This window comes from Oreochromis niloticus, linkage group LG9 (genome assembly GCF_001858045.2).
Source record: "Oreochromis niloticus isolate F11D_XX linkage group LG9, O_niloticus_UMD_NMBU, whole genome shotgun sequence".
Taxonomy (NCBI): domain Eukaryota; kingdom Metazoa; phylum Chordata; class Actinopteri; order Cichliformes; family Cichlidae; genus Oreochromis; species Oreochromis niloticus.
The window spans coordinates 24,435,746-24,579,924 of NC_031974.2; the positions used below are offsets into that span (position 1 = coordinate 24,435,746).

General features: G+C 39.3%; 8 protein-coding genes, 1 long non-coding RNA gene and 1 pseudogene across 12 annotated transcripts in view; 8 read left to right on the forward strand and 2 right to left on the reverse strand.

Annotated features, from left to right (window-relative positions):
* Window positions 1–3,452, forward strand: part of LOC106096893 (myelin-associated glycoprotein) — a 6,275-nt gene extending 2,823 nt beyond the window's left edge. The window contains exons 4-7 of the mRNA XM_019363228.2: window positions 376–681; window positions 768–1,025; window positions 1,678–1,759; window positions 1,853–3,452. Of these exons, the coding sequence (XP_019218773.1) occupies window positions 376–681; window positions 768–1,025; window positions 1,678–1,759; window positions 1,853–1,934 (728 nt within the window). The 3' untranslated portion in view covers window positions 1,935–3,452. The remainder of the gene's footprint in view (window positions 1–375; window positions 682–767; window positions 1,026–1,677; window positions 1,760–1,852) is intronic.
* Window positions 3,453–4,353: 901 nt separating this feature from the next.
* Window positions 4,354–8,081, forward strand: LOC109203489 (myelin-associated glycoprotein). The gene is made up of 6 exons (XM_025910247.1): window positions 4,354–4,432; window positions 4,706–4,775; window positions 4,902–5,285; window positions 6,629–6,934; window positions 7,020–7,277; window positions 7,981–8,081. The coding sequence occupies exons 2-6, from the start codon at window positions 4,733–4,735 to the stop codon at window positions 8,064–8,066; spliced, it is 1,077 nt and encodes a 358-aa protein (XP_025766032.1). The 5' UTR covers window positions 4,354–4,432; window positions 4,706–4,732; the 3' UTR covers window positions 8,067–8,081.
* A 24,882-nt stretch (window positions 8,082–32,963) lies between these two features.
* On the forward strand, window positions 32,964–50,083 carry LOC102081398 (sialic acid-binding Ig-like lectin 7). Its single transcript, XR_002063372.2, has 8 exons — window positions 32,964–33,106; window positions 33,416–33,485; window positions 33,612–33,995; window positions 37,670–37,972; window positions 46,520–46,774; window positions 48,614–48,698; window positions 49,316–49,355; window positions 49,508–50,083. It is a non-coding gene; the product is annotated as a sialic acid-binding Ig-like lectin 7 (long non-coding RNA).
* On the forward strand, window positions 43,609–46,150 carry LOC109203608 (sialic acid-binding Ig-like lectin 7). The gene is made up of 4 exons (XM_019363239.1): window positions 43,609–43,690; window positions 43,971–44,040; window positions 44,170–44,553; window positions 45,804–46,150. The coding sequence occupies exons 2-4, from the start codon at window positions 43,998–44,000 to the stop codon at window positions 46,133–46,135; spliced, it is 759 nt and encodes a 252-aa protein (XP_019218784.1). The 5' UTR covers window positions 43,609–43,690; window positions 43,971–43,997; the 3' UTR covers window positions 46,136–46,150.
* Window positions 50,084–63,312: 13,229 nt separating the features above from the next.
* LOC106096898 (sialoadhesin) lies at window positions 63,313–71,374 on the reverse strand. The gene is made up of 6 exons (XM_025910245.1): window positions 71,318–71,374; window positions 70,096–70,458; window positions 69,561–69,866; window positions 64,943–65,215; window positions 64,491–64,572; window positions 63,313–64,380 (listed from the first exon to the last, which is right to left on the reverse strand). Exons 1-6 carry the CDS (start codon window positions 71,358–71,360, stop codon window positions 64,344–64,346), a joined length of 1,104 nt encoding a protein of 367 aa, XP_025766030.1. The 5' UTR covers window positions 71,361–71,374; the 3' UTR covers window positions 63,313–64,343.
* A 13,012-nt stretch (window positions 71,375–84,386) lies between these two features.
* On the forward strand, window positions 84,387–89,246 carry LOC106096899 (sialic acid-binding Ig-like lectin 7). The gene is made up of 7 exons (XM_013265873.3): window positions 84,387–84,494; window positions 85,787–85,852; window positions 86,050–86,427; window positions 87,415–87,717; window positions 88,301–88,570; window positions 88,646–88,727; window positions 88,821–89,246. The coding sequence occupies exons 1-7, from the start codon at window positions 84,392–84,394 to the stop codon at window positions 88,900–88,902; spliced, it is 1,284 nt and encodes a 427-aa protein (XP_013121327.2). The 5' UTR covers window positions 84,387–84,391; the 3' UTR covers window positions 88,903–89,246.
* A 3,625-nt stretch (window positions 89,247–92,871) lies between these two features.
* On the reverse strand, window positions 92,872–97,955 carry LOC102083185 (B-cell receptor CD22). 2 transcript variants are annotated; one of them, XM_019363222.2, is made up of 9 exons: window positions 97,271–97,955; window positions 96,984–97,163; window positions 96,760–96,819; window positions 96,075–96,458; window positions 95,488–95,793; window positions 95,143–95,403; window positions 94,655–94,739; window positions 93,722–93,761; window positions 92,872–93,445 (listed from the first exon to the last, which is right to left on the reverse strand). In XM_019363222.2, exons 3-9 carry the CDS (start codon window positions 96,800–96,802, stop codon window positions 93,227–93,229), a joined length of 1,338 nt encoding a protein of 445 aa, XP_019218767.1. In that variant the 5' UTR covers window positions 96,803–96,819; window positions 96,984–97,163; window positions 97,271–97,955; the 3' UTR covers window positions 92,872–93,226. The 2 variants fall into 2 exon arrangements, with proteins under 2 accessions (XP_019218767.1, XP_019218766.1); XM_019363221.2 differs by having other exon boundaries at window positions 96,984–97,955.
* Window positions 97,956–117,542: 19,587 nt separating this feature from the next.
* On the forward strand, window positions 117,543–137,180 carry LOC109203490 (myelin-associated glycoprotein; the record flags this gene model as incomplete). The annotated part of the gene is made up of 6 exons (XM_025910210.1): window positions 117,543–117,567; window positions 134,122–134,505; window positions 135,262–135,567; window positions 135,643–135,864; window positions 136,048–136,129; window positions 136,242–137,180. Coding segments are annotated over 6 exons (1,101 nt in total), but the record flags the coding sequence as incomplete, so codon positions are not given.
* On the forward strand, window positions 118,213–127,137 carry LOC100693916 (myelin-associated glycoprotein-like; annotated as a pseudogene).
* Window positions 137,181–143,464: 6,284 nt separating the features above from the next.
* LOC100712503 (sialic acid-binding Ig-like lectin 7) overlaps window positions 143,465–144,179 on the forward strand; it is a 53,804-nt gene continuing 53,089 nt past the window's right edge. For all 3 annotated transcript variants that reach the window (XM_025910241.1, XM_019363227.1, XM_025910242.1), the window contains exons 1-2: window positions 143,465–143,513; window positions 143,702–144,085. In XM_025910241.1, coding sequence (XP_025766026.1) covers window positions 143,465–143,513; window positions 143,702–144,085 — 433 coding nt within the window. The remainder of the gene's footprint in view (window positions 143,514–143,701; window positions 144,086–144,179) is intronic.

The window sequence follows — 144,179 nt, forward strand, 5'->3', positions numbered from 1 at the left end:
GAACATTTAAGAAAAAGACAGAAATCAAAACCTGTATTCAAAGGCTCAAACATAAAACTCCAAACTGGAATAATGAAACATAAATGCAAACACAAACACAAATATAAAACAGAAAATACGTCACATAACTAAACACCAGAAATTGCGCAAATATATCCACAACTGTATCTGTATCATCTTTGTGATGATGTTGAGTTGGTAAAATATGTTCACAGATATCAAACCTGCCAAATCATGCAAAACTACCTCTGTGTGTTCAGCATTTAGGAGCTTTAATGATGTCATTTGATAATCAGCATTCAATTGTTATTATTAAAATCCAAATATTGACTTCATTTATTTGTATAAAAACTGTGTTTGATGTAAAAACCACAGATTCTCCTTGGAGGCCCAGTATTACAGTCCCAGGTGATCTGAAGGAGAAGGAGTCTGTCACTATAACCTGCTCAGCTCTCACTCCCTGTCCACACTCCCCTCCTCAACTCACCTGGAATCTCCAACAAGACTCTCACAACAAAATAGAGGAAAACACAGATGTAAGGTTTACAACTAAAATCCAGCAGACCATCACTCTGTCAGACACACATGATGGAAAGAAGATCAGCTGCTCTGCCAGATATCCTGTGAACCAAGGAAAAGACACCAAGACAGCAGAGACAGAAGAGACTCTCAGTGTTTCATGTAAGACAATCAGAGTTTGTTGTTGAACTGAATCCTATAGGACAACATGATTTGTGTGATATGTCTTTGTTTGTTTTTTTCTCCAGATGCTCCTAAAGACACCTCAGCATCCATCAGTCCATCAGGTTTGGTGTCAGCAGGCAGCTGGGTGAACCTGACCTGCTCCAGCAGAGCCAAACCTCCAGTCAGCAGCTTCACCTGGTTCAAGAAGAGCAGAGATGGAGCTGTGAAAGTATCTGAAGGAGAGATTTACAGCTTCAATGTAAAAGATGGAGGAGTTTATTACTGTGTGGCCACTAATGATCTGGGTAATCAGACATCAGGAGTGATTCATGTGACTGAAGGTAACGTTACTCAGCAGATTTCTTTTCTTTTTGTTTCAATTCTCCGCTTATCCTTATCAGGGTAGCGGGCAGCTGGAGTCTATTTCAGCTGTCTTAGAGTGGGAAGCAGGTTACACCCTGGAAAGGTCACCAGTCTGTTGCAGGGCTAACATAGAGACTGAGAATAATTCTCACACTTACATTCACAGCCATGTGCCATTTATAGTTATCAATTAACCTAACCCCACTAACTACATGTGTTTGGACTGTGGGAGGAAGCCGGAGTATCCGGGGAGAGAACCCATACAAACACAGGGAGAGCATGCAAACTCCACACAGAAAGGGCCTCACCTGATAGTGGAATTGAACTCAGGACCTTCTTGTAACTGATGTGCCACCATGTTGGAGCATTTTGTTTTATTTTTTTATTTATTTTTTTGATTATTCCATTTTTTGTGATATATCTCAGAAGAAAGTAGAAACAGAGGTGTGTTTTATCTCAGACTGAATTTGTTTTATTAAGCTCAAAGATTTTATTTTATCCTACAATGTGTGGTTGTTCATGTGTTAGAAAGGAAAAACAATTATTACACCTTAAATGGTCTTACTGACTGTCAAATGTTCATTCTGTCACATACTGTCTTAATCACTCTAAAATCTTGTTGCATTAAAGGTGGAAACCTGGTTGGTGTCTACACTATAGTGAAGACTGTGGGAATCATAATGCTCGTGAGCACACTGATGGTTTTTGTGTGGTGAGACAAATGTTTCTATGACACACTGGTGTGAAACCACAAACGAACTCATCTGTAGTAAAACAAAATAAAAATGTTTTTTTTTTCCTTCAGCTGGTTCAGATCAAGACGCTCCAACAATCCAGAGACTGAAAGCTGTCAGATGAGCAGAGTCACATCACAACACATCAACTAAAGTTTCTGCAGGAGGACAAACTCCACCTCAAAATATCTCTAAATTCACTGCAGTGATGTTCAACAGTTTTGCTTGGAGAGTAGAGATGATGTTGCAGGAATGGAGACATTTCCTTTGTGGACAAGTTCATGCGCTCCTCAACTGGACTGAACTTTTTAAATAGGACCTGCTTCACTCTAAGGTCAAGCATTTTATCCATGAACACTGATCTAACCCTACACTTATGTAAGACTGCTGCAGCATGATGCTTGGACAATCCTGGCAGTTTCCATTTTCTTACAGTTTCAGCTGTTTTCCTAACATTAGTATTAGATTCAGAATCAGACTCATCGTTATTTGGCCAAGTTTGTGCACACAAACAAGGAACAAGTTACACAAAGTCTTAAGAAACTATACAAAGTATTGGTGCCAAACTGAGTGGTGTAATATGCATATGTGTTATGAGCTGAATGATGTAAGAGTGGGTCATTTCACAGTGTTCATCAGAGTGACAGCCTGGGGGAGGAAACTGTCTCTGTGGTTTTTGTAAACAGTGGTCTGTAGCACCTGCCTGAAGGCTGCACTTTGAACAGTTATTTCTGGGATGTGAGGCGTCTGCAGTGATGTTTCCACCTGTTTCTTTATCCTGGACTTGTACAGGTCCTGGATGGAGGGAAGATCCTCTCTGCAGACCCGACTGTCCGTTGAAGTCTGGCCCCTAAACAGCTTTTCCACTGATAACTACTGCCCCCTTGTGGAACTTTGCCAAAACAATTACAAATATTTGAATGCCCCGAGGTGCTCAGGCTGTGGTGGGGGAATATCAGTGATTTACAAGTGCAACTTAAGTTGTCATCCATTTACTCTGAGCTCATATCATCCCTTCAAATTTAAGTATGAAAATCCATTTTGGTGTATTATTATCCACCAACCTCCTAAATCCTGTAATGACTTCCTGAATTAATTCTCTCATCTGTTTTCATGTATTGTCAAATTTGACCAATTCCCTTTTGTTGGTAATTGTGATTTAAACATTGATGATAGTGCAGGATGGTAATGGTCCCACACATAACAGCGAGCACCCCTGGATCCGTTTTTTACTCCCATCTTATCCATAATCTCCCTGCATATGTTGTCACGGTCCTGGGCCATTGACCCAGTGTTTAGTGTTCTCTGTGCCTCCCTTCTGTTTGGTCTCTGTGTTTCTTAGTTGCTCTGTCTCCCCTGTCAGCTGTATTCCCTAGTCAAGTCCGCATCTCAGTGTTACATTTCCTGTTTTACTTTGAAAGTCTGTGTTTTTGGTGAATGTATTGAGTTTTGCTTCCCTTTGGTCTTGTCATGTCTGATTTCTCCCAGCTGTGCTCTCCTTCTGTGTCTCATTCCCTTCGTTATTTCCCAGTGTATTTAAGCCCCGTGTTTCTTTGCCTCATGCTGTGTGTTTCCTTGTGTGCCTCTTGGTGAAGTTTAGTTTTTATTTCCAGTTTACGTTAGTCCTGTATGATTTCTGTGTGTCAGCAATAAAGCTGCATTTTGAGTTATTCCCGTTTGTTGTGATTTCTACATTTTGGGTCCTCTTCCTGCGTGCACACAGCCGAATCATGACATATGTCTGATAGAGCGCCTGGCCACACATTTCTATTATTGACACAGTTTTTCAGTTAGTGTTTTCTTCCCAGAAACAAACTGTTCAGTCTTGTGTCTTTAAGGAGAATTCAGGAGCTGTATCAACACATCATTTTTCAGATGTCAGTGATTCACTTCATGGGTCTGATAGTCTATGTTAAACATCTATATTAAGTTTTAATATAGATGATTAATTAAATTTTTAAGATTCTTCTTCTTCTCTGTCTAAAGCTGACTTTACAGAATGAAATTCTCTAAATTGTCTTATTGTGTCTCCATGTAATCTTTAAAGCAATTTTTGATGAGTTTTCTGTTCTATACAATGTTCTAAATGTACTCTGTGATCGTGGCAGGTAGATGCCTTCTCTCTGTAAATATTGTGGGCTTTCAATCCCTCTGTGTGTCAGAGGGCATGCAGACTGTGGTCATGCTGTCTGTACTGTTGTTGATTTCTTTGCAAAGGTAAATAAACTGATAAAGCGTTTCAGAGTTTATTACTAATCAGTTTTTTTTAGTATTAATTAGTACTTGAATATTATTTTTTACGATGACCCTAACAGCTTGTAATAGATAACTCCTGACAATAAGTGACGTTCATAGTGGGATTTTTAAAAAATATTTTAACTAAAGTTAAGTTTGCAGGCTCTGAAGGAGTGAAGTTGAAAAAAATCTTTAGGTTGTGAATGTGAGTTCAGACGTTAGAAATAGATTGACATGTCATATCCCCTGTTTCACCTTTTAAGCAGGAAGGACACAAATGAGTGTATCGTGTGGTTTAGTCAGTGAGTATCTCAGTGCTTGCTTCTTTCTCCTATGATGACCACTAGTTTACAGGGTTTATTGTAATTTTGCTTCATTTCACTCCAAAACTGTGAGAATAAACTGGGACTTGTTTGGTAAGGAAACATTTGATGCTTTTATTTAATGAAACTAAAGCTTTTATTTTGTGATTCTTCTTTTAGTCCACTGACATACATTTATGTCATTTTCTTTCCTGGTGATTTAGTTTCACTCATTTCATATGTCAGATGTTGTTAATAATGGTTCCTTATGATGACAGCTCGTATTGCACAGAGGAAGTCTGGATTATGAATTTGTTTTAAAGAATAATGAATAATTAAAATCCATAATTCAAGTGATTAAATATCTGATGTGTGTTTGTAATTCAGGGTTTCAACAAGTTCCTGTGTGTGAACATGGTGACAGTCGGCATGTTGCTGATTGTCCTCTTTGTTCCAGGTGAGCTGTTTGTTCAGTCATTCACAGACATGGAGTCATTTTACAATCTGAACTTTAACAAACAAAATCTGAAAGACCAGTGAGGATAGAGTCAACAGTTTATTAATCATGACACTGTATTTACAGCTGCTTTGGCTGATTGTCCTGATGATGCAGCACTCTTCATAACTGCACCAAAGAAGCTGGAAGCACTGAGTGGATCTTGTTTGCAAATCCCATGTAGCTTCAGACCCAAAGAAGAACAGAAATTTAACAGCACAAGAAAAACCTTTGGAGTGTGGATTAAAAATGATTCTAGATTTGGCAAAAATCCAAACAATGTGATCTTCAACAGTAGTGGAGCAGTTAGCATCTATCCAATGAGTATTACTGGGGACCTGAGTCAGAGAGACTGCACCACTCTGTTTTCTAATTTAACCACGAACTACACAGACACATACTTCTTCAGAGTAGAGAGTGAAACATTCAAGGTGACAGCTCGTTGTGATCATCTTCAAATAACAGTCAGAGGTGAGTTATTTTAACACTTTTATATTAAAATGACAATAATTCACATTCAGACAGTTGTTCTCTATTCTTTGTCTAAAATATCTCTTGAAGCTAAAAGTAACACTACAGTCACAGTGATTGTCCCGACTTACAGTTTATTTCTTTACTGTACAGAAGCCTTCCACACAAATCAGGATGTAAAATGTAAATAAAAACAAAATGAAGTGTTTTTCAAATCATTTACAATCTCAGTTCATTTCTGTTCAGGACAAAAATACCATAGAAAAGATCAAAACTAAAAACTTTGATTGTTTTTTGTGGGTCAGGCTCTTGTTTATGTTTTCACAAGACTAACAGATCACTGTTTCATGATGTAGTAATATTGATTTCATTGTGTGTCGGGTCTGTACTGCAGACAGGCCAGTTTAGCACCTGGACTCTTATACCAAACATAAAAAGTCAGATGGATGCAGTTTTTCGCTATTTTCAAAAAGATTTTTACTTTTGATAGTCAGATTAAAGCCAATTTTCATCTATGTCTCACTTCATGTTAAATAAGTTCACACAGAGCAAGCAGCAGTGTTTGTTTTTATATTTTTATTTTCATTGTAGAGTTTTAACTGGCATTCGTGCATCTAGTCGTACCAGTCTGGGTCCTTGTGACCTAGCATTTTGAGTTCTTGTATTTTTATATTATGGTTTATGTTCTGAATCCTTGGTTGTACTGTTTTGATTATTGTCATTTCCCTAGGTTTAAGTTATGGTTGTCAAGGGTTTAGTTCCTAGGTTTTGTGTGATGGCTTCCCTATGTTCGGTGTTGTATCCACTGTGCCTGTCTGTCCCAAGTTTCAGGTCCCTATGTTTTGTCTCCCCAGTCTGTTAAGTTTACATGTCTTGAGTTCAGTCAGTGTGTTTCCTGTTTTACTTTGAAGGTCTGTGTCCCATGTCAGTGTTTCTAGTTTTGCTTCCCTTGTCTCGTCCAGTCTAATTACTCCCAGCTGTGCTCTCCTTCTGTGTCTCGTGTCCCTCGTTATCCCTCAGTGTATTTAAGGCCTGTGTTTCTTTTTGATAGTGTCGTGTCCTCCCTCAAAGCTGTGTGTTATTTTCTCTGTGTCTCCTTGCGAATTTGTTTTCCCAGTTTCGTTTAGTTTTGTATTGTTATTTGTGTCACTACCAGGCCAGCAATAAAGCTGTTTTTTCCCTGTGTAGGGATCCTTTCCTGCCTACACACAGCCGTTTTGTGACAAATGGTTTTCAAAAGTGTTCCTGAGCTCATGAAATGAGTCTCTTCGTGAACATCAAATACAATCCAAATATTGACCTTATTTATTTGGATACAAACTGTGTTTAATGTGAAACCACAGATTCTCCTTGGAGGCCCAATATTACAATCCCAGGTGATCTGAAGGAGAAGGAGTCTGTCACTATAACCTGCTCAGCTCTCACTCCCTGTCCACACTCCCCTCCTCAACTCACCTGGAATCTCACACAAGACTCTCACAACAAAATAGAGGAAAACACAGATGGAAGCTTTACAACTAAAATCCAGCAGACCATCACTCTGTCAGACACACATGATGGAAAGAAGATCAGCTGCTCTGCCAGATATCCTGTGAACCAAGGAAAAGACACCAAGACAGCAGAGACAGAAGAGACTCTCAGTGTTTCATGTTAGACAATCAGAGTTTGTTGCTGAACTGAAACCTATAGGACAACATGATTTATGGGATATGTCTTTCTTTTTTTTTTTTTCAGATGCTCCTAAAGACACCTCAGCATCCATCAGTCCATCAGGTTTGGTGTCAGCAGGCAGCTGGGTGAAGCTGACCTGCTCCAGCAGAGCCAAACCTCCAGTCAGCAGCTTCACCTGGTTCAAGAAGAGCAGAGATGGAGCTGTGAAAGTATCTGAAGGAGAGATTTACAGCTTCAATGTAACAGATGGAGGAGTTTATTACTGTGTGGCCACTAATGATCTGGGTAATCAGACATCAGCAGAGATTCGTGTGACTGAAGGTAACGTTACTCAGCAGATTTTTTTTCATTTCAAAATGTTTTTGACTGGATCCAATAATTGAAGTGTTAAAAGATTTTTTTCCCCCCATCCATTCTCTTCCGGTTATCCTTCTCAGGGTAGCAGGGAGCTGAAGCATATTCCAGTTCTCTTAGGGCGAGAAGCAGGGTACACCCTGGACAGGTCACCAGTCTGTCGCAGGGCTAACACATAACCATTCACACACTCACACTCACATTCACACCTATGGGCAATTTATAGTTATCAATTAACCTAACCCCACTAACTGCATGTCTTTGGACTGTGGGAGGAAGCCGAAGTATCCTGGGAGAGAACCCAGGCAAACACAGGGAGAACATGCAAACTCCACACAGAAAGACCCTGCACTGATGGTGGATTTGAAATAAGGTCCTTCTTGTAACCGATGTGCCACCATGTTGCTGCATTTTCATAATGTTTTAATTAATTTTTTTGATTATTCATTTTTTTGTGATATATCTCGGAAGAAAGTAGAAACAGAGGTGTGTTTAACTGAGACTGAATTTTGTTTTATGAAGTTCAAAGATTTTTCTTCATCCTACAATGTGTGGTTGTTCATGTGTTAGACTTAAAAACAATTTTTCCCCTTAAATGGTCTTATTTACTCTTAAATGTTCATTCTGTCACATACTGTCTTAATCACTCTAAAATCTTGTTGCATTACAGGTGGAAACCTGGTTGGTGTCTACACTATAGTGAAGACTGTGGGAATCATAATGCTCATGAGCACACTGATGGTTTTTGTGTGGTGAGACAAATGTTTCAGTGAGACCACAGACAAACTTATTTGTAGTAAAACAAAATAATTCATTCCTTCTAGTTTATTTGTTTGATTTTTCTTCAGGTGGTTCAGATCCAGACGCTCCAACAATCCCGAGACTGAAATCTGTCAGATGAGCAGAGTCACATCACAACACATCAACTAAAGTTTCTGCAGGAGGACAAACTCCACCTCAAAATATCTCTAAATTCACTGCAGTGATGTTCAACACTTTTGCTTTGAGAGTAGAGATGATGTTGCAGGAATGGAGACATTTCCTTTGTGGACAAGTTCATGCCGCTCCTCAACAGCACTGAACTTTTTAAATAGGTCAAGCATTTTATCCATGAACACTGATCTGCATACTTACTGCATACTTCCCTTGTGGACAAGTGATTTATACGTGCAATTTAAGTTATCACCCATTTACTCTGAGCTCATATCAATCCTTCAAATTTAAATATGATCCACTGTGGTGTATTATTATCCACCGACCTCCTAAATCCTGTGATGACTTCCTGAATTAATTCTCTCATCTGTTTTCATATTTTGTCAAATTTGACCAATTCCCTTAGTGCAGCATGTTAATCGTCCCACACATAACAGTGAGCACCCCATGATCGTGTTTTTACTCCCATCTTATCGATAACCTCCCTGCATATGTCTGATTTACTGACTGGCCACACATTTGTATTTTTTGACACAGTTTTTCTGTTTGTGTTTTTTTCCCAGAAACAAACTGTTCAGTCTTGTATCTTTAATGAGAATTCAGGAGCTGTATCAACTGTTAAGGTTCAAAATATTGAGGAGGAATCCAAAATAACCACCACTGATCCGGCCGTGTGCAATTAGACGACATTTTAATGAACACATGTGTGAGTCCAACCGCCCAATCAGTGTTGAACTACTTTACAATAGTCAGACAAAGGTTTTATAGGGTTTCTGTTGTCAGGCAGATCCAGTACAGCATACGTCAGCCTAAACCACAAACGTTCTGTCAACAACTTTGAACACAGTTTAAAACAGAACATCATCTTCGCGTCGAAGCCAGGTGCTTCCCCCAGCTCGTCTTCGCTGTCGCTTATCTCTGGGACATCTGCTGTACTTCCTGGAACAGACTAACACTTTGTTTCACCCTTCACTTCATCGGCTAAACCTCGTAACCTTTCAACCAGACAGAAGGCCAGCACAACTAAAACTATGTGTGTGTATGTGCAATAATCTTGACTGATATATAAAATATATAAAACAAATGTTTCAATCTAATACAACTACTTAAAGCTTAATCAGCGATAAATGCATAATAAAACACCCTGCTCTTGGCTTACACTCAGACTCGGCTTTCAGTTTCACTTCTGCAAGCCTTGCAGAAGTGTTTCCTGTCTCATTTTGGCACAGAGTGTATTTCCTGTCCCTGCAGTCTACACAGAAACATTTAAGATTATTATATAGGAGCATTGAAAAACATTTAAAATTATAGATTCAACTCCACAGTTTAAAGTGGTTCTTCTTGGACCTGTAATAAAGACTAATATAATACCAATATATTTGAACATCTGAATGCATCCGCATGCAACATCACTATTAATAATGAAATGGTAATGATGATTATAAAAATAGCAGCAAATAATAGCAGCATAACATTCCAGCACTCCCGACACAACACATCATTTTTCAGATGTCAGTGATTCACTTCATGGGTCTAATAGTCTATGTTAATCATCATATTAAGTTTTAATGGAAATTTTTAAGATTCTTCTTCTTCTCTGTGTCAAGCTGACTTTACTGAACTAAAGTCTCTAAAGTATCTTATTGTGTCTCCATGTAATCTTTAAAGCAAATGTTGATGATTTTTCTGTTTTATACAGTGTTCTAAATGTACTCTGTGATCGTGGCAGGTAGATGCCTTCTCTCTGTAAATATATATATTTAAAAGCAAAACAAATGAAACTGTTTAATTACAGGTAGTTCATGTCTGCCCACCATAATGACAGTTTTCTTTTCTCTATATACATCATGTAATTTCCATCACTTCACTGATTTTTCTAGCAGACACATCTTATCTGATGGCACATCAGTGTAAGATAGGAGAAATATGATGTTCATACTGGGAGTTATTAAATATATAGTGTAAGGTTGAGCTTACAGTCTGTGAATGAGTGAAGCTAAAACTTTGAGGGTGAGCGCACCATTTTAGACTTTTAAGGACAGCACAAAGCAGCAGGATGTGATGTATTCACAGGTCAAAAGGGTTAAGGCTAAAAAAAGGCTTAACACAGATGGGTGACGGCCCAGTGCAGAAGAAATGAGTGAGAAAGTGACTTTGGCTGAACAAATGTTCAAGATGTTCATGTCTGATGTATATATAGTTTGGTATCGGCAGTGAGTCATGCTTCCACACAACTCTCGAAAAGGCATTAAAGTGATGTCACATTAACAGTTAATTTACAGTTAAACATTTTTGTTGTGTGCTTCTTGTTTGTGTGTATTCGACGTATTGCATGTTTTCAATGCTGATAAATGAAGATGAAGCACAATTATTATTTTTAATGAAATGCTTGGTTTGCCTCCTTAATGATGCCTCTGACATCTCTTTGAAACAATGTAAATGCAAAATGCTGTTTGCTGGATTCACATCTGCAAAGAAAACAATTACAAAGCACTGTTTCAACTGGATCAACAGCCAGGTACGACACATGCTGCATACTCGCTCTCTTGCATTCAGATCAGGCAATGAAACGGAATACAAAGCTGCAAAGTATGGACTGAGGAAAGCCATTACAGCAGCTAAGAGGCAGTACAGAGAGAATCTGGATGGCTTCTATTCTTCTGCTGACCCCCGGTGGATGTGGCAAGGCCTGCAGCACATCACAGAATATAGGGCCACCACCAACACCATCAGCTCTGCAGGCGGTCTGCTGGAGGATCTCAATGTGTTTTACACCCGCTTTGAGACCCCCCAGACCTTCAAGACCTTCCAGATCATCCGACCCTCTCCCCTGCCAGCCGTCTCAGTAGACAAAGTACACAAGGTCCTGAGGAAGATCAACCCCTGCAAGGAAGCAGGACCAGACAACATCCCTAGACGGGCCCTTAGAGCATGTGCTAACGAGCTGTCTGATGTTCTCACCTCCATCTTCAACCTTTCCCTCAGCCTGAGCATCATTCCCACATGCTTTAAGACTACAACCATCATCCCTCTCCCCAAGAAAAGCCCACCCACCTGCCTACACAGCTACAGACCAGTTGCACTCACTCCAATCATTGCAAAGTGTGTTAAGAGAGTGATGCTGGCCTACATTTAATATTCCACACACTCTGGACCCCCTGCAGTATGTCTACCGGCCCAAAAGGTCCACGTCAGACGCCATCACTGCTGCCCTTCACTATTCCCTCTTCCACCTGGAAAATAATTACTCCTACATCAGAGTACTCTTTGATGACTACAGCTCTGCCTTCAACACAGTCATCCCTCACAAACTCATCCACAAACTGTCTACAGGCGGCTTGCACCCTACCCTCTGTGACTGGCTTTTTCACTGGCAGGCCTCAGTCTGTCAGGATCGGCAACAGGACTTCAGTCAGCATTATCACAAACACTGGTGTACCACAGGGTTGCGTCCTCAGCCCCATCCTCTACACCGTGTTCACCCACAACTGTGTCGCCTCCAACAAAGAGAACATCATACTGAAGTTCGCGGATGACACTGAATTGATCGGTCGCATCACTGGTGGGGATGAGGCAGCTTACAGGAGAGAGGTGACCGCTCTGGTGTCATGGTGTGAGGACAACAACCTCACCCTCAACACTGATAAAACAAAGGAGATGATAGTGGACACGAGGAAGAAGAAGCGGCCTCACCAGCCGCTGTTTATCTGGGAGAGTAAAGTGCAGAGGGTGAGCAGCTTTAGGTACCTGGGCATCCACATTAGTGAGGACCTCACCTGGACACTGAACACCACACAGCTGGTCAAGAAGGCTCAGCAGCAGCTGTATTTCCTGAGGAGGCTGAGGAAATTTGGTATGTCGGCCAAGATCCTCAGCAGGTTCTACAGCTGCACTGTGGAGAGCACATTGACCAGCTGCATCACTGCATGGTACGGCATCACTACTGCTATGGACCGCAAATGCCTGCAGAGAGTGATAACAACTGCGGAGAAGATCATCAGGACTCCGCTCCCCTCTCTGCAGAGCATCTGCCATCGCAGAGTCCAGAGGAGAGCTGCCTCCATCCTCAAAGACCCCACACACCCTCAACACGGACTGTTCACACTTCTGCCCTCGAGACAGAGGTTCAGAAGTGTGAAATCTAGAATATCCCGACTCATCAACTCCTTCTTCCCCACTGCTATCAGACTCATGGCAATTTGCACATCAGGACACTTTGCACACTAAGTTCATTTTGCACATTAAGCTCCTTTGTACACCCATTTACACTGACATCTGCATACCTCACTTGTCTTCATTTACTTATTTTGTACTTATTTATTTATTTTTCATTATTTTTATCCTTATTTTTATCTTTATTTATCTTGTTCCTTCAACGCTACACTGTTAGAAAAAGCGTCTTGAAAAAACGGCGATATTCCGGCAGCTGGGGCGCCAAAATACGACCGTATAATTACAGAAAATAACTCCCGCATAAAAATACGGTTATTTCCAGTAATGAAAATGCAATTAGTTGCGCTAATTTGACATGGGATCTCGCCTGTGTCAAGTGCCGCTAAACATTAAATTAGGAACATGTTAATGTCATTAAACAGTGAAATCATCTATAAATAGGAAAAGAAAACATCCCCAAAAAACAGTAATATTCCGGCAGCTGGGGCGCCAAAATACGACCGTAAAATAACAGAAAATAACTGTCCCATAAAAATACGGTCATTTTCAGTAGTGAAAATAGAGTTTGTAATGTTACATGGGATTCTGCCTTTTCCAAGTGCTTTTAGACATCAAATTAGGAACATTGTAACGTGATCAAACAATGAAATTACCTATAAACAAGGTCAATGAATGTGGCAATATGAATCATAATATGTAAATGTCCAGAAATATACAGTTAACAGTTGGTTTAACTAATAATGGATTGCATGCTCTGGGACAGACTGACAGAGGAGAGGCAGCCGTATCGCACCATCGGCCCCTCTGGCCATCGCCAGTAGGCGGTAGGTGAAGTGTCTTGACCACGGACACAACGACCGAGAGTGAACCGCCAACCTTCTGATCGCAAGGCGAACTGCTAACTCATGAGCCACGATCGCCCTAGCTAGCAATGATAATAATACTTATGTGATGTAACACAAGCTTATAGGAATCATGTTATATACTTTACAGTAGCATTACATTTGAATCCAACAGTTCAGTCTTTCAAATAACGGACAGATATTTGTGGAATCATGATACATTTGTGAATGTATTTTAACAATCTAAATATGCATATGTACAGACAGATACATTTAATGATCATGACAATTATGTTTCATTAAATTACAGTGATTTGACGTTAATTTACATTTGAAATGTGAAGTCAAAGTCTATTTACCTAACTTTAATGATATTCTAGAAGAACAGAAAAAAACTGTAAAATGCACGATTCTTTCCTACGGTCGCAGCCATACCCGCGACCTTGTTGTTGTTAGTTCACATTCATTGGCCGATGCTTAGCGTCATGTGTCCCAACATCCAATGGCATATCACATTGTTTTCATGGCCACACCCTCACCCCAGGTGCAGAGGCCTATTTCTGTTCAGGAATGTTGTGAATACTTTGAGATTTACATTAATTGCAATTCCTACCTCTACATTTATTAAAACAAATATATAATTAGCACAGCGTGGCCGTGAACTGATTTAGATTGTGGCATGCAAAAGAAACTTGACTAATTAGCTCAAAGATATTGAGCTTGTTATTCAACCCCAAGCTGGTAGGGGGGAGCTCTTTATTTAAGCACTTTGCAGTGTTTCCATGTGCCTCAACCTTCAACAACAGCAGAACAGAAGTCACTCATGGTACATGAGTGAGATCCTGCTACAAAACAACAACTGTCAGTGACTCTGCACCACGGCGTAAACACAACATTCAAGATAACAGTTAAAAGTAACTAACCATAAATAATAAAACAAGAACATCTAAACAGCAGCACATATCCCAAGGCATGATGGGAGAGAACTACCTGTTTCTTGATGTATTTTTACGATCTAAATATGCATATGTACAAAAAAATATATTTAAGAAACAAGTAAATTGTGTTTTACTATATTTACAGTGATGTTATGTTGTTTTACCTTTGACATGTAAGATCACAGTCTGCTTATGTAAATTGAATGATATCCTAGGAAGACAGTACAAAACTGTAAAAAAGTTCCAGTAATATACTTTGACATTACTATTTTTGGAACAGTGTACCTAACTTGGCATTTGTGTATGGATAGCAAAGGAAGAATTTCATTACACAGTGAAATGCTATTTCTTCTGTACACATGACAATTAACACTGTGGATCTTGAATCTGGTTCACTCATGAAAATTTGTATGAAATCATTCTGGATACAATGCCTTCTCAGAATTGATCATCTCAAACATACCACTGATAGATTAAAAAAAGCTCCACCCACAACTGTTGAAGCTTGAAAAATCTTATAACTGATAACTGATTGTAACTATGTGGACTTATTATCACTTGTACTGCTATTCACTCTGCTAACACATGACTGTACTGCACAGTACAGCTCAAATCACATCATCAAGTTTGCAGATGACACAACAGTGGTGGGTCTCATCACCAACAGTGATGAGTCTGAATACAGAGAGGAGGTTACAACACCTGGTAGACTGGTGTCAGAATAACAACCTGTCTCTAAATGTTCAGAAGACTAAAGAGATGGTTGTTAACTTCAGGAAGAGCACATTGGCCCACACCCCACTGCACATCAACGGGTCTGCTGTTGAGATGGTAAACAATGTGAAGTTCCTGGGTGTGCACATTTCAGATGACCTCTCCTGGAACCTGAACACCACCACCACCAAGAAGAAAGCCCCACAAAGTCTTCACTTTCTTTGGCAGCTGAAGAAGACCAGTCTCCCTCCTCCCATCCTCACATCATTTTACAAGGGAACCATTGAGAGCGTCCTGTGCTGTTACATCACTATCTGGTACAGGAACTGCACCTTCGCTGAAAAGAAGTCTCTGCAGCAGATAGTGAGGACAGCAGAGAGGAGCATTGGAGGCCCTCTCCCACCTCTGTGATAAACACATCATCTGACATGCAAATAGCATAGTGAAGGACACTTTCCACCCCTCACATGCACTGTTCTCCCTCTTTCCATCTGGCAGACGGTTTTGCAGCATCAAAACTGTAACAGCCAGACACTGCAAGAGTTTTTCCCCTAAGCAGTCAGAGCCCTCAACACTACTACCAACGGACTGATGAACATAAACACTCTTACAAACAAACACAAAGACTTCTTCAATACTTTTACAATAATCACCAGAAGACTCAATAATAACAACACAAACTTTCATAAATGCACTATTTGCACATTTTACATCTTGCGCATCCCTTCGTCTTGTCTTGTCTGTAATATCTTGACTATAACTTGAACCTGGTATTTAATACCAATTGCACAAGATCTCACTTTACTGTAATTACACATGATCACTTTATATTGTCTCTTGGCCTGTCTTTGTTTATTGTACATAGACATATTTAGTATTAGTACGTTTTTATCTTTTTTATTTTATTTACATTTTGTGATTCCACAAATGTTGATTCTGTTCATCTGGACGTAGCGTTTTCAGTGGGAGATGTCAGTTCCTTAATCATTTATGTGCAAATTCTCATGACCATTGATCAACAACCACTGATCAAAGCCCACTGATCAATGGCCATGAGTACATTCACAGAGAGTTGGGGAATGGCTGCAACCACAGCATTGTAAGATGGCGAAAGATGTACCCTTAGGCCCCCTCCTCAATTCAGAGATGGTGTTTCCCTTTTCACATAAATGTCCCTTTTGACTCCGCGATCAAACCAGCGTTCCTCCCTGTCCAGAATGTGTACATGCTCATCCTTGAAAGAGTGTCCACTGGCCTGTAAGTGTACATAGACTGTGGAGTCCTGGCCTGACGAGGTAGCTACTGGACTGTCCTCCCTCTTTCCATCTGGCAGACGGTTTCACAGCATCAAAACTGTAACAGTCTGGGTAACATGAAAATTGAATGGATCAACTACCATCCTCCTATCTTTCTCCAACTTGCAGGGGGCTGGGGGATAACCCTGAAGTGAGAGGGTAAGAGGCAGGGTACACCGAGGACAATTCACCAGCCTATCACATAGAGACAAACAGCTATTTGCACTCACAGGTAATTTAGAATCACCAATTTGACTGCATGACTTTTAACTGTGGGAGGAAACCAGAATACACAGAGAGAAACCACTGTAAAATAGCCAGATTGTGGATTTGAACCCAGGACCTTCTTGCTGTGAGGCAACAGCACTAACCACCATGCAACCAATCCAGGATTAACAAAAGTAGGAAAGCTATGATTTCAAGGCTTGATGCAGAATTTTCTGTACGTTTTTGTCCTTGACAAGTTAAACCACAATAAATAGCAATAGCATACACGTGGTGTGTGTGTAGTTGTCTGCCTCTTATAACTCCAGTGATTTTCCTGCAGTTTGAAATCTCGTGCGATCTTGGGAATTTCATGAGTCCAGCAACTAACCACTCTTACTAGATTGTATCATGTCATCTCAACAAGAACAAATTAAGTTGTGTAATTTCATAGAGATCCTACATGATTTATACATTCAAGATAGAAACATGAAATTTTTGTGTTCAAATTACAAGGTAGACTTTGTTAATGTAACAACCACCCAATTTACTTTTTTTGGTATACCGAAAAAGTAGAGGTGTCTGCTCGACTTGACTGAGATGGATGCCTTCCTCAAACCATGATCCAAAGTGCATGAGACTGAAATCCCGTGCAGTGTCGTGAGATTTAACATTGCTATATTTTTGACTTACTTCACTCGAACATGATATGAACAATTTACCCTCTCTGCATATTGTGCAGTTTCTACACTATATAGTTACACTTAACTTTAAAGCATGAGGCAGTTGTGTTAAATACACGCAAGATGCTTACATAAACCCAAGAGATGGCCAATCCCTTTTTTTCAGTGCATGGCTAATGATGTTTTGCTACTGTAGTTTATAATGATGCTGAATAGGTCTGTACCCTTATCCTCTATCTGACCCCTGTTAAAATCAATAAAATGTTGATCACAAAAAAAAGAAGAAGCTTTGCCTGCAACTCAAACATAACATGTCTTTTTGTATTTATTGACCTTAAATGTCGTGTGTTGGGCTGAGAGGCAACACCAGGTTCCTTTTGTTAGATTTGTATTGTTGGATTGTCATTTATGCTTAGAAATATCTACTCATATATGCTTAGAGTTGTATGATCAATGTCATGTTGGTAGAGGGTTGATCCTTAATAGTCTGCAAAGACCTTGTGTGCATTCCAGAGTGTTCTGGCATTCACAACAACATCCTGGGAGCATGGGAGAGGGCATACCTTCTCTTATTGTTTCATGGTAGGATAAACGTATCTATGTCTGTTTTAGTCTAAGTGCCTTTTGTTTAGATGAACTGCTGGACTTCCAGATCAGCAGGTTTAGGGAAGTCGTTTATGGGGTCACACACTGCTTTTTTCTCTATATACATCAAAGATGAGCCGATCATGTAATTTCCATCACTTGACTGGTTTTTCTAGCAGACACATCTTATTTAATGGCACATCAGTGTAAGATAGGAGAAATGTGACGTTGATACTAGGAGTTATTAAATATATAGTGTAAGGTTGAGCTTACAGGCTGTGAATGAGTGAAGTTAAAACTTTGAGGGTGAGCGCACCATTTTAGACTGTTAAGGACAGCACACAGCAGCAGCAGGATGTGATGTATTCACAGGTCAAAAGGTGCAAAGATAAAAACAAAAGCCTTAACACAGACGGGTGACGGCCCAGTGCAGAAGAAATGAGTGCGAAAGTGACTTTGGTTGAACAAATGTTGTTAGAAAAAAATTTCTCATGTAGAGTATCACAGGGAAACTGTTCAGGATTTTCATGTCTGATGTATATATAGTTTGGTATCGGCAGTGAGTCATGCTTCCACACAACTCTGTCTATAATTCTGCTAAAATGAAGATGAAGCACACTTATTATTTTTAATAAGAACCTTGGCCTGCAACTCAAACATAACATGTCTTTTTGTATTTATTGACCTCAAATGTTGTGTGTTGGGCTGAGAGGCAACACCAGGTTCCTTTGCTGTGTGCTGGGAAGATATACTGAGTTCCTCTGTGACCTTTCAGTCTATTAATCTTGTTTCTATTCTATTTCTATTTACAGATGAAATAAGACTACAACACACAGACTTTGTCAAATGTATTTAAACAGGACTTCTACAATGACACTGAATTATATATATATACATATATATATATATACATATATATATATATATATATATATATATATATGTGTGCATCCAACCTGTGCACTGCCTGGATTGATTACAAGAAGGCCTATGACTCAATGCCCCACAGCTGGATACTGGAATGCCTAGAATTGTACAAGATCAACAGGACCCTAAGAGCCTTCATCAGGAACTCAATGGATGTGGCGTACAACACTAGAGGCCAACTCCAAGCCCATAGCACAAGTCACCATCAAGTGCGGGATCTACCAAGGAGATGCTCTGTCCCCACTGCTGTTCTGCATAGGCCTGAACCCCCTCAGTGAGATCATTAACAAGACTGGCTACGGATACCGACTACGGAACGGAGCAGTTGTCAGCCACCTCCATGGATGACATCAAGCTGTATGCCAAGAGTGAACGAGACATCGATTCACTGATCCACACTACCAGGCTATACAGCAATGACATTGGAATGTCGTTCAGACTAGAGAAGTGTAGTCGGATGGTAACAAAGAGAGGGAAGGTAGTCAGAACTGAGGGGATTGAACTACCAGAAGGCAACATTGCAGACATAGAGGACAGTTACAAGTACCTGGGGATTCCGCAGGCGAATGGGAACCATGAAGAGGCCGCTAGAAAAGCTGCAACCACCAAGTACCTGCAGAGGGTCAGGCAAGTCCTGAGGAGTCAGCTGAACGGTAAGAACAAGATCCGGGCTATCAACACCTACGCCCTGCCCGTGATCAGGTACCCTGCTGGGGTAATAGGCTGGCCAAAGGAGGAGATAGAAGCCACTGACATAAAGACAAGAAAGCTCCTTACCATGCATGGAGGGTTTCATCCCAAGTCCAGCACCCTGAGGCTGTACACTAAGCGGAAGGAAGGGGGCTGGTGACTGGTGAGTGTCAGCACCACAGTCCAGGATGAGATAACGAACATCCAAGATTACATTGGGAAGATGGCCCCAACTGACCGAGTGCTCAGTGAATACCTCAGGCAGCAGAAACCCAAGAAATAGGAGGGAGATGAGGAACCATCATGGAAGGACAGGCCCCTGCACGGTATGTACCACCGACAGATATAGGAGGTGGCTGATATCCAGAAATCCTACCAGTGGCTGGACAAAGCTGGACTGAAAGACAGCACAGAGGCACTAATCATGGCAGCACAAGAACAAGCTCTTAGTACAAGATCCATAGAGGCCCGGGTCTATCACACCAGGCAAGACCCCAGGTGCAGGCTGTGTAAAGATGCCCCTGAGACAATCCAGCACATAACAGCAGGGTGCAAGATGCTAGCAGGCAAGGCATACATGGAACGCCATAACCAAGTACAGGAACATCTGTGCTGAGTAGGGCTGTGCGATATGACCAGAATCTCATATCCCGATATTAAGACATCTATCGTCCGATAACGATATAAATCACGAAAATGTAACATTTTCTGTAAATTCTGTGAATGTCGGGCAGCTCGACTTGCGTGAAGTGTTTCCAGCTGGGCGTCGCGTACCTGGAGTCGAGTGTTTTAACTGATGCATGAAACGATACATTTTTAGACATAGGTTGTAACGGCCGCCGTTTTCTTTGTGAGTATTTATTACACAGCGTGCTGCGGGGAAAAGCCTGTTCTAACGTTTGAGTCTAAGGTTTATTTTTTAGCACCTGACGGCTCTTTTTTGCTTCTCATCCGTAAATACTCTGCATCTTTCACGTGATTCAGTTTATTTTGAAAAGTCTCAACAGGATCTTGAGCTTTATTGTGAAAGGTTTATGTGGAAAATAAACAAGCGGACACGAGGTGGTTTTACCGTCGTTGTTGCTAACGACAACGCATACAAACAAGCGCTTGTCCGTCTGTAGTGTGGTTGTATTAAACATAAGAGAAAGAGAGAACTTTAGGAAATTAATATAGCCAGTGACCATTAAAATAATGAAAAAATATTGCCATAAACAGTTTATTTTGCGACACCACGAAACAAACGATAGCGTAAAATGAAACGATAGACGTTTTTCTATCGTCATCCGATATATATCGTTATATTGAACAGCCCTAGTGCCGAGTATAACCTGGAAGTCCCGAGGTCAAAATGGGAGATGCCCCCAAGGGTGATGGAGAATGACCGAGCTAAGATCCTGTGGGACTTCCAGATACAGACGGACAAAATGGTGGTGGCTAACCAACCGGACATAGTGGTGGTAGACAGACAGGAGAAGACGGCCATAGTGATCGATGTAGCGGTTCCGAATGACAGCAATATCAGGAAGAAGGAACACGAGAAGCTGGAGAAATACCAAGGGCTCAGAGAAGAGCTCGAGAGGATGTGGAGGGTGAAGGTAACGGTGGTCCCCGTGGTAATCGGAGCACTAGGTGCGGTGACTCCCAAGCTAGGCGAGTGGCTCCAGCAGATCCCGGGAACAACATCGGAGATCTCTGTCCAGAAGAGCGCAGTCCTGGGAACAGCTAAGATACTGCGCAGGACCCTCAAGCTCCCAGGCCTCTGGTAGAGGACCTGAGCTTGAAGGATAAACCGCCTGCAGGGGGTGAGATGGGTGTGTGTTATATATATATACATATATATATACATATATGCAAATATGAGTGTTATTGGTAGTATTTTATCATAATTTCAGACTGTTTAGGATATTTAAGTTATGTGGCGCTGTTTTATTTATACAGCGCTACATTACAACAACAGTTGCCTCAAGGCGCTCTATATTGTAAGGTAGACCCTACAATAATACATACAGAGAAAAACCCAACAATCATATGACCCCCACATGAGGAAGCACTTTGACGACAGTGGGAAGGAAAAACTCCCTTTTAACAGGAAGAAACCTCCAGCAGAACCAGGCTCAGGGAGGGGCGGCCATCTGCCATCTGAAAGACATGCTGTGGAAGAGAGCCTGAGATTAATAACAAGTATGATTCAGTGCAGTGAGGTCTATTAACACACAGTGAGTAAGAAATGTGAGTGAAGAAGAAAGACTCAGTGCATCATGGGAATCCCCCCAGCAGCCTACATCCACTGCAGTATAACTAAGAGGATTCAGGGTTATTAGTATGTTTATAAATACAGAAATATGATGATGATTATTACTAGCAGTGATGTAGTAGCAGTGATAGCTGTACATAGTTACACCATGTGAAGAAGTGATTTTTTGAGTGTGTTTTGATAAATAAATATTTAGTAACAGAAAGAGTTGACCCCCAATGAAAAGATAACCTTGCATTAATGTCCCGTCATCCTTTTTTTTCCACTCACCTAGGCTAGCTATGAAAGGGTGAGAGAGACGGTACACCATGGACAGGTCACCAGTCTGTAACAGGACTAACACAGAAAACCATTTACACTCACTTCAGAGTCACTAACCTAACAAAGCCCAGAGAGTGTGAGAACTCACACACAGAAATGCTCCAGTCTGGATTTAAACCCAGGACCTTGTTGCTATGAGTGGATGGCGCCACCACACAGCACCACCTGCTGCTCCTTTTATTAACCTGGAGCTTCATCGATGCTGAACAAACCTTTGAGATTTGCTGTAGCCAGCAGAGGGTGTGCTCGTGTTACTTTTCCTGCTTTCTTGAATCCAGCGGTTCACTGAATGGCACAGCTGTAAAGAGGAAGTGCAGGGAGGCAGAGACACATGACACAGGCTTGCTCAGTTTTAACTACTTAAATTTTTAGTATTAATTAGTTGCTGAATATTTTTTATGGCAACCCTAATAACTTGTGGAGGTGGTGAGTGACAGGAGAATGGCGGCTAAGCTGTCATCCCTGTTGGACAACATCTCCCACCCCATGCAGGAGACTCTGACAGCACTGAGCAGCTCCTTCAGTGGGAGACTTCGGCACTCACGGTGTGGGACGGAGAGATTTCGCAGGTCTTTCCTCCCCACTGCTGTCAGACTCCATAACAAAGATTTTTGCAGCTGATCAAACACACAAACCCACACATGTGCAATAAGACTGCTATATGTGCAATTCTTGTGCAATTCTTCTTCTGACGAAGTTGTATTTTTGTATTTTCTTACTCAGTTGTATATAGCATTTGTATTTCTATTTTATTCTATTGTATATATTATTCTATTCTATTTTATTCTATTGTATATAGTGTGGAGGTATGTAATAACGACAGGAGAGGTCTCAGTGTCTCACTCCAACTTTATTAACTGACTCTCAGAACTTCACATACAGTAAGCGCCAAAATCTCCACCCCAGCACTTCCCTTCAACTTGGGTGTGAGTGGAGCCACCTGGTGGTCCTCCACACATACCCCCCCGAACTCACAGTTAGGTCTCTATTCAGTCCAGGACCCTGGGCCTAAGCAAACGGCCCGAACGACTGAACCTGGGAGGGAGAGAACAGGCAGAGGACGGTCCATCCTGTGAACGAGGCTGGTGAAGGTGAGCAGGAAAGGCAGAAGGAGGCTCAAACGCCGGTGGTCCGGGTGTAGTCCTGGGGGGAAAACCAGAGTCTGTCAATCCCACCGAAGGAGGGCGGCCACGGCGAGGGGCCTGGGCCAGCACTACATTACTGTCCGGAAGAACATGTGCAGGTTTAAGTCAGTCAACACACACAGTCTCCCTTCGACCCCCAAAATCCAAAACAAAATGTTTCTGGCCCGGTTCGATAACCCTGAATGGGCCGTCATACAGCGGCCGCAGCGGTGTCCTGTGGGCATCGTGCCTGACAAAAACAAACTTAGCAGTCTCTAAAATCTTTGGAACAAAAGTGTCAGGCACGCAATGGTGCACCGGACCAGGAACCCGAAGCGAGTGCAAAAGCGGGTTGAGAGATAGCACCGATGGATCAAAGCAGGGAGGAGGATTCTCGGGCAAGAATTCTCCAGGCACGCGGAGGGGCTGACCAAACACTAGCTCAGCTGGGGAAGCGCCGAGATCCTCCTTAACCGCAGAGCGCAGCCCAAGCAAAACCCACGGGAGGCGGTCAACCCAGTTGCCATCCTGTAAGGAGGCGCGAAAAGCAGCCTTAAGTGACCGGTGGAACCGTTCACACATCCCATTAGCTTGCGGGTTGTATGCGGTTGTACGGTGGACTTTAGCCCCTGGTCCATCAGCCATGGCCGACCAAAGCTCGAAAATGAACTGGGGGCCTCTGTCTGACGTAATGTCCGCGGGTGGGCCGAAACGCGAGACCCAGGTTGACAAAAACGCCTTGGCCACCACTGCTGCGGTAGTGGACGCCAGGGGGACCGCCTCCGGCCACCTGGTGGTCCGGTCAACAACAGTCAAAAGGTGCGTAAAACCTTGTGACTGCGGCAGACGACCCACCAGATCGACATGCACATGATCGAAACGTTTGCCAGGTATGAAGAACTGCTCCAGGGGCGCCTTGGTGTGTGGGTCTGTCCTCCAGTATGAGGCCCGTCTGGGTGGATTTAAGCGCGAGGATGTCCGGGTCACCGCTCTGATCGGCAGCCATGGCGGAGTAGTCTATGCCGAGAAAGACCGGAGAAACCAGCGCACGGGACAAACAGTCAGCCACATGATTGGATTTACCAGCCACGTGCCGAATGTCCGTGGTAAACTCAGAAATGGCTGCCAACTGGCGCTGCTGGCGTGCACTCCATGGATCAGAAACCTTGGACATGGCAAATGTCAAGGGTTTGTGGTCCACGTATGCGGTAAAGTGACGACCCTCGAGAAAAAAACGGAAATGACGAGTTGCCAGGTGGAGCGCCAGTAGCTCCCTGTCAAAAACGCTGTAATTGCGTTCGCTGTCACGCAGCGTACGGCTGAAAAAGGCGAGCGGTTGCCAGACACCCGAGATTCGCTGTTCCAGCACCGCACCCACCGCTATGTCCGACGCATCGGTGGTCAACGCAATCTGCGCTGAGGGGAATGGGTGTGCCAGAAGGGCAGCATTAGCTAACGCTGACTTAGCATCAGAAAACGCTTGGATGCTTTCTGGAAACCAGTCAACGGAGTCATTAGCCTTCTTACCCTTTTAACACCCCATAAAGGGGCTTCAGCAGATGTGCCGCTCTAGGGAGAAAACGGTTGTAAAAATTCACCATCCCCAAAAATTCCTGCAGTGCCTTAACATTCGTGGGACACGGAAATTCTGAAACAGCTTGGACTTTGTCAGGCAACGGAACCGCGCCCTTGGCGGAAATACGGTGCCCAAGGAAATCGAGAACCGGCAACCCAAACTGGCATTTAGATGGATTAATAATCAGTCCATGCTCCGCCAAACGCTGAAAAACCTGACGCAGATGGAACATGTGCTGCTCCTTCGAGCTGCTGGCCACCAGTATATCGTCAAGATATACAAAAACAAAGGGCAGCCCGCGCAAGACCGAGTCCATCAACAGCTGGAAGGTTTGGGTGGCACCTTTCGGGCCAAACGGCATGCGCAGAAACTCGAAAAGGCCGAAAGGTGTAATTACGGCGGTTTTGGGGACATCCTCCACACGCACGGGAACCTGGTGATATCCCCGTACCAAATCGATCTTTGAAAAAACCGAGGTCCCCGCAAGATGGGCGGAAAAATCTTGGATGTGGGGAATGGGATAACGATCGTTCTCTGTGACATTATTAAGACGGTGGAAATCCCCACAAAGTCGCCACCGACCATCAGATTTAGGGACCATGTGTAACGGGGAAGCCCAGGCACTATTCGAACGCTGCATGATGCCCAGACGCTCCATGGTGGCAAATTCCTCCCGAGCGACAGCCAGTTTGGCAGGGTCGAGGCGGTGCACGTGAAAACCAGGGGCCCTACTGTAGTTATGTAATGCTCCACCCCATGCTTCGTCACAGTGCTCGAGAAAGTGGGGACAGTGAGTGAGGGAAACTCAGAAAGCAAACACTGAAAAACGTCACCCAAATCTACTGAGTTAGCATGCACCACAGGCTGAGCACCTCGAGTCAAACAGGGTAATGAGGAAAATGACACAGCATCAATTAAACGTCTGTTGGCAACATCAACCAGCAGTCCATGAGCACAAAGAAAATCAGCGCCTATTATAGGCACAGAGCTAGCAGCAACAACAAAGTTCCACTGAAAGTCACGGTCATGAAAGCAAACAGTCACCAACCTTTCACCGAAGGTTTTGATGGGAGAGCCATTAGCCGCTGTTAGCAATGGCCCGCAGCCCTCAGCTAGCCTGTCCGAGCCAGCGGGGGGAAGAAGGCTCTTCTGTGAGCTGGAGTCCACCGGGAAACGCCTCTCCGAGCGTGAGTCCTCTAAGAAAAGCAGCCTTTCCTTGTTGCCAGCAGTCGCGGCTGCTACAGAGCGCTGACATGCCCGTTTCCCTGGGTCTGGAAACTGCAAGGCGGGAGACAGCGCCTTCGCTCCAAAATGCTGGTGATAAAAGCAAAGCCCTTTTCCGCGGTGCCGCCGTGCAGCGATTCCGGCCACCATGGATGAGTCGGAGGGCCCCTGGGGCATCGGTGAGGGGGCGGGGGGAAACGCTGGTGAGTCCTGAACAATCGCCTGGACGCCGAAACTCCTGGTAGCCAGGAGGATGCGATCCGCCTCTTCCGCAAGGGAGCGGTAATCCTTCGTGGCCAATAGCGGGGAGTTGGCAAGGCCAGCGCGCACTGGAGCCGGCAGCTGTCGGAGAAAGAGGTGGGTGAAGAGAAACCCTCCGTCATCCGCGCCCAGCAAGGACAGCATGCTCTCCATGAGCTCGAGAGCGGTGCCGTCGTCCAGGCCCGCGAGCAGTAGCGGTTTTTGATACGGGGGACACGGGCGGTTGCCCGGGGCGGCATAGTGGTGGGGGCGACATCACGGGCATCGGAAAAAAATAATAAATTTGCTCGTACTCATGCTGCCCCGACATCATGCGCATTTTGGGAATGTCGTAGGCACCGGTCGGTTTTCTATCACCCATTTGCTGGGAGTAAGGGCGCCCTCCGTTTGCGAGGTGCACCTGCTGCTTGCGGCACAGGGGGGAGAGGGCGGGGCGGCGGGGGATTGTCTGGCTGGCGCAGCATCTAATAACTAACTCGCAAAATAAAACAAAATAAAAACAAACCAACAAACATGAAAACACCAGACATTATGATACAGACTTATAATTTGCACCGATGTTTTTTCGAAATTCTATACGCAAAAAGTGAGCGCGAGAGCCCTCGGTGCACCTGCTTGCTGCTGAAGTCAAAGTAAACTTTATTGTCATCTCCACTACATACAGTCCAGTATATCGAGAGACGAGACGACGAGGCTCCAGTTACAACAGTGCAAGTAAACAAACAACAAATATAAGTAGAGTAAGAAATCAAATATACACTTTAGGATTAGGGGTAAAGGGATCAATAACAATTTAAAATTTATAATTTACAGTTTGATGATTTAAAGTCTGACACACAACCCTTCGAAAAGGGAGGGAGACATGCTGCTTCTAAATAGAGCACATTTCATTCATAATGTTATTAGAGATGGACCGATCCGATATTACGTATCGGTATCGGTCTGATACTGACCTAAATTACTGGATCGGATATCGGCGAGAAATAAAAAATGTAATCCGATCCATTAAATATCAAAAAAGCACCTCACAAAACTTGCGACACGGCGTAACTCGGCTCATAACCATAGTACGTCGGAGCAGTGTGCCCACGTGATAGAGCGGCTGTGTGTATTTGTAGCCTCGCTACCAAACCAGCATTTCATCTCCAAGGAAGTTATCCCAGAGAGAAGTAAAGCAAGTGTGTAAGTTCATCATTGTCCATAGGACCAGAGTCCAAATGTATGTAGAATAGACATTCAAACATACCAGTTGAGTTTGTTGTTTGTCAACGTGGGTCTCAGCTATCTTGAAAGCTGCAGACCTCGTCAGCACTCGAGTTTTATGGCCTCTGTTCTGTGGGGGACATTTGACTCCTCCATTGTCCATTCTCTGCAGGAAAACCCTCCGTGGAAAGGGTGCTGGATCCCGTTATCTTACTGCTGTTATGATCCCAGCAGTCTTCAGTGTGTCATCGTGTGCACAGTATAGTGACACAGAATTAGGTGATGTTCATAGGAAACTGCTGTCATCACCACCATAGCTTCTGGTTCCTGTGCTTTTCACAGAATCATGATGCCATCCTTGGACTCCGCCTGCGCTGTCGATTAGAGCTTGGCACGCTCCCCTCATCCTTCAGGTGCCTGTATGTCGTCCACAATCTCCTCTGTTGGCCTCTGGAAAGCCCCCCTTGGCACAGCTCTCATTCCAACGCAGCTTCGTGGTCCTTGCTGTGGCTCCAAAGTCTGATCTCATTATGGGCCCCAAACAGCTCGACCTTTGACCTCAACCACTGCCTGGACTGTCAGCTATGCCTGGAATGGATTGCTTCTCACTGGGCCTCTGAAGATTTCTCAGGAGATTCCTTTCAGCAATACTCTGACTGCTGCACCTGTATTTCCTTGCTAGGAGGAGAAACTTCTATTTGGAAAGCATGTAAACCATCATCAAACCACATTCTTTAGTTCAGTGAGCTTCATTTATGGACCATGATGCCTCATCTGAACATGGATGCACCACTTTGCATAGGTTTAATACCCGTAAATGAACTGTTAATCACACAAAGTACTGCAAAAATCATAAAAAACATTGTTTCATGTTAATTCTGGACCCCTCCTCTTGACGCATGGACACTCCCATGAGTCAACTCATCAAACCTAGATTCCTGTCCTAAAGAAAAAGGTTAGCTAGATCACGTCCCAGGCAACATCAGGGCATCTCCTCTGGAGTAGCTCCGTAACCCTGCAATAAAAGATGTTAGTGTGTTTTGCACAGTAAGTGTGCTCAACATCTGGCTCCGCCTGGAGCCATCATACACACCATCATGGCCTGGAAAACAAGACCTGGAAGTAAAATCAACCTTCACGCTTATAAACAATTGTATAATAAGAGTAATAAAGCATTCAGCATCAGCAGGACAAGTATCATGTGCAGGTTTTCTCAAAACAGGAAACTACAATTATTGCTATAATTTGCCTCAGACATGGATCATCCCATGTACTCAGTTAACATCAATGTAATCGGTGACTTCCCTTAAGCAAAGTCACTCCTCTTAGCTATCACTAGGAGCTCAGTAGTGGCCAGCTAATGAGCCCCATACTAAACTATTCCATAAACACTGCATCTCTTATTTGCTTTCTCATGTTACTTGTCTGTCTCTGCTGAATCCTCTTGTAGTGGATTTTTGTATGACATGTATACCTATAAATCTAACATGATGGATTTTTGTACTTATATATCGATCTGAATAACTTTCATGTGGAGTTTTAGGCATGCAGTGGTTCACACACACACACACAAACACACACACACACCCACAAGTCATGCAGCACACTCATGAGGCATATCTTCACTGTCCTGTACACACACACACACACTATAAACCTACACTGGAGTGTTTTATTTTTATGTTATGCATTTAACTCATATATTTGATGTAGTTAGGCCAAGTATTATTCACATTAATATCATAAGATTATCACAAAAACTATGCTATTTGCTGTACTAATGTGTGACCTTTGACCATGTTGTGACCTATTGTCAGAGGGTAAAGCAAAGGGTTAACCTATTGGTGTCACTTTGGACCGGGCCCTCAGCCAGCGCCAGGTGTGAACTCTGGCTGGTATCTGACCCCAGCAGCTGTGCGGGGCGTGTGGGAAAGTTACCCAGCAGCAGGGGGCGGGGATACTGGTCCCTATATTAGGGGACCAGAGGACGCCCCCAGAGCTCTTTTTCCTCCTGCTGCTGCTACCTGTCCATCTCTGTGTTGCTCTGCTGTCTGTGCTTAAGGCTGTACACCCCGGGGTTTCGCTTTGCTTGCTTTCTGCTATGTAACTCTCTTGCTAAATGTCTGTATGTATTTTTCCTGCTGTTCATACGATTCAGTGTATTAAACTCTGTTCCAAGAATTCTACTCTTTTACAGAGCATCTTTTTGAGTGTCTTGATTTTAATTGGATTTGGATCTCCACATCGTTGGTGGGAGAAGGTTATCAGGATGGCTTCAAAATTTGCGACCACACTCTACATGCACTCCTAGAAAACAAACATTAGCAACACACATGGATAATCCTGGTGGTCAGGCACAAGTTGACAGGGTCCAGAGGTGCTATAAATAGACCATAAAGTTAGCCATCCATAGCTGTGGAAAGAAGTGACACTAGTTTCAACACAGGAAATGTCTCACATGTTATTCATATCGTCAAAGTGATCTTCACATTTTCCCAACAACACAGTGTAACAGCATCACCAACTCATAACCTGTAAACACAGTATTCTTCACACATAAACCCAGAAATCCTGTAGTAGAAAAACATCAACCAGCTGTCCTGGTATAAATCACATGATCAAATCACATGAAGAACTGTAATGCTGTAGAAATGTTAGTGCTGCGCAGGTGTATACACACTTTCTCACAGTCACCTCTGTGAGCAACACAAGGTAGTGAACAACACCCCTGGTAGATGCAAAGACACAGAAAGTGGCATTTAAAAGGTTAAATCGGTACAGCCAAAGCTCACGCAACCTCAAATGTTGTTGTCATCTTTCTGCTCCAATAAAAAGAAACACACATAGATTCATCTGCACCTTTGTCAGGTGGGGGTTAACCTTGAGTAGTGGTCAAGTCTTGTCAGCTTTTGTCAGCTTTTACCAGTCAGTCAGTTTTTCCTCTTTCACTCATTCATTCATTCATCCATTCTTTCTTTGCTGGTAGTGGAAACTATCGTCTCATTTAGTTTCCACTCATAGCAAAATGACGTCATTTCAAAAAAGAAAATTTCAAAAGAAGAATTTAGACTGGATTACCTTGCTGAATCCTTTTTGACAGGGACTTTCATTTTAATTGTCCCAGATAAGTGACTTTCTCCTGAGCCCATTGTAATTTTTTGGAGAAAGTCACTTGCAACGGTTTTCTCGACATGTTGTATAGCGCTTTTGTTCCAATCGTGCAGATCTGCTCAAACAGAGATCATCAAACAAAACTTTCAGTGCACTGTGAAAGTATCAAAATAAAAAGGCCTCATTAAGTCATGACACACACTCCTCATCTCAGGAGGGTCAATCATACTATTAGCATGATTTATTATACCATCATACTAATTGGCAGGCTCAACTTCACAACAAAAGAAAAATCGTCAGCTAGATTAATTCCAAACCAACCATCAGCCGCACAACACACAACATTAGCCTCATGTCATAAAAACTCTGTATGAATGACAATCTTTCCTGCTTTTTTCATTTGAATTTACGATTTACAACTGTATATTAATTACCTAAAACATACCGTAATTTTGATTTTAACAAAATGTCAAAACATTGTCAGAATTGTTGTGAAAATTACGGTGATTTTTTTTTTTTAATATTAACAAGCTCAGGCTGTTTGATAAAACAGTATATGTTAACAGTACATACAAACAATTACTAATAATAAAAAATATGTATATTTCTTTCAGTTCTAGAGTCTCACCAAGTATAACACAGCTATTTACAATGAAAAAAAATATTTTGTGGCATAGGGAGGTTTAAATCATGGATTTACCACTGCTCAGTCCGTGTTCAATCTGTTTGAGTGTGATACCACCTGCTGAAATTAAAATTAATTGATCAAAATGAAATACAAAAAAATAATGAAATATTAATAAATTGGTGTGCAAGGTCAAGAGCAGTCAACGAATGTATTATACTATCTATTATACTCCTTGGAAGCCGACACCGTCAGAGACTGTTTTGAAAGCCCTCTACTATCAATCTGGATAAAAAGAAACTTTGCCATCCACTGCAAGTATCAAGTGTTTTAAATTTTGTTTGACTGTTTATTATGTACTTATTTGTTTTTGGTTGTATTAAGTTTGATATTAATTAGATCAGTGCCTTTTTAGTCATTAATTTGATTATTAAATATTAACTGTTTAGAGCAGCACGGTGGCACAGTGGTTAGCACTGTTGCTGCACAGCAGGAAGGTCCTGAGTTCAATTCCACCATCAGGCCGGGGTCTTTCTGTGTGGAGTTTGCATGTTCTCCCCGTGTTTGCGTGGGTTCTCTCCGGGTACTCCGGCTTCCTCCCACCGTCCAGAGACATGCAGTTTGTGGGGATAGGTTAATTGATTAATCCAAATTGCCCATAGGTGTAAATGTGAGTGCGAATGGTTGTCTGTCCCTGTGTGTTAGCCCTGTGACAGACTGGTGACTTGTCCAGGGTGTACCCCGCCTCTCGCCCTATGAAAGCTGGGATAGGCTCCAGCGCTGCGACCCTGAAAAAGGATAAATGGAAGCGAGCGGATGGATGGATATTAACTGTTTAATTTAATCATTGTCTCTACTGGTTTTTATTAATGTTTGTAGCAAATTATGACAAAAAGTCAAAGAATGTAAGTTTTATGCCAGTTAGCCCTATTATGTTTATTACCTCGTTTGTTGGACCTTAATCTTTTTAGACGACATTCTGGCTGCAACAGTTGCCAATAATTTTGTGTAAATATGAACTTTTGAATAAAAAGGCATGTTTTGTATTATACAGCTCTTCTGTGCTTTGTCAATAGGAGACGGTAAACAAGCTTATTAAAATGTATTTTAACTGGTTTACTTTATATTAGTTCTTTATTTCAATGTAATAATTGTACAAAAACCAAAGTTCACTGTGAATTTTACATTTATCAACAAGTGTACCGTTATGTATTCTGCATTATCATTATATTTTCCACGGTGAAATTCTGGCAACCACAGCTGACAGTATTTTACCGTAATATTCAACTTTTTAATATTTATTTTATACAGTTTCACTGTATTTTACAATGCAAAACTGTAATCAGGTTAATGGAATGTTTGTTGCTTTTACATGAGTTACCATGAACAGGTTTATGATTCTTTATTGTGAATTTTACATTTATCAACAAAGTATACCGTTATATATTCTACATTATCACTGTATTTTCCACGGTGAAATTCTGGCAACCACAGCTGCCAGTAATTTACCGTAATATTCAACTTTTTAGGTATGATACCGTACTATTTTATACAGTTTCACTATATTTAACAAAGTAAGACTGTAATCAGGTTAAAGGAATGTCTGTTGTTTTCACATGAATTTATGTTTAAATTCAGTAATTTACTGTAAAAAAAAATTATTATTATTTACTGTGAAATTTAAGGTTACTAAAATAGGATACCGTTTTGTGTTCTACATTTACAATTTATTTTTCACGGTGAAATTCTGGCAACCACAGTAATTCACCGTAAATTCTACAATATTTTTTTTTACAGTGTATAAAATATTTTGGGCAACTTAATTACAGAAAAAAAATCACACTGGTGATGAAGAAGTCTCACAACTCACAAAATTTCATGTGAAATATGGCAAACTTCATGTTACAGGTTTAAGAAAGAATACTAATCCACTTCCTCTTTTAGCAGGTTAGAAGCAGGAAGGACGCAAATAAGTTTAGTATGCAGACGTTAGTCAGTGTGTATTTTAGTTCTTCCTTCTCTCTGATATGATGACCACTAGTTTACAGGGTTTATTGTAATTTTCCTTCATTTCACTCTAAAACTGTGAGACTAAACGGGGACTTGTTTGGTAAGGAAACATTTTATGTTTTTATTTAATGAAACTGAAGCTTTTATTTTGTGATTCTTCTTTTAGTTCACTGACAGATACATTTATGTCATTTTCTTTCCTTAGTTTTACTCACAAAAACAAACTCTGTAGTATTATTACTGTTTTTATATTTCACATATCAGATGTTGTTAATAAGGGTTCCTTATGATGACAGCTGGTATTGCACAGAGGAAGTCTGGATTATATATTTGTTTAAAGAATAATGAATAATCTCTTCAATATCCATAATTCAAATGATTAAATATCTGATGTGTGTTTGTAATTCAGGGTTTCAACAAGTTCCTGTGTGTGAACATGGTGACAGTCGGCATGTTGCTGATTGTCCTCTTTGTTCCAGGTGAGCTGTTTGTTCAGTCATTCACAGACATGGAGTCATTTTACAATCTGAACTTTAACAAACAAAATCTGAAAGACCAGTGAGGATAGAGTCAACCGTTTACTAATCATGACACTGTATTTACAGGTGCTTTGGCTGATTGTCCTGATGATGCAGACCTCTTCATAACTGCACCAAAGCAGCTGGAAGCACTGAGTGGATCTTGTTTGCAAATCCCATGTAGCTTCAGACCCAAAGAAGAACAGAAATTTATCAGCACAAGAAAAACCTTTGGAGTGTGGATTAAAAATGATGATAGATTTGACAGAAATCCAAACAATGTTATCTTCAACAGTAATGGAGCAGTTAGCATCTATCCAATGAGTATTACTGGGAACCTGAGTCAGAGAGACTGCACCACTCTGTTTTCTAATTTAACCACCACATACACAGACACATACTTCTTCAGAGTAGAGAGAGAACCATTCAAGGCGACAGCTCGTTGTGATCCATTTCAAATAACAGTCAGAGGTGAGTTATTTTTATGTACGTTTATATTAAAATGACAATAATTCACATTCAGACAGTTGTTCTCTATTCTTTGTCTAAAATATCTCTTGAAGCTAAAAGTAACACTACAGTCACAGTGATTCTCCCGACTTACAGTTTATTCTGTTATTGAACAGAAGCCTTCCAGAAAAGTCAGGATGTAAAATGTAAATAAAAACAAAATGAAGTGTTTTTCAAATCATTTACAATCTCAGTTCATTAACGTACAGGTCAAAAATACCATAGAAAAGATTAAACTAACACCTTTTTTTTGTTTTTTGTGGGTCAGGCTCTTGTTCATGTTTTAACATTACTAACAGATCACTGTTTGATATTGTGCAAATGATATTTTTAGTGTGTGACAGGTCTGTACTACAGACAGGCCAGTTTAGCACTTGGACTCTTTTACCAAATACAAAAAGTCAGATGGATGCAGTTTTCACTATACTAAAACATTTTTACTTTTTATCTGTCAAATTAAAATCAGTTTTAATCTTTTAATAATCTTTTTAATAATCTTTGCCTCAAATCATGTTAAATAAGTTCACACAGAGGAAGCACCAATGTTTGTTTTTATATTTTTATTTTCATGGTAGTGTTTTAACTTCCATTTTTGCATCTAGTCGTACCAATGATTTTCAGAAGTGTTCCTGAGCCCATGAAATGAGTCTTTTGGTAAAAATTAAGAGATTTAGTTTTAAATTTCTCAGCTCTGTTCATCAGTTCAGTTACTAATTATTATTATTATTGTTATTATTTTTATTATTATCATTAATATCTTATGTTCTTGTTTATTCTGGTTATGTATTCCGTTAAGATTTACTAGTTCTTAGGTTTTGGTCCTGTGCACCCTGTGTTCCAGGTCACTCTGGTCTCTGTGTAAAGCCCTTGTCTCTGAGCCTGTGTCTCTACAGACACAGAATACAGTAATTAAGGGCATAAAATGCAAGAACGTGGAACATAAAATCAGCCTTTATGCGGATGATGTGTTACTTTTTCTCCAAAACTCACAAACCAATATCTCTGGGGTAATTGCATTGATAAACTCTTTTGCAAGAATATCAGATTACTCAATTAACTGGTCAAAATCTACAGTCCTTCCAATTAATTGCTCCTTCTATAATTCTTCCTCTACACCACTGCAATCGGGAAATATAAAATATTTAGGTATTAATGTTTCTCTCAAGCTTGCAGATCTAACTAAATTAAACCATATCCCACTTTTAAAGAAAGTAGAAGCCGATCTGACTAGATGGAAATGTCTACCCATATCACTCATGGGAAGGGTTGCCGCTATAAAAATGATGGTCTTACCAAAAATAAATTATTTATTCTCAATGATCCCAACTAAACCGCCACAAGATTGGTTCAGATCTCTAGATTCATATATGTCCAAATTCCTTTGGAAAGATAAACCCCCACGTATAAGCTTAAAAACATTACAAAAGACCTACAGCCCCTACAAAAGGATAAAGGAGGATTAGAACTTTCAGCACTACTTCTTAGCCAGCAGGCTTCAATTTATCTCAGGATGGCTAAAACATACCTTCTTAGACGAACCTTGGCTAGATGTAGAACAAGCACTTTGCAATAATCTAGAGATTTCAGATCTACCATTTATCAGGTCAAACATCCAACGACATGAATGCTTCAAAAGCGTCAACATCAGCTCTTCTCTGACAGCATGGTGGGAGTTTCTGAAATTGACAGAGTCTTCATTAATCCCATGCAAACGTACAAAACAATAATATGATAAACTTTCCAGATTGGAGTGGTAAAGGAATCAAATACTTAGAACATATATTAGACGGAACAGAATTTATTCCATTTGACAGACTAGTTACACAATATGGGATCAACAAGAAAAGATTTTTAGAATATCAACAAATTAAATCCATAGTAAAAATGAAAAAGTAAAAAAGAAATTTAAACCCGGTCAAGCCGAACTACAAACACCACCAAGTGTGGTACAATTTCTTACTCTTAAAACCCCAAAATTACTTTCCAAAATATACAGAATGTTTTCTAAAACAGATGAATCAATATCACTTCCTATTGCAAAATGGGAAGCGGATTTATCAGTTAACTTAGACCAAAACTTCTGGTCTCAGATCTGCTTAAAAACCTTTCATTTAATTAGAAACCCCAGTCTTCAATTAATTCAATACAAAATACTACATAGAGCGCACTATACAGGTCATCGGATGTTCAAGATGGGCTTTACGTCTACCAACAACTGCTCACACTGCCAAACCAATTCACCGGACAATTATATCCACGCTCTTTGGTTCTCTCCACCAGTTCATAAGTTTTGGCGTGAGATATGTGAAGACTTATCGAAGTGTCTGAAATGTAACATTCCAATTTCCCCTTTAGTATGTTTGTTGGGCAGCTTAGATTATGTCACTACAGAAAAGAATATAGCCCATATGGTTTTCACTGCCCTATGCATAGCCAAGAAAACAGTCCTCATGAACTGGAAAAATAAAAATAATCTTAATTCTAACCAATATAGAAATTATCTATTAGATTACATTAGTCTTGATACAGCCTCTGCCACCACATCAGATCAATTGCTCTGGGCTCCTTTGATCAGCTCCATCACCTAGTGGGGGTGGGGGGGTCATAGTTTGGTCCCACCTTCGCTGTTGTGATTGGTGTGGGGGTAGGGACAGGCTTGGGGCGTCGGGGGGTTCCCCAGTTTAGATTTTTCTTAGTTCTGTCCTGGACATCTTTGCTTCTGTTTGTGTTTCTCACCATTTGGAATAAAGCTCTCTCACTATAAGCCAGTGCCTGCATTTTGGGTCTCTCATCTCCACACAGTCTGCCTCACAAACCGTGACACTAATGCTGCTTCTCCAGCAGACTACGGCAAAGTACGCTGCACTTGGCACAACAATCAACACATTAACATTCAAATTGTTAATATTTTCGCCACAAAGGACATTCCAGTCTGCAGACTCGAAGAAGAAAAAGGTAAAAACAACTGGAAACATCAATCATGGAGCAGAAAATTAAACTAACACAAAACCTGATAGAAAACCAAATAAAACAGGAGACAAATGAAAAACGCAGACACAAGAAGGATGATACCTGACCTGACCAAGATGTGGAACAGGCACAAAGAGAGAGAAGAGACAGAGGGATGAACAGACACAGAAAACTACAACTAAAAACATAAAACATCAAAACATGAAGCAAAATCCTGGATGAAACACTCCTCAGTAGCATAACGATGGGGTAAAATTAACAATCATGAATCTAAAATCATACCGATAAAAACAAGAACATTTAAGAAAAAGACAGAAATCAAAACCTGTATTCAAAGGCTCAAACATAAAACTCCAAACTGGAATAATGAAACATAAATGCAAACACAAACACAAATATAAAACAGAAAATACGTCACATAACTAAACACCAGAAATTGCGGAAATATATCCACAACTGTATCTGTATCATCTTTGTGATGATGTTGAGTTGGTAAAATATGTTCACAGATATCAAACCTGCCAAATCATGCAAAACTACCTCTGTGTGTTCAGCATTTTGGAGCTTTAATGATGTCATTTGATAATCAGCACTCAATGTTATTATTAAAATCCAAATATTGACTTCATTTATTTGTATAAAAACTGTGTTTGTAAAAACCACAGATTCTCCTTGGAGGCCCAATATTACAATCCCAGGTGATCTGAAGGAGAAGGAGTCTGTCACTATAACCTGCTCAGCTCTCACTCCCTGTCCACACTCCCCTCCTCAACTCACCTGGAATCTCACACAAGACTCTCACAACAAAATAGAGGAAAACACAGATGGAAGCTTTACAACTAAAATCCAGCAGACCATCACTCTGTCAGACACACATGACGGAAAGAAGATCAGCTGCTCTGCCAGATATCCTGTGAACCAAGGAAACAACAAGACAGCAGAGACAGAAGAGACTCTCAGTGTTTCATGTAAGACAATCAGAGTTTGTTGTTGAACTGGATCCTATAGGACAACATGATTTGTGTGATATGTCTTTGTTTGTTTGTTTCTCCAGATGCTCCTAAAAACACCTCAGCATCCATCAGTCCATCAGGTTTGGTGTCAGCAGGCAGCTGGGTGAAGCTGACCTGCTCCAGCAGAGCCAAACCTCCAGTCAGCAACTTCACCTGGTTCAAGAAGAGCAGAGATGGAGCTGTGAAAGTATCTGAAGGAGAGATTTACAGCTTCAATGTAACAGATGGAGGAGTTTATTACTGTGTGGCCACTAATGATCTGGGTAATCAGACATCAGCAGGGATTCCAGTGAATGAAGGTAACGTTACTCAGCAGATTTCTATTCTTTTTGTTTCAATTCTCCCCTTATCCTTCTCAGGGTAGCGGGCAGCTGGAGCCTATTTCAGCTGTCTTAGGGCGAGAGGCAGGGTCTGTCGCAGGGCTAACATAGAGACAGACAACCTTTCACACACTCACATTCACAGCTATGGGCAATAAATAGTTATCAATTAACCTAACCCAGGGGTCAGCACCCTTTAAGACCCAAAGAGCCATTTGGACCTGGTTTCCACGCAAAAGAAAACACTGGGAGCCACAAATACTTTTTGACATCTAAAATGAAGATAACACTGTATATATTGTTTTTTACCTTTGTGCTTTGTGTGAACAACTAAGGTGTGTTGCTTATGAAATCCATGAAGTGCTACAGAGAAAATTACATTTTATTTACGTAATTAACACATTTTGAACTCTTAAAGAAATCTAACAAAAGCAAAGACACCCAGCTGAACTAAAATGATCCATGTAGCAAACAAAAACTGTTGTGAGCCGCCACCCTTATATCGCCTTTGGGCTTTTGGAGCCTTGACCTGACTTTTAAAAAGTAATTGGAAAAAAAGCTCTATGCTGCTGAAAAATGAAAAATAGATATTTGCAAAATTCTGCCTAAATATGTATTTTACCTGGTTAATGTGTGTGGCGGGGCGTGGTCTGCAGCGCCGCTGCAGGGGAGGCGGACGCACCTGAGCGGCACCCGCAATCACGCCTCGCCACCTTAACATCTGTGCTCTCTGCTGTTGTGTTGTCGGGCTGTGAGAAAAGCTACAGCCGGCTGTATGCGTACAGCAACCGTGTGTGAAAAGTGGTCAATAAAGAGATGCTGAAAAACATGTTCATGGAAACATCGTCGGGTCTGCCGTGATTTGTTTACAATGGAACTTCTGCTCCTGATACTCTGCGCACAGCTTCTGCAAATCGGGGCTGTACGAAGTCACTTTTATCTTTACGCAGGACTGTAAGCTGTCATCTGTGAGGCGTGAGCGGTGTTTATTTTTAACATAGTTCACGGTGGAGAACAGCTGCTGACATAATGTGGATCCGAAGATCCATAATTGGCCTATCTGGGGTTGAAAGTCTCGATAAATGCATGGCGATACCGGCTTCCGCAAGTGTGATGCTTATTTTGAGCGATGAAAAAAATAATAGAATATAATTTTATTTTTATATTTCAATATCACAATAATCTTCCAATTTAGAACTACAAGTTAAAAAAGAACTAACATAAATAAAATACACTTCAGCTAAATACTTCTAATTTATTTTCCCAAACCACGCGGAGCCGCACTATAAGGACTAAAGAGCCACATGCGGCTCCGGAGCCGCAGGTTGCCGACCCCTGACCTAACCCCACTAACTGCATGTCTTTGGAAAGTGGGAGGAAGCCGGAGTATCCGGGGAGAGAACCCACGGAAACACAGGGAGAACATGCAAACTCCACACAGAAAGGGCCTCACCTGATAGTGGAATTGAACTTAGGACTAGGGCTGGGCCATATTATACCGTTCACGGTAATACCGGTGTAATTTTGGGCAACAATAGGAAAATGAAATATCGCGATAGAATATGGGTAAAACGCGCATGCGCAGTGCCTATGTTTACATACGCACATGGCGGCGACGCAGAATGAGAAGAGCGAAAGTGGATCGTTAAATGAAACGGATGAACCAGAATTGGTTTGTAAAAATGCTGCAACTTCAGTGGTGTGGAACTGGTTTAGCTTTCGTCCGTCACATACACAACAAAGCACTATTTTTGGTAGCACATGCTAGCGGACCATCGTTATTACCATGTTGTTTGGAAAATAGGGCACACTTAAAATCAATCCTTTGATTTTTCTGAAAATCGACAGTGTCCCTTATAATCCCGTGTGCCTTATGTATGAATTCTGGTTGTGTTTACTGACCTCGAAACGATTTTATGTGGTACACGGCGCTCGAAAATCTGTCAAATGTTTTAGTACAACTTTGCTAAGCTACGAAGCCACACCGCTTGATGGATTGTCGGAGCATTACGGCTATCGTAGGCAGAAGCCTCGCGGAGTGATACGTACTGTGCTTCAACATAATATTACCGTATTGTGTGTGTATAACCTCTTTTTAAGTTTTGTGGATATTATACATGATTATGCTGAGGATATGTCGGCCAATTTCCACTGGAAATGCCTTTTGGTTAAACTGTCAGCAAGGAATTTGCACTGTTACATTTTTATATAACTTTAATGCACATAAAAAACAGCTGCTTGTTTAAGTGAAAATACATTGATGGTGTTTTTTGCACTAATAAAGTTGTGGAGTTGTAAAGTATTTTGTCTAGTGTCAATTATATCGTCAGTTATATCGTTATCGCAAATTTTCAAATGTATATCGTGATAAATATTTTTGGTCATATCACTCTGCTCTACTTAGGACCTTCTTGTAACTGATGTACCACCATGGTGCAGCATTTTCTTTTCTTTTTTTTTTTTTAATTTTTTTGATTATTCAATTTTTTGTGATATATCTCAGAAGAAAGTAGAAACAGAAGTGTGTTTAACTGAGACTGAATTTGTTTTATGAAGTTCAAAAATTTTATTTCATCCTACAATGTGTGGTTGTTCATGTGTTAGACTTAAAATCTATTTTTCCCCTTAAATGGTCTTATTTACTCTTAAATGTTCATTCTGTCACATACTGTTTTAATCAATCTCAAATCTTGTTGCATTAAAGGTGGAAACCTGGTTGGTGTCTACACTATAGTGAAGACTGTGGGAATCATAATGCTCGTGAGCACACTGATGGTTTTTTTGTGGTGAGACAAATGTTTCTATGATACACTCATGTGAAACCACAAACAAACTCATCTTTAGTAAATTAAAATAATTCATTTTTTCTTATATTCTTTTTTTATTTTTTCCTTCAGCTGGTTCAGATCCAGACACTCCAACAGTCCAGAAACTGAAAGCTGTCAGATGAGCAGAGTCACATCACAACATATCAACTGAAGTTTCTGCAGGAGGACAAACTCCACCTCAAACTATCTCTAAATTCACTGCAGTGATGTTCAACAGTTTTGCTTTGAGAGTAGAGATGGTGTTGCAGGAATTGAGATATTTCCTTTGTGGACAAGTTCATGCCGCTCCTCAACTGGACTGAACTTTTTAGATAGGACCTGCTTCACTCTAAGGTCAAGCATTTTATCCATGAACACTGATCTAATCCTAATCTTATGTAAGACTGCTGCAGCATGATGATTGGACAATCCTGGCAGTTTCCACTCTCTTACAGTTTCAGCTGTTTTCCTAACATTAGTATTAGATTCAGAATCAGACTCATCTTTATTTGGCCAAGTTTGTGCACACAAACAAGGAAGAAGTTACACAAAGTCTTAAGAAACAGTAGTCTGTAGCGCCTGCCTGAAGGTTGCAGTTTGAACAGTTTATTTCTGGGATGTGAGGCGTCTGCAGTGATGTTTCCACCGGTTTCTTTATCCTGGACTTGTACAGGTCCTGGATGGAGGGAAGATCCTCTCTGCAGACCCGACTGTCCGTTGAAGTCTGGCCCCTAAACAGCTTTTCCACTGATAACTACTGCCCCCTTGTGGAACTTTGCCAAAACAATTACAAATATTTGAATGCCCCGAGGTGCTCAGGCTGTGGTGGGGGAATATCAGTGATTTACAAGTGCAACTTAAGTTGTCACCCATTTACTCTGAGCTCATATCATCCCTTCTAATCCAAGTATGAAAATCTATTTTGGTGTATTATTTTCCACCGACCTCCTAAATCCTGTAATGACTTCCTGAATTAATTCTGTCATCTGTTTTCATATATTGTCAAATTTGACCAATTCGCTTTGGTGGGTAATTGTGATTTAAACACTGATGATAGTGCAGGATGGTAATGGTCCCACACATAACAGCGAGCACCCCTGGATCCGTTTTTTACTCCCATCTTATCCATAACCTCCCTGCATATGTTGTCACGGTCCTGGGCCATTGACCCAGTGTTTAGTGTTCTCTGTGCCTCCCTTATGTTTGGTCTCTGTGTTTCTTAGTTGCTCTGTCTCCCCCGTCAGCTGTATCTCCTAGTCAAGTCCGCGTCTCAGTGTTACGTTTCCTGTTTTACTTTGAAAGTCTGTGTTTTTGGTGAATGTATTGAGTTTTGCTTCCCTTTGGTCTCGTCATGTCTGATTTCTCCCAGCTGTGCTCTCCTTCTGTGTCTCATTCCCTTCGTTATTCCCCAGTGTATTTAAGCCTTGTGTTTCTCTATGTCAGTGTTGTGTCCTCCCTCATGCTTCCTTGTGTGCCTCTTGGTGAAGTTTAGTTTTTATTCTCCAGTTTACTTTAGCCCTGTATGGTTTCTGTGTGTCAGCAATAAAGCTGCATTTTGAGTTATTCCCGTGTGTTGTGATTTCTACATTTTGGGTCCTCTTCCTGCCTGCACACAGCCGATCATGACATATGTCTGATAGAGCGCCTGGCCACACATTTGTATTTTTTGACACAGTTTTTCAGTTAGTGTTTTCCTCCCAGAAACAAACTGTTCAGTCTTGTGTCTTTAAGGAGAATTCAGGAGCTGTATCAACACATCATTTTTCAGATGTCAGTGATTCACTTCATGGGTCTAATAGTCTATGTTAATCATCTATATTAAGTTTTAATATAGATGATTAATGAAATTTTTAAGATTCTTCTTCTTCTCTGTCTAAAGCTGACTTTACAGAATGAAATTCTCTAAATTGTCTTATTGTGTCTCCATGTAATCTTTAAATCAATTGTTGATGAGTTTTCTGTTCTATACAATGTTCTAAATGTACTCTGTGATCGTGGCAGGTAGATGCCTTCTCTCTGTAAATATTCTGGGCTTTCAATCCCTCTGTGTGTCAGAGGGCATGCAGACTGTGGTCATGCTGTCTGTACTGTTGTTGATTTCTTTGCAAAGGTAAATAAACTGATAAAGAGTTTCAGAGTTTATTACTAATCAGTTTTTTTTTGTATTAATTAGTACTTGAATATAAATTTTTACGATGACCCTAACAGCTTGTAATAGATAACTCCTGACAATAAGTGACGTTCATACTGGGATTTAAAAAAAAATATTTTAACTAAAGTTAAGTTTGCAGGCTCTGAAGGAGTGGAGTTGAAAAAAATCTTTTAGGTTGTGAATGTGAGTTCAGACGTTAGAAATAGATTGACATGTCATATCCCCTGTTTCACCTTTTAAGCAGGAAGGACACAAATGAGTGTATCGTGTGGTTTAGTCAGTGAGTATCTCAGTACTTGCTTCTTTCTCATATGCTGACCACTAGTTTACAGGGTTTATTGTAATTTTGCTTCATTTCACTCCAAAACTGTGAGAATAAACTGGGACTTGTTTGGTAAGGAAACATTTGATGCTTTTATTTAATGAAACTAAAGCTTTTATTTTGTGATTCTTCTTTTAGTGCACTGACAGATACATTTATGTCATTTTCTTTCCTGGTGATTTAGTTTCACTCATTTCATATGTCAGATGTTGTTAATAATGGTTCCTTATGATGACAGCTGGTATTGCACAGAGGAAGTCTGGATTATGAATTTGTTTTAAAGAATAATGAATAATCTTTTCAAAATCCATAATTCAAGTGATTAAATATCTGATGTGTGTTTGTAATTCAGGGTTTCAACAAGTTCCTGTGTGTGAACATGGTGACAGTCGGCATGTTGCTGATTGTCCTCTTTGTTCCAGGTGAGCTGTTTGTTCAGTCATTCACAGACATGGAGTCATTTTACAATCTGAAATTTATTGACAAACAAAATCTGAAAGGCCAGTGAAGATAGAGTCAACAATTTATTAATCATGACACTGTATTTACAGCTGCTTTGGCTGATTGTCCTGATGAAGCACACCTCTTCATAAATGCATCAAAGAAGCTGGAAGCACTGAGTGGATCTTGTTTGCAAATCCCATGTAGCTTCAGACCCAAAGAAGAACAGAAATTTATCAGCACAAGAAAAAATTTTGGAGTGTGGATTAAAAACAATTCTGATATTACCAAAAACAAAAACAATGTGATCTTCAACAGTAGTGGAGCAGTTAGCAACTATCCAATGAGTATTACTGGGAACCTGAGTCAGAAAGACTGCACCACTCTGTTTTCTAATTTAACCACAAACTACACAGACACATACTTCTTCAGAGTAGAGAGTGAAACATTCAAGGCGACAGCTTCTTGTGATCATCTTCAAATAACAGTCAGAGGTGAGTTATGTTTTTTTAAAGTAATGTTTAATAACAAAATGACACTAAACCACATTCAAATACTTTTCTGTATTCTAAAATATCTTTTTTTCAGCCTAAAGGTTTCAATACAGTCACACTGATTTTCCTGATTTACATTTTATTTCTTAACTGTACAGAAGTCTTTTCAAAGCAGTCAGTATGTATCATAGTTTTTATTGTTTCATAACATTTTGAAAACAGTTTCAGTGTGTGACAGGTCCGTACAGAACACAGACTAGTTTAAAGCCAGTTTTAATCTTCATCTCACTTCATGTTAAATGTGTTCAGAGCAGGAATGGACTTTTAACTTCCATTTCTGCATCCAGCTCTACTGTTGGCTTTCAGAAGTGTTCCTGAGCTCATGCAGTGATTCTTTTGACAGAACTGTCTGTGTTCAGTGCAGCTTGACCTGAGGGCATGAGGATCACAGTCATTCAACAATGATTTTAAGATTTTCACAACTTCTGCCAATTTGGTTTAAACTGTCCATTTCATTCACATATTTACTCCTGACAAGCTTCACTCCTTTTATATCCATGCATGTTAACCCTATGATGCCCTTTGTATCATAACCTCTATCTCATCAACATGATCAATACTTGCCATAATTTCAAAACGTTATGGACAAAACTCTTTAAAACTCTCCTGCTTTAACAGGCTTTAACAGGTTCTTTGGTTTTAAGAAACAGTATTGCATAACAGTGTATGCAATACGAAACAAACATAATAAATATATAATAAAACTTAATCATACGCCACATGATCTAGCAAAAAAAATGTGGATTTTGTTATAAGGGTTAATAAACATCTCATTTCCAAAAAAATCTGAATTTTCTGGCTATCTTTTGATGGGTTGGGTCTTACACAGTTAATAATTAAACTTATTTGTAAGATATGAAAAGATGACAAAACAAATACCTTTATGAGATAAAAAGTAATCTGAAATCAAAATCAACTCAATAAAGTAAAATACAAATGATGATACATATCGTAAAAATATTTGAAAATCAAAACAAAAACAATGCACCAGCAAACATGTGACAACAGAGTGGTTCATAATCACCGTGTAAAGTGAAGTGTGCAGTGCAATGCAGTATACTGGATTAGAGTGTGATAAGTGTAGAGTTTAAATAAATTGTTAACAGAACAAATGATTTTACATTAGACAAGTACAGTGTATTATACACTGTATTTATCTTTATGTATTTGCAACATCTTTAAAACCACAGATTCTCCTTGGAGGCCCAATATTACAATCCCAGGTGATCTGAAGGAGAAGGAGTCTGTCACTATAACCTGCTCAGCTCTCACTCCCTGTCCACACTCCCCTCCTCAACTCACCTGGAATCTCACACAAGACTCTCAAAACAAAATAGAGGAAAACACAGATGGAAACTTTACAACTAAAATCCAGCAGACCATCACTCTGTCAGACACACATGATGGAAAGAAGATCAGCTGCTCTGCCAGATATCCTGTGAACCAAGGAAAAGACACCAAGACAGCAGAGACAGAAGAGACTCTCGGTGTTTCTTGTAAGACAATCAGAGTTTGTTGTTGAACCTGCCAGCTCATCATGATTTGTGGGATATAATTTATAAGTAATTTTTATTCACAGTTGTACATAAAATTGTTTTAAAAAATGAAGAAAAAAATGCTTAATTTATCCTGCAATGTTTGTGTTACAGAAATCAAAATGTGAAACTAATTCTATAAATAAAAGTCTAAATGTGATACAAAAGGAAGCTTAAAATTAGCCCTGGTGGTGGTAAAGATTTTCTGTGTCTGTCCTTGTGGCAGCAGAGATAACAAATTTTAACTCTGCTGCAAGTTTTCATCTCCATCTGCAGAAGGAGGTGCAGAGAAATCATGCCATAGCAATGCACAATACCCAACTGACTACTATAATGTAAAATATTTATCTAATTCACATCTTTTTCTCCAGATGCTCCTAAAGACACCTCAGCATCCATCAGTCCATCAGGTTTGGTGTCAGCAGGCAGCTGGGTGAACCTGACCTGCTCCAGCAGAGCCAAACCTCCAGTCAGCAGCTTCACCTGGTTCAAGAAGAGCAGAGATGGAGCTGTGAAAGTATCTGAAGGAGAGATTTACAGCTTCAGTGTAACAGATGGAGGAGTTTATTACTGTGTGGCCACTAATGATCTGGGTAATCAGACATCAGCAGAGATTCATCCAACAGGTAAATGCAGACAGCAGCAGAAGAATCAATCATTTATTAATATTAATAAACTGTATGCAGAATTGTGATTAACAGGTTTGAATTTGTTGAAGAAAGTTTGGTGAGAATAATGGGAACCAGGGCTGGGCCATATCATACCGTTCACGGTAATACCGGTGTAATTTTGGGCAACGATAGGAAAATGAAATATCGCGATAGAATATGGGTAAAACACGCATGCGCAGTGCCTATGTTTACATACGCACATGGCAGCGACGCAGAATGAGAAGAGCGAAAGTGGATCGTTAAATGAAGCGGATGAACCAGAATTGGTTTGTAAAACTGCTGCAACTTCAGTGGTGTGGAACTGGTTTAGCTTTCAGATACACAACAAAGCACTATTTTTGGTAGAGCATGCTAGCGGGCCGTCGTTATTACCATGTTGTTTGGAAAATATGGCACACTTAAAATCAATCCTTTGATTTTTCTGAAAATCAACAGTGTCCCTTATAATCCCGTGTGCCTTATGTATGAATTCTGGTTGTGTTTACTGACCTCGAAACGATTTCATGTGGTACACCGCGCTCGAAAATCTGTCAAATGTTTTAGTACAACTTTGCTAAGCTATGAAGCCACACCGCTTGATGGATTGTCGGAGGGCTATCGTAGGCAGAAGCCTCGCGGAGTGATACGTACTGTGCTTCAACATAATATTACCGTATTGTGTGTGTATAACCTCTTTTTAAGTTTTGTGGATATTATACATGGTTTTGCTGAGGATATGTCGGCCAGTTTTCACTGGAAATGCCTTTTGGTTAAACTGTCAGCAAGGAATTTGCACTGTTACAGTTTTTATATAACTTTAATGCACATAAAAAACAGCTGCTTGTTTAAGTGAAAATACATTGATGGGGTTTTTTGCACTAATAAAGTTGTGGAGTTGTAAAGTATTTTGTCTAGTGTCAATTATATCGTCAGTTATATCGTTATCGCAAATTTTCAAATGTATATCGTGATAAATATTTTTGGTCATATCACCCTGCTCTAATGGGAACGCATCCATATGTACCGAAATGAAAGCACTGTCAACAGGGTCCAAGAGCTTTAAGTCATCCTCAGAAAATTCAAGCCCAAACAGAAGAAATAATGTGACTATAATACATTAGTATCAACTGCTTGCTTGTCTTGTTCAGGCTGCATGCATTGCCCTAATGCATAGAATGCTTTATTTTCTATTGAACTGAATGAAGTGACTTGATATCAATTAGGTCACTCAGAGGATGAAGTAGGGAGAACTGCTTTGCTGACTCATTCTTAAATAGACCAGCAAACAATCCAGCTTCCATTCATTTTCCATTGAGCATTTACTCCATATTTCAGTCATCCATCCACATTGCAGTAAAGTGCAAGCACATCCAATCTAAAGAAGGCAAGGCATTTGACATACACAAACGAACACAGTCAGCAAAAAAAATACGGTCTCCCTACCCACCCGTTCTCCATGTTGCCAGACCGGTAACCAGGTGAATATATTCCCCACTCATTCATTAAAACCTCCCACATGAACCCAAATCCCTGGAATAGACATACAACACCATGCAGACACAACCTTATCACCACAAAGTTTGTGGCACCAACATTGAATATGATCCTGTTTAAAATAAGACATGAAATTATTGATTGAGCTCATTAAGTTAATAGGAAAGCTTTCACTCTCTTAACATTTGATTAAATGTAAGTAGATTAAACCATGCACAGCAACTTGAACATTTGAAGTTACCTTCATATAAGCCTGAACACTCAGTGACAAACATGATATTTATCAAAGTGCATTTGTCACTAACCTTTTTATATCTGCAGGAACACATCAGCCTTTATCATGGGGGGCTGCTGTAGGAGGGATCACTGGGATCATCGTACTCATCTGTATGGTTTTTGTGTTTTGGTAAGACTCTCAGATCAATGTCCAGTCCAGATTTATTCCATCCATGGAATATCGAATTTTGTCTCATTTTTCTTTATCTTGTGATATTGCTTGAAACTGTCAGTTGTTTCATTTTGACTGAACATTAACTAAAACCAGTGGAAGTGTTGAGGTATATTTTTAAGTTTATAGCTTCAGTATTTCAGTTTTTGTATCACTGGGAAAACAAAGCTACAGATGTGAAGTTTCTTCAGATTTTATCATAAGATGCTCAAATATTCCACAAAATAGAAACATTTTTTCATGCAAATGATGATATGATACATTTTATCGTTCCTGCGTGTCTGAAGTTCCCTTCGTGAGTTTCTAAGTTATGTAATTAATTAATTCCACAAGATTCAAAACATATTTTGAAGCGTGTAAAGACGTAAGCATTTATTTTGCCATGACTGTGTTGCTGCGATGCATTCTGGACTGACCTGTTCAACTAAGTTTGTAGGAAATGTTTCAGGTAGATTCCTCAAGACATCATTATTATTATTATTGTTATTATTATCATTATTATTATTATTATTATTATTATTATTATTATTATCATTATTACTGATGATTAAAGACTACATCTCTGTAACTTCTAGGCGACTAAAATCAACACGTCAAGCTTCACATCAGGCACAGGTAGGTTTGATGATTGTAGTTTGTGCACTCATAAAATGAAGGCTTAGCGTGACTGTGCTCAAAAGCAGATTTTAGATGTAGATGTTAGTGTCACCTTATTGTATCCTCAAGCTCTTCATAACATTTCAAGTTTGGTGCGTTTTATTTTACAGAATCTGTGTCTTCAAGAAAATGAGGACGGCTATTATGAAGAGATTTTCTTCTCCAACCAGAGACCTTCTTTAGACTGAATGTAGGACAGCAAGTAGGCAACAGTGTAACACAGACAGCTAATCGGGTTGTGTCGGTACCTATGTAATTGGCAGGCTGCACATCTGGAAAGGCACCATCACTGCTGATACATATTACAGCAAGATGAATCACATAATGTATCTATTACACCTGCTTGAACTCATAGTAAAAGAATCTGGGTGCTGCACTGGTCTGCCCGCAGTCCAGACCTTTAACCACCTGGAAACATTTGGCACATTTTGAAACCAAAAATATGACAAACCGAACACTGTTGAACCCTATGTGACAAGACTGGGACAACATTCTTTTCCAAAAAGTTACGCAAATGCTCTCCTCTGTTCCCCGAGTTTTACTGACTGCTGTTAAAAGAACAGGAAATGCTGAATGTCTCTGTTTTTTGGGGGGGAACATGTTTTGCCATCAAACTCAGTATGACCTTTTTCTGTCTCTTAAAATAGTACATTTCCTGACTTTAACCATTTGATATGTGTTCTATGTTCTGCTGTGAATAAAATATAAACTTATGAGATTTTCAAATCATTTAATTCTGTTTTCAATTTACATCTTACAGCATCCCCATAGTTTTTTAGAACTGGGTTTGTAGAAAATTGCTACATTGTATAAATTGCACCCATGAATTTAGATTATTATATATTGTTTCAAAAAGATCCTGACTTCAGTACCATATTTGTTATAGTTTACTTTTATTTATTATTGCATATCTGCAGATGTTGTCAATAAGACACTGACTATAGCACACTGTAGCAGAAGCAAAGGTAGATGTAGGAACTTAAATGCTCACTTTTATATGAAAACATGATTTACATGAAAAACACTTACTGTGTAAAAGCAAAACATATGAAACAAAGAGTGATATGTAACATATAACAACTTATGTAATGTAGAGTTAAATATACGAGTGGCAGAAGGTGCACTCTGGTGAACTATGCAGAAGGTCAATCTTAAAAATACAGGAGACTGCAAGTTGGTGGCAGGTGAGAATGCAGCTAGGCAGCATCAGTAGTCTGTAGGATGACTTTTACATGAAGAAAAGAAATGAAATGAAGGCAAGGTTTAAATAGTGTAAATTCAAAAAAGAATAATGTTGCACAGAGTTCATGAGTTTTAGTTGATTGAGCTAAATCTGCTAAATTACTTAAGAAACATAAAATGCAATTAAACTTCCTGTTTTTCAATTTTACTCTATTGGCAAAGCATTGAGGATTTCTGTGACTGTCTTCAGTAAAAGCTGTTTGTTCTAATATTATCAAAATCAAGTGAAGGAGAGTTTTCCTCCAGTTCTTCTTTCCATTTCAAGAGAGGTGTGAGTCTGTCTCTTCCGGAAGCAGCCTAAACAGCAGAAAATAAAGATGCACATTATGATGAAACTTAGTTTTTGAAGCAGAAACCTGGACCTTGTTTAGACTTAGTGCAGGACAGCACGCAGCAGCAGGATGTGATGTTTTAACAGCTGTTTTAAAATAAGCCAGTGCAGAAGAAATGAGTGTGGAAATGTATCGCACAAATGTTGTACAGAGAACTGTTGTTTTGTAGTTCATCTCAGGGAACCTGATAAGAATCAGGATGTTTGTGTCCGATCCATATATAGTTTGATAATGGCAGTGAACCAAAAAAAAACAAAAAACAACTCTTTTAAATGAGGCATTAAAGTGATGTCACACTAGCAGTTTACTTCCGGTGAAATATTTTTGTTGTGTGCTTCCTATCTGTGTGCATTTTTCTTATAGAACATATTACATGTTTTAAATTCTGCTAAAATGAAGATGAAGCACACTTATTATTTTTAATGACAGGCTTTGCATGTAATTGAAACATAAATTCTCTTTTTGTATTTATTGACCTCAAATGTTGTGTGTTGGGCTGAGAGGCAACAGTAGAGGCAGCTTCACAATACTTGTGCATCCAAAGCTTACAGATACAATGTGATACTCGTACTGAGTGATGTGTATTCTGTAAAATGTTATGCACATTTCGAATAACCAACGTTAATAAAAAAGTGCTTGGGCATGAGTAATTGCAGACTTAAGCCCCTTCTGACTTCCTCTATCATGGGACAGTATTATTCTTGCATTTTTTTAATTAGCCCATGATTTCATGTCTATAGCAGCTTTGCAACTAAAACTAATTGACCTAAAGCATCTGTACTACGTATTCTCCCTGCATCTTGTGGTAGTGTAGCTTGTAAATATTGACTGCTGATACAATGTGACATTCATACTTGAAGTTAGTAATTATATTCTGTAACCTTAGGCTTTCAGGTTTTGAATGAGTGAAGTTAGAAAACTTATTCTCAGAGTGACCGAGACATTTTAGACTTTCAAGAAACAGCACTGACTTCCTCTTTTACAGGATATAAACAGAAAGGACAAAACTGACTTCATTATGCAGTGTGATAGTCAGTGGGTATCTATATTCCTCTCTTGTTGACATGACAATGACAAAACTAGTTAGCAAAGTTTGTTGTAACTGTTCTGTTCTTACGGTTTCAAGCACAGCTAAGGACACAGATAGCCTTTCGACAAGTGTCAGTTGTGTTGTCTGCTATTACGACGTTCCCTTCAAACTGGAAACAGAGTAAAGCTGAAAGAAATCAACAAACATATCCTTTTCAGATACTCATTTACATATTTTGCCTTCTAAACAATGGTAACACACTATAAACACAAACAATGTAAAAGAAGTTTATAAATTTTAACTGTTCTTTAAAATAAACTTTCGGTCATGGTCCCTGTGTCTTTCTGGCCGGCTCACCTAAGGCCACATGTTGTTTTTGTTTTGTTCTCTCTCTCTTCCCACTGTCCTGTCTGCCCAGTTCCTGCATGCCGCTACTGAGCACACATACACACACACACACACACATATATTGCACCGTGGAGTTTGTTTCCAACCCCTCTGGACCCCCCCTTTGCTCTTTTGAAGTAACACAGAAAGGATAGAGTTGGGTTCAAAGAGACTGTTCAACCATGACGGCACATGTGAGAATTACTTTCTGATCCTGGCTCTGCCAAGTCCTGATTGGTTACTGCAACTATGACCCGAAAAAAACAATAGCACCACCTGCTGGTGAGATTTAATCTCTGGCAGCACACAGCTTGTTAGGTAATATTAGCATAACTTAATTTAGAAAGAAAACCAAAACCCCGACGACAGAGCCCGCTCTTCATGCAGTTTTTTGGTATACCTGATATCCCTGTGTTGGTTTTGTCCCTGCATTATAATGTGATTGGTCAGTGGAATGTTGATTTAACTGATCAGTTCTGGAAAGTGAGTTAAGAAACATGAATTGTGGCAAAGCATTAAAGCTTTTGTTAGTCTTCAGTAAAAGCATGTTATTTTTATAGTATCATAATGAAGTGGATAAAGGTATTCCTCCAACTCTTCATTATACTTTAAGTTTGGTCTGTTTAATTTAATAGAATCTTCAATATTTTAGGATATGGGGGTAAATTTATAGTTTATCATTAACAGTGGAAAGTAAGTATATTATTTGGATTGTCGAAGTGATTGTTAGGAAAAACGTCTTCTTTTGCCTGTTATACTGATATACCAAATTTGCCAGCATAAATACATCATGGCTCATGTGTAGTCATTAACTCAGTTGAGAATGGATGATCGTAAACTGAGTTATGTGTGAACCTGTTTCAACTCACATAAATTGACACATTATTCTTAATGACAAAAAAAATATGCTGTTCAAAATCACTGAAAATGCCATTTTTGATCACACATTTATCTTAATCTCATCTAATATATTCCTTTATATTAAGATTTTATTTTGGTATACTTGCTCTTAATTTTTATATTCGTCCACCAGGAGGAGCTTTTACCATTCAAAGCATGCAAATGTTGACACTTTTTACTGTTTTGTGCAAGGGCGTCTTGCTACTGAAATAAGTGTGTGTCACTACTGATGTTGAATAATGTGTGTGTGTGTGTGTGTGTGTGTGCGTGCGTGCGCGTGCGTGCGCGCGTGTCCAATTTCAAGTCTTTAAACCAAGAGTAACCTTTCTGCACTTCAAAGATTTCTCGGCTATAAGACTCACAACAAAATTGGACTTTATTTTGGCTCCTGCTCAGGTACTTTGTGGAACTGATGCACTCTGAGTGTTCATCCTACTTCTCCCTCCTACAATAGACTGGGGAGCACTGGCTTGACCTGAGACACATGTAGGATGGATTCACATGGACGTAGGAAACTTTAATCTGACTGCTTATTGCGGCCCCAATTTCATAGGGACCAATGTAGCGTGGGGTTAGCCTGTGGAAGAGAGATTTAAGGGGAATGTCCTTGCCAGATAGCCATTCGTGTTGTCCTGCAGTGTACCTGGGAGCTAATGTATGTAATCAGTCTGCATAAAAACACTAATGGTCAACTGCTTTTGGCAGTGCCTCCCAAGTCATCTAAAAGGAGAGAGACCAATGGAGGATGAGGTGAGTGAACTGTGAGCATACTCTACCCAGGGGAGATATCAGGGCCAGGTTGCCAGTGTGACAAAGTGGTCAATGAGGTTATTTGAAAAAGTAAAACATGACAATGCAACCTCGGGGAATTTCACCCCCATGAAATACAGTGTTTTTAAAACCAGAAAACGATTACACACGTTCAAAGATGCACAACAGAGGCAGACTGGCTCGATTATTAATATATCTTTAATTATATTTGTAAAAATAAAAACAAGGAATAAAACAATAAAAGTTGACTGTGGTACAGCCTATTCTGTAACAGTTTGCTAAATTAAATAAAACTATATATTGAACTGGACTTACCAGTAGCTGAGGACTAAAAGAAAATCACATGTAAAATCAAGTTTACACCCTAGGTGCTGTACAACAACGGAAGTGTGGAAAACGACCCACCACCGGAGGTCCCACAGCTACTGGTATGTCCTCAGTTCACTGCAATAAAAACAAAACAAAACTCATCAAAGGTCACACAAACCTAAACGGACACCGAACACCAGCATTGCGCACAGTCAAAGGACTATATATATTTCAATATTTAATTTAAACGACACACACGCATGCGCGCGCACACACACACACACACACACGAACTGTGGCTTGTACTAGCAATGGCTGGTAGGTTATTGATTGTAGCGCACCTTGTAACAGCCACAATGGTGTGGTGTCCCTTTAAGACACTCAGGTCGAGGGTTGATGGTGTCATCAGTTTGTGCCACTGCTCTCTCTCTGTGATTCTCTGGACATGTGCTTGCACGCTAGTGCATGAGGAGAGACGTTTCTTTTGTTTTTCTTTTTGTTTGGAACGTATGGGTTGTACGAACACTGCGCATTATGTTTGTTAAGCTGCAGCCGTTCAACCGGGCTTATATGGTTGAAGAAGAGAATGTGCATTAAAGGACACGCTGTGGAATTCCTAGCACCAGTGTGATCGTGTATTCTTTTGACTAGCCTGCTAAGTGTTTTGCCGCCTCCTCTCAACCACTAAACACAACCCGACGTTACAACCTCAAAGTAGAGTAATCCTGTATAGCTCTCTGTGACGATTGGAGTAAATCAGCTGGGCAGGTACAAATGTCAGTAAACAACCAGCACAATGCACGGGCAAAGGATCACTCCAGACAGGCTACGTGGGCACAAGTATGAACAATATTACAAAGTAAAACTGTAGATAAAACAAGGTGAGCTGAGAGCACAAAAACGAAACTGGAGAAGACCAGACAAGACAGCAGTTATGATTCAATGTTATCAGTGTTTGTTTTATGTCTGATTCCTCCCACCAGAGGATGGCTGTGGGTTTTTAACTTTTCTTTCTTAGAGGGTGGACACCTGGGCGTGCCTGATGAGCTGTTGGGTGGAGTCAGTTCCTGTCCTGGGCAGTGTTGGGACTAACGCGTTATTAAGTAACGCGTTACAGTAACTACGTTATTATTGTGGTAACGAGCACGGTAACTAGTTATTATGCCAAAACCAGGAACGCGTTACTCGTTACTGGGATTTAGATAGGCTCGTTACTCGTTACTTCGTGTGGTGGATATCGCGGAGCTTCCACAGATTCAATAACATTAGCAAGTGGTGGAGGCCAGCAGGTGGATGAAGGAAAAGGGAGGCAAGAGGAGAGACCCGAAGCGGCCGCCGGTCCGCGTGTCAGGTGAACTGAACTTCAGGTAAGAAGTTATGACCTGCAGTCTATCTGAGTCAGATATAAACCAAGTTTAGGTGGAGTTTATTTTCGGTATGCTGACATTTTCGTACTGCGTGCTAGCTAGCATGACGGAGTTTCTGCTGGGTGGGTGCTATGTTACTGATGTTGAACTTTATTTTGTTCATAGGGTTAATTATTAGAGTTGCCAACCATCCCGTAAAAAACAGAATCGTCTCGTATTCAGAGAAAATATTACACGTTTCGTACTGAGGTGAAAAGGAACACAGTTTGTCCCGGACTTCAGCTACAATGAAAAAGACACAAAGCTGAAGCTGCACAGCTGCCTCTTCTTCTCTCATTCTCTCCCGTTTCTACTTCAATCACGAAACTGATCAATGATCAGCTGATCGGTTTTTCTCTCTTGTTTGTTTATTGCCCACTTTGCGCCAGAAAGAGGAAACCAGCGGATGTCACGTTAAACAACAGCAGCACGTTTAAGCTTGATCAGCTGTTGTTATAATTTATTTAATATTAATTTCTAGTATCAGCTGATGTTTGCTGGAGCCACAGCTGTAAAGCTGCTGGTCATGATATCGGTTTGGTTATGTGGTGAGAGGGAAACATGCAGATGAAACCAGGAGATGTCCTTACTGAATCATCAGAGCTGAACAGGTGATGGAGAAACAGGTTTACCTTTTAGGTGACATGAATGAGTTGAAGGGAAGTTATGAGCTGTTTCTGAGAGACAAATAACACCAGGATCCTTTTCTAAGTAGCTGACAGCTGGTAACTGTGCAGGGGCGGGTCTAGCAAAGTGTTGCCAGGGGGCCAGGTAGGGCATTAACGGAAAGGGGGGCACAAGGAAATACTTTTCTTTATTATTCTCATTTAAAATGTCTCGCTTTAAAAAAAATAATTATCTGAGTCTTACAACAAACAATTGATAGATTGATACATATATACCATCAGAACAGTGTACATCACTGTCACAACAGTGTTTATTTTCATTCAAAGGCTTTATGATTTTTCCTATAATGGTGGGCCGGTCTCTAGTCAAAATGCCCGGGACGATTGTTTTGTCCCAGTCCAGCTCTGTATGCAGCTCATCTGCAGTCTGGTGTTACCTACATCTTCCTATTCAGAAGGCAGAATTTCCGAGTTCTGAGTACAATCAAAAGCACCACGACTGCAGTTTTTGTGTTGGATGTAAAAAGCAGGCTAGAATCATGGCGGCGGTCAACGACGGTCCAGGCGTGGAATTTCTCTCGTGGAAATGTGCACATTATTTTTTCCTTTCTGCTGGTAGGTGGCACAGTGCACTTGTGGCAAGTAAGCAAGCTAGAAGACTGACAGTCAGGCTGGGTATCCAGTTACAGAAGCAACACATTAACAAGAGAATTCTGAGTAAAACCAAAGTTACTTTCCCTAGTAACTAGTTACTCTGAAAGTAACGAGTAACTTGAAGTAACTGAGTTACTTTTTTAGAGAAGTAACTAGTAATGTAACTAAGTTACTAATTTAAAGTAACTTACCCAACACTGGTCCTGGGATAGGATAATTGGTTGATCACCTCCAGTATTTAACCACCAGATAACAGCCACCTGGCCCCCCTCTCTCCTAGCCTCTGCCATCCAACAAAGAGCCTGTGTTTTTGATTCGCTGTTGCGTAGAGTGTCTTTGCCAGTTGATTTGCAAGTATAACCTCATGCGTGTAAAGTAGCAGTTGTGGGGGGTTTTTCACCGTGTATATATTGTTCACTGCAATTCAATTCAATTCAGTTCAATTCAATTTTATTTATATAGCACTCTCACTGTTGTTGATGCCTAGGAATCTGAAGCAGCTGACTCTCTCCACTGTTAGATTTGTATTGTGATTGCCATTTATGCTTAGAAATATTTACTCATATATGCTTAGAAGTATATAATCATTTGTAGATTGAAAGAATGTCTCATCCTAGGAGGTCTGTAACAACTCTGTGTAGCATGAAGAGGGGAGTGCGTTCACTCCTCTTCAGAGTGTTCTGGCATAGATCACACACCTCCTAGGAGAGGTCGTATCTTCTCCTGCTGATATATGGTATAGCAAACACACGTATATCTGTTTGAGTCTAAGAGCCTTTTGTTCAGATGTACCGCTAGACTCCTGGCACCAGCTTTGGGGAGTCTTCCTGGGGTTACATCTTGACCCCATACACACACAGATACACACACACACACACACACACAGGGTATTCTTTGTTCACATGCATACCTATATAAGATGTCATATGTTAATGAACCTATGCATATTCATGTAACCACAATAAAAGGAGTGCTATGGGGAACCTGGCTGAGAGTCTGACGGAGGTCAAGTGGGTGGAACGACACTTGGCTCCAGGCAGGTCTCCCCTCATGCATGAGTACTACAAGGAACTTTGCCTACTTGTGTCTTGTTTTTGCTGTGTAGCAAATTGTCCTGAACGTTCCAGCGAATAGGTTTGTAGCATAAACCTATCATTAATTGGTCCTTCGAGAGCCGGATCCTTGGAATTGACATTCACCGAGGGGAAAAAGAGACACACCGACAGACGTCAGCCAGGACTTATAGAGGTCCTGCAGCAAAGACCCGAGACGTGAGAATTCGTCATCGGGCCGGTGGATTAGCCCTCTGTTTTTCTCCTCGATGGATGACGATTGACAGGATCTGACGGGACTGATGCTGCACGAAATAAGCAACACCAAGTAACTTCAAAGAGAACGACTAAGAGATTACTGTAGCTGCGCGGGTACACGCGAGCACGGTCGCGCGGCTTGCACGCGGACCTTAGCCGTGCGGTTAGACGCAGGCTTATAAAAAAAGAGAGCGACGGCTCCTTAATTGAGTGCGGCCGCGCGGGTTGACGCGGGCCTAAGCCGTGCGGGGTCGCGCAGGCTGGGGAAAATTATAGGCCTATTTTGTGTTGTTGTTGTTGTTGTGTGAATGAATGCGCAGCAGGCGTGGTCTGGGACACGGTTGTTGTTGTTATCATGGGTTCCTAAGCAACCAAGAGTGCGTCCGAGCGTGACAGACGTTTATGCTGGACTTCGCTCCTGGGAGCGCACAGTATTTAAAAAAAAAAAAAAAAAAAAGAGTGATGGCTCCTTAGCTGCGCGGGTTCACGCGAGCACGGTCGCGCGGGTTTCACGCGGACCTGAGCCGTGCGGTTAATCGCAGGCTTATAAATGGAAGAGATTCAAATGTTAGAAGTTTTTAGGAAAACAGCAGCCTTGAAGAGCGTGTGGAGAAGGCCAGCCCACTTCAGCAGCAGTTAAGCTATGCTCTGGTGAATGGCTTCCCCCACCCCTTGCTGACACAAAATGTTTAGATGATTCTTTAGATTGCCCTGATCAACAACGGCCTGTGCTTCAGACCATTACTCTAACCGGTTGTTAACAGTAATCTGCATTAAGCTTAGGGTTGCTCAAATTCAGTACAATGACATATGAGATGAAGTAAAATAGGCAAATATTTTACCTAATGACGTGCGTAGAGGCACTTGACCTGTTTGAAAACTGTCATCCTAATATGAGCCATTGTTGAGATATAGAGCACACCTGTGAAAACAACTATTATGCTGAACCCTGTGTGAAACGGCTGAAAACTACATGATGGAGAAGCTGAGTTGAATATGAAAATGTAAGTCTTTGCCACTGTGGGCAAAGCACGCAACCACTGTGTGAGGTTGTGTTGCTGTCTCTTCTGGGCTGATGAGCAAGCTACATATTATCAGATCAGGAGCTGGCTGAGAACTCATCAAAGAAAGGGGAAGAGAACTATGATAACTCGAGTATGTAGCGTATCCGTGAGTTCAGCTTCTTCTTTCAGATGCGCAGCAGTTTTCCTGGATCTTGACTCATGTGTGTAGAGTGTTCATAGCATCAGCATCATGTTTTTGTTTATTTCCTTTGTTGGGTTGAAAAATAATTAAATAAACTTGTGATCATACTTATGGATCACCATGGCACATATCATCAGTCATATGGTTTATTTATGCAGATGAAAAAGTGAGTGTGAATGTGCCTGACGTCGCAGTGTGTGTGCGCGCTGTGTAAATGTAATTGTCACAAATTGTGAGAGCGGTGATTCTGCAGGTCACCAGTTATAAGAAAAAAAGAGTAAAAAAGAGACAAAATCTACATTGTAGATGAAAAATAATAGGAAAAAGGTTTTGTGTCTATTAGCCAAGAACAATTACAATCTCACTTTCTGCTTTTAAGAAAGGAGAGTTCACAAAAAACAGAGAGAGAGTTCTGTGTGTCGGTTAAGCAGTGAGAATAATGATCAAAATGTCTCAGTGTGTCACTTGCAGGTGAGGAGCAGACCCGGATCAATTTCCCACATGCAGCAGTCGGAAGGAAATTATAGTTTAACATCATTGGAAACATTCAGGCCAATTTCTGCAATTTCTGGCTAATTTATTTACAGCTCCATGTGCCGCTCATCCTCACAAGCGAGCTCTCACTCCTCCCTGAAGACAAGGAATGCAGTTCCAAAGAGCAATAACATGGCAGCACAGATTACTTGTGCTGACTGATGCAGCACAAGTAATTTACTGTATGAGGGAAATTCTATTTTTGTGATAATATTCTGAACATGCATTTCTGTTGTCCTGTCAACTTAGTGGGTTAATGGCTGATATGCAAATTAGTTGATGGTTCTTAGATTAATGAAAGGTGATTGAATTCTAGTACGAGTGAATGGGATGTGTTGGAGTTTGTTAGAGTGGAGACTCTAAAACACTGAGTTTCCTGTTGTGATGTGTGAGTGAATCCTGCACCCAGATACACAACTCTGAATACATGAGAACAAACTTCTTTTGTGGAATGCATGACAACATGTCACATTTTTTATGATGACGGGGAAAAAAGGAAAACTAAATAAAATCTGTGGCCTAAATGAGTAAAAAGTACAGACCTGGGGATTAAAATTCATAGCTAATGAGACATGAGGCTTATGTTGTGTGTTGTGTGGCTGATGGTTGGTTTTGAATTAATCTAGCTGATGATTTTTCTTTTGTTGTGAAGTTGAGCCTGCCAATTAGTATGATGGTATAATAAACCATGCGAATGGTATGATTTACCCTCCTGAGATGAGGAGCCTGTGTCATGACTTAACGAGGCCTTTTTATTTTGATACTTTCACAGTGCACTGAAAGTTTTGTTTGATGATCTCTGTTTGAGCAGATCTGCACGATTGGAACTGAAGCGCTATACGACACGTCGTCGAGAAAATTGTTGCAAGTGAGTTTCTCCACATTAAAATGGGCTCAGGAGAAAGTCACTTATCTGGGACAATTAGAAAATAAGTTCCTGTCCAAAAGGATTCAACGAGGAAATCCAGTCTAAATTCTTTTCTTTTTGAAATGACGTCATTTTGCTGAGAAGTGGAAATGAAAATGCGACAATAATTTCCACTGTCAGCAAAGAAAGAATGAATGAATGCATGAATGAATGAGTGAGAGAAAATAAAATTGACTGACTGGTAAAAGCGGACAGAAGCTGACAGACTGACTGACATCACTGTGCGAAGTTAACCCCCACCTGACAAAGGTGCAGATGAATCTATGTGTGTTTCTTTTTACAGGAGCAGAAAGAGGACAGCAACATTCGAGGTTGCGTGAGCTTTGGCTGTACCGATTTAACCTTTTAAATGCCACTTTCTGTGTCTGTGCATCTGTCAGGGGTGTTATTCACTACCTTGTGTTGCTCACAGAGGTAACTGTGAGAAAGTGTGTATACACCTGCGCAGCGCTAACATTTCTACAGCATTACAGTTCTTCATGTGATTTGATCATGTGATTTATACCAGGACAGCTGGTTGATGTTTTTCTACTACAGGATTTCTGGGTTCATGTGTGAAGAAAACTGTGTTTACAGGTTATGAGTTGGTGATGCTGTTACACTGTGTTGTTGGGGAAATGTTAAAGGTTACTTTGACGATATGAATAACATGTGAGACATTTCCTGTGTTGAAACTAGTGTCACTTCTTTCCACAGCTATGGATGGCTAACTTTATAGTCTTTTTATGGCACCTCTGGAACCCTGTCAACTTGTGCCTGACCTCCAGGATTGTCCATGTGTGTTGCTAATGTTTGTTTTTTCTAAGAGTGCATGTAGAGGATTCAGCAGAAACGGACAAGTAACATGAGAAAGCAACTAAGAGATGCAGTGTTTATGGAATAGTTTAATATGGGGCTCATTAGCTGGCCACTACTGAGCTCCTAGTGTTAAATACATGGAGTGACTTTGCTTAAGGGAAGTCACCGATTACATTAATGTTAACTGAGTACATGGGATGATCCATGTCTGAGGCAAATTATGCCAATAATTGTAGTTTACTGATTTGAGAAAACCTGCACATGATACTTGTCCTGCTGATGCTGAGTGCTTTATTACTCTTATGATACAATTGTTTATAGGTGTGAAGTTTGATTTCACAAAACAAAGTATTTATGAGTAAAACTAAAACTGTAAAAATCAAAATCTAAAGATCAGTAAGATCCCCACATGTCAGTGAAGTAAAAGAAAAACAATTAAATAAAAGTTTGAGTAAAATGAAACCAGCTTTTGAACAGCTAAGATAAATCATGCAAACTAGTTCTTATCTTGTTAGAAAGAACATATAGACACGTGCTGACTATCACACTGCATAATGGAGTCAGTTTTGTTCTTTCTTCTTTTATCCTGCAAAAGAGGAACTCAGTCATTACTGTTTAAAAATATTTGCCACCCTCAATGTTCTAACTTGACTCATTCAAAGCCTCAAAAGCTCAACCTTACAGAACATACATAACAATATGAACATCTCATTTTTTCTGTCTTATATTGATGTGTCATCAATTAAGATCATAAACAGCATTTAAGTCCTTAAGCTAACTTTGCTTCAACTGCAGTGTGCTAGGACTTGTTAGTATGTTATTGACTTGTCCCAGCTATTGTACTGAAGTTAAGATGCTGTTCTGCTTATAAAATGTAGCAACTTTCTACAAACCCAGTTCAGAAAAAGTTGACACTGTAAAATTGAAATTAAAAATACTGACAGCCATCAGTGCTTCCCTTCATTCTCATAATAGATACACATGGGGTATCATTTTCAAAAACCCCACGTCATCTTGTTCTCGAGTGCTTACACTCACAAGATTTTTAGAAAACGTGACATCTCTTTACCTTGGTCACCAGGATTCGTGCTCATCTGAGATTTTTAGTAGATGCACCTATGGTACGAATTTGAAACCCTGTCAGCCTTTTATGGCTCAGGGGTAAAAACAGAATCCAAAGATTTGAAGTCTCAAACGTTTCCAGATATGCAGGGCTTTGGACTAAATAATGAAAACAAGCCAGATGCAGCATTTGTGTTTACCAAAAGAATTTTTCTGACTACAGAAAGATTTTCCACTTTTCCTCAGTCCATTTTAAATAAACTTTTGTTAGGACTAAATTGATTAAATAAAGTTGTTTTTATGATTTCATATAAACATTGCATGTGCTCATTAAAGTGTTGGTACTCTGTGCTTTTGAGAGTCGGAAGCTTCATTCAACACAACTAGGTTGTCTTTATGAGTTTTATTTACCTTTGCGAAGAAGTCAAATAACAGTACAGAGAACAAGATGGCACTTTTTATGTTTTTACAAAGAGCTACAGTAATACTAGAATATATACAGAATCAAAGTATCTACCTGCCAAAGATTACATGATGACAGAAGGAGATAATATGAAGCCTTTCATTCAGTAAAGTCAGCTTGACACATATAAGCAGAAGAATCTTATATTACATCTTATAGAGAAATGATGAACATAGACTATTAGACTGGCCCTCTTGCATATTTATATCAGGGAGTTCCGTTCTCAAGGTACATAACATAGGAAGGAGAATATTTAAATCAAGTACACAAATGATTCAAACATTTTTGTGGCTTGCAATTTACTGCTAATTGTTACGACATAGCTATGCTGTAAATTTCCCACTAAAGCAAAAATCCCCAGTTAATATTTAAACGTGCGCCAAGTTACGTGGCTCTTGGCAAATTGGACATTTCATATTGAAATGAATTGACTGTTCTTGTAAAACTAACCACACCTATCAGCACCATTTGGAGATCACGCCCACACAATATTTTGGTCAGATATAATGCAGAAACAACAGACAGCATGCTAACACAAAGTTAGCCAAGAATCCAGAGTGATGTTAAAGCTGAGTAAATGCTGAACCTTGCCCAGCACCATGATAAAGGGGGGGGGGTCCTTTTTAGTGAAGCTAGCCACTTTGTGAACATTTGAACCTGCGTGTACTTAAGCAATATACTGCATTACCTTTAAGGAAAGTTCTGTGTAATATGTGTAATAACATTTTTCTACTTTACTTTTTTTGAGTAATGACCCTGATCACAAAAAACTTATCACTTCCCATCCCTAGGTAAAACAACAGTGGTTTGAGGAGAGATCACTCTGTAATAACATCCCTATAGTCAAAGTAAAATGGTCATACACAGTTGTTGAACATCAAAATAAAAAACAAATATGTTAAGTTTTAATGCTTTAGCAGGTAGCATTTATCATCCTGCAGACACTTTAGTTGATGTGATGTGATGATACTCTGCTCATCTGACAGCTCTATGTCTGTTTGTTGAAGCGTCTTGATTTGAACCAGCTGAAGGATAAAAACAAATGAAATCAAATGAGAAACAATTAATCCTTTTTGTTTTACTACAGACAAGTGAGTAGTTTCAAATGAGTTTGTCATAGAAACATTTGTCTCACCACTCAAAGATGCTCAGTGTGCTCACAAGCATTATGATTCCCACAGTCTTCATTATAGTGTAGACACCAACCAGGTTTCCAGCTGTAATGAAAAAAGAGAGTGATGAAAAATAGTGGCAGAATGAGTGTTAAAGAGTAATTGAGGCCTGTTAAAATGAATCAAAGTCAAGAAAACCTTAATTTATGAAAAACAAAACAAAATAGTGCAGACAACTGCTGAAGAAGCATTCTTTCGTTTTTAAAATTTCACGGCTGAAAAACAACATGTTGAAAGATGAAGCACAATCTAATAAACAAAAAACCTACTGACGCTCACATAAGGCACACTTCTTTATCTTGTCTCTCGTATAGGTATAACACAAAAACGTTTGAAAGAAGGAAAAAATGCTATTAACACTTTGAAATTGGATTCATTAAAGAAAAAGAAAAGAAAAATCTGTGACTGACTTTACCTTCACAGTAAGTAAGCGTTGAGAGATGAATCTCTGCTGATGCCTGATTACCCAGATCATTAGTGGCCACACAGTAATAAACTCCTCCATCTGTTACATTGAAGCTGTAAATCTCTCCTTCAGATACTTTCACAGCTCCATCTCTGCTCTTCTTGAACCAGGTGAAGCTGCTGACTGGAGGTTTGGCTCTGCTGGAGCAGGTCAGCTTCACCCAGCTGCCTGCTGACACCAAACCTGATGGACTGATGGATGCTGAGGTGTCTTTAGGAGCATCTGGAGAAAAAGAAATTTCTCATCGATCAAACTCTGACTGTCACTACACAAAGATGATCAGTGTGCTCACAAGCATTATGATCCCCACAGTCTTCACTATAGTGTAGACACCAACCAGGTTTCAGTAATGCAAGAAGATTTCAGAGAAAAGAAAACTACATGAAGTGAGAGAATAAATGTTTAACAGTAAATTGTCTGCTGACTGTGTGGAGAGAGGAGGAGGACCCGAATGCAGAAAGGCAAAACGAAAACTTGATTCTTAACCAAAAGCGAGCCGTTTATTGTGGCTAATTAAAAAACCAAAGGCAAACCCAATTCAATGATAAAAAAAAAAAAAACCTAAACTGGGAAGACTAGAAAGAAAACATTAAACATGAAAACCTGGCATGGATACATTAAAACCTAAAAACATGGCAACAACATAACAGATGACTGGACAAGGAATAAATGACAGCATACCACATAAATACACATGAGGGTGACGAGGGAAAAGGAAACACATGGGGAACACAGCTGGGACGAATGAACATAATGACAAGACAGGAGGAAGTAAACTGAACACACAGAACATGAGATGTAAACCTGTCAAAGTACAACAGGAAACACGCAGACTAAGACACACAGGCTTGCCATGACGAACCAACGAGGAAAACGCATACTATAAACCCAGACACAGGGAAATGGAAACTGGAGACGAGACATGGACATAACTAAGCAACAAACAGGACTTGATGGCTAGGGAGAACACACGACAGATGGAAAGGAACACAAGGGGAAATATGTAAACAGGAGGAAGAGAGAGAGGTATCGGGGACACGAGAGAGAGGAAGAGAGGGGGACACGAAGGAAAACAAGGACATCACTGAGACACATAAAGGGCAAAAGGGACTTAAACACAGGGGACATGACAAACTTGCACACTGAAGAAATGACACTAATCAACATAGTGGGAGAGACACTGACATGGGAGCAAACAGGGAAACGTAGAGAACTCAAATAGAACTGAATTGTAATTTTTAAAAAGATGGAACATAATAATACAAAAAGGGCAGGCAACTCAAAATGCTGGGTCAAAAAACACAGCCCATGACATAAATGAGACCCTCTAAGGTGACTTTAAGTGAAGGACCAGGTCCTTCACTTTGACGAAGGCAGTCGCACTTTTCTCCTCTCCTCCTCCTCCTCTCCCTTAGCTTCTCTGCTTAGCCTCTTGTGTCCTTGTCTAGTCTCGTGTTTTTTGTATTACTTTTCCCTGGAACACTCTCTCACAGTCTGTTCTTTAAAACCTAAAAGAGAATTATGGATTTGATCAACTGGTCTCTGAATGCAATTGACACCCCTTTCTCAACGAGAAGTTTGGGCTTGGGTGAGCCTGAGTGCTGAAGATATCTACCTATTCGGAACCATGGTAACAGGGTTCTGGCTGATCGGAGCTGGCTTGGCCCTGACTTACCGGAGAACTAAGGAAGCGGAACCGGCTGTTCAAACCCCCACAAGGCTACCCGCTGGGATTGAAACGATGGGAAGAGGCGTGAGTTTCTCAAAATGGGCTCATTGAGTGCAGCACGGATAAGATCTTAGAAAGGCTTACGGCTGCCGTGAATACTCAGAATAAGATCTCTGAGTGCAGACTGGATTACATCTCGGAAAGGCTCGCTCGGCATAACATCTCTGAGCGTAAATTGAATGACATCTCGGGGAGGCACACTGTCGTGAGTTCTCAGAATCGGCTCTTTGGGCACAAGAATGACAACATCACAGAGCGCAAGTATGGCGAAGCTCGCGGCTCTCCAACGGGAGATTGAGAGACCAGTGTTGGACTGTAGAACTGCTTGGAAATTCATATGAGCTGTTCGCACTAAAGTAAAAAGCACCATCACTCATGCGGCTACCACTTCGGCGCCAGCTGTGGTCTCAAGGCTGGAGCTGAACAAAAACACCCTGATAACAGACTGTGCTTAGATTGTTTCTTCCTATTCTAAGGCCGCCTGGGTTGGCTGGAAGACTGTTTACTTAGCCTGGCAGGGCAAAGGACACTGTCTCAGCTGAACTCTGGACATATACACACACACACGCACACAGACATATACACATGCAGACATACACTCATCCCCCTCCAAACGCCTTCGACGCTTATTCCCTTCCGATGCTGACGGTGGATCATGGAGACCAGCGCATAGGCTGCAGTCCCGGATGTACTGTCTAAATCGGCTGTCTCTCACCCTTTACCTATCCCTGTTGCTTGTCATGTGTTTCTTTGGTGTATTAAGAGTTTTTTTCATGTGCTATGTGCAGAGGTGTTTTTTTTCTATTCTCAAACTGATCTCCCTGTTGGAGCTCAGTCTGGGAGGAGTTATTTTTTTTCTCCTTATCTTTCCTCATGTGGTGCATTTTCCATTGTTATACCTCTCTGACCTGTCTTCCCCATGTGATGTTTTTGTGTAATGTATGCATGGTCGGATGGGTAAGATGGCGCCGCCATTGCATGCAATAGGTCAGCAGCCTTATGAAATTTCCCCTTGTGGGACTAATGAAGGTATATCAAATCAAATCAAATCAAGGAGACAATTTCTTTAAAAAAACCCCCAAAAAACCAGTGTAAAAGCTGCTGCAGGAACACATTTTTGTTTTTGATGTTTAAAGGCTGAACAACCGCACAGTGACGGATGAAGTATAATTTTGATTTTTATAAAATGAAATTCAGTCTCTTATGAAGCACATCACTTTGTCTCCTCACTCATGAAGCATATCACAAAGAAAATTAGAAAAAGGGAAAATTAAAAAGGGAAAATTCACAGCTCCATCTCTGCTCTTCTTGAACCAGGTGAAGCTGCTGACTGGAGGTTTGGCTCTGCTGGAGCAGGTCAGCTTCACCCAGCTGCCTGCTAACACCAAACCTGATGGACTGATGGATGCTGAGGTGTTTTTAGGAACATCTGGAGAAAAAGAAATATCCCATAGATCAAACTCTGACTGTCACCACACAAAGATGATCAGTGTGCTCACAAGAATTGTGATCCCCACAGTCTTCACTATAGTGTAGACACGAACCAGTTCTGTAATTCAAGAAGATTTCAGAGAATAGAAATCTGCATGAAATGACAGAATAAATGTTTAACAGTAAATTGTCTGCTGACTGTGTGGAGAGAAGAGGAGACACGCAAAACGAAAAAATTGATTCTTAACCGAAAGCAAGCCGTTTATTGTGGCTAATTTAAAAAAAAAAAACCAAAGGCAAACCCAATTCAATGATAAACAAACACCTAAACTGGGAAGACTAGAAAGAAAACATTAAACATGAAAACCTGGCATGGATACATTAAAACCTAAAAACATGGCAACAACATAACAGATGACCAGACAAGGAATAAATGACAGCATACCACATAAATACACATGAGGGTGACGAGGGAAAAGGAAACACATGGGGAACACAGCTGGGACGAATGAGCATAATGACAAGACAGGAGGAAGTAAACTGAACACACAGAACATGAGATGTAAACCTGTCAAAGTACAACAGGAAACACGCAGACTAAGACACACAGGCTTGCCATGAAGAACCAACGAGGAAAACGCATACTATAAACCCAGACACAGGGAAATGGAAACTGGAGACGAGACATGGACATAACTAAGCAACAAACAGGACTTGATGGCTAGGGAAACAGAGAAACTGAAATTGAAACTAAATCTTAAATTATACAAAATGGAAGATAATAACACAAAAAGGGCAAGCAACTCAAATTGCTGGGTCTTTTAAACAACAGTGTTAAACCTGGTGCAGAAACACATTTTTGTTTTTAATGTTTAAAGGCTGAACAACCACACAGTGACGGATGAAGCATAATTTTGATTTTTATCAAATGAAATTCACTCACACTTGATATACTTCACACTTATCAAGTGTGAAGTATATCACAAAGAAAACTTTAAAAAATGAAAATGCATTTTTTGACAATAACTGGTGAGTAACTTTACCTGCAACAGCCACATGAATCTCTGCTGATGCCTGATTACCCAGATCATTAGTGGCCACACAGTAATAAACTCCTCCATCTGTTACATTGAAGCTGTAAATCTCTCCTTCAGATACTTTCACAGCTCCATCTCTGCTCTTCTTGAACCAGGTGAAGCTGCTGACTGGAGGTTTGGCTCTGCTGGAGCAGGTCAGGTTCACCCAGCTGCCTGCTGACACCAAACCTGATGGACTGATGGATGCTGAGGTGTTTTTGGGAGCATCTGGAGAAAAGGAGTGACACAGATTACATTTGTTACAAACAGCTGACTTCCCATAAATCATGATGAGCGGACAGGATCCAACAACAAACTCTGATTGTCTTACATGAAACACTGAGAGTCTCTTCTGTCTCTGCTGTCTTGGTGTCTTTTCCTTGGTTCACAGGATATCTGGCAGAGCAGCTGATCTTCTTTCCATCATGTGTGTCTGACAGAGTGATGGTCTGCTGGATTTTACTTGTAAAGCTTCCATCTGTGTTTTGCTCTGTTTTGTTGTGAGAGTCTTGTTGGAGATTCCAGGTGAGTTGAGGAGGGGAGTGTGGACAGGGAGTGAGAGCTGAGCAGGTTATAGTGACAGACTCCTTCTCCTTCAGATCACCTGGGATTGTAATTTTGGGCCTCCAAGGAGAATCTGTGGTTTCACATCACAAACATATTAATACTACAGAGCACACTGCAGCTTTTAAAATCTTTAAAACTTGTCCTGTGATATTTTACCCTTAAATTCAGACGTTTAGAAATGTAATCAAGTCCTCAGAATAATAACAGTACATAGACTGAAATAAGAAATTATAAACATCCTCTTAGGACAATTTTAGGACAATTTTTCATGGTATAAAATAAATCTCAAACTTTTTTACCTCTGACTGTTATTTGAAGAGGGTTGCAGTCTGCTGTCGCCTTGAATCTTTCACTGTCTACTCTGAAGAAGTATGTGTTTGTGGTGGTTAAATGAGAAAACAGAGTGGTGCAGTCTCTCTGACTCAGGTTTCCAGTAATACTCATTGGATAAGCTGCACCATTACTGTTGTAGATCACGTTGGTTGGATTTCTGGCATCAGTTTTAATCCACACTCCAAAGGTTTTTCCTGTGCTGATAAATGTCAGTCTTTCTTTGGGTCTGAAGCTACATGGGATTAACAAACAAGATCCACTCAGTGCTTCCATCTGCTTTGGGGCAGTTATGGAGATTGCTGTTTTATCAGAACAACCAGCCAAAGCACCTGTAAATAAAATTTAATGATTAACCTGTTCAGACATTAATATTATACAATTAATTACATTATTATTCATTCTCACATTTCTGAGCAAATTTATCTCTTTTTAATTTTCTTTTATTTAGAATTTACAAAAAAAAACAAAAAAATAATTTTTTTTAATAGAGAACATAGGATAAAACACAACACGTATGAAGAAAAATGAAGAAAATGTGTGTGTGTGTGGGGGGGGGGCTGCCTATTAGTTACCATATATATAAAACAATTCAAAAATATGACATACATAATTTCAGAGGTTCTTACAAATTCAGGACCCCTTGGCAAAATGTAATGTTTCCATTTGTCCCAAATCTCAACAAGTGTATCATACTGAAACTGTTAGAAAATTTTTTCCATTTTGAACAACCTCATGCCAGTCATTTAGTGATGGGAGTTTTTTCACTTAGCCATCTCTTAGTGATAGTCTTACGGGCAGCCAAGCTCAAAGTGCCATATAACAGCTTGGTCACTTTATCCACGTTTACTGAGTATAAACATCCAAACAAGAGTTCAGTTAAAGGGAACTTGCATACTAAAGATAATCTGTAACTAAGAGTGTTTCGAAACCCAAAAAGTGTTTATCAGTGGGCAGGACCAAAACAAATGGAGCTGCTTTCTGAGAAAATTATTCTCTTTTTTTAAATTAGTGAGCTAACAATAAACTTTTTTATTCCTCTGTTGTTAACATTTTGTACATAAAACATTTTAATCTAAAGTCAGTAAATAAAGAGTTTGAAAAAGTAATGCTATGTTTGCTTGGTATCTAAATAATGTTCACATTGTAAAATAACTTCAGTGTTTTTGAATGACTGAACCAACAGCTCACCTGAAACAAACAGGACAGTCAGTAGCATGCCAACCGTCATCATGTTCACAGAGCTCTATTGCCTGGATTTCTAACGAGAAAAAAAACTGAAACACCGTTAATCATTATTATCTATGGTGCTGTAACATTATACTTATTCTGTATTTTAAGATTCACGGTAAACTTTTATCTACTTTTTCTTCTGTTATAAACATTTAAAATATAAAAGTTTTAGTGACACAAAGCCGTTTATTTAAAGCTGGAACATCAGTAAATAAAGTTATATATTCACTTGTCAGCACATCAAAAAAAAGGAAAAAAAGTTATGGCACAGAAAATTATTGAATCAAATCAATAAAATGTTACCAAAGAAGCCCAAGTGTATTCCTATCATTTTACAGTTTTTGCAGAATTACAGTGAACCGTGCCGCCCAGCCAATGTTGAAAAAAAGGAACTACAGAAAGATGCTGTTTAAGAAAGTGCATTAAAATCAGTTTGTCACAAAGCTGCTAGGCGTCACACGATGCCCTGAAAAAAACTGTTTAGAAATACAGTCAGTCAATTCTGCTAACATCTTGTGATAGAGGAAGGAATCTTTAAAGTTTCAAAGTACCTACTCACCCTCAAAGACCTTTTGACTAACTTTAGTTATTCTAAGCCTGTCCATTTTTAAAGGACATATTTAATAACTAGCATAAAACAATACCAATAACATAACCAGTAATTAAGTGCACAGATATAGTGACGTGATTTAAATGAATAAATTAATCAGATGCTGATGTCATCTATCATCTCTACTTTCTTTTCTGTAAACGTCACACACTGATTTTAATGTTCCCATGATGCACTCTTTTCTGGTAGTGAAGATGCTGCTATTCCCGCCCTCCTGTCTCTAAATTGACCTGACCTGGCCCATCACTAATGTGCTAAGCTGTTACCCTTTCCATTGCTTTATAGTCATTATAGCAGCTCATTTCCACCTTGCTGGCTGACGGCTTGTCTTTGACCCTCAGCTTTTTAATTGCCTGTTCCAATGTTGAACCGCCATTCTACTTTGTCCACTTGGATTTTTGTGTTCATTGAAAAAAAAAATACTTGGGTGACAGACATGCTGCCTCAAAACTGTAAAAATACCAAAGTTCCCATTCTACCTTTTTCTCAGTCTCTAAAAACTTTTAATTTACTTGTAACATTTATTTTATTCAATTTAGTGATAACAATGGAAAGTTACTCAAATTACTTTTACAGTGTGTAAACCAGGGTGGTCAAAATGTTGAAATATAATCGGAATAAGTGCATTCCTAAGTAAAAACAACTGACTGCTCTTTTGTATCCGAGTGTTTACTCTTGGGATTCTCGTAATTTGATTCACAATTTTAAACAGTACATATAATTGTTTATATATTTTTATGGTCAAACAATTCAGTAAACTACAGAACACATACATTCATACAATCTGCTTAAAACAGGCTGTGAATAGAAAAAAAAGTCTGTGAAACAGTGGCTCACCCAGCTGATTTGAAGCTAAAAATCCAAACATAAATTGTTTTTATTCTTTCAGCTCTGTGCTGTTTAAGGGTTTGAGAGTAGAGTGTGAATATCCAAGCAAAATTCAAACATAGGCTTAGTCTATGTATCAATTTCATCAACAAGTATAGTCCTGTTTTAGGATCATATTTTTATGCTTATAGAACAATAAAAATGTAAAACTGTTTTTTGCCAACTGAAAAAAACCCCTCAAGGATTAAAGCTATGGTCATCAGAGAAACACAAAAAATTTATACACAACTGAAAGAATTTTTCACCATTTTACACCCTCTTAATCCCCCCACAGAGGTCTGAGGGATCTTGTAGAAATGTGTTTTCAGTATGGTGATACTGCCACTAAGAAGTGAACGATATTGCAGTACAAGAAAACCCAGGGTTTACCCTGAAGTTACCTGGGCAAGAAAATCCTGCTTTGTAGTATAAGCCTCTGAGGTTATTCTACCTCAAAAGATAAATAAGCAAATCTGTTTCGGACTTCAAAATCTCATGAGAGCACTAATTACTTGGGAGCTGGAAGCACTGAAGTGAATTTGTAATGTGTTCTGGTTTCCCCTCGGCCACGACGTGAGAAACACAAGACGATATGTATGATATCATAATCAACAAAGGTACTGTGGAAATAAAACATGTAGAGTAGTAGACTATAATATACTGTAAAAACAGTGTTGGAAACAGACTACCTAAGGAAGAGAGAAAGGAGTGAGGATGTTTTCTGTTAGAGAAGCACATTAACAGAAGATGCAAGAAAACACAAGCTGAATGCAATCTACATAGCATGTCAAAGTTTCCTTGGGCAACTGAAGGCTGAGTTGCTTCTGCATGCATGCATGTATATGTCTGTGTGTGTAAATGCTGAATAGAAAGCACTTAAAAATAGAAAAACGGCTTGTGTGAAGGGGTGAATGCTGTGTTGTAAAAAGCACTTATAGTGCTCAAATAGGGTAGAAAATTTGTATAGAAGAAAAATATTTTTTCTGTTTTTTTATGAGATTTATGATATGCAGCATCACACTGGCTTAGGGATATGGTAGGAGCTTCATGTAAGTTGTATCTACATAGACAGGACTGGCAAAAAGTTTAAAAACAACTTACCTTTTAGCTTCTTTATCAGTTCCTCAACACAAGTATTAAAATTAAATTTTTATCTAACCACATTTGGGCTCTTTCATCAACATATGGTTAATCGTGAATCCAAAAGACAAACAATGAGCAGAACACTCACGCAGAGAGCTAAAATTTTGCTTGGAGGACTCAACCAACTTCCTCCCTGACCAACTTCCCCAAAATACAGTCCTTGAAACTGAGTGAAGTCTCATTGTCACAAGCACATATATTTAGATGTATCTTTTAGCACATCAGCACTGGCTGCATCAGCACTTGAAATAATGTGTGAAAAAAATAAAGTGTGAAAAAGGCCTCAGTAGCAACACCAGGCGTGTGATTTTTTGATGTGAGTATAGTTATTAAAGACAGCACTTACTTTGTATCTAAGTCATTTTTAATGAAGCAACAAGTCTAAATTTTGATGGCATGATATTAATTAATAGGATAGACTGGAAATAAGCTATTTCTGTTAAAACTCACCTTCTACTTCTGCAAAGTTTATGTTGATAGATGTAAATGACAAATCATGTGGTAAAATACATTATTATAAAATCACTCATTAAAAACATTACAGTACGCACAAATAATCTATTCATTTATTCCCCAAAACAGATCTCAGTGAATAGAAATAGTGGGTTGTTGTCGGATCATTTAAAAGCACAACAAAATCAGTAATTAAGCTATTTTTGTAACTCAACTTAAAAACTAAACTTAAAAACCTAACTTACATTTTTTTTTTATTTCTATATATGCCCTGGTGATTTGTCAAATCAAATACTTTTCAAAATATTTTTTTTTTAATCTTTTTTGAATCTTTCTGTTGATGATGACCCCCTTTCAACAGGTTTTTGGTACTCTGGTACAGTTTTTTAAATATGTTTCTTTTTACATTTTACAGAAATGTCGGGACAATAGACTTACTGAAGTAAGAATTTAGCATTTAAAATAAGGATGTTTGCATTTAGAGAGTGTTTTTCATTTATATTCTCATTCAGCCTTCAGTGTGTTCTCAGGGTGGTTTAGTCAGCACTTTATATTTTTATTAATTTTATTGCTATGTCGGGTTTCTGCTATTTTATTACTATATTTATATTTGTATTGTACAGCACTTTGGTCTACCAGGTGTGTTTTTAAAGTGCTATATAAATAAATGATGATGATGATGATACAAACTCAGACCTCTCACTGATATGACATTACATGCATTCTTGGAAACTGCAACTGAAAATCCTGTAAATAAAATAATTATATAACAATAGTTATTCAATAATTATTGTCAAGAAGCCTGAGGTCCCTTGGCTTAGCTCCAACCAGAACTTAAGCAAAAGGCCTGAAATCCAGCCTTTGTGGGTGTAAAGTAGCATAGACTGACAGAGTTTTATGTAGGTGCTTTTGCTGACAGTTATTTCTGTTGTAATCAAATCAGAAATGTAATCAAAATACAATCATAAATCAATAACTCTCTCTAATTTATTTTATATTCTGGAATATACAAGAAATAGATTTAAATGTTAAACAAATTTCTTCAATTTAAAGACTGTTGCATATAATTTAATTTTTGTTTGATGAAATGTGCATAAAGTGAAAAGATTAAAACTAATAAAACAAGTTTTTAAAAGAGACTTTTTAATTTAATTACATTTTATATGATGGATTATGCAGAAAAAATAGAATTGGGCTGAAAGGTCTAGTGCTTTATTACCTATTCAGGTTGTGTATCATGTACTTTAAAAGTAACTAAGTAACTAATTACTTTTGAAAATAAGTAATCAGTAAAGTAACAGGATTACTTTTTTGGAGAAGTAATCACTAATCTGTTAATGATTACTTTTTTCAAGTAACTTGACCAACACTGCTACTCACAGACAGCATTAAGTATATATCACTAAACTAAATTTAGCATTGCTCAATAGCTGCTTTTAGGTAGTATAATTCAGCGGTCCCCAACCTTTTTTGTGCCACGACATTGTTTATGTCAGAAAATATTTTCACGGACTGACCTTTAAGGTGTTGCGGATAAATACAACAAAATAAAACCAGTACTGGTACCCCCAAAAAATATTTATTCATAACACCGGGAAAAGACCCAGGGAAACTGTGTTAATGAAAAAAAAAAAATAACGCTAAAAACCGATAACAACCCTGAAAACCATGAATTTCACACCTGAGCCTCAACTCTTGGGGTACCAAACGACTCACGGACCAGTACCGGCCCGAGCCCTGGGGGTTGGGGACTGCTGGTATAATTGACCAGGATAGTGTGTTTTTAACAAATCTGGTGCACAAATGTTTTATCCAAAAAAGGTTGGTGAGCACATAAGTTTGACTCCAAACTGAGTCATGCAAATCAACTTTTTTACCGGATGTTCTATTAGCAGTATGTTTGTTTGATCATGGATTGACGTTTGTGGATGTTTCACCTGTTCAGTTAGAAAGCATGTGTGGTTTACTCTGAATCGATTCATATACAGCGACTGTTTTCACTGGATCTTTGGTTAGGAGCACGTGTGTTTAATGGAGTGAATGTCATGGCAGAGGCCGTCAGAGGCAGAGTGGACCCACGGAACAGATAAAACTCAGACACAAGGAGCTGCGTGAAATATATTTTAATAAAGAATGTGGGATTCTATACAGTGCTTGTGAACGTGAAACAGTGACAAGGGTGAATTAACAACATCTATTTCCAAGAGACTAATGAACGGGGCAGGGCTATATACCAGGGAACACACAAAATATAATTTAGCTATGAGTAATGGGGGTACTTGGAGAGATAGTAACATTCACTATGAATTCACTATGGGTGGCTCACAATGAACAGGGGAGTGATGATTAACACGTGAAACAAGGAAACTAGTATGACAAGGAATTACTCCTCAGGTTGGGGCTAGCAGCGGTGGCTAACATAGGTAAACTGAGGCTTAAACTCTGATATTCAGAGCTCTGATATTCAGCCCAAACATGGGCTGCAGTCTGGGGACACGTCAGTGAGCGACGGTCAAAAGGGCTGAAACAGAGGACAGTAGTAGTGTGAAGTCTTAAACGTGTTGCAGGAAATATCCGGAGTGATTAACTTGCAGCGGCTTACTTGTTTGCAGGTAGAGGCACGTGTGAGGAGGAGGTTGGTTTGGGTGAGTTTAAGGTGTTCCAATCCGTGAGAGCAGGGAGGAAGATGTAACAGAGTTAGAAAACAGCTTAATAAATCTCCTCAAAATTGATGTGCTTTCTGAATAGTTGGAGCCACCTGGTGGAAAAATACCACAACTGCATTGTTAAGGTTCTAAATCACTGCACAGTACATGCCTCAGCAAGGGAAAATAATCCCAAGCTGGAGGTAGGTGCACGTGAGTGATGCTGTTGTCATTTTTGTATGTTCATTAGTAAAAACATTTTCATAGCAGTAATTGGTAATATTACTATTTTTATTATGAGCAGTACTAGCATGTACCCTGAAAGTTACAGTCATTTTGGTGTATTAATAGAAACTTTATTCACAAGTAGTATTTTGGTGAGCATGCTAAGCTAATACTAGTTAGCTTGTCGGGTGCTTTCTGCTTTCTAGCGCTAATATTTTCTATGAGATTGTAACTGTTCTAATCCTTGTTAACAGCACTGAATGTTGCCGTTTCATAACACACTGTTGATGTCGACTCTGTGCTGTTATCTCTGTATCAGTTACCAGAATAAAGAGGGAACCCAGAGTAAGAGCAAGTCCAGTTTCACACCACATGCAAAATACATTTCACCGTGAGTGTCAGCAGTGTCTGAAGATGTATTGGCACAAGGCTCATGTCTCTGCAGCCCATGGTTTAGGAGATAAGAGGAGGGGAAAATGCCTCCCGTTTAAGAATTTCAGCTCTGATTTTCATGAAGTCTCTGTAGACTTTGAATTGGGAGTTTTCCGACCTTGTGTTGCTCTAAAGCAATTTGCGAGAGAACGGTACCTCCCACAATAATGACGGTGACATTTTCTGAAAGCCAACGACAATACCTACGTTTTGATGTATAATTTGTGTGGATGGAGTGAAAACTGAGTGAGTATTTGTTCAGACATGAACAATAGATTCAAACGTTTCAGTGTGTGCTCTGTTCAGAGTGACCTTAGCGATAGCAACCCATTTTCTGTCCTCATGATTCATGCAAAAATTAAAAATTCATTGTAGGACAACGGTAAGAGATATGAAAGAGCTGAGTTATAGAGTGATAGACCAAGAATGAGAGAACATTTTAAAGTTGGAATGGTGTTTGTGGGTGAAATCATGTGGAAGTAGTTCAACAGAACAGCTCACCTCTGTTGTTCACCTGAAGAACAACAGAATTATCCTGCCAAGATATCTTCATGATGCATTATCTTACATGCATACTCAAAACAGGACCACTTTTGCATAGCTGGTGCATGTGCTATGAAGCGAAACACAACTTCTTTAAAAAACACTTGAAAAGTTTCAAAAATGTAACTAAAACATTGACAATAAAACATCAAAGTCATATTGCTTTCAGTTGGGAGACATGTGACCTCAAGAGACTGACCACTGGCCCAGGTAAGATGCTTTCTTTAAACGCATTGGACTGGGGCTGTACGATATCAGAGACTCTTCAGTTAGCATTCAAGGTGTTAAATGTTAGATGGGCAAAACACCAACATTTATCGTGCAGATTTAGTTGTTTGTATAAAAGTCCATTGTGAAATGCTGGTGTTTCACAAGATCTACCATGTTGTTGTGAAGGATGAGAAGTTATTGTTGATTACTTTTGCACTGCAAACAGTGTGTCTCAGTGAGCATTTCAATGCTTTTCAAGATCTGTGTACAAGAGACGGACCCCATGTAATTTATGAAGAGCTTTTCTGTTGTAAAGTATTTGATTTACAGGTGCCATACAGTCATCGTGATTCCAGTTTTTATATTGTACCATACTGTTTCCTCCGAACAATAAAGGTGGCTGTTAAAATACAAATATTTTTTTCTGATTTATTTATTGTACCTTTAAAACCTTGCAGTGAATGATTGTAATACAGTTATATAGGAACTGAAATAAAGTTAATTTTTCTTCTATTTAGAATTCTATTCAGAGTAAAATTCAGTTCTGTAAAATGTAAAATGACTGAAATTCTGTTCTATTTAGAATAAAATTAGGGTGGAGTTTTTATTTTATACTAAACCTATAAACTAAATATAAAATATTTGCACTAAATAGAGTAAATTTAACTCTGAAAGTTTAACTCTGCTGTAAGAGTAACTTTTACTCCATTTAGACTGGGACCAAATACTGTCTTTTTTAGAGTAAAATTTTATTCCATTTGAGTAAAATTTACTCAGTGAATTTTACTCTCTCGTAGCCACTGTTGTGAGCTGTTGTTTCTAGAGGCTCAGTTATGGACATCTTGTTGTAGTCCTTATCCATCTAGAATGCCTTATTTGATAGTTGGGGTTTCCTTAATTTAGCCTTCTGCCCTTCCTCCATAAAGGAAGCTCTTAATGTATATTTTCTTAAATCTACACTCATTTGAAACTAGACACAAACTCATCTGTACTAAAACAAAATTACTTTCTTTTTCTTTCTGCTGGTTCAGATCAAGATGCTCCAACAAACAGGCAGAAAACTATGAGCAGACTAACATCCAATCACATCAACAGAAACATTAAAATGTAAACATATTCAGTGCAGTGCTTAAGAATTAAAGCCTTTTCAGAATGAGCTTGTATGCAAATTTATTATGTAACGTATATAGGCACAGAAAGTGTTGCAATTAAGCAAAAAAAAAAAAAAGGAAAAAAAAGAAAAGAATCATCAAAAATTCACTACAAAATAAATGGAGGTGACTCTAAATAATAATGACCTGGTCCTGATGTTTCTTAAGAGAAGGCAGGGAGAATTTCATATTTTGATCCAGAAGTTGAAACTATGACAGTCGCTTTCGTACCTATCCCTCCACAGCACAGCGGTATATCTCAAACTTCCATGTCCTAGTTGCCAACCTCAGTAGCCTGGGATCTACTACCAGGCGACACACATTGCTCCTGACCTCTACACTTTTGTGGGTGGCAGGCCTAGAATAAATAAATCCACGTATTTATAAAGTGGAAAATGGAGATTAATATTAAAAAACTGAGGTTTTTAGCATCTTTAACACTGGTTATCACAGAAGTAACACCAAGGTCTTTACAGGGTAGAGTAATATTACATTACATTAAATTAAATGCATATTTATAATAACTCAAGTTAGTAAAAAGGTTTTTGGGTTGAGAAAGCAACTTTTGACTTCTTGTGATCCGCTTCAAACAGTTAAAGCTAAAGAATTCTAATTTTTTTCTTATTAAGTTAACAACATGAATATAAGCTTAATTCTGAAATTCCACCAAAGATGCACATTAGATGAATATTTCCTCACACTATGAGGTTATTTATTTATTTGACACTGACAGAGCCACTCAAAATTTGACAAAAAGAGAAATGTAAAGAAGTGCCATGTTGTGGCTGATTAATTTGTGAAACAGTGACAAAGCAAAAGCAGAAACACTGAAGTACTTGTGGAAGTTTACTAACAGCTCTCTGTAGGCAAGGGTGTCATGGGATACTGCAAATTTTGGAATTGATCCAATATAAAGTAAATACAGGGCCAGTATTACAGACACCAATACCCATAGTTTTACATTGTAAAGGCAGATTGTGTAGGGGAGAGCGTGTGTCATGGCTTATGAGATCATCAATTTGCCAATACTGAACAATTCAAATGACCATTACCTCAGTGTGACTTACATTCCACAATGATCAGTTAACACAACAAAACGCACCTTTCAGCATTTCATGTATTTTTTAAAGTTGATTTTTGGAGACATGGAACGTAAATGTGCCTGTCAAAGACATTTCTCTTAGTGCATATTGTAGGTATATTTTTTCATTTCCAAAAAATGATTTATATATCACAGTTGAGAGGGCTACATACTGAACTTAGAGGTGTCATGTTCAAAATTTTCAGAAGGAATTCAGGAGAAAATATCTGTCGTTTAAAAAGATTTTATTTGCTTCAGCAGTTGAAATTACAAGTGTTACAGTACTGTACCTTTGTGTGAACCAGGGAACTGCTTCAAAGAAAAGATGACACTGAATCAGGCAGTGCAGGTTTTATACTGCGACAATCACAGAGATTATTATGGCTATCTTCTAACACAAACTGGCTAACACAAACGTGGCAGTCTGCTGCGAATCCTCCCCGTTCAGTCCGACCTCGCCTCATATCTGCTCCTCCTGGAATCAGAAAAACAACCCCTGCGCAGCCTTGGCTATCTGCTGATTTCTAAGGCCCAGTTCAGGACATCTTGTTCGGACTTCATGAGACTATTCTAACCATTATCAGTGTATGTGTAAGCATGAGGCAAAAAGGACCCTCAAACGCTGTACGCTCACTCTTCAATATTTCAGCCCAGTCATAGCGCCGGATGAAGCTTATTACCCTCAAAACAGAGCGCCAACTCGTTTATGAGCACAATTGCATAGTGTATAAATTAAATAATAAAACAGCTTTATCTAATAATTTAATTAAAAAAAAAATCAGTAATTTTCAACCCTAATAGAGGATTAAACAAAGTATTGACGTTATCGCACATCCAGTACCAGTACCGGCATTGGTACTCGATATTTAGATCGATGACCTCACCTCTAATAGACACTGTTTTTGTAAGCTGTGTGAGATGACAGACAGAATATTTACTAATGTGCCTTTTTTATATTTGGCTGGTGTTTTAATTTTTTTTCTTCTCAAAAAATTAAAATGCAGACCATATACTGTACAAAAAAGATAATAATGGTAGGTAAGGTAACAATGAAGTGACCATATTTGGATGAGAGGGCGAAGTGTTAATGCTACTAAACATGGTTAGTGAGCAGCATCCATAAACTGTACGGATGCAACACACAGAGACATCTGCTAATGCAAAGTGTTGTACTAACCAATTAGTTGAATTTCACTTTTCAAAACTGCAGCAAAAAGTTCTTGGTTGCTCTAAAGTGGAGAACAAACTTTAGGAGACTAAATAATGTGTCAGATTGTTAGTGATGGGAGACAAATTTGAATCTCTAACACATTCAAAATGGATTTTTTATGAAAAAAAACACAACACGCTTTTTGTAAATGATGAAACTATCTATTATTGTTACATTTTTAAACACAACTGATGGTCTCAGATGCTGGATAAAAACGTGCTTACACTTGGTTAAAGGTATGATTAATAACAGAGAAGAACTGACAAAGGTGGATCCATGAGTTTGCAGTTGGAGTAGGTGGAGCGCAGACAGCGATGTTAGCACATAGTAGGGCTGGTTTACCAGGATTACCATGATTGAGATTCAGCACAGAAATAAAATAAACTGATGGATGCCACAAGAATACTTGGAATCACAAGAAGATAAGTTCAGTGAGCCATAAAGTTTATCTTTCTGTTACTTAATGGAGGTTCTGGAGTGGCGTGACAGGTTGTGCTGGTGTGTACATACTGCAGACAGATGATTGGATTCCAGGGAAAGCATTGAAGCTCAGTCATGCCAATAGGACTCTTTGCAAACAACAGAAATCTTCACTGTATAAACATTACAAATAAAGCAAAACCAAAAACAATAAAACATAAATAACAGAAAGAACAAGCCAAGATATTTTTTATGCACCTCTCCTTTTTCCAAGTATCATCGTGCTGTAGCAAGCCAGCTACAGCGACTGGTTTCAGGTCTCCCCTGTCTACTGAATTCACTTTACCCGCTAATACAGGACTTTCTACTCAACACCCTGTACCTTCATCCTCCAACTGCAATTGCTTACCTGCCCGGCCCACTGGAGGATTCGCTGCCCAGCCTGTGGGTCCCGCCTTTGAGGAAGAAGCAACGTCCACGCTGCCGACACTCCTCACCACAGCCAGATTCCAGGAATTCAGAGCAGCCGGCTGTGGTGAGTAACACTGACATTTTTTCCACACCTGTTGAAATACTGGCTGTTTATTCTGGGGCAGTGTTTTGTGTGGAGAGTAACAAAGACCATTTCCATTCTGTCAGCCGAGACTATGTGCTTTGTTCACCCATGTCGAGCCACCTAAAACATTTACTTCATGATAATATTCATCGGGTGAACCATGAGAGGCGAAACGTCTTCTGGGTCAGACCCAGCAACACACTCAGACAAAAACTGGTTCATCCGAAAGACAAAACTCCAAAACACAAACTTAACAATGTGGTGTATGCTGTACAGTGCACCGAGGAATGCCCAGACCTCTACATTGGAGAGACCAAACAGCCACTTCACAAGCGTATGGCACAACATAGAAGAGCCACCTCCACAGGACAAGACTCAGCGGTCCATCTGCATCTAAAGGACAAAGGTCACTCTTTCGAGGATGCCGATGTTCACATTTTGGACAGAGAGGACAGATGGTTTGAAAGAGGAGTAAAAGAAGCCATTTATGTCCAATGTGAGCGACCATCTTTGAACAGTGGCGGTGGCTTACGACACCAACTGTCTGCCATCTATAATCCAGTTTTGAGATCCCTTCCCAGACACCTTAACACCCACTCACATCCTGGGCCTTCTGACCTCAGGAAATCACATGATAGGGTGGGGCCAGGTTTCACAGTGAGCTCACCTGAAACCCTGGCTGATTGTGATCTACACCTGTTCTCACACCTTGGCTTATGTGATTAGGTAGAGGATCATCAGGGGGTCCTTTGTCCCTCTTTGGGGGGAAACTCCCACTAGGTTAAAATCTGGGACTCTCCACCATTTGACCCTCAGAACTGAAGAAGCTTCTCGGATGAGAGGTGAAACATCTTCAAGCAACTTAAAGAAGTCCAGACGCTTTTCTTTCCAAGCTCCTTAGACTACGATGACCTGGATGACTGAGAACCTTCACAGACATATTATGTTATTGCTTTTCTCAATTTTAACCTCCTAGGACCTGGCATCCACATATGTGGACATCACATTTTGGGTTATTTTGACCAAAATACTCAATTTTGCTCTACAAAGGCCTTATATCCACTTACGAAAACATTATACTGCCTCTGTTTTATCAAAATTTAAAACGAATATCCTCATATGTGGCTCTCATTTTTCTTAGAAACAAAAAATCGGGTAAAAAGAAAGTCTGGGGATTGTTTGTTTTTACATTCATCGGGTCCCAATCAGCCCAAATATCAAAGAGAAATTAAAAATGCATGCCGTGGAACAGTTCGGGTCTTAGGAGGTTAATATGATTATTTTTTCAGTATATTACAAGTATGTTGCTTCTTATGTCAGCATCATTTGTATTAGCAAAAGTTGTATATTAATACTGAGAATGACTAAAACAGTACTGTACAGTTAAGCTTTGAGGCTTTGACAAATACAAGCTAAAGATATGTTTAAGGATATCATCTGACTTTGTCCACAGGAAATAAGCAGGAAGGACAAAACTGACTTCATTATGCAGTGCAATGCACTCAGCGGGTGTCTCTACATGTTCTTCCTGAAATTTGCTACAGGCTGCTTCAGTTTACTCATAAGACCATCAGCAGACTTAATGTGGGGTAAGCAAACATTTTACAGCTTTTTATTCTTAAGTTTTAAACTAAAACTTATTTTGTTATCCTTCTTCATTTATTTAATTACATTTTTATTTAAAGCTTTATTTAACCAGGAAATAAAATAACTCTCCGTATTAAAAATCTCTGTTACAAGAATCTACACAAAGAACATTTTATTGTAAATGTGTATAAATCGACAGAATCGGTTGTTTATTGCCTTTTATTTCATTAAAACAGCTAGTTTTTTTGCTCGCTACAAAGGGAATAAGCTTGTGCCTGCATGTGAACATGCTAACACTTTTTCTTAATCAGCATGTTCTGTTTTTAAACTTCCTCCTAACAACGATGGTGCATGGTTTACTGTAAAAATAGTATAAATCTGTTGTGTAATGCTGTGGGAAGCAGGCAGGATAGGACCAAAAATGCAGAACACAAAGCAGAGCTGAACTCAAAAACTTTATTGCTGGATGTTCGATTAGAACATGTAGAAACTAGGGAATGATAAGGAACCTAAACTGGGAAATACAACAGGTGGAAACACAGCTGGAATGAGTCTGACTAATGAAACAGGGGAGGCAAAACCAAAGATAATCCACACAGGACAAGAGACTATCACAATAAAACCAGAAACAGAGAGAGACCAGTCACAGGAAAACATGGGAAACACATCCAAACTGGCAAAATACAGGGAACAGAGGGAGGAGACAGAGACAAGACAAGGAAGAGAGTGAGGGACCAAGAGAGAACAGAGGAACCAGACAGACACACAGAGACAAGACTGACTTCACATAGAAACACAGGACGGCGAAGACTAAACTAACCAACATAATGCTGACTGACAACAAATACAAAATATGAAACTATAATACAAGGATAACAAAGCAGAAAACTCCTAAACATTCCCAAAATTAAAACACAAATCTTACCCTAACACTCCACACTTATGTAAGGCACATTTTACTGCTTTGAACAGAATTTTGTTTTGTTTTTTTCACCGCAACTAAATGATACATCAAATAATTTATTTAGTGTTTTAATTTGACATGAACTCTGAGATATGTTGTTTTTTTGCTTTTCAGTTATTTTCGCATAGTTCCACAGGTGTACTTAAAAATTACAAAAATGACACAAACCACTGATACGGATGAAAAATGTGATTGGACAGAGTGAGTTTGTATTGAAAAGACAACATTGTGTAAAAGCTCCACATGTGAAATGATTCAAAACAATGATTTTATTTCATTTTTATCTGTTTATCTAATTCTTGCCATTGCTTTTTTTATTTGTAAACACAGGGAAGGAGTTTCTGTCTGTGAACATTTTCACTGTCGGTGTGTTACTGATTGGTCTCTTTCTTTCGGGTGAGCTGATTGTTCAGTTATTCAAAGATGCTGAAATAATTTTTTAATTTAACCTCATTTTGAAACAAAATGGAAGACCTTTGAAGACAGAGTCAACTGTTCATGTCCTGATTAAAAATTGTAACACTTACATATAAACATTGAACTGCAAACATGAAAATAACAGCATTTTGGTAACCATGACACTGTACTTACAGGTGCTTTGCCTGATTGTCATGATGGAGCAGACCTCTTCATAACGGCTCCAAAGCAGATGGAAGCACTCAGTGGATCTTGTTTGCATATTTCATGTAGCTTCAGAACCAAAGAAGGACAGAAATTTAGCAGCACAAGAAAAACCTTTGGAGTGTGGATTAAAAGTTATCATAAAGTTACCAGAAACAATGTGATCTTCAACAGTAGTGGAGCAGTTAGCACCTATCCAATGAGTATTACTGGGAACCTGAGTCAGAGAGACTGCACCACTCTGTTTACTAATTTAACCACCACATACACAGACACATACTTCTTCAGAGTAGAGAGTGAAACATTCAAGGCGACAGCTCATTGTGATTCTCTTCAAATAACAGTCAGAGGTACAGAATTTTGAATTCATTTATAATATAAAAATGTATGCCTTCATTCTGAAAGTTGCAGTAACCCTACAGTCACAATGACTGTTCTGATTTATTTCATTAAAAAAAATGTGTGAAATTTTCAGAAAGATTTTTTTTTTTTAAAGCCCAGAAACCAAATACAGGGATTTACAAACCATGTACAAACAACACATCAAGGGTTAAAACTGGGAAATTCGATTATTTTATAAGTAAAAAAGAAAGAAAGAAAGAACATCAGAAGCCATCAAAATTATTGTCTGAAGGCCAAGAAAGATGCCCAACGGATTTAATTTACCAACTGGATCATCACAGTGTTGCCGTATTGGTCCATTTGATTGACCTTTTGTTATTATCATTTATTTATTTTATTTTATTTTATTTTCAGTTGTTACTTGTTTGGGAGATTTTACATACAAACCTAGAGAAAGCAGTAGTGTCTGTGCATCTTTCAGCTACACTTGTTTTGACCACTCGTTGTCACTTATAGAATTTATAGAAATCCCTATACACAATCTTCAATCTTTGCATGTTTTCTGTTGACAACTATTTTTTTTTAACATTGTTTAACTATTTACCTCAGCCCTCTTTGAGAGTGATAAATTCCTCACGTGTTTAGTTCTGAAAGCCAAAAAAAATTAAAAATTTATGACATTACACAATATTTCTAGTATTTTGTCACCCCTGCCCCAACTTTGTTTTAAATAGATTGTTTAATAATGTCTATGTTATTCAAAACCAATCCAATGTCTCACTTTTTATCCTTAAATGTGTTGTTCTTGTACCATTTTTGATTCGTTATAATGTTTCATTGAGTTGTACATAGGTGCATTCAATGGATTACATACTAAGTCTCAACTGCTTTATAAATGGGTTTGTTAAACTGCTATTTAGTTCATATCAGTAAACCTGCGAATGCACACCAATTAAACTCTTTTTTTAAACTGTGTTTGTGATGTGAAACCACAGATTCTCCTTGGAGGCCCAATATTACAATCCCAGGTGATCTGAAGGAGAAGGAGTCTGTCACTATAACCTGCTCAGCTCTCACTCCCTGTCCACACTCCCCTCCTCAACTCACCTGGAATCTCCAACAAGACTCTCACAACAAAATAGAGGAAAACACAGATGGAAGCTTTACAACTAAAATCCAGCAGACCATCACTCTGTCAGACACACATGATGGAAAGAAGATCAGCTGCTCTGCCAGATATCCTGTGAACCAAGGAAACACCAAGACAGCAGAGACAGAAGAGACTCTCAGTGTTTCATGTAAGACAATCAGAGTTTGTTGTTTGAACCTTTCAGCTCATCATGATTCGTGGGATACAATTTTTAAGTAGTTTTTATAAGGACAGCCCAGTCGTCCATGAAATTTTAAAAAAGAAGAAAAAAGAAATACTTAATTTATCCTGAAATGATTGTGTTACAGCAGAACAAAATCACATCAAAATGTGAAACTAATTCTATAAATACAAATTTAAATGTGATACATTAGGGAGCCTAAAATTAGCGCTGCTGCTGGTAAAGATTTTCTGCATCTGTCCTTGTGGCAGCAGAGTTAAAACTATTCTAACTCTGCGTTTTCAACTATCTGTGCAGTAGGGTGAAAGTACCTCTGTGTTGGATTTAAAGTGACTAGTGCACAATGACTATGGTTCTCATGGTCAGAGTTAAGCAACATAAAGGGTTGTAGAGATAAATTTGAAGTTAAGTTGATGATCGTTATATAGTGTATACTATAAAGAAATCATAAAAAGTGTACTGTCACTATGAGGTGCAGAGAAATCATACCATAACAATGAACGAGAGCCAACTGTGAAAATAGTTATCTAACTCGTATCTTTTTCTCCAGATGCTCCTAAAGACACCTCAGCATCCATCAGTCCATCAGGTTTGGTGTCAGCAGGCAGCTGGGTGAACCTGACCTGCTCCAGCAGAGCCAAACCTCCAGTCAGCAGCTTCACCTGGTTCAAGAAGAGCAGAGATGGAGCTGTGAAAGTATCTGAAGGAGAGATTTACAGCTTCAATGTAACAGATGGAGGAGTTTATTACTGTGTGGCCACTAATGATCTGGGTAATCAGACATCAGCAGAGAGTCATGTGACTGTTACTTACAATGAAGGTAAAGTAAGTTAGTTATTTTTATTGTGTCACTTCATACATACATTTAACACTCTAAAATCTGGTTTGATTTTAGCTGGCATACTGGTTGGTGTCTACACTATAGTGAAGATTGTGGGAATCATAATGCTTATGAGCACACTGATCGTATTTGAGTGGTGAGATAAATGTTTCTGTGATACACTCAATTGAAAGTACAGAATAACTGGTTTCATTCTTTTTCATTGATTTTTTTTTTGTTTTTCCTTCAGCTGGTTCAGATCAAGACGCTCCAACAATCCAGTGACAGAAAGCTGTCAGATGAGCAGAGTCACATCACAACACATCAACTAAAGTTTCTGCAGGACAAACTCCATCTTAAAATGTCACTAAATTAACTCCAGAGTACACCCTGGACATGTCGCCAATCTGATGCAGCGCTAACACAGAGCGACAGACAACCATTCACACTCACATTCAGACCTATAGGCAATTTAGAATCAGCAGTTACCTCACTACCTGCATGTGTTTGGGATTCGGGAGGAACAACTGTGGCACCATGCTGCCCTCTATTCACATCACTAATACTGTATTAAATAACCTGCTGCCCCCTTTGTGGAATTTTGCCCATCCAATTACAAATGCTTGAAAGTGAATACCATGCTGTATTAAATGAGACATGGAAATAGCAATTGAGATATCTGTGTAGGTTCTCAGTCTTTTATTTCATGGAAGTCTAAGTCACTTGGAAACCAAGCGACAAGAATTCTTCGTCTCTTGAAGATATTGCATCTCTAATCTGAGATGCTTCTTCAGTTCTAAAACCACATGGTTGAAGGTCCCAGTTATTTAAACCCTAGTGAGGGTTGTACCTGAACAGGATCCTTGTACGAGTATTAATTATATGCCTCATCACATGAGCCAAGGTGAGAAAAAAGGTTTGGGTCATTACCACCAAACCAGAGGTTTTCAGTGAAACCATTGTGAAACCTTGTCTTACCCTATCATATGACGCAAAATGTGAGTAGAGGTGAGATACCTGGGAAGGGATCAAGTGACAGCTGGTGTTGTAAGCCACCACCTCTGTTCAATAATGATCATTTACAGTGGACATAGATGGTCTCTATCGGTCCTCTTTCAAACCATTTGTATTCTGGTCCAAAATGGGAACATTTGCACCTTTTTCCTTTAGATGCAGATGTACAGTTGAGTCTTGTCCTGTTGAGGTGGACCTGAGTAGCTCCTCTATGTTGTGTCATGTGTTTATGGAGTGGCTGTTTGGTTTCTCCAATGTAGAGGTCAGAGCACTCCTCGTTGCACTGTACAGCATACACTATGTTGCTTAGTTTGTGGGTCTTAAATGACCCTCGCGAACTTTATTCCCCCTAAGCCAGAAGGGAAAGAAAAATAACACTCATTTAAAGAAAACCCCCAAAACATGTGGTTATTACAACTGTGCTTTCATCAAATCAGCAAAGATGCACAGGAAAGAAAGTCAGACACCAACTAGTGGGAATCAGAAGGACAAATGGAACATTTTTATATGTATGTCTTATGTAGCAGGTTTATCAGAGGGACCCAGGAGAATTTTCTCCAAGCGCGGCATCCAAGTGCACTTCAAACCGAGCCACAACCTAAGATAAACTGGTTAATTCCAGGGACAAAACTGCCAAACTCACCTCAAATTAACAGCTAGATGGTTCAAACTTGGACAAAATTGGATCTTCCAGTTTTGTGTATGTGACTAGTGCACAATGACTATGGTGCTCATGGTCAGAGTTAAGTTACATAAAGGGTAGTAGAGATAAATCTGAAATTAAGCAGATGATGGTTGTGCAGTGTATACTATAGAGTAAGCATAAAAAGTACACTGTCAGTGTAGAGGATGGAAATCAGCCAGAACAACTATGCACATCCACAAAAGCAGCAGTTCAGCTGATCACAGCTTGTACATTAAGACAGTCTAGAAAGCTTGTACTGTACTTTTTCACTCTTACTTGAGTAAAGAACTTCAATCAGTACTTCAACTTTTACTGGAGTATTTTTTAACACTAGTACCTGTACTTGTCTGATTTATTTAAATTTGTAAAAAAAAAAACAAAAAAAACAACCTTTTCAAAACACATAATGACAAAATTGTGTGAAAAAAACTATATAAAATGATTTATTAATCAAGTACAAAGGAGTTTGTCAAGGGAATTAAAACTAATTAAAATGAATGTCATTATGTACAAAGATTAATAGATTATGTAACTACAACACACACACACACTTTTGTACTGTACAGTAAAGAATGGGAAATTTAAATCTCCACATTCTTTGAAAGTTTTAAAGTTTATTAAATTTTGGTTAAAAATATTTCTAAAATAGTTTATTATTATTATAGTTTACTTAGCCTTGGGCTAATGCTAAAGCTAACCACTAATAGGAAATGACACACAGAGAGCATAATGGGAACCAGGAAACAGGTGCCCTTTCTCAATTCTCAAGTACGTGACTCCGGACTTGCCAAGAACGCGAGTACGGACTGGCGATTTGTACAATTGGAACACCAGTGTACTTGATGATGTCACAGGTCTGGAGTCTTTACTGCCATCCCCGCTTAATTTAACTGTTATTAATATGTTATGAAGCTTAACTTTAATCTCAGCCAAACCTATTTACTCAGAAACAAATAAAACACTGAAACAAAGCAAACATTAAGATTTAGAAGTTATCTAAGTGATTTATATATCATGTTTAACTTCAGTAGCAAAATCTCTCTATTAATAAAACTAGTGTACATGTATGCCTGAATAAAAACAAATAGGTAAGATCTTAGAGCGTTTTTATTTTTATTTTAGTAGACACTCAAAAATGACAACAGACAGCTGCTGGGGTTTGGAAGAAAACTGAACAAATATTTAAAATATAATCTGATCATTAATGTTAGACTTAATTCTGAGTCAGCTAATCTCAGCCAAACCGATTTACTCAGGAGCAAAAAAACCCCACAGACATAAGCCAAACATTAACATATAGAAGTTATCTGTGTGATTTATATAAATCATGTTTAACCCTGAGTAGTGAAAGACCGCGGGGGGTTTGAAAATGATGTGCCGGGAGTCCGCTGTTCTAACTGGGCTCTAGTGATCCTCGACCTCCCGGTCTGCTATCGAGCTGGTGGGTGACAGACGTCTCCGAAAACGTCGGAGCACTTTTGGAAATATGTGATGTCTTGATAAATCGAGGAGATATTTGAAGTTTACACAGCTACAATTTCGCCTGAAAATATCTTAAAAGTTTATTTCTCCATTAGCAGTTCACTAACAGAGAAGAAGGGAGCTATGGAGGGCCTGTGTACCTGGAGCACTGCCCCCCGCCACATCCTAAACACACCCATATTTTGTTTTCAAACCCCATTGCAGTTTATTTATCCTACTCTTGCTTATGCTGTTGTTGGTCCTTCAGCCAGCTATTTGATGCTTTTTAATGCTTCTCCTGTTCCTGATAAACTCCAGAACAAGGCAGATGGGTCTGTTCTGGCCCTTGTGTCAAGAAACCTCCATTCAACCTATGAATGCTAAAAAGCTACATGCTGTTTGGTTTTTGGAGGACTGCACAGGAGCACATTCATGCAGACTGAAAATCCTTCTCTGTAGGCAAATACTTAGACAGATGGACTCAACCACACTACCACAGTACAAGGATTCATGAGCTGCAGTCAAGTACAGTTAAGCCTATGTTCAGAGACAATAGACAACTGCTGTCACAAGGTGGCAGTAAAGGATGGATGCAAACTAGCAAGAAGCTTCATGAAAAAACACACTTTTTAAAACAAAAGAAGATAGACTCCTTTGACTTTATTTGGAACTATAACTACTTACTAAAGTTTGAGTTGAATAAAGAGCTCTTATTTTGTGTCTGTCTCTCTAATTGGAGACCCACTGTAGAGGAAGAGCTGGCATACAGTTTTTCAAACAGTTTAGACTTGCTAAACTTTATAAATTCATTTATAGATCGATGCATTTATATCTTCATTCCTTCAGTCATTCATTTACTTAAGATCTGAGTTTATGAAAGCCTGACTGTATAACATGTCACTCAGGTGTGAATCATGGCACAAAAAATATTTCAGAAGTCTTCAGAAAACAAGTTGTTGTTTTTTATTAGATTGTAAAATGTTACGATCTCTAAATAATGATTCATGTCAACCACAGAAAAATGCAAAAAATGAGGGTTTAAGACTGTAGTTTCTCTCCCAGTTAGTGGTGGACAGAAACAGATCACTACAAGAGTGACGCATGTAAGAAACTAAGTGACCACAAAGGAACCCAATATTACTTCCCCACCCAACACACAACATTTTGGGTCATACATACAGAAGGTGGAGCTTATTTTTTAGTTGCATACTGAGCTTTTTATTTTAAATTTCTTCATTTTAGAAGCACTGAAAATGTAGTATGTATGATAAATGAGTTCCACAGAACAAACATATTTTACTGGAAATAAACTGCTAATGTGAGTCACTTTGATATCTCCTTTGTTTACTTTAGTCTCCTGTGGGAGCACCATTCACTGCTGTTAACAACCATCAGACATTATCAACTTAAACATCTTGATGTGGTTCCATGTATTTAACTACAAGAGAATATTTCTCTGTATTAACGTTTGTTTAACCAAAGACACAGCCACACTCTCAATTTTTCTGCACTTGAGCGTAGAAGCACTCGCCATCACTTGTCTGTGTTAATCTTTTTTCAGTCTTGCACTCTTTGACCTGTGAATACACCACATCCTGCTGCTGTGTGCTGTCCTGCACTGAGTCTAAAGAAGGCCTCTGCTTCGAGATCTCGATCTCATTGTAATGGACGTCTTCATTTTCTGCTGTTCTGGCTGCTTCTTCAAGAGACAGACTCTGTGAAAACAAACAGACCAAAGTTGAAATGTAATTAAGAGCAGGATGAAAGCTCTTATCCACTTAATTCTGGTACCATTAAAATAACCATATTTTATGGAACACAATAAAAGTAGAACTGCTATGAAGTCCAATGTTGCAGCCAGAGATCAGACACAAATTCAATATTAAATATATAGTCCTATGCGTCACAACATCAGGTGTCTTCTCACATCAAACAGTAAAAAGAGAAAAAAGGACACAGAAAATATTACACAATGAAATTCAGTAACCCACCTGTGTCGGATGTGAAGCTACATGTGTTGACTTCAGATACCTACAAAAAACAGTGGAGCTCTTTACATTTAAAATTTCAGTTATATTAATATTATTAATAACAATAATTAAATCATTATTAATAATATTATTACTGGCATCAGTAGTACGTGAAGAAGTAATATTAGTATTATTATGTATTGCAATACAGTTTTGAACAAATGTCCTCAAAAATGTCTGAAAGTTGTTGAATAATAATTACATATTAGTCTTAGATGTAGACAAGTCCCAAGTTCTCAATATCCCTGATCCAACCTTTTCATTACTAACCTCTTCCTTTGCATACTTTCCTGTGCTTCCTCATTCCACACCGAGTTTCATTCTTTCCTTCTGTCCAGAGGATACACTTCCTTGGCAGATTACCTCACTACTTCGGCTGTACTTTCCCAGCCATCTGGTTACTCCTGTCTGCCACCTGGAGACTCAACTCCTCCATGAAATCTGTGCACCATTGTTTCATCTTCAACATCCACCAACATTTAATCTGCCTTTATTCACTTCACTTTTCAAAGTGGAGCTGGAGAGTCTCCTGTCTCTTTCAGAGTGCACTTTTGCCACAAGATGTATTAAACTCTTATACGTCACCCTATGTCCCTCTCTCCTTAAAGTACAATGTCATTTACACAGTCATTTACATTCTCTCACAAAATCCATTACCATCTATCCTTCTGCATCTCTTAACACCACACCTACCCAGAACCTACCGATCACCTTTGTTTCCATCACCTACATTGAAGTCTTTTAAAATCACCACCCTGGAGACACTTCATCTAACTTACTCCAGAATTCCTGACATCAACCCTGTGGGGCATACACACCGGTATCTTGCATCTTTTTGTTACATAAAAGCTACTATGGATTTAAAACACCGAAACATGTATCTGGGAGTCTTACCAAAGGATGAAAACCATACAGATGAGAATGATGATCCCAGTGATCGCTCCAATAGCAGCCCCCCATAATACAGGCTTGATCATTGCTATAGAGAGAAACAAAAGAAAGAACCAAATCTAAACCATATAAGTGACTGAACCTTTCATTTGTGTGAGATGGGTCTAACTTGGATATATACTTACATGTACAGGTACAAAAACAAACAGCAAAATAAGATACACTTAAAAAATAAAAGTAAAGCAGATATTTACACATGATGCTTTCCTAAATTTCTGGACTTGTCCTTTATGCAGATTCCAAAGACTTTAATAAAGTCCTGATGACCAAGTTTTATATTTGTCCCATTTCATGACTCCTATCAGTCTTTTTATGATAACATTTAAAAACATTATTTGTATTTCAGCACACATTTACCAAACTGTGTATATTTGCAATAAACAATCTCTCTTCTTCATTTATTACTGGATTCATTACAGTTTTGCAATTACCTTTAACAGTCACACGAATCTCTGCTGATGTCTGATTACCCAGATTATTAGAGGCCACACAGTAATAAACTCCTCTTTCTGTTACATTGAAGCTGTAAATCTCTCCTTCAGATACTTTCACAGCTCCATCTCTGCTCTTCTTGAACCAGGTGAAGCTGCTGACTGGAGGTTTGGCTCTGCTGGAGCAGGTCAGCTTCACCCAGCTGCCTGCTGACACCAAACCTGATGGACTGATGGATGCTGAGGTGTCTTTAGGAGCATCTGGAGAGAAAAAAAGAAAGACATATGCCATAAATCATGTTGTCCTATAAGATTCAGTTCAACAACAAACTCTGATTGTCTTACATGAAACACTGAGAGTCTCTTCTGTCTCTGCTGTCTTGGTGTCTTTTCCTTGGTTCACAGGATATCTGGCAGAGCAGCTGATCTTCTTTCCATCATCTGTGTCTGACAGAGTGATGGTCTGCTGGATTTTAGTTGTAAAGTTTCCATCTGTGTTTTCCTCTATTTTGTTGTGAGACTCTTGTGTGAGATTCCAGGTGAGTTGAGGAGGGGAGTGTGGACAGGGAGTGAGAGCTGAGCAGGTTATAGTGACAGACTCCTTCTCCTTCAGATCACCTGGGATTGTAATATTGGGCCTCCAAGGAGAATCTGTGGTTTCACATCACAAACATGTTAGAAATGAAGAGCACAAAATCTTTCAAACTAATCATGTGATCCTATCCTCCTGAATTCACATAAAAGTTCAGATATGTAATCGAGTCCTGAACAAAGTAGCACAGAAATTAAAAAAAAGGAAATATATACATCCTTTTAGTGTCAGGATGTTAGTTATGATGATCATTATGACTTTCAACATTTCCTCAGCAGTTAATTTAATTAAAATTAATTAAAAATAACATGTTACAAAGTATAAACTCACATTTCTTTACCTCTGACTGTTATTTGAAGAGGATCACAAGAAGCTGTCGCCTTGAATGGTTCACTCTCTACTCTGAAGAAGTATGTGTCTGTGTAGTTTGTGGTTAAATTAGAAAACAGAGTGGTGCAGTCTTTCTGACTCAGGTTCCCAGTAATACTCATTGGATAGATGCTAACTGCTCCACTACTGTTGAAGATCACATTGTTTGGATTTTTGGTAAATCTATCATCATTTTTAATCCACACTCCAAAGATTTCTCTTGTGCTGATAAATTTCTGTTCTTCTTTGGGTCTGAAGCTACATGGGATTTGCAAACAAGATCCACTCAGTGCTTCCAGCTTCTTTGGTGCAGTTATGAAGAGTGCTGCTTCACCAGGACAATCAGCCAAAGCACCTGCAAGGATAGTTTCATGGTTAACCCATTCACACATTAAATACTGTAAAATAAATAATAATAAAAAGAATTCTGCTCCCAACAAAACTTTAAACAAACTTTGATCAAAGTATTAGTATCATTATGTTTCTGTGTCTGTATGTTTTATGTAGAAACAAACTTACATTTTCCTTCTCGTTTCTACATAAAACTTTTCAATACATAAACAGAAGAAGTCTCTCTGTGTTCACTTTGCTTGAAGAAACAAATAATATTATAAATGATTCAAAAATGTCTTAGAATGACCAAATAAGCAGCTCACCTGAAAAAAAGACGACCATCAGTAACATCCTGACTGTCACCATGTTCAGAAACTCATTCCCTGCATTTGTGAACAAAGATGATTTTTTATTTAAATGATTCCACACATAACATAACAGTTCCTGGAAAACTGAAGCATCAATAAATAAAATATGTATGCATCTCTCAGTAAAGGAGGAATAAACAAAAGTTTTTGTGACAAGCAGCAGTAAAATGTTTCCTTACCAAATGCACCCAAGTGATGATCTCACAGTGAAATGAAGATGTTTATTAGCAGCCAGTACAGTGAAACATTCAGCCTAGTTGTCATTAGATAAAAAAGGAAGTACAAAAAAAAAAAAACATGCAGTTCAATAAGTCAGTTTTGTCTGGTTGCAAAGCTGCTAGAGGTGTCACACGATGCCCCTGAAATACTGCAGTGCAAAAATTGTCAGTTTTTGGCTTCCTGCAAAAATCCTGTGACAGAGGAAGTCAGACATGACAGCACCTTAAGTCTGAAATTACTTCCTCACCCTCAAAGACTTTTGACTGCCGTGAGTTATTCCAAGAATGTATACACTCTGTGCCATCACCTGTCTTGCACTGAGTCTAAAGTCTCTGCTTGAAGAAGCCAGTCTCTCTGTACTGGACGTCTTCATTTTCTGCTGATTTTCAACCAGCACATGAAGAGTTGGCTCTGTCTTCAGGGGTTTTTTTTTTAGCTTTGTTTCTAAAAGAAATTTAGATTGTTAAAATAATCTGTATCTTTAAAAACTCTGGAGAAGGTCAGCTCACCTGAAACAAAGGCTACGTTCACACTGCAGGTCTTAATGCTCAATTCCGATTTTTTGATCAAATCCAATGTTTTTGTCTGCTTGTTCACACTACAAATAAAATGTCACAGCAAACGCGCTCTAGTGTGAACCGTTCACAGCCCTTAACGCGGCCCGCATGCGCAAAAGAAGACGTCACACACTACGCGCTCTGTTTAGACCCAGACCAAACAGTATTGTTTGACTGATGGCTGTTGCAGGTTCCATTCTCTAGGGCAGAAATACCGTGGTAACTCGCACTTCTCATGGAGGAATAAACCACATACACGTTGTTAGAGTTTTACATCAGAGGCACACGCCTTCTTCTGCGCCATCATTTATTGAACACACACTTCCGTATTTATACCTTTCAGATTAAGAGCACATACATATATGATAGGGCAACAATGGCCCTTAATATAAAGACTTGTTTCGGACTTTACGTTTCCCAATTTTGCTCTAAGTTATAAAGTTATTTTGTTATTTACATATGGCCTAATAATGATCCTTATTGCTGTTTTAGAGAGGAGCGGTGCTTCAAAGGATAGTTGCAGATTTCTGTCAGAATCTGCAGATTATACAGTACAAATAAAATGTTCACGTTTCTTCGTTGTCTTCCCAACAGTTTCACTAACATCTACGCTGGATGGCCAGGAAGCGTTCGCGATGTCTTATCGGGCGCTGATAATTGGCGTCTGTCTTGTGTCAGTGACGTAAAAGACGGATTTAATGCGACATGACCGTTCAAACAGCAGTCGCTTTCTAAAACATCAGATATGTATCGGATTCAGTACCACATACGAAAGTGACCCAGATCTGATTTGAAAATATCGGTTTTGTGCTTTTAAGCTGTCATACCATGATCGGATATGGGTCACATAGGGTCAAAAAAGTCAGATTTGATGCGCTTTCGCCTGCAGTGTGAATGTAGCCAAAGAGAACGATCAGTAATGTGCCTACTGTCAGACAGAAACTGACTCCCTGGATTGGCAAATATACAAAATACTAGCTAATTCATCATTTGTTGATTAGTACAATGTTTTGATTGTCTTTAATTCACAATAAAATTTCGCTTGTGCAACCAGAGTTGAATCATATCTAATAGAAGTGATTATTCATTTCTGGGAGTACAAAGTGAAAAATAAAAACTATAATAACACAGTGTTGGAGTTTTTGTGAGTAAAAAACTCAAACACCAGTCAATGAAATTCTTGAACATATCTGTCAGTGGAGTATGAGAGAAATGGCTAAATACAGCTGAGAAATCAAAACATTTCAGTACCAAAGAAGCTGAACATTAAGTTCTATTATTTCAGAGCAAAATGAATTTCTTTAACACACTTACAATAAACCACACTAATAAGTTTCATGATAGAAAGAGTGGCACATGCATCAACTGACTATCACACTGCATAATGAAGTCAGTTTTGTCCTTCCTGCTTTTATCGTGCAAAAGAGGAAGTCAGATGTTACTGTATTGTGAACATCTCAAGTGACATGCTCATTTTTCTGTTACTCATTCAAAGCCTGTAAATTTACAATGATTACGTTTATCATTTACAAGGTATAATAACACATGATGCTGAGAGAATAAGTGATAGAAATGAGTTTTCTACTAAAAATCATCATCTAAACAATTTAATTGAAAATACATTGAAATGTCATAAAATAAAAATAATTTGTGTCTGTTAAACAAACCAGTGAAGTAATGGAAATTACATGGTCCACTCATCTTTGATATACTGATAGAAAAAGAGAACAGGCGCTCTGTTGGAGAGAGATGAACTATATGTAGCTAAACTCATCATTTCAGATGTGAACAAAGTGAACAAAAGGTCATAAACTAAGTTCTTAAACTTAAGCTTCAAACTTCACTTCAGCTGAAACTTGCCTGCTAAAACAATATGTTTGTTAGGGCCAGGTGGCCAAAACCCTAAAGAACGGATTCAACCTGAGTACTATGTCTGAACTATGAAATGAAACAAAAAGCTAGGAAATAGAAACATGACCTACACTGTAAAATGTAATATTGTGTTTAATTAAAAATATTAAATAGGCTGAACTCAATTTTTATCAATTTGTTATTAGAACTCAATTTAAATAAGTTACCAGTACTTTTTATGCAAAAACGCTGATAAACTCCATTTATTTGAGTTGTCTTAACTTAGAAAAACTAAGTAAGCTGGAAGTTTTGCTTCTCAGTGCGGAAGGATGAAAGATGTGTTTTGAAAATGCCACGTGACTACCGTCCTCCCCCCTCTCGGATCAGTCCGCATGTTCACGGTGCATTTTTTATGGAATATGTTGAGCAAACCTGGAGAAGCGTCAGCTCAAGATATTATTGTTGTCATTGCTGTGGATCTTTACCTGATCCACTGACTTGGTGAGTAAATGTTTACTCTTATTCAAACTGATTTTGTGGCTTCTCTTAGTTTAGCACCAGGTTTAAAATCTTGCTAGCTAGTTAGTGTTAGCCTAGCGTTGCTGCTGCCGCTGGGCTCATGTTACTTAAAAATTAACACCACAGCCTTAAAAACCTTACATAAAACTATGTGGTGAAATTTTCTGTTGATTGTTTGAAATAAATAAGTGAGATAAGAGCCCAGACAAAATTCTTCGGGAGGTGCAGCCGTTAGGGGTGGGGTAGGTGTGGGATGTGGGGGGTGGATAACAGAGCTCTCCGAAAACGTGGAAGCACTTTTGCAAATATGTGATATTTTGATAAATTAAGTAGATATTTGAGCATTACATAGCTACATTGTCGCCTGAAAATATCTTAAAAGGTTATTTTGTGACCCAGAAAGGGTAGTCTGGGGGAAAGGAGGATCGCATTTGTCGCCGTGGTTGTTGGAGCCTGTGCGTACGTGTAAGCGCGGCAATGGCGGAGGAGCGCCGCTGAAAAACTTATTACTTTTTCTGGGTCACAAAATAAACTTTTAAGATATTTTCAGGCGACAATGTAGCTGTGTAAATTTCAAATATCTGCTCGATTTATCAAGACATCACATATTTGCAAAAATGCTCCGACGTTTTCGGAGACGTCCATTTGTTGTTCATGCTTTGTGGCAGCTTTAGAACATCTGTGGCATCTATTAATGTCAAATCTAGCCTTTATTTAACAACATAAGCAAACTCTATGTTACAATGATTGCGCAGCCATTAAGGATCAAATCAGTTTCTGAAAAATGTTCTGTTTTTTCTCCCTCTGCTTGCTTCTTACTGTCTTTGAGGCTCGGGACCAGCACTCCTGCTGTTGGACAGAAAGACATCAGTAAGTATTTTGGTTTTCCAATATATTAGCAACTGTCAGTGACATTTATATTAATCAGGCTGAACTTTAATCATACTTTAGATCAGCCTGTTTTACTTATTGTTTTATTTGTGCTTTGGTTTGGGGAAGTTGTTTCTTTACTGATCTTTTCCTGTCTTCTGTTATTAGACTTGAGATATGACTGCACTATGCTGTTGCTGGTGACCACAGTTAATTCTACAAGACATGCTGTGTAAGTAAACAAACAACAACAGTTTGGTCTGCATTTCTTGAAAGATCACATCCCCCAAACTTAGTTTAGAGGGTCTACACTGTATATAGTGAAGTCTGCAAGTTTTCTAACAGCAAAATCTGTTTTGTGCCCAAAATCATTTTGCACATCATTAGAATGAAAGTTATTGGCCATGTTTACATAGCCCTTTTTAAAATGATGCTTTCATGACATTATTGTGTGTTGGGTGGTGGTCAGGGCTATCCAGACTGACAATTTGGGACATTGAATGTCACCTCTCCGGTGGGGAGGGAGCCTGAGATCGTCTAAATTGGAGTCTGTTCTATACCAAATGCAGAAAAAAATGTTTTAAGAAAGCAATTAAGTTCATGTTCCAAAAATATGATTGTTTGCTTGCAGGACAACAGGAGAGATGAGTCCTCCGTCACAGATGGTGTGGTCAGTGAAGATGGTCGCTTGCAGGTTCAAGCTCATTGCATCTCCAACCCACATCCACTGCCACTGTACTTAAGGGAAGTTAAAGACTTTCTTCTGCACCTACATTTGGATCACCTCGATACATGACAGTCATTCAGGCAGTGATGCCTGGACTGGAAACAAGCAATCCTTAAAATAATACAACATTCCAGCTCATGTGTTAAAATGGAAAACAAATGTGTTGTTTAAATTAGAGACTGCACTTGTGACAGAACAATAAATATTTTATTTTGATTATATAAGTAATGTAAGTACAAAACAAACTGTGGTAGGCCTAAACTTATTTTCAGAATAATTAAATCTGAGACTTTGTTTCATTGTAAGATTATAACAGTGATGGCAATATAATTGTTTGTTGTTCAGCAGAACAGTGTCCAGTATGTTGGCTGTTATACTTTGTTGTGTTTGAAAATAAAAGTTGGGCTGATTTTAACATCATTACAAAAATTGTTGTTAATTATTTTTAATCATATTCAGGTTACCACAAATTGTTTTTTCATTTAGTTGAACTTAACATGTTTGTCAGTAGGTAAACAATTAGTATTGTACAGTCAGAAATATCAAGTTATTGTTAATACTGCAGACTTGCAATGTATAAGTTGTCCTAACAGTCATCTTAAGTAAGCTTTACTTAGTTTTTTTTGAGGCAACGAGTTTCCATAATTTTTTTGAGTTCTGGGAACTAACACGGCTGTACAGTGTACTCAAAATGAGTAAGTTGCCCTAACTTGGTCATCTTACGTAAACTTGATCCAATTTTTTTGAGTTCTGGGAACAAATGAGCTTGTACAGAGTACTCAAAATAAATAAGTTGTCCTAACTTAGTCATTTTTAGCTAAGCTTTACTCAATTTTTTTGAAGCAACGAGTTTCCATAATTTTTTTGAGTTCTGGGAACTAATTAGATTTTACAGTGTATGAACGAGAAATATGAACTATAGACAATGGAACATGAGCTAGGAATTGGATGCATAAGCTAAGAAGGAAACTCAAAAGGAGGACTGTGGCTCAGGCATGGGAGATCAGTGGCACTGGAACACAGAGAAATAACTGTAAGCAATGGCAGTGATTGGTCAGGTAAATGGTAAATGGCCTGCATTTGTATAGCGCTTTTCTAGTCCATAGGACCCCAAAGCGCTTTACACTACATTCAGTCATTCACCCAGTCACACACACATTCACACACTGGCGATAGCAAGCTACATAGTAGCCACAGCTGCCCTGGGGCGCACTGACAGAGGCGAGGCTGCCGGACACAGGCGCCACCGGGCCCTCTGACCACCACCAGTAGGCAAACATGGGGTTAGTATCTTGCCCAAGGATATTTGGTAAGATGAGTTAATAAACTGAAAGTGTCTTACAGGTCTTGCAGGTGGAGGCTTGTGTGAGGGGGAGGCAGTTAGACTGGTCTGGATGAGTGTCCAGAAGCAGAGGGTCCAGAGGGCGTGAGTTCTGTGAATCCGTTGAGCAATGGCAAGGAGTCAGGCAGGTGAATGAAAATCCAAGTGGCTTGGCTGTAATCTAGCAGACCAGCGTTTGGAAATGGTGAGTATTGCTGATAGTGAAATGGTGGACGAGAGAATTCCTGAGAATCACAGGGAGAAGAACACCAGGTAAGCATACGCTGAAAACTATGATGCATAGAAAAACTTGGAGGCCTCACACTAAAGCACGTTAGCAGAAGATCTGGCTAGGACTCACTGAGAGTGCTGCTCTTAAGTGCAGGTAGCCCAAATTGCAAACAGGTCCAGACTGTGATTGGAATGAAGGGGCTCCACCCACGGGTGAAAACTCCAGCTCTATGAAAACAGCCACTCACCCAGACCATGACAGATGTTGACAATATCTGCAGATATGCTATTGTAGGTATTGTAGTGAAGCATGTGCATTGGTTCAATAGGGAGGTCTGCATTCACTCATATGTCTGCTTTCCCAGGTGTTTGGCTACTTGTCTATTCATTACATCACTTTCACTTTCCCAATTCAATTCAATTCAATTCAATTTTATTTATATAGCGCCAAATCACAACAAAAGTCGCCTCAAGGCGCTTTATATTGTACAGTAGATAGCACAATAATAAATACAGAGAAAAGCCCAACAATCATATGACCCCCTATGAGCAAGCACTTTGGCGACAGTGGGAAGGAAAAACTCCCTTTTAACAGGAAGAAACCTCCGGCAGAACCAGGCTCAGGGAGGGGCGGCCATCTGCTGCGACCGGTTGGGGTGAAGAAGGAAAACAGGATAAAGACATGCTGTGGAAGAGAGACAGAGATTAATAACAGATATGATTCGATGCAGAGAGGTCTATTAACACATAGTGAGTGAGAAAGGTGAGTGGAAGGGAAAAACTCAATGCATCATGGGAATCCCCGGCAGCCTACGTCTATTGCAGCATAACTAAGGGAGGATTCAGGGTCACCTGGTCCAGCCCTAACTATATGCTTTAGCAAAAAGGAAAGTTTTAAGCCTAATCTTGAAAGTAGAGATAGTGTCTGTCTCCCGAATCCAAACTGGAAGCTGGTTCCACAGAAGAGGGGCCTGAAAACTGAAGGCTCTCCCTCCCATTCTACTTTTAAATACTCTAGGGACAGCAAGTAGGCCTGCAGAGCGAGAGCGAAGTGCTCTAATGGGGTGATATGGTATGTTACGAAATCAGTTTTGCCCCGGTTCTTTATTCGTCGAGGAATCCAGAAACGGCACCGGAACTCAGTAGCCATTTTTACAAAATCTTTATTCATCTTTATTTATCTTCATTTAAGCATGCACTTCTAGAAGGGAAGACGAGGCCGGTGTCCCTCTGCAAAATCTTCACCCCTTTGTTAGTCACAGCCAGCTTTATAGTAGCAGCCCTATCATAAATCCCCCACAGTGTGCTGTAAACTCTGTCTCTGTGTGTATGCACAAGCACGTGAGTGCCTGTGTGTGCACGTACCCATGTGCCTATGTGAGTGCACGTGAATGACTGTGTGTGGATACCTGGTATGTGTGTGCACGTGAGTGAATGTGCATGTAAGTGTGGGTGCGTCGTAACAGTCAAAGCACTGTTTGTGTGTGTCTCTGTATACGTACTTCCTGGGGGTCATAAAAGTAATCTCACCCAAGTTAAACCAAATTCCTCTAAACAACAGAAAACAGAAATAACATATTACAAATATTGAGACCCCCACTCTGCATTCACTGGGCCATTGTCTTACATTTACAGATAAGGTGGAGAGTCTCCTGCAAGCCTACTTCTAAGTAATGGCAATTATGAGTTTTTATTAAAGGTACAAGCATCAGCATCAGCAACCCCCAACTGTAGCTTCCTGACTCCTTTTATTTATGACACCAGACCCCCAGTGTCCATAAATTCCTTTCTCTCTAAAGAATTACACACTCTCAGGCCACAGCTAAACCAAACTGAAACACAGAGACAAATCCTTCCTTATTACTGTGATCTAAACAAATTTAACACATTATATTCTAATAATTATTTTCTTGTACTCACAAATCCCTCTTTTGATCTGCCCAATGGCAGATCAACAATACTCTAAATCTATTACTAAAAATGTGTTCATCTAAGCTCTCCCCATTTCCCAAAAGTAGCATCATGTCGTCTGCGTTTGGTTTGCTTCACCGTGACCTGTGATGGTGGAGTCGCCGGAATGGATTCAGGTCTGTCTATGGGCAATTCACTTATAAGAAAAATCACAGTTACAATAACAACAAGTATCACACCTAACACTACTGTTTCTCTCCAATTTCCCCTTAACCAGCCTAGAGAAGTTGACATGATGTAAATTTAGATGAAAGGCTTGTCTGTTTACATCTCTTCCCATGCTGAAGGCTTCTCTGCAAAGGATCAAATCATTTGTGCTGTTCACAGAATCACAATTCCATCGCTGGACTTCCTCTGCGCTGTCACTTTTGGAGCTTGGCACGCTCCCTCCATCTCTCAATTCTTACGTTCCAACGCTGTTGAAGATTTTAAGGCAGAGCACGTCGTACACCTTAGCTGTCTTCCTCAACGTCAACGTCGACACTCTTTCATTTTATTTAATATTTTGCTGTGCAGAGTCTCCTCATAACGATCTCCTGGAAGCCCAGTAGCACAGCCCTCTGTACGATGTCTGCTGTGATGAACATGACCTCTGATCCTCCTGAAGACTCTCTCCTGGCCTCAGCTTCCATCTTGTGGGCGTTCTCCTCAGTCACTCCTTCTCGTCATGGCACCTCACGACATCAGCAAATTAAAATGACACTCCTCTCGCCACATGGCTTTCACCATGTGTCCACTCCCAATGAGACCTGTGCAAGAATGTTGCACAGTCTCCCTAAAACAATCTCCAGGGTTTCCCACTTGGAGCAGCCATACTCCAACCTGTAACCCTGTGTAAAAAACATTAGTCGGCAGTTACATGTTTAGCCTATTTAACTCCCAGCTCCACCTGGAGCTTGTATCCTGGAAGACAACGTCTGTTAAATCAAACTTCACATTTTCAACCAACTATAGATCATGAGAGTGATAAAGTATTCAGCGTAAAAGACAAGTATCATGTGCAGGTTTTCTCAAATCATCAAATCACTATTAGTGCCATAATTTGTCCCAAATCATGAATCATCCCAATTTATTCCACAATTTAATCGGTGACTTTCCTTAAACAATGTCACTCCACTCATTTTATCACTATGAGCTCAGTAGTGGCCAGCTAATGAGCCCATATTCTCTTATTTGTTTTCTCATGTCACTTGTCTGTTTTCTGCTGAATCCTCTACATGCACTCTTAGAAAAACAAACATTAACGACACACATGGATCATCCTGGTGGTCAGGCGCAGGTCGACAAGTTCCAGAGGTGCTGTAAAAAGACCATAAAGTTAAGCCTGCTGTAAAAGAACTAACAGTGATTTCAACACAGGATGTTTCTCACACTATTTTCACTTCTCCCCTGTAATATTCAACATGTTCCAACAACCCAATGTAATAGCATAATCAACATATAGCCTGTAAGTTCCCTTCACTCATAAACCCAGTAATCCTGTAATAGAAAAAACATCAACCATTAGTGTGCCCTACTGTAACTCACATAATCAAACACATGATTAACTTCCTGCTGTAGAAAAGAAATGTAAATGTTAACGCTGCGCACAAGCCCATGAATAACACACCGCTGATAGATTCACAACACAGAAAATGGCATTTAAAAGGTTAAATCGTCATGCAACCTAGGATGCTGCTGTCATCTTCCTGCTCCAATAAAAGAAACACATAAATCCATCCACCCTTTTGTCCCATGGTGGAGGTTAACCATGAGTAGTGGTCAGGTCTTGTCAGCCTTTGTCAGCTTTTACCAGTCAGTCAGTTTTTCCTCTTTCACTCATTCATTTATGCATTCATTCATTCTTTCTTTGCTAATAGTGGGACATATCGTCGCATTTAATGTCCACACTCAGCAAAATGACGTCATTTCAAAAAGAAAAAAGAACTTTAGATGGATTATCTCGGTGAATCCTTTTTGGCAGGGACTCTCATTTTCTAATTGTCCCAAATAAGCGGCTTTCTCCAGAGCCCAATTGTAATTTTTGGAGAAACTCACGTGCAACGGTTTTCTCGACATGTTGTAAAACGCTTTTAATTCCCGTCGTGTGGATCTGCTTAAAGAAAAGAAATTCACAAACACAAGTCAGTGCACTTGTTTAAAACAAAAAATAAAATAAAATAAAATAACAAACAAAACTGTCAAACAAAACTCCCAGTGCACTGTCCAAAAAAACAAAATAAAAATAAAAATAACAGATCAAAATAAAAAACAAAATTAAATAAAAATACAGAAGCCCGGTCTTAGGACTTGTCCCAGAATATTATTTTTCTAATAGGTGAAAACACACCAAATCTAAAACTTGGTGCCATGGTACAACCTTCCCCATAGATCAGGAACAAAAAACAAAACAAAACAAAAACAAAAAATCTGCTAGTTTCACTCATTTAAACTCTGACTGCAAGATTCTGTTCACCCCTGTTATCGTGTTCCCCAAAATAATACTAATTTAGTTGTCTATATATCACTTCTAAACACACTCAATAAACCAGACAGGATGATGGTAACAATATTACCTACTTAAAATTGTGTTTGATTCTAATGAGCTTCATTGCGCTTGTGTGTGTGTGTGTTAGTCGGGTTAATACATTTACTATTTCTGTGCGTTCTTTTATGTACCTTCCCCCTTTTTTCTGAAACAAAACTCCATTGACTCCAAATTTTGTTTCAGAAACATGTAAATGAAAATCTCTGTCACAGTCCGGCACAGCTAAGCCCCAAGTGCTTGCAGGTTACCATTGGCAACCACGCTGTGTGTTATTAACCCCTTCTACAAATACCCTCTTTTGATGTGTGACACTTTATGTATGATTTTGTATCCTCTGTAGTATATATCATGTGCATGTGTGGTGTTGTCTGTCCATTTTCTCTAACAGCACTCTTGCATACCTCAGTGCTTGTCTTCCTCCCCCTTTTGTGGTGGTCTGGACACTTTGTCAATCCTCCACTTCAAGGCAGTCGTTTGTCTCCCTGGATTCCTTAACCCAATTTAATTCCCCACACTAAAACAGCATTCCTCTGTCCTCACCTGCTCCTTTCCCCTCTCCCACTTTGCCGTCCAATGACAGTCAGTTCTCTTCAGCTTTGTCCCGTGTATTCTCCCACTGTCTCTTTCATTGCCATCTTGCTCCAAACACAGCAAGTGTCAAACTCCAACAATCTTCTCAAAAGTCTTTCACACACAGTGAACTCGCAGCTTGCTGGAAACGCATCTCCATTCATCCAATCAAGATGACGGATCTTCTCTTTCTGATGCCGTTTGCCCATAGTGCTGCTGGATCTCTCTGCTCAGGTCTCTGGTCTTGTCTCTTGGACTGCTGTCCACTGTTGATGTTCATGGCTGTGCTTCTGGGACTGCACTCTGTGTCTTCAGGGAGAGATTAGCTTCCTTGGAGCTTGCTTGTTCAGGATGAGGACTGGAAGCTGCAAAACAATTCAGCCAAAAAATTCTGGCTGGGTGTTTCTATATTTTTGTTTCTAATGATCTTAACCTATAATTTTCTTCCGACTGCCGCCCGTGGAGAATTGATCCAGGTCCGTTCCCCACCTGTAATCGACAGACTGAGAGTCTTTCATTATTCACTGTGACTCCAGATGTTTTCATCACACCTAAAGCAACACATCTCCGCTTATTTTGTTTTGAACTCTACTGACTTTAAACCCCGAAAATAAAATTCCTATTTGTTCTTAACCACAAACACAAAAAATCTTCTTGACGTTGTTGTTGATTATTTTCACCCACAACACTCCAAATTATGTTTTCTTTTGTGTCCAGCAGGGGAAGAAGGTGACCTGTAGTGTCACTACTTCCCCCAGTTGGAGACAATTTCCCACTCACACTTCCACACTTTTTATTTTTCTTTGTTTTCATCATTTTCTTTTTCTTTTTTTTCCACAAAAATTAAAATGTTGTCCTGCAACCTAGAGAGTCAACTGTCATTTAATAACAAGTGTCTGTTAAATTGACACTATTTTAACACTGATGAGAGATAACAAGCTGATTATCATTGCATATGTGTTTGTGTTAGTAGGATAATGCATGTTCTGCTTGTGTGTGTGATTTTGTATATATTTCTTTTCGCAGTGTTTCAGATCCCTTCACAATTTTCCAACTTAAACAGTCAGTTTGTATCCCCCAGTTTGTGCTTTTTACGCACTTGGGCCACAGATTTTATTTAGTTTTCCTCTTTCCCTGTCATCATAAAACATGTGACATATTGTCATGCATTTCACAAAAGAAGTTTATTCTTATGTATTCAGAGTTGTGTATCTGGGTGCGGGATTCACTCACACATCACAACAGGAAACTCAGTGTTTTAGAGTCTCCACTCCAACAAACTCCAACACATCTCATTCACTCGTGCCAGAATTCAGTCACCTGTCGTTAATCTAAGAACGATCAACTAATTTGCATATCAGCTATTAACCTACTAAGATGACAGGACAACAGAAGTGAAAGTTCAAAATGTTATCACCAAAATAAAATTTCCCTCATACTGTAAATTACTTGTGCTGCACCAATCAAGCAGAAAGCATCTCCCAGTTTACTATATTAACAACTAAATTTATTGTCTGATCACTGGTTGGTCAAACCAGAATCTTAACCTGTTAACTCACTCCTCCAACCTCATTCTCCTTTAACCCCAACAGCTCTCATGCAGTCAGCAATCAAATTCTCCATTCATCCTTGAATACTTGGTCACCTTTAAATGTCACTATTAATTTTATCAATTTATTTATCATTACCTTAACACTAATCCACTGTTTAGTTTTTCTTTAATTACTTTAGTTCATTTTCTCCTATTTGATCACTTTGATTTCTTAACTATTATTATTTCACAGAAAATCAACTAATCTGCTTTGTCTCCCTTTTTGCCATCAAGTAATTCACACACACTCACAGGCTGGTCACTCGCCCCCACCTTTCTTCCTCTCTCACTCACACATACACATTTTGCTCCTCCTTTTTTCCACCTGTGAACCCGCCCCCTGGGGCTGGCTCACACACACCTCATACTTCTCGCAGTTCCATTCAAACTTTCTGCAAGACACCTCTGCTGATTCAGGACAACGCCCTGATCAGAACAAAGAGCGGGTGCCGTCCGCTCTTGTACACCTCAACCTATCTAGGACAATTAGGCTCACGATCTTCAGATCGCGCCACATTTGCCTCACGAATCATTGAAACTGCGCCACGGACTGGATACCGCAGTTTCTCTTCCCTATAAAAAATAAAACCAAATTAAACCCCCCAATTGACTTCACAGTTTGCAACAATTCGCGACACGGCCTCCTGCCGCAATTTCTGCACACCACAAACACACACTTTTAGACCCAAATTCTTTTCGTTACTTTAATTGACTCCCGTACTTCAGACGAGACGCCGACTCTAACGGCGCTTTCACACAACTACACAGTCGACACACTGCAGTCAGTGGGACGAGCCAAGCAGTCGTTCTCTCACTAACTAAAGCAACTTACCCCCACTCTCATGCAGGTTATCAACCGTGACTAGGATCCCACACCTAGGCTTTAGTTATTTAAGGCGCCCTCACTACCTAGGTCACCACCCCGGCTATAATCCCAACGACGCGTCCGAAGGAGGGTGTAGTTGCCAAACTCTGAGCACACAGCCGTCAGCTGCGACGAGGCCTCTCAGCCCCGCTTTCTAACTAATAGTAACACGTTTCCTGCTTTAACGCACGGAGGACGGATCACACACCGCCACTTTTTTCCTAATAACTAAGACGGATCACACACCGCCACGGATGAAACACCGATGCTATTAATTACTAACTAAGACGGATCACACACCGCCACTAAAACGGATCACACACCGTTTCTTTAACATACTGAGTGAATTTACACTGAGATACGCTCAACTTAGCGAACAGATAATTTAGGCTTTAAACAATATGCACACTTCGAAAATAAACAGGTGGTGCTTACCTTATAATAATGTGAGCTAGCTCTCTGTTCGCCTTGTTTCACGATCTCAGCTCTGCCAATTCATCCTCTCTGGGCCTCGAGCGAATCCCGGGTTTCGGCACCAAAACTGTTACGAAATCAGTTTTGCCCCGGTTCTTTATTCGTCGAGGAATCCAGAAACGGCACCGGAACTCAGTAGCCATTTTTACAAAATCTTTATTCATCTTTATTTATCTTCATTTAAGCATGCACTTCTAGAAGGGAAGACGAGGCCGGTGTCCCTCTGCAAAATCTTCACCCCTTTGTTAGTCACAGCCAGCTTTATAGTAGCAGCCCTATCATAAATCCCCCACAGTGTGCTGTAAACTCTGTCTCTGTGTGTATGCACAAGCACGTGAGTGCCTGTGTGTGCACGTACCCATGTGCCTATGTGAGTGCACGTGAATGACTGTGTGTGGATACCTGGTATGTGTGTGCACGTGAGTGAATGTGCATGTAAGTGTGGGTGCGTCGTAACAGTCAAAGCACTGTTTGTGTGTGTCTCTGTATACGTACTTCCTGGGGGTCATAAAAGTAATCTCACCCAAGTTAAACCAAATTCCTCTAAACAACAGAAAACAGAAATAACATATTACAAATATTGAGACCCCCACTCTGCATTCACTGGGCCATTGTCTTACATTTACAGATAAGGTGGAGAGTCTCCTGCAAGCCTACTTCTAAGTAATGGCAATTATGAGTTTTTATTAAAGGTACAAGCATCAGCATCAGCAACCCCCAACTGTAGCTTCCTGACTCCTTTTATTTATGACACCAGACCCCCAGTGTCCATAAATTCCTTTCTCTCTAAAGAATTACACACTCTCAGGCCACAGCTAAACCAAACTGAAACACAGAGACAAATCCTTCCTTATTACTGTGATCTAAACAAATTTAACACATTATATTCTAATAATTATTTTCTTGTACTCACAGGTACTACAAGGTCATTAAGATAAGATGGGGCCTGATTATTTAAGACTTTGTATGTGAGGAGCAGGATTTTGAATTCAATTCTGGATTTAACAGGAAGCCAATGAAGGGAAGCCAAAACAGGAGAAATATGCTCTCTCTTTCTAGTCCCTGTCAGTACCCTTGCTGCAGCATTTTGGATCAGCTTAAGGCTTTTCAGTGAGTTTTTAGGACATCCTGATAATAAAGAATTACAGTAGTCCAGCCTGGAAGTAATAAATGCATGAACTAGTTTTTCAGCATCACTCTGAGACAGGATATTTCTAATTTTAGAGATGTTGCGCAAATGGAAGAAAGCAGTCTTACATATTTGTTTAATATGTGCATTGAAGGACATGTCCTGGTCAAAAATGACTCCAAGGTTCCTCACAGTGTTACTGGAGGCCGAGGTAATGCCATCCAGAGTAAGAATCTGCTTAGATACCATAGTTCTAAGATTTTCAGGGCCGAGTACAATAACCTCAGTTTTATCTGAATTAAGAAGCAGAAAGTTAGCGGCCATCCAGGTCTTTATGTCTTTAAGACATTCCTGCAGTTTCACTAATTGGTGTGTGTTACCTGGCTTCATGGATAGATAGAGCTGCGTGTCATCTGCATAGCAGTGAAAATTTATGCTATGGCTTCTAATGATGCTGCCTAAGGGAAGCATGTATAATGTAAATAGAATTGGTCCTAGCACTGAACCCTGTGGAACACCATATTTAACCTTAGTGTGTGAAGAGGACTCTCCATTTACTTGAACAAATTGGAGTCTATTAGATAGATATGATACAAACCACTGCAGTGCAGTACCTGTAATACCTACAGCGTGCTCTAATCGCGCTAATAGATTATTATGGTCAACAGTATCGAACGCTGCACTGAGGTCTAGCAGGACAAGCACAGAGATGAGTCCACTGTCAGAGGCCATAAGAAGATCATTTGTAACCTTCACTAAAGCTGTTTCTGTGCTGTGATGAGCTCTGAAACCTGACTGAAACTCTTCAAATAAGCCATTCCTCTGCAGATGATCTGTTAGCTGTTTGACAACTACTCTTTCAAGGATTTTTGATATGAAAGGAAGGTTGGAGATTGGCCTATAATTAGCTAAGACAGCTGGGTCTAGAGATGGCTTTTTAAGTAAAGGTTTAACTACAGCCACCTTGAAGGCCTGTGGTACATAGCCGATTATTAGAGATAGGTTGATCATATTTAAGATCGAAGAATTAATTAATGGCAGGACTTCTTTGAGCAGTTTTGTAGGAATGGGGTCTAAAAGACACGTTGATGGTTTGGAGGAATTAATTATTGAAGTTAACTCAGAAAGATCAATTGGAGAAAAAGAGTCTAACTTAACATCGATGGTACTAAGAGTAGCTGTAGATAATATTACATCTGTGGGATGATTATTGGTAATTTTTTCTCTAATGATAAAAATTTTATTTGTGAAGAAGTTCATGAAGTCATTACTAGTTAACGTTAAAGGGATTGTTGGCTCAGTAGAGCTCTGACTTTTTGTCAGCCTGGCTACAGTGCTGAAGAGAAACCTGGGGTTGTTCTTATTTTCTTCAATCAGTGACGAATAGTAAGATGTTCTGGCTTTGCGGAGGGCTTTCTTATAAAGCAGCAAACTATTTCTCCAGGCTAAATGATGATCCTCTAAATTTGTGACACGCCATTTCCTCTCCATCTTACGAGTTATCTGCTTTAGGCTACGTGTTTGAGAATTATACCACGGAGTCAGGTACTTCGGATTTGAGGCTTTAGTTTTCACAGGAGCTACAGTATCCAGAGTCGTACGTAGTGAGGAGGTAAAATTATTAACAAGATGATCGACCTCTGTTGGAGTAGCGTTCAGATAGCTGCTCTGCTCTATGTTGGTACAGGGCATTGAAGATGATAACAGTGGGTGGATTATATTCTTAAACTTAGTTACAGCACTTTCAGAAAGACATCTACTTTGATAAAGTCTACTCTCCACTGCTGTGTAATCAATTATTGTAAATGTAAATGTTATCAGGAAATGATCAGACAGCAGAGGGTTTTCAGGAAACACTGTTAAATGTCCAGTTTCTATGCCATATGTTAAAACAAGATCTAGAGTGTGATTAAAGTGGTGGGTGGGTTCTTTTACATTTTGAGAGAAGCCAATTGAGTCTAATAACAGATTAAATGCGATGTTGAGGCTGTCATTTTTAGCATCTACATGGATGTTAAAATCACCCACAATAATTATTTTATCTGAGCTGAGCACTAAATCAGATAAAAAGTCAATGCCGATGTCATTGCTGGTGTTTCTGCTTCTTCCAAATCAATCACTCGCAGATGAAAAAGAACCAGAACCAAACCTATTTGCTATCTGGGTCTACTAGCTCTATCTACTCCATCTACTAGCTGCATGGATGTGGTGCAGTCCTTTCAGACAGTCATGCATCTCTACATGCCTTCGATGCCATCTTCGATCCCTCCAGCCTAGCATGCTATGTTCATGCTATGCCTTTATCTTCATATCCTCCCAGCAGTTCTCTGGGAACTGCTTCTTCCACCTCCTGCATAAGAAGGTTGTATTAAGAAGGTTGCTTCTTATGCCAGTTTAGTAACTGTTCTCAAGTCATCCGATCCTCGCCTGTCTGTTGGCAAGTTACAGGTCGCTTTAGCCATTCTTCAAGACACCATCTGCTCGGTTTATCCTGAACAAAGGCAAGAGTTCAATGCTTCTTTAGTGCTGATAAGGGTTCTTATTATCAAATACAGCAAACATTTGTTTCACTGTCACAATGAACTCTCTAATTAAACACAATTAAATGAAAAAATGAATAATTATAAATCAATTTCAAAATGAATTCGTAATCTATGAATAAATAATCATGAATAGATTTCACAAAAAAGAATTAAACTCTCATTTAAATTTTTCAACAATCATTTCAAAAACCATTTTCAAAATCCAAATAAAAAAAACAGATTTTCTAAATCTTTTTGTTGCAATTTTAAAAAAGAGAAATAAGAAATTTGATTCAAAAATCAAGGATTTATTTCTGACATTTAGAATGATGATTGTACTCATTTAAAAATCCATTTCCTCACTGCATTCCTATTAGCTAACTAATTAACTATCAGATTAACTATAAAATTATATAACAGATTAACTATTGAATTAGCCATCTCATTTCCAAATTTCTGAAGAAATATAAATTAACCGAGTAGTGCAACATAAGGAGCTCTCTGATTGGTTAGGCAGACACGGGCTTGCTGCCTGGTTTTTTCTACACCGCTGTTTGTGCTGATAGCTTTGCACTTCTAAGAAGTGTACGTGCACTTGTACAAAGGCCTTTCAGCCTCAGTATTTACACTCTGCCAAGCATGGATATATGAAGAATATATTAATAGAACCAGCACTGAGCCCTGTTATATTTTTACACAGTGTTAGAGCGATGGCTGCAGCCTACAGCTTTTAAAATCAGAATTAAAAGGGCTCTCCCGCCAAAGCTGGAGATCCATGCCATATTCATGAAGGATGTTCTGACTTTGTGGCATCAGACAGGCACAAAGGAAAACCAGCACCTGGACTTCATGTACAATAGACTCCCTTAGTGATGACTGACTTTGCATCCTCTATTTTACATCCTCTATCTCTATTTCCTTTAACATACAATTAATATTACTACAAAAAAGTTGTGTAAATTTATTAAGTACACATTTGTACTTTTACTTGTTTTATGAGTTATGCAAATGTAAAACTGTGTTATTGTTTCTTTTCTAGTCAGTTCAGGTTATTTTCACTCAAAATTTAAATTCATGCATTTCATACGTTTCTCAACACTCGAGGTAACATAAATAACTAAATTCAATGCAACTTTCTTTGCACCTCATCTACCTCCCCTTGGCAGCCAGAATGTATTTTATTCAATCCACAAGACATGTGCATGTGTTAGTGATTCTTTAATCTCACTGCTCCAGCGCCACTTCTATTTGGCTCGATCAGAGCGTGTGTTGGAAGGTTATTTGTGCTTGCTGGTCAACAGTTTAAATTGTTCATCCATGTTTATGTCTTCTTCATAATCGGCTTTAGGAGGCGCAAACAGGTCCACTCCCCTCTCATTATAAATGAAGAATGGGTGGAATCTGTCTCCACCTTTAGGTTTCTGGGCACCCACATTTCCACTGACCTCACCTGACCCACAACACGCCCTGGTAAACAAGGCCCAGCAGTGGCTGCACTTCCTCCATGTCCTGAGAAAGAATAACCTGGACTAGAAGCTGCTGCTGGCCTTAAACAGCTAGTAATATATATGTATAGCATTGGGGGGTCTAGTCTGGGGGAGTGAACAAAACATCGATTCACGGATGTTAACAACTGGGATCTACAGCAATGACATCCAAATAACACTCGGACTGGAGAACTGTAGTTGTATGGTAACAAACTAAAAAGAGGGGATAGTACTCCAAGAATACAACACTCCAGACAAAATGGCGCTAGGAAAGCTGAAACCACCAAATACCTGCGGAGGATCAGGCAAGTCCTGAGGAGTCAGCTGAATAGGAAGGAGTGTAGGTGTTGATTACCAAGAGCAAGATCTCAGCAATTAACACCTATGTCCTGCTGGAATAATAAGTTGGTCAAAGGAGGAGATGCCACTGACATTGAGACAAGGAAGTTGAATGGAGGATTTAAACCCAAGTCCAGTACCATAACACTGTATGTTAGGTGGAAGAAAGGTTGCCGAGGACTAGTGTCAGAACCACCTGTACAGGATGAAACGACAAGCATGAGGAAGATGGCACAACTGATAATGTGCTTAATGAATACCTCGGGCCGCAGAAATCTGAGAAAGAAGAGGAGCCATCATGGAGGGACTGAAATAAAGCACAGAGGCACTATTCACAGCAGTTTATGACATTTGGTCACTTTTTCACATGTGAACTATGAGTTTAACCACATATAGTTCATCTCTCCCCAATACAATGCTTGTTGTCTTTTTCTATCAATATATCAAACATGAGTAGATTATATAATTTACATCACTTCACTGGTTTGTCTACGAGACACATATCTGATAGACACAGATCTCATTTAATGACACTTTGTATTGTTTTGAAGATGAGAGAAAGATGATGGTTTTTAGCAGAAAAGCATTTTTTATCATTAATTCTCTCATCATGTGTTAGTAGAGCTCATCAATGACAGCTGCTATTACAGTACAATGTGGTATTCAGACTGGGAGAAATTAAACTTATTCTGTAAGATTAAACTTGCAGGCTTTGGATGAATGAAGTTCTTTGAATGAAGTTTCTTTTTTTGAGGGTGTGCACATCATTTTAGACTTTTAAGAAACAAGAATCGCTGACTTCCTCATTTATCACATATCACAATAAAGGACAAAACTAACCTGTTTATGCAGCGTGATAGTCAGTTGATATGTAAAGGTCACTCTACCTACCATGAAAACAACTAGTCAGCATGGTTTATTGTAACTGTGCTAAAGATGATTTCATTTTGCTCTGAAATCATACAACTTTACGGATCGTTCTCTTTGTTTCAGGTGAGCTGACCTGCTCCAGCAGTTTTTAAAGATACAGACTATTTTATGTAAATTTCTTTTAGAAACAAAGCTAAAAGAACCTGAAGACAGAGCCAACTCTTCATGCCCTGGTTGTAAATTAAAATGCTTAATAGATTAGTATCAAAATGAAGTGCATGAGAGTTTTCCTCCAGCTCGACATCACAATTCGACTTTGGTATGTTTGATTTCACTGAGTCGGTCTCCTCAAAAAGCAGAAGAACAGCAGAAAATGAAGACGTCCATTACAGACAGACTGGCTTCTTCAAGAAGAGACTTTCGACTCAGTGCAGGACAACACAGCAGGATTTATTGACAGTTCAAAGACTGAAAAACAGCTTAACACAGACGTGTGATGGCACAGAGTGTATCTACTCTCAACTTATACATTCTTGGAATAACTCATGGTAGTCAAAAGTCTTTGAGGGTGAGGAAGTAATTTCAGACTTAAGCTGCTGTCATGTCTGACTTCCTCTGTCACAGGATGTTTGCAGGAAGCTAAAAACTGACACTTTTTGCACTCCTGTATTTCAGGGGCATCATGTCACACCTCTAGCAGCTTTGCAAACAGACAAAACTGACTTATTGAACTTTCTTGAACCACATGTTTTTTTGTACTTTTTTTTTTTTTTAAATCTAAGGACAACTAGGCTAAATGTTTGTCACTGTGAGATCTTCACTTGGGTGCATTTGGTAAGGAAACATTTTACTGCTGCTTGTCACAAAAACTTTTATTCTTCTTTTACTGAGAGATGCATACATATTTTATTTATTGATGCTTCAGTTTTCCAGGAACTCTTATGTTATTGTTTTCTTATTTCAAGCGGTTTCAAATCACACAGCTCTGTAGATTTTCTTCATCTTTGGTAATAAAAGAATGGAAAATCTGCTGATGAAAGTTTTTATTGTGAACTGGTTTTGAAACACACCAGTACAGTATAAAAGCTCCATGTGTGAAATCATTTAAATAAAAAATCATTTTTGTTCACAAATGCAGGGAATGAGTTTCTGAACATGGTGACAGTCGGGATGTTACTGATGGTCGTCTTTTTTTCAGGTGAGCTGCTTATTTGGTCAATCTAAGACATTTTTGAATCATTTATAGTGTGAAATTTATCAAAGTGAAAATAGAGCAATTTTTTTCTGTTTATGTCTTGAAAAGCTTTATGTAGAAACAAGAGAGGGAAAATATCAGTTTGTTTCTACATAAAATATACAGACACAGAAACATAATGATAATAATACTTTGATTAAAGTTTATTTTTAAAGTTTTTTTTGGGAGCAGCATTCTTTTTATTTTCTTACAGTATTTAATGTGTGGATGGATTAACCATAAAACTATCCTTGCAGGTGCTTTGGCTGACTGCCCTGATGCCCTTTTTGTAACTGCACCAAAGAAGCTGGAAGCACTGAGTGGATCTTGTTTGCACATCCCATGTAGCTTCAGACCCAAAGAAGAACAGAGATTTATCAGGACATGAAAAATCTTTGGAGTGTGGATTAAAAATGATTCTAAATTTGGCAAATATCCAAACAATGTGATCTTCAACAGCAGTGGAGCAGTTCGCATCTATCCAATGAGTATTACTGGGAACCTGAGTCAGAGAGACTGCACCACTCTGTTTTCTAATTTAACCACCACATACACAGACACATACTTCTTCAGAGTAGAGTGTGAAACATTCAAGTCAACAGCTTCTTGTGATCCTCTTCAAATAACAGTCAGAGGTAAAGAAATTTTAGTTTTAATTTTATAACATGTTAGGATTTTTTTAAACTCAAAGTGAGTTGTTTATTTTTGTCATCGTCTGTTGACTCAGTGGTTTTGGTTTTGATTACTATTATCTTGTATTTCAAGTTAATTCTTAAAATTTTCTTGTTCTTAGGGTTTGGTTTCTGTTTTGTATTTTGAGCGCCTTCTGTTCTGTGTCTCTGTGCCTGTCCTGGTCCCACGTCTGTTTCCTCCCTGTTGCCTTAACTCAGGGGTGTCCAAAGTCCTTGGCCCGCGGTCCATTTTTAATTGGCCCTCAAGTAATTTTATAAATAGAATAGAAAATGGCCCGCACTTCAACTTTTGCTTGAGTGTATTGCACTTCTTAGTTTTAACACCAGGGGGAGCTACTGTTGATCAAGGCAGCTTGTCTACCAAAAAGGACAATCACAGAAGAAATTTACCCCAAGTTACCCCAGGCTACAATAGGGCTTTGGAGCGTGATGTCACTGGAGGTGGGCCACGCCCCTTTCCGCCATGACAGTAGGCTAGACACAGGCTACAGCTTCAGCTATGGTTCATACGTGTTGTTCAGTTGCAACGTTTGATCACACGATCGTGAAGGCAAGAAGCTGGATAATGGGCTCTCTTTTCATCGTTTTTCAACCTGGAGGCAACGTGAGGGATCCCATGTATCCGATATTACTAAACAAAGACGTCAGGCTTGCATTGCAGCGGTGAGACGAGCGGATCGAGTTCTGTGCAATCCCCAGCTTTTTGTTGGTTTGGTCTCCGCATCTTCTTTCCGGTGAGTTCTAAATTAATTCATATCACTATTAAAATGCTTTTAGTGTTATTTTCAATGTGCTGAGGTCATAGATAATGAGATAAAACATGCTAATGTGTGATGCTGCAGAACCACGTCATGTCATCATACTAAATTGCTCTCATTGTACACTAATCCGCACATTTACAGGTGGTACCTCAACCTCCACTTGTCCAACACAACTGCTGTCCACAGCTATAACATTGTAATTTTGTTGTTGTTCTTCTGTCAGGTCTTCATCGATTACTTCTGCACGGGGCACACCTTCAGACTCTGCAGCTGCATAAAAGCCTGTAAGATAAAATTAGTGCACATGACAGGTGTGTGATTCATCTGGAAGTTATGTGCGGATTAGTGTACAATGAGAGCAATTTAGTATGTTTTTAGAGGCCCATGAGCAGTGTTGGTGCCCAGTCTGGATTTGTTACATCCATTTCATATGCTGGTTTGCCTGCAATAATGCTAAATCATAAGCTACTCAGTCGACATGATAACATGACGTGGTTCTGCAGCATCACACATTAGCATGTTTTATCTCATTATCTATGACCTCAGCACATTGAAAATAACACTAAAAGCATTTTAATAGTGATATGAATTAATTTAGAACTCACCGGAAAGAAGATGCGGAGACCAAACCAACAAAAAGCTGGGGATTGCACAGAACTCGATCCGCTCGTCTCACCGCTGCAATGCAAGCCTGACGTCTTTGTTTAGTAATATCGGATACATGGGATCCCTCACGTTGCCTCCAGGATGAAAAACGATGAAAAGAGAGCCCATTATCCAGCTTCTTGCCTTCACGATCGTGTGATCAAACGTTGCAACTGATAACACAACACGTACGAACCATAGCTGAAGCTGTATCCTGTGTCTAGCCTACTGTCATGGCGGAAAGGGGGCGTGGCCCACCTCCAGTGACGTCAACTCCAAAGCCCTATAGCAGCTATGAGGTCGCCCAACTCATCGCAAGACATGGCAAGCCTTTTTCAGATGGAGGCCTCATAAAACACGGCCTCGTTAAAGTCACCGAAATAATGTGCCCGGAAAAAGTGCAGGACTTCAACAACGTCAGCATGTCCAGAAATCCAGTTGTGCCACGCACTGAAGACTGTCAGCCAACATTAAACCGCAACTGTCTGATGAAGCTGTGCTTTTGATTTTTACTCCATCGCATGCGATGAGAGCACCGATGCCACAGACGCCGCACAGCTGCTAATTTTTTTTTGCGGGGAGTGGACGAGAGCACGAGCACTTTAGGTGAGTAAAAACTACATTCCACAGTACCCGTGTGTTAATGGTCAGGTACACATGCTTCAAATATCAATAATGCGCATCAATTCTGTCACTACCCTGCTTTTGCGCACCACTTTCTTATATGCGTTTTTCTTGTTAACACACAGAGTACACACCGCTGTGCGCAGCGCACGCACACGCAAAGTCAGCTGATCTCATCTGATGCAGATCTGCTCCTTGATCAAGTGCCATTGGTCCGGATTTTTGGCACGAGTGGCGTACGATCAGCACCGCGACTGGATGGCCCGATTTACATACCCAGCGCAGCTGATACTCACCAGAATAATTTACTAAAATTATATGCACTCCTGTTATTAAGTCCAGTTCAGTCTGTTAATGCTGATAACCGTTTCAAACGAACGTTAATAGGTGTGTTGCTAAGCCTAATAACTTAAATAACAAGCTTGAAATGTACCCGTCCCATTTTCCCCTTTATTGTTTTTTCTCTGTGCTGTAAATCTTCTGTCCAAGAAGAAATCTGCTGCTGTTCTGAGAATGAGCTACCAAAGCTTTTTCTGAATAAATCAATAAAGATCCATCTATGGAAAGCTGTGATGAAGGCAGTTTTGTCTTTAATTATATTCAACAATATAACACATTTGACCACTTTTAAATGATTTTTCTAACTTTAATACGCTACAGTTAAGGTTATGTACCTAATTTCTAGTAAGTGGCCCAGCCCCTCCTATATTTGTATGTATGTGGCCCTCAGTGAAAAAAGTTTGGACACCCCTGCCCTGATGTCTTTGTGTTAAGCTCATGTGGCTTGAGTTTAGTCTGTGTTGCTTCCTGTGTCTCATTAGCTCTGATTTGTTTCTGCTGTTCCCCATCCTCTTGTTGTCTGTTTGTGTATTTAAGCCTTGTGGTTCTCTCTGTCTGTGTCATGTTGTTAACCTCACCTACCCCTTTGCCGTGCTGTGTCTCGCCCTCTGGTTTCAGGTGATGTTTTAGTTCCCAGTTACCTCTTATAGTCTATGCTTCCTAGTTTTAGTTTTCTGAGTCTAGTTTGTTTTAGTTCAAGTTTGAGGTTCTTGGTTTGCTTTTCTAAAGTTTACTTCTTATAAACGGTGTTCCAGCAAATAAAGCTACACTTTCAGTTAACTTCCTGTTTCTGAGTCCTGCATTTGGGTCCACATCCTGCTGGCCCACAGCATTAGCCTTGACAATTTTTAATTAGTAACTGCTGAGGTAATGTTAGTCACAATGATAATTATCACTAACATCCTGACACTAACAGGATGTTAATATTTCCTTCTTTTAATTTCTGCTGCTTTGTTCAGAACTTGATTACATTATTGCACTTCTCTGTGAATTCAGGAGGATAGGATCACATGATTAGTTTGAAAGATTTTGTGCTCTTTATTTTAAATATGTTTGATGTGAAACCACAGATTCTCCTTGGAGGCCCAATATTACAATCCCAGGTGATCTGAAGGAGAAGGAGTCTGTCACTATAACCTGCTCAGCTCTCACTCCCTGTCCACACTCCCCTCCTCAACTCACCTGGAATCTCCAACAAGACTCTCACAACAAAACAGAGGAAAACACAGATGGAAACTTTACAACTAAAATCCAGCAGACCATCACTCTGTCAGACACACATGATGGAAAGAAGATCAGCTGCTCCGCCAGATATCCTGTGAACCAAGGAAAAGACACCAAGACAGCAGAGACAGAAGAGACTCTCAGTGTTTCATGTAAGACAACCAGAGTTTGTTGTTGGATCCTGTCAGCTCATCATGATTCATGGGAGGTCAGCTGTTTGTAATGAGTGTAATCTGTATTATGCTCTCCAGATGCTCCGAAGTACACCTCTGCTTTCATCAGTCCATCAGGTTTGGTGTCAGCAGGCAGCTGGGTGAACATGATTTGCTCCAGCAGAGCCAAACCTCCAGTCAGCAGCTTCACCTGGTTCAAGAAGAGCAGAGATGGAGCTGTGAAAGTATCTGAAGGAGAGATTTACAGCTTCAATGTAACAGATGGAGGAGTTTATTACTGTGTGGCCACTAATGATCTGGGTAATCAGACATCAGCAGAGTTTCATCTAACTCTTACTTACTGTGAAGGTAAAAGTCAGTCAAAGCTATTATTTAACTTTTTTTTTTTTTTTTTTTTTCTTCAGTGAATTCAATCTTTAAAGTCTGTAAAGTGTTTGAAATACAGAGATAGTTAGTTAGGGCCCTCTAGGGGTGGCCAGACCATAACATAAAGGTGATCCATCTCCGTCTGACCCCAAGTAGCACAACACACTGTGGCTCTACCACCTGGCTGGACCACCTGGATCAGCTACTGATTGGAAGGTTGGTGGTTCGATTCCTGGATCCCCCAGTCTGCATGCCAAATATCCTTGGGCAAGATAGTAACCCCAAAATGCCCTCCGATGCGTTCATCAGAGTGTGAATGTTTATTAGTTTGCACGTATGAATGGGTGAATTAGGCATGTTGTATACAGCGCTTTGAGTACTCCGGGAGAGTAAAAAAGTGCTATATAAGAATCGGTCCATTTACCATTTACACAATTAATAATTTTTAACGGTGATTTATTTACAATGAGTGAATTTCAAAACAAAGGAAGGGAGCAAATTGTAACTTCCTGGTGGACCTGAGGCCAAAATAACAAAGGGAGCCTATCTCAAGGATAAATCAAACTTAGCTACTCAAAAGAATTAAACCAAACGACAGCGACTTGCCTCCCTAACTAACAAGAAAACAGGAGAAAACTGTAATCAAACAAAAAGGCGTTCCACGCCTACATGCTCTTGCATCAAACAAGCATAGGTAGACAGGGAACAGAAAGTCTGCCGTTTGGGATGGGCTGAGGATGAATGACCCGCTGATCATGGCGGTGTCTTCTTATATGTTGTCTCCTGGTCATCAGCCAATCCATACAATCCGTCCCCTGGATGCACCAATCACAGAAAGGCACCTGCACCTGTCCCTGAGGCATTGTGCATCCCTGGTTTTGTAGTCAATGATGCACTTGATACCCCTCCACATACTGCGAGGATCCTGGGAAGAAAAATGACCCTGAATCTTCTGTGCGTCTGTGGCTTTGGCTCTCTCTCTCTCTTCCTCTTCTTCCTCTTCAAAATTTTGATTCACCTGAAAAAGTTGTATTTACTGTTATTCTGTCACTTCATACAGTTTTCTTTGCTCTAAAATCTTGTTGCATTACAGGTGGAACACTGGATGGTGTCTACACTATAGTGAAGACTGTGGGAATCATAATGCTTGTGAGCGCACTGGGCATGTTTGAGTGGTGAGAAAAATGTTCCTATGATAAACTCATTTGCAGAGGTGTCAAAAGTACAGAGAATCATCAACTCAGAATAATTTCTATTGAGAGCTCCAGTAGATTTAACTGCTGCTCTGAGGTTTACTGCTTTTTGTGGATGTACACAACTAAATTTAAACAGATGTAAGTCGATGTTTCATGAGTTGTCCTGACTGATTTCCATCCTCTATACCAGCGGTCCCCAACCCCCGGCCCTCGGACCGGTACCGGTCCGTGAGTCGTTTGGTACCGGGCCGCGAGAGTTGAGGCTCAGGTGTGAAATGTATGGTTTTCAGGGTTTTTATCGGTTTTCAGCGTTATTTTATTATCGTTTTTATCGTTAACTCGGTTTTCCTGGGTCTTTTCACGTGTGTTATGAATAAATCTTCTTTTTTTCGGTACCGGTACTAGTTTTATTTTGTTGTATTTATCCGCGACACCTTAAAGGCCGGTCCGTGAAAATATTGTCGGGCATAAACCGGTCCGTGGCGCAAAAAAGGTTGGGGACCACTGCTCTATACTGACAGTACACTGTTCATGCTGTATTTATATTATACCATATACTGTTGGTATTAAGGTGGAATTAATTATCAGCTAAAATTCATATTAATCTCTGCTACTTTTTATGTAACCTAACGCTGACCATGAGCACTGTAGTCACTGTGCACCAGTCACACACACTTTAAATCCATCACAACACAGCAAACTCGTCAGTTTATCTTTCACTGAACTGAAGAGTTGTTCTGCCATAGTTTTTGTATAATATGAAGAAACATACTGTCACAATTAAAAACATGAGGATTTACATGTGAGCTTTAAATTTCCAGTTTATTGAATCCCACCGAGCAGTCGTTGCCTTTAAATCTAATCTCTCTTCTTCCTGTCCTGTCTTTCTTATGTTTCTCAATCTCTGAGTGAAGTTGGCTCTCTTTCTTTTCCCTCTCTGTGACAAACAGCATCTGGGCCATAAGTTGCAGCCTACTTTAACCCCTGACTATGCCACATGGTTTTTTAGTAGTAGAAAGTACAGATATTTATTGTAAAATTTAGGAGTAAAAGGTTTTCATACAAAAAACTACTTAAGAGCAGTTTTCAGGTATCTGTATTTACTTAAGTACAGTAACAAAGTATTTGTACGTCATTATTTCTCATCTCTGCTCATTTAAAACTACACACTAACTTGTCTGTAGTAAAACAAAAAGGATTTTTTTTCTCATTTGATTCTTTTTTTTTTTTTTTTTGTCCCTCAGCTGGTTCAGATCAAGACGCTCCAACAATCCAGAGACAGAAAGCTGTCAGATGAGCAGAGTCACATCACAACACATCCACTAAAGTTTCTGCAGGACAAACTCCACCTTAAAGTATCACTTAATTCACTGCAATGTTGTAAAATTAGTAGAATCTTTACATGTTTGGATATTTCTTTATAGTTTGATCTTCAACAGCTGTACATGACCATCATACTCTGAGTACAGAGATGGAAATATCATTCCTCAAGCCAGTGCTGTCTTCCCAAAAGTAAACGGTTCAGTTTTGCACCTTTAGAGCCAGATTTACTAAACAGAGCAAAATAGCATGCCCAAATGTTTCTGATAGGTCTGGTTAGTTTTACAGGCACAGTCAGTTCATTTCAGTGTGACATGTCTGATCTGCCAAGAGTCACGCAACTTAGCTTAAGCTCATAAACTAACTGGGGATTAATCCTTCTGGGAGAAATTAAGATGTAGCTGCATTATGGTGGGGAAACATAACAATTATCTAGAGATCAAGAATCACAAAAATGTATAAGTCCGTTTGTGTACTTGGTTTAAATATTGTACTTCCTATTTTACGGCTTCAGTAAGGAATTCCATGAAATTAATATGCAAGAGGGTCGGTGTAGAAAACCACTGACCACTCTTTGTCTAATAGTCTATGTTCATCGTTTCTCTTTAAGCTGTAATGGTAATTTGTAATTTATCCTGTCTCCCTTTCACCTTAAAACCACATGTTGATGAACAAATGATCATTTATTCAAAATTTCCTGAATGTATTTTGTGAACATGGGAGGTAGATACCGTCTCTCTGTAAATATTCCCGGCTTGTGCTTGCTCTTTTCAAAAGAAAAGCATGCAGACTGCTGTCTGTGCTGTTGTTTGACCTCTTTGCAAAGGTAAATAAAACTTATAAAGACAACCTGTTTGTGTGAACCTCAGTTTATTTCAGATTTCAACAACAAGCTTTGTGTCAGAGTAATCCAATGGCTGATTGGAAATTGGATGTGAGATGGAGAGTGACTGAATACTGGAGGGGAAAAAAGGCACAAAAAAAGAAAATTGATTGTTTCTTGGTCTTGTTGGGATTCAGAGATTCTTTTATTGCTATCATATAATCTGCTTTATGATGAATGTATTAATAACATGTTTTAGAGTATTATTTTAACAGTAATATTGTTTACAGGGTTCATATTGCATTGAATATGTTTGTCATCACATTGACCTTTCTATTTACAGGTGTAGTTATGATCATTTTATACACATTGCATATCTGTGCTTGTTTAGAGTTGATGTTCTATCCAAGAGGGTTTTAAGCTTCACTGGTGAGAGTGTCCAGGTGATACATGTTGAGGGAGGATGAGAACATAGCAGGTTAATTGCATGCATGCTTACAATACATAAATCTAGCAACAGGCCTGAGCGAAGGCCCAAGTGTCTTTGACCTTTTTGTAACTGGCTGCCCTTTTACCTACTTAGCAGCAGATGACGGGAGGCAATAACCAGCCCTCAGATACTCTGAAGGCTTAAGACTATGATTGTGCATGGAAGGTGTTGCAGAAAGGGGAAGTTATATGTCTGTTATATGTCTGTTTATAGCTATTGAAGATGTACAAGATATACCATTGACTGTACATGATGAACTTTTGTCTTGTGTTGACGCCATGGGGGGGCGGATACCCCACTGCTTTAAAAGTGTTCTCAACATGTATTTTTGTCAGAGGATATATCCTGATATGTCTTCTCCAGTGCTAATAAACTCATCGTTTGATTGCACTTTTCTGGAGCCTCCGTCGTTTGTTGTCTGGTCTGCAGTTGATCGATCTCGCTTCAGTCTTCATGTCTGGTCTAGAGATTATTCATTACAATTTGATGATTAACATTTTCTGAGAATAATGGGAAGGGATACATATTTGGCAGTCAAGGTTTCTGGAATCAACTGTTTGCTGCACAACCAGCTAAACTGTACTTACTGTGGTGCTACTGCATAGTTTCTCATGTTTTATGATTATTGGTGTTGGAGGAGCCACTCCAAATTTAAAGTAAGATAAATAAAAATGGGTCTCTACTGTTGTCTGAATGGCTGCACTGATGAATGACTCATGAAGTAAAACCAGAAACATTTGGGAACACTTGTGTTGTTCTGGATCTGTCCAAATTCTACTGCTGTTTAGCATCAATAACATCTCTGTGCAGTAATCTCAACACTGCGATTAACCTGCTTCTTATTATTACCATTGTACATTCTTTATCTCTCAACATATTACATTTGTAAACGATAAACAAAAATATTCTGCCATTGCTCACAAACAGTTTGCAATCGTTCACAAAACAGCATACATCAGACTATTTACATTTAACACATAATAACTGAGTAGGTTGGAATATTCTTAATCAACTGTAACTTCCAATAATGTCAGTATAAAAGAGATGTGTCTAGGAGCTACATTTGTCATAAAATAAAACAGGTAATAAGACCAGCTACTGCTTTAGAATACAAGTGAAATGGCGGCTTCCATTACAAATGGCGGTAAGGTTAGCTTTCTGTCAATCTGTGAGAACACACTCTCTCACAACATTCACGGTCTTTAAACTAAGACAGAAAAAGGTTTCTTGCTTTTATGTGTGCATTGCGGTTAGCAAGCTCAAACTACTAACCTGTTTTTTTAACAGAAAAGCAGAGACAGGAGACATGAGTTTCGTTCGGTCTGCAGGCTCTTCCTCGTCTGAGGCACAGAAGCGTTGCAGCGGCCTGTCGCACTCACCGCCATATTATCTCCCCATTGTGGCAAGGCCACGCAATTACATTCTCCATAACTCATGAAAGTGCAATACCACCATAAAATCAGGTCTTTTACATCAAAAAACAATTTACAAAATAATTACAATTGTGACCATACACTGGTGGGCGTCACATTAAGCAAGCTGAAGTGAAAGTGAGTGTTCAAAGCAAGAAGAACTTTCTGTGTATTGTTTTATCTTTGATGGGGTTTTTTGCACTTGTCCCATTCCTGGTGAACTCTGCTGTTAATGCCGCCCTTGTTGGGGGTTGCTTGTTAAATTAGCATTCAACCAATGCACAGTTGAGCTTTGTGAAGTTGGTTCTTTGGAGAACTGCAGTGGAGCACATTTAAATAGGTTGAAAACTCAACTTCATAAAAAAATATCCACCCATACAAACACAATACCATAAAACAAGCATTAACTGTTGGCAAGCAATAAAGTAACAACAGCAATATGCATTAAAGTCACAGTTTGGCATCAAAACCAGCTCTGTTTTACAGAAAGATTCTGTACTATGATCCTATGATAATATCAGTTCTTTGCAAATTTAAAATGCTTGAATTAATAAGCTTCCATTATCACTGCCCACCCCAGTGGATACCTAATGCACTACAGACATTTTTACATGTTTCTTAGAAGTGTTACATTAGAAACTGTCTCACAACTCTGGTTACTAGGCTGAAGAGATACATCAGAGACACAGCAGCCAATCAGTCATTTTTTTATATGAATATATGTTTATATAAGATTCAGTCACATGATAATAATTACTGCTAAATAAATATATATTTTACATAAGAAGCATTTTCAGCAGCAAGTTCCAATAATGTTTGTGATGTGGTATCACTGAAATAAGGAATATGTGAAACCTATCCTATTTCTTATTTTTTGCTCTGCTTCAGAGGGCTCAGAGTTTGTACACATATCAAATGCTGACTAAACCACTCTGAGCATGTATGAAAAACACCATCGATATTAAACATGTTTTCATGACTACTGCCCTATTTTACTAACTCTTATAATGATCAAGTGCTTTGAGAGGCTGGTAAAGCACCACATTACACCACCACCCATATTTGTTCATTCTAGTTTGCTTACAGCCCAAACCACTCCACAGAGGACGCTCTTCTCCTGAGCTTAACACATGTGGAGGAGAAGAACAGTCATGTATGAATGCTGTTTGTTGACTTCAGCTCAGCATTCAATAAGATCATCCCCAAGCTGCTGGTGAGCAAACTGACGCTCCTTGGTATCAGCACCCAATGTGTCTCAGTCAGCGAGAGTAGGAAACATCATCTCCAGCTCCTTCTCCCTCAGCTCCCCTCAGGGCTGTGTCCTGAGCCCACTGCTGTTCAGGCTGCTGACACATGACTGCAGAGCTGCATTTGCATCACACAACTGTGATAGGTTCCATTGGGGATAACAGTGACCTCTCCTCCAGTGTAACAATCTGTTTCTGAGAAATCGAGAAATCCAAGAAGATAATTACTGATGCGTACTTCGAATTGGAACAGTACTTGGTCTCCGACTGATGACGTATCACGAGTACACGAGAACGCAAGTACGCACAAGTACGCATATTGAGACAGGCCCTAAGTTTCCAGGGTTTTTTGTTCCTGATTGTAAATCTTTTTTTTTTTAGAATGTGTCTCCCAGTCTTGGCAAGCTTAAAAATATTATGGCAGATGAGTGTTTTTCTTTCTTTTGTTAATAAGAAATGTAACCTCCAGGGGGACAGGGCCAGCAAAATTTCCACCAAATATATGAAATGTATTTAATAACATACATGATCATTTTTAAGAAAAAGGAAAGCTGAGTTGAAAATCACAATTTTTGTTTTCACTAAATCTGCATTTTACTTAATCTTTCAACACATTATGTTTGCATAGCTTCTCTATACATGTGAACATAATTCAGGATTGTTTCATGTTGATAAATATTCTGTAAACGTGCACAAGCTTAAAAAAACTCAAGTGGGTAAAAAGATGTTTGAGGGTGTGTAGGTAATTTGTGACTTTAAATATATGTCTGACTTCCTCTATCACAGTGTATCAGCAGAAGTGAACAGTTTTTCTCAGACTCTTCATGTGACGCCTACAGCAGCTTTGTGATATTATTGCACCTTCTTAAACAGTGCGTTCTCTTTCTGTACTTCCTTCTTTCTAACATCGGTTGGGCGACATGGTTCACTGTAATTCTACTAAAACTATAAAATGAAAGACTACACTTGGGTTTTATGGTAAGGAAACATTTTATTGCTTTTATTCAATAACTTTGTATCTTTAATTTACTGCACTCACAGGCACATGTAAAGTAATTTTATTTACTGAGATTTTAGTTTTACATAAACTGCTTTGTTAAAGTTTTTATTATATTCCAATACATTTTAATGCAAGGAAAAGAAAAGAAAATATATGGATGGACAAGGAACATTTTTATTATGAAACTGCTTTAAAAAAAACTAGAAAAATAGTTCTTATCAAAAATGCAACATGAAAGCTCAAAGTCTGAAGATTTAGTTTGAAATGCTTAAAAATATTTGAAATATTTAAAGCTGAACTTGCTGAATGAGTTTAATTGCATAAAATTACCAAAATATCAGCTGGTTTAAGGGTAAAAACCAAGAGTAGTCATGGAGACTGCTATTGGCACAACCTTTATACAGTCATTGGTCTGAATCTCCTGAATTTGAATCCACCAATCAGTCTGATTTCTTAGGCCAATTTTATACCCAATGCATCACATGTCTCACTTGTGTCATGTGATGATTTTGACCTTGCATCCCGTGTCGCAAGACACAATCTTTGTAGTGCATCAGCCGGTTGTGCACCTCTTTATTTTTGTAAGTTAGCATGTTGCTGTGACAGCTGGGTTGGAGACATGACTGTTTTTACACTGTTTTTACCACCATTTTAATGATAATCCTGCACAGAAGCTCAGAGACACACAGACACACAGAGGGAGATTCAACTGTAACTCAAAACTTGAGTTTGTTGAGAGAACTTTGCAAAAACAAAAAAACCACTCTACAAAGTCCTGGCTTCCAGTTTTGATTTCTTCTCCTCCATATCAGATCAAGATTTGAAAAAGTTTAAAGTAGTCCCCCACCTTTTTGCTCAGTTAGACACTTGAGCTCCAGCTTGTCAAGCCAGGATTTTAAACCTGGGCTTGAATGGAGTCAGGGCTGTTCTCATACACATAGGGTTACTTTCCTCATACCTGAGAAAGTTAAAAGTGAGCGAGAAATGGCGGTTTAAAAAGTCCCGTTTGCTATGCTACAAAACTACAAAAATTAGGTCATTAGTTTCATACAACAGCTTAAAAAAAGCCATTGATCCCTTATGTACCACAGTCTGTACCCAGGGGATGCTATACCCTTTATATATGGACTTCTGAAAAACTGGTTCATCGCAAGGACAAAGCTCCCAAACACGAGCTAAACACTGCTGTGCAGTGACACGAAGATTGCTCAGACCTCTGCGTTGGAGAAAGAAAACAGCCACTCCATAAACACATGGCACAACATAGAAGAGCAACCTCAAAAGGAAAACATCTCTATTTAAAGGATAAATGTCACTCTTTCAAAGATGCCAATGTTTACATTTTGGACAGAGAAGACAGATGGTTTGAAAGAGGAGTGAAAGAAGACATCAATGTCCACTGTGAACGACCATTGTTGAACAGAGGGGGTGATTTATGACTCTCTGTCATCTATAAACCAGTATTGATATCCCCTCCCAGGTGCCATAAGTCACATGATAGGGTGAGGCCAGGCCTCACAATGGTTTCACTTGAAACTGCTGCTGATAATAAACAAAACTCTTTCTCACACCTGCCCATGTGATGAGACACATGTTCAATGGTGGGTCAACGACCCTCTTAAGGGACAAACTCCCACCAATTAGAACTGAAGAAGATTCTCGGATGAGAGGTAAACTGTCAGAGGAGTCACGTCACCTTTCTTTCCAAGATCCTTAGATGAGCATTAATAGTGTTTTTGTGTGTGTTTATGAAAATCAAGAAAGCTGTGTTATTTCTCGGTGACACACAGCAGCTTAACACAAAGTTATTAACCATGCTTGGAATAAATCAAGTTACTAAAACGGTCATTTGTGTTAGATTTGTATTGTGATTGTCATTTATGCTTAGAAATATCTACTTATATATTCTTAGAGTTTTATAATTAGGTGTAGATTGGTAGAGGTTTGATCCTTAATAGTCTGCAAGCTTTGTGTGCATTCCAGAGCTCTTTGACTTTCACACCCACATTTTAGGGGCATGGGAGAGGTCGTACCTTGTTTTATTGTTTTATGGTAGGATAAACGTATCTATGTTTGTTTTAGGCTAAGTGCCTTTTGTTTAGATGGACGGCTCTGGGGAGTCTTCCTGGGGTCACAGTTTGACCCCCACACACAGATACACACATACACACACACACACACACTCAGGGTATTCTTTGTTCACATGTATACCTATATAAGAGGTCATATGTTAATGAACCTATGCATATTCATGTAACCACAATAAAAGAGCAGTGTTACGGGAGAGCGGACGAGAGCAACTGGGGTCAAGCGAAGGAACGGCGCCTGTCCAGTTCTCTCCCGTGCACGTGAAACATAAAGAATGTTGCCTACTCGTGTCTTGCTTGCTGTGTTATTACATTGCCTTCAACGTTCCAGCGAATAGGTTCAAGCTACAAACCTAGCAATTTGACTGTTAAAAGTAATTATCTAGTGTTGTTTATGACAGGATATTTGCAGAGCTGTACTGTACTTCCTTTTTATTTAACAGGTCTACATGTTTCACTGTGGTGTTGCTAAAAAAATTACATTTTACTGAACAATCTTCACTTGAGGTCATTTGGTGGGGAAACATTTCACTGCTGCTGCTCAATAAAATCTTGTGATTGCTTTTGTTTTCAAATGCAGGGAGCAAGTATGTGGTGGCAGTCAACATGTTAGTGATATATGCCGACTGTCACTCATTGTAGTGGTTATTCTGGTGGTATCAACTTGTTGAATCATTATTAACTGATTAAGAAACACAGTGGGGTGAACAAAATGAGGTGGAATACACTTTTCCTCCTGCTCTTCATTGTATATTGTGATAATCAGTGTCAGCCTGATCTCTGGCTGCAGCATAGGGATTCTGTTTTTACAGCGTTCAGTAAAAGTAAGCTATTCTAATGATGTTGAAATGAAGTGGATCAGATTTTATCCCAGCTCTTCAGTGCATTTCAAGTTTCATTTGTAATTTAACTTTCACCCATTTTAAAACAACCTGAAAGACAGAGCCAGCGCTTTGTGTTGTGATTGAAAATGTAAACAGTTTACAAACAGTGAACAGCAGAGGAAAGAACAGCAGCTTGTTCATAATGAAACTGTATTTACAGGTGCTTTGGCTGGTTATGCTGACTGGATAAAACTCTACATGACTGCCCCAAAGCAGCTGGAAGCACTGAGTGGATCTTGTTTGCATATTCAATGTAACTTCAGCACCAAAGACAAACAGAACTTTAACAGAAAAAGAAAAATCTTTGGAGTGTGGATTAAAAATGACGCTAACTTTGGCAAATATCCAAACAATGTGATCTTCAACAGTAGTGGAGCAGTTAGCATCTATCCAATGAGTATTACTGGGAACCTGAGTCAGAGAGACTGCACCACTCTGTTTTCTAATTTAACCACGAACTACACAGACACATACTTCTTCAGAGTAGAGAGTGAACCATTCAAGGCGACAGCTCAACATGATCCTCTTCAAATAACAGTCAGAGGTAAAGACTGAAGTTTTTAATCCATTTACATCATAAAATTATACAAACCTTTGTTCTGATACTCGCTCTCTATTGTTTGATTCATTGTCAACAATATTGGTTGAAGCTAAAAGTAACAACACTCAAAAGTATTGTCCTGACATGATTTCATAAATTAATGCTGACAAGTAATTTACATTCTATGGATTAAAACTGAGAAATTTCGTTGTTTGTTGTTGTTGTTGTTTTGTTTTTATTTATTTATTTAAGAAGAAAAGAAAAAGATAAAACACAGCTCTGAGACTTGAGACTCTGAAATATTTGTACATTAATACTTCAGACAGGATTTCACTCAATTTCTTTCCTTTGCTAATTTTTTATATTTTAACTGTTTCATTATGTTATAAAAGTCCAGTTTAGTTCATGGACTCTTTAAGTATAAATTAAAAAACCAGGATGTTCCCTCTCATCTTCAGCTCAGGATACAGACTTTGGACAATTTTGAGAAGCAGGTTAACTGTTTGACTGGTCAGTTCACAGGACAGACTTTGTCTTCATCTTAGTCCATCTTAAATGCATACAGGCTCAGAGAAAGTGGTGTTTGTGGGTCTTCTTTAGATATGTTGTTTTATTTTCATTTTTGTTATTTTTTATTTTTATTTTCTGTGATGTTCTTTTCAGTTTTAATCGATTTGTACATCAGTTGTTGCAATTCAAACTGCATGTATGTAATATACTGTTCTTTAGTGTCAATATGTTTGTGATGTGAAACCACAGATTCTCCTTGGAGGCCCAATATTACAATCCCAGGTGATCTGAAGGAGAAGGAGTCTGTCACTATAACCTGCTCAGCTCTCACTCCCTGTCCACACTCCCCTCCTCAACTCACCTGGAATCTCCAACAAGACTCTCACAACAAAATAGAGGAAAACACAGATGGAAGCTTTACAACTAAAATCCAGCAGACCATCACTCTGTCAGACACACATGATGGAAAGAAGATCAGCTGCTCTGCCAGATATCCTGTGAACCAAGGAAAAGACACCAAGACAGCAGAGACAGAAGAGACTCTCAGTGTTTCATGTAAGACAATCAGAGTTTGTTGTTGGATCCTGTCAACATATCATGATTTATGAGACTTCATTTTTTTTCCTTCAGATGCTCCTAAAGACACCTCAGCTTTCATCAGTCCATCAGGTTTGGTGTCTGCAGGCAGCTGGGTGAAGCTGACCTGCTCCAGCAGAGCCAAACCTCCAGTCAGCAGCTTCACCTGGTTCAAGAAGAGCAGAGATGGAGCTGTGAAAGTATCTGAAGGAGAGATTTACAGCTTCAATGTAACAGATGGAGGAGTTTATTACTGTGTGGCCACTAATGATCTGGGTAATCAGATCATTTTAATCATTTTTTTAGGTATTCCTTAAAGTGAGTTGAAAAGGAAGCAAATTTAGCTTTATGAAGTTCAAATCTTGTTATTTATCCAACATCATGTGGTTGTTCATGTGTTAGACTTGAAAACTATTTTTTCACCTATGACAATCTTATTTACTGCTTTTTGCATTACAGGTGGAAACCTGGTTGGTGTCTATACTATAGTGAAGACTGTGGGAATCATAATGCTCGTGAGCACACTGATCATATTTGAGTGGTGAGACAAATGTTTCTGTGATACATACATTTGAAACCAACTAACTCATCTGTAGTAAAGTAAAATAATTCATTCTTTCTGGTTTATTTATTTCCATGTTCTTTTCCTTCAGCTGGTTCAGATCAAGACACTCCAACAAATCAGAGACTGAAAGCTGTCAGATGAGCAGAGTCACATCACAAAACATCAACTAAAGTTTCCACCGGAGGAAAAACTCCACCTTAAAAAACCACTAAATTCACTGCAGTGATGTTCAACAGTTGTACATGACCGTTTTACTTTGAGTGTAAAAATGGTGTTGCAGGAATGGAAACATTTACTTTGTGGATAATTTCATATCATTCCTTCACTGCCCTGAGTCTGTAAAACAGGAGCTGCTTCAGCCTGACCATCTTATTGTTAATAGTTTATCCATGAATATTGATCAAACACCACACTTCTGTAAGACTGCTACAGCTTATTATTTGGACAATCCTGTAAATATTTACACTCTATTACACTTACAGCTGTGTTCTTGCTATTACTATTAAATAACCTTTCAACAGCTACTGCTGCCCCCTTTGTGGACTACACAAATGAAAATTTTTGAATGCCCTGAGGTGTTCAGACTGTGTTGGGGGAATAGCAGTGATTAACGAGTGCAACTTAAGTTATGATCCATTTAATCTAAGCTTACTTAATGTTTCTTAAGATTTAAGTATGAAAATCCAGTTTGCTGCATTATTATCCACCAACCTCCTAAATCCTGTGATGACTCTGAATGAATTCTCTGATCTGTTTTAATATATTGTCGTCAAATTTGACCAAATCCTTTTGGTAGGTGACTTTAATTTACACACTGACCGGAAAGTCATTTAGTCCAGTGCAGCATGTTAATGGTGAATTTGTGATCCTCCATTCATCTTGTGCTGACTTGAACATTTTCTCTTTATCTCTCCTCTCTGGATTTTTCTGTCACCACTTCAGAGTGAGTGTCTGAACTGGAGCCCTGGAATCAGTGATTGGAAATCCTTCTGTTGTCACATTCTGTTGTTGCTTCACTGTAAATAAACACACTGAACTCAATCCTTTAAGTCTGCATTACTCTGAGTCTAACCAGTGCATTACTTATAACAAATGGTCTCACACATGGCAGCAGCACCTTTGGTCTGGTCATTACTGTCAGCTTATATATAAACCCCTGCATGTGTCTGATGTGCTGTCTGACCACACATCATTTTTGACACAGTTTTTCAGACAACTGTGTCTCAACTGTCTACCCAGAAACCAACTGTTCAGTCTTGCATCCTTAATGAAGCTCATGTGTGAGTATTCTGTCTCACAGGTTATTTGTAATGGATATTATAATTTATGTTCTATTTGTTTATGTTGTTTTTTTGCTGCTGATACAACCAAATTTTCCCTTGTGGGACAATTAAAGAATTATTGTATTCTACACTATTGTATTCTATATTGTGTTATAAGACTGGTCACTGTCATTTGTAAGTAATTGAATCTCTGTGTCAAAAAATATTTTTATTCCTGGTCTGGTCATGTCAAGGCCCGCCATCTAGTGGTTGAATAACACAATAAAGCACCAAGTAATGGTTAGAGTGGGGCTTTTACTCCAAGCATCATTTTACAACAATGAATCACAAATGGTACATTAGTAAAAGCTCTGAAGAATGCAACAGCCTCCTTAGTGCTCAAGACGCCATAAATGTTTAGCTTGTTTCATAGGCTGAATAGTAGCTCACAGCTGAGGGCAGAGGAGTTCAACAATATCTGTAATCACTCATCTGCCCTCTTTCATGGGTGTTAGGCTGCATTTCTCTTCTTTACATCACTACCTCTTTCTTATACTGACACAGTTACTCTAGTCCAATCCACTTCTTGCCAGCCTTCTTTGAGCCAATCAGCCTGCACTTTGTTTGGTCTAAATTTATGCTCTCTGTCATTCTGCCTTTCAGACTCTTATTTGTGCAGCCCACCTCCTCCCCATCTCCACTTCACAGACAAACACAGGACATTCAGTCTGATTCTTTGCACTGCACCTCAAATATGGGAGTAGACAGTGACTGTAGGAAGCAGTGGTACAAGGGTGAGTTTAGAAGTGAATGCTTTACTATCACACTTTTTCTGGTCTAAGCATAAATGTGCAGCTAACAGCCACATTTTTAAATGCATTAGGCATCAAACCTGCTGCTCGTGTCAACATGACAGTGACAGATGGGAAGATTTTGGCCCTTTCACATGTGTTTGTTTAAATACAATGCAGTGCCATTTTTGAGATATTTAAAAACAGGTGAAGGGTGCGGTCCCCACTCTGAATCAGCATCACTTTAACCTTACAACCAACAAGAGCAGAACAACAGAGTTAAGTGCTCTGCTCCACCAAACATCAGCTTCAAGAGGAAAGTGTCACCTCAGCTTTGTTGTTCAGTGTTAAAGGAGGAGTGCTGATTGAACTCTGCTTTCACTCAGCCACTGGCTAACTCTAGGACAGCAGAGCAGTAAGGTGTTGCTGGACTGACTTACCTGTGTGCACCATGAAAGAGCTGAGTGATTAATGCTCTAATATGTATCATCTGTCCATGTCCCAGTGTGATGAATGCAAACCAAACCAGGCGTGAGAGACACATTTATGCAGTCTCATTATGTCCAGAGTTAACGATGTTTGTCATTTCAACTCTTCCTCAGCTGTGATGTATTGTGTGTTAAACTGATGTTGAAAAGGTTTATTGATTGCACCCTGTTGAGGTGTTTAGTGTGCATGTGACTCTGAGCTACACCCTGACCTGTCCTCACACCAATAAGTTGATCTCTGTTCTGTTCAATATGAATTTTAGCTCTTTATAAACTACTACTGGTAAGAGTAGATGGTACAATTCAACACATGCTTCCAGACGCGTAACAGACATACAGTCGTGTAAAGAGTCTGACATTTTTGCTGTCAGACTTGGACAGCCGTCTGTTGTAAGACCTGCCAGTTTGTCCTGTTTCAGTCCAAGCCTATCCAAGAGTGCAGTTTGTGGAAGTCGATTGTGTTACTCCTCAGTGACACACAGCAGCAGGATTTGGTGTACTCACAGATCAAAGTGTGCAAGATTGAAAAGAGCTTAACACAGACAGGTGACGGCCCAGAGTGTATCTACTTTCAAGTGCAGAAGAAATGTGTGGATGTTCTCGTCTAGTTCATCATCTTCAGATTGTTCATGTGTGATCTATATACAAGTTGGTGAGAGCAGTGCTTCCACACAACTTGAAATTAAACTCTTTTAAAAAGGAGGCATTAAATTGAAGTCACAAAAGCAGTTTATTTACACTGAAATGTTTTTGCTGCGTGCTTTTTTTTATAAGTTCATGTATAACTTCTTCAATAAAACATATTTTTTCATACATTTGTTTAAACACTCCCAGAATGAAGATGAAGCACATTTATTATTTTTTCAGGTATTTATTTATTTACTGCTGTTGGCATGCAACTAAAATATAAAATCCCTTTTTGTATTTATTGACCTCAAATGTTGTGTGATGGGCTGAGCAGTAACACTGGATTCCTTTGTAACGTCTCCGAGTGTCACTACATCGCTCCTGTAGTGATGCTGTGACTGTTCATAGCTTAACAATACCTGCATATGTGATGTCTACAGATATAATGTGACATTCGTACTGAGAGTTAAATGTATTCTGTAAGTTGTTATGGAGGTTTGGTAGAACTCAAGTTAGTAAAAATGTTGTTTGACTGTTAGAAGTAATTATCTAGTGTTGTCTATTACAGGATATTTGCAGAAAGGACAAAACTGTTGTTGCAGTGTTGTATTTGGTATCATCACGTCAGGCCTATAACAGCTTTGCAACTAAAGCAAGATTGCACCTTCTTAAGTAGCGGGTTCTCTGTCTGTAGTTTCTTTTTTATTTGCAAATGGACGGAACAAGTTTCTGTGTTTGACCATAGTGACAGTCGGCATGTTACTAATATATGCCGACTGTCACACATTGTAGTGGTTATTCTGATGGTATCAACTCGTTGCATCATAATTAACTGATGAAGAAACAAAAAAAATAAGGTGGAATGCAGTTTTCCTCATTGTATATTGTGATAATCACTGTCAGCCTCTGGCTACAGCATAGGTTGTTTGATCTGTTTGGTCTGTTTGATTTCACACAGTTTGTCTCTTCAAGAAGCAGCCAGAACAGCAGAAAATGAAGATGATCATTATGATGAAGCTGACTCCTCCAAGCAGAGACCTTCTTTAGCAGGATTTAGTGTATTCACAGATCAACGTGTGCAACGGTGTAACGCAGAGACGTGATGGCCCAGAGAGTATGAACTCTCATTGTATCTACTGAGTGTGCAAGTAAGTGTGCAAGACTGAGAACAGAAGAAAAGCACAAAGGAAAATGAGTGTGCGGTTGAACAAATGTTTTTACAGAGAAATATTCCCTTGTCACAGGGAACCAGTGTTTTCAGGATATTCAAGTCAGAACATATGTAGTTTGTAGTTATGTAGTTTGTTGAAGTTGGTGACCAGTGCTCTAATAAACCTCATGGTGTATCATTAAAGATTTCCAGTGAAATATTTGCTTTTTGTTTGATTTTTTTCCTTCTGTATTTTTCTTATGGAACATATTTATCAGACATACACCTAAAATATATGATAAAGAAAAGCAACACTTCATTTTAAAGAAAGGGAAGTAACATTTCCTTTTCTTATTTTTGCATCACAGACTCTGAACTTAACTGAGGCATGTGAGGCCTGCAGTTCTTCAGATGTTTTTCTCTTGGAAGCCTGGGAAGGTTCAACGGGTTCTGGTTTTCTCCATTTGTGGATAATGGCTCTCACTGTTGTTCACTGGAATCTCAAAGTTTCTGAAATGTTTTTTTTTTTAACCATTTTCAGTCTCATAGATGTCACTGACTTTGTTTCCTGGTTCTTTCTTTAGGTTGTGACATGTTGTGATGCTTTTTGAGGTCTTTTAAACTTCTTTACTTTGTCAGACACTCTGTTTAAGTGATTTCCTGATTCAATGGGTCTGACAGTAATCAGGCCTGAGTGTGGCTAATGAAACTGAACTGACTTTTCTACAATATGTGGTTAATCACAAATAATTTTTTACTTAACAAAGGGGAAACTTCTTCACACAGCTTCAGGTAAGTTCGGTTATTTTTTTCCTTTTCAAAAAACAAAACAACTCAAAACAAATTTGAAAACCAGACAAAAGAAATGTGTACAGGCAGAAATGGAGGCTGACTGCTAATCACTGTCTTTGTTATCTGTAGAAGTTCAGGCTCAGTCTGCTGGGCTGGGTCTACGAAAGTAACAGCATCATTGTACAGTAATGTGTACAGTGTTACTGAAAATGTTAGTATAATGCATTACTTTGGAACATGTGACACCCATCACTGGTGACTATAGACAATTTTTCTATTAGTCAACTAAACCTTAAAGGAATTGTCGAGACTCTAATTTACATCAACACCTACAATTGGTTTTGTGGTTTCTGTTAGATGTAATAAAGCTAATGTCCTCTCCCACCACCTCACCGTCCCTGCTGAGACACTCTCACTGCACTTTGTGATGTCACTGGACTGCTCCTGACCAATGGAGCTTTTGTGGTGTTTGCTGTGTGGTGTCAGAGCATGGATCCTAGTTTATGTCACAGTGGTGGAAGTACTTTTGTTCCCTTCTCTGAGCCTCAGTCAGTCTCACCTTTGAATACGCACCAATTAAAAGGTCCACTGGAAAGGTTCAAACAGGAACTGGAGACAGAGCCGCACTGTTTGGTTTTTTAAAACCAATCCACCTGGATCATCTCATGTTGTAGGAGTTCAGCCTCAGCATGCTACCCAGTGCTGCTACTGATCTCACCAACATTTCTTACCCTCCCTGATAGAAATGACCTCAGACATACATTTTAGACATTAGCGAACCAGAAGTTGGAACATCAGGGAACCTGTGTGCTACATGATTGATGATTCACCACAAGGATCCTCTGTAGCCAACATACCTCATAGAACAATTACATTGAATTCAATTTGGAGTTTCCATTGCTTGAAGGACAAAATGTAATTCATTAAAGACTTTTACAACTAGTAGTGGGACACAAAGTGTCAGCAGAGCAAACCAAAGACTGAGGCTCCAAACAAATTAGCTGTGAAGTAAAAAAAAAAAAAAAATTTTTACAATTCATTATTTTTCCAATTAAAATAACAACAAATAGGAATGAAAAAGGAAGCAAATGAAAAGCAGCATCTCCAAGGCCAGAAAAACAAATTAAAAACTCCACTCTTACTGGAAAGTAAAGAAACACTACTATCTGAAACAATAATATAAATGCTAAAATAATGCAAAAACAAGAAATGTTGGAAAGCCTTTACCAAGCTTCTACTAATAAATGAACCACTTTACCAAATAGCAGAACAAACTGGTCACATAGCTTTGCCACGTCTATCTATCAGTATCACCACTCCAGCAGCACACACACACACTTCTCAGGGCCCAGCACTCAAAGGCAAGCAGCACTTGCTGCTGGAGTTTTATATGCAGTTCCACAAATGTGTGTGGAGTAACCCAAACTCCTATGGATAACAACACCTTACAGCACCCTAACCCTAAAGCTGTCAGCATAGAAACTGTCCAGATAACAGAGTGTGTGTGTGTGTGTAGAGCGAGAGAGATACAGTCTGTCATAGTCCATCAGCATGATTTGTGTTAGCACAGGTTGTACATTCATACTGAGAATGATTAAATCAGTTGTGTAAGGTTAAGGTCAGAGGCTTCGACAGAACAAAAGTTAAAAATGTTTTTAAGGGCAACATCTGACTTCTTTCACAGGAAATAAGCAGGCGGCACAAAACAGACTTCATTATGCAGCGCTACAGTCAGCGGGTGTCTCTACATGTACTTCCTCAGATAACAATTTGTATTTTACAGTTTATAATAGTTCTGCTGAAGTCTGCTTCATTGCTTCACTCATAAGACAATCATCAGATGTAATGTGGGGTAAAGAAACATTTTACTGATTTATTTCTTAACTTTCTAAACTGAAACACATTTAATATTTTGGACTTGTCTTTCTTAAAGAGCATGTCGTCTTTATAAACTTCCTTACAAACTGCCTAATGTTACAGTAAAACATATTTTACTCATTTTATTTCTTAACTTTATAAACTAACCTTTTCTTATTTTCCTTTCAGTCAACTGACTGACACATCATCTGATTTTACCTTATTGTTTTAATATTTCAGCTATTTTCAAAGCACACAGCACCACAGATGTAAATAATAATAACTAAATCATTATCATTCACTTTTTGTTGATTTTTTTGTTTGTTTGTTTTTTGTGATTCCAGATGAAGATGGTGACAGTCAGCATTTTACTGACTGTTTTCTTTGTTTCAGGTGAGCTGATTGTTCAGTTATTCAAAGACATTATTGGATTCATTTGTAATTTAACTTTCACCCATTTTAAAACAACCTGAAAGACAGAGCCAGCACTTTGTGTTGTGATTGACAATGTAAACAGTTTACAAACAGTGAACAGCAGAGGAAAGAACAGCAGTTTGTTCATAATGAAACTGTATTTACAGGTGCTTTGGCTGATTATGCTGACTGGATAAAACTCTACATGACTGCCCCAAAGCAGCTGGAAGCACTGAGTGGATCTTGTTTGCATATTCAATGTAACTTCAGACCCAAAGATGAACAGAAATTTAACAGAAAAAGAAAAATCTTTGGAGTGTGGATTAAAAATAATGGTGACTTTGGCAAATATCCAAACAATGTGATCTTCAACAGTAGTGGAGCAGTTAGCATCTATCCAATGAGTATTACTGGGAACCTGAGTCAGAGAGACTGCACCACTCTGTTTTCTAATTTAACCACAAACTACACAGACACATACTTCTTCAGAGTAGAGAGAGAAACATTCAAGGCAACAGCTCGTTGTGATCCTCTTCAAATAACAGTCAGAGGTAAAGACTGAAGTTATTAATCCATTTACATCATGAAATTATACAAACCTTTGTTCTGATACTCGCTCTCTATTGTTTGATTCATTGTCAACAA

Excerpts from the sequence above, each read along its gene's own strand:
- LOC106096898 (XM_025910245.1), bottom strand. The coding sequence starts at position 71,360 with ATGATGACGGTTGGCATGCTACTGACTGTCCTGTTTGTTTCAG. Across the intron at positions 70,459-71,317 it reads GACTGTCCTGTTTGTTTCAG|GTGCTTTGGCTGGTTGTTCT; the intron begins GTGAGCTGTTGG and ends TTTTATTTACAG. Across the intron at positions 69,867-70,095 it reads TCTTCAAATAACAGTCAGAG|ATTCTCCTTGGAGGCCCAAA; the intron begins GTAAAAAAGTTT and ends GTGAAACCACAG.
- LOC102083185 (XM_019363222.2), bottom strand. The coding sequence starts at position 96,802 with ATGGTGACAGTCAGGATGTTACTGATGGTCGTCTTTTTTTCAG. Across the intron at positions 95,794-96,074 it reads TCTTCAAATAACAGTCAGAG|ATTCTCCTTGGAGGCCCAAT; the intron begins GTAAAGAAATGT and ends GTGAAACCACAG. Across the intron at positions 94,740-95,142 it reads GATTCGTGTGACTGTTAAAG|CAATGATCAAGCCTGTATTA; the intron begins GTAATTGCAAAA and ends TTCTCTCTATAG.
- LOC109203489 (XM_025910247.1), top strand. The coding sequence starts at position 4,733 with ATGGTGACAGTCGGCATGTTGCTGATTGTCCTCTTTGTTCCAG. Across the intron at positions 6,935-7,019 it reads AGAGACTCTCAGTGTTTCAT|ATGCTCCTAAAGACACCTCA; the intron begins GTTAGACAATCA and ends TTTTTTTTTCAG. Across the intron at positions 7,278-7,980 it reads AGAGATTCGTGTGACTGAAG|GTGGAAACCTGGTTGGTGTC; the intron begins GTAACGTTACTC and ends GTTGCATTACAG.
- LOC106096899 (XM_013265873.3), top strand. The coding sequence starts at position 84,392 with ATGCAGTGCAATGCACTCAGCGGGTGTCTCTACATGTTCTTCCTGAAA. Across the intron at positions 84,495-85,786 it reads ATCAGCAGACTTAATGTGGG|GGAAGGAGTTTCTGTCTGTG; the intron begins GTAAGCAAACAT and ends TTGTAAACACAG. Across the intron at positions 85,853-86,049 it reads GATTGGTCTCTTTCTTTCGG|GTGCTTTGCCTGATTGTCAT; the intron begins GTGAGCTGATTG and ends CTGTACTTACAG.
- LOC109203608 (XM_019363239.1), top strand. The coding sequence starts at position 43,998 with ATGGTGACAGTCGGCATGTTGCTGATTGTCCTCTTTGTTCCAG. Across the intron at positions 44,041-44,169 it reads GATTGTCCTCTTTGTTCCAG|CTGCTTTGGCTGATTGTCCT; the intron begins GTGAGCTGTTTG and ends CTGTATTTACAG. Across the intron at positions 44,554-45,803 it reads TCTTCAAATAACAGTCAGAG|ATTCTCCTTGGAGGCCCAAT; the intron begins GTGAGTTATGTT and ends TTAAAACCACAG.